General features: G+C 39.3%; 3 protein-coding genes and 1 long non-coding RNA gene across 19 annotated transcripts; 2 read left to right on the top strand and 2 right to left on the bottom strand.

The window, feature by feature from the left end:
* Positions 1–16,417: 16,417 nt before the first annotated feature.
* Positions 16,418–18,703, bottom strand: LOC108278296 (transcobalamin-1). The gene is made up of 4 exons (XM_017491556.3): positions 18,579–18,703; positions 17,830–17,974; positions 16,777–16,913; positions 16,418–16,661 (listed from the first exon to the last, which is right to left on the bottom strand). The coding sequence occupies exons 1-4, from the start codon at positions 18,652–18,654 to the stop codon at positions 16,600–16,602; spliced, it is 420 nt and encodes a 139-aa protein (XP_017347045.1). The 5' UTR covers positions 18,655–18,703; the 3' UTR covers positions 16,418–16,599.
* Positions 18,704–36,197: 17,494 nt separating this feature from the next.
* Positions 36,198–39,448, bottom strand: LOC108277891 (transcobalamin-1). The gene is made up of 4 exons (XM_017490922.3): positions 39,288–39,448; positions 38,830–38,974; positions 38,363–38,499; positions 36,198–38,272 (listed from the first exon to the last, which is right to left on the bottom strand). The coding sequence occupies exons 1-4, from the start codon at positions 39,361–39,363 to the stop codon at positions 38,211–38,213; spliced, it is 420 nt and encodes a 139-aa protein (XP_017346411.1). The 5' UTR covers positions 39,364–39,448; the 3' UTR covers positions 36,198–38,210.
* A 12,497-nt stretch (positions 39,449–51,945) lies between these two features.
* phldb1b (pleckstrin homology-like domain, family B, member 1b) lies at positions 51,946–130,443 on the top strand. 16 transcript variants are annotated; one of them, XM_047161524.2, is made up of 26 exons: positions 51,946–52,097; positions 64,486–64,587; positions 65,923–66,046; positions 70,112–70,282; positions 81,248–81,361; positions 88,503–89,992; positions 98,019–98,228; positions 99,647–99,787; positions 100,036–100,173; positions 102,688–102,816; positions 105,947–106,102; positions 107,600–107,710; positions 109,154–109,243; positions 111,374–111,487; positions 111,835–111,993; positions 113,995–114,138; positions 115,254–115,370; positions 115,504–115,606; positions 116,606–116,653; positions 117,622–117,898; positions 120,867–120,957; positions 121,079–121,225; positions 125,195–125,414; positions 126,605–126,690; positions 126,984–127,013; positions 129,184–130,443. In XM_047161524.2, the coding sequence occupies exons 2-26, from the start codon at positions 64,528–64,530 to the stop codon at positions 129,322–129,324; spliced, it is 4,611 nt and encodes a 1,536-aa protein (XP_047017480.1). In that variant the 5' UTR covers positions 51,946–52,097; positions 64,486–64,527; the 3' UTR covers positions 129,325–130,443. The 16 variants fall into 16 exon arrangements, with proteins under 16 accessions (XP_047017480.1, XP_047017490.1, XP_047017485.1 ...); XM_047161523.2 differs by lacking the exon at positions 51,946–52,097 and adding an exon at positions 61,554–63,156; XM_047161529.2 differs by lacking the exons at positions 51,946–52,097; positions 102,688–102,816 and adding an exon at positions 61,552–63,156.
* Positions 130,444–139,409: 8,966 nt separating this feature from the next.
* On the top strand, positions 139,410–139,979 carry LOC128635278 (uncharacterized). Its single transcript, XR_008398219.1, has 2 exons — positions 139,410–139,679; positions 139,773–139,979. It is a non-coding gene; the product is annotated as an uncharacterized LOC128635278 (long non-coding RNA).
* Positions 139,980–144,179: the final 4,200 nt, after the last annotated feature.

Genomic DNA, 144,179 nt, shown 5'->3' with positions numbered 1-144,179 from the left:
TATATAGTAACTCATATAAACACTCTTTACAACCGTGGTGAGCAGAAACCTTGAGTTGGATGGGCTACTACAACAGAGGATCACATTGGGTTCCACTCCTGTTTTTGTTTTTGTAGCCCATCCACCTTAATGTTTGATGTGCTGTGCGTTCTGATATACTTTACAACCACGGTTGTAAAGAATGCTTATTTGAGTTACTGTAGACTTCCTGTCAGCTCAGACCGGTCTGGTAATTCTTCTCTGATCTCTCTCATCAACAAGGTGTTTCAGCCTGCAGACCCTCTGGACACAGGATTTGTTTTTGCACCATTCTGTGTAAGCTCAAGAGACTGTTGTGAGAGAAAATGCCAGGAGAGCAGCGGTTTCTGAAATACTCAAACCAGCCCGTCTGGCACCAACAATCATTTCACTGTTAAAGTCACTGGGATTCCGTATTGTGATGTTTGATGCGAACATTAACTGACACTCTTGACCTGTATCTGCATGATTTTATGCATTGTGCTGCTGCCACATGATTGGCTGATTGAATAACTGCATAAATGAGCAGGTGTAAAGGTGTTCCTAGTAAAATAAATGGTGAGTGGATGTAAAGTACTTGTTCAAAAACAGAGATATTCAGAACTCAGCACCTAGAAAAGGCTGAGGTGAATTCATAGGGGTGCCAAAATTTGGGTTGCTAGATATATAACCCCTTCAGTCTCCTCTTCAGGAGGTGAAATTCATGCTCAACTGTCTGGTGATTGGCCTTTATAAAACCTTTCACTCCCCCCCCACCGATAAAGAGTTGGCCATGTGTTTTGGATCGTTGTCTTGATGCACGATAAAGTTCCTCCCGATTAATTTGGATGCATTTCTCTGTAAATCGGCAGATAAAATGTTCCTGTAAACTTTTGAATTCATTCTGCTGCAACCATCATGAGTTACATCATCAGTAAAGGTTAGTGAGCCTGTTCCAGAAGCAGACATGCAAGCCCAAGCCATGACACTACCTCCACCATGTTCCTCGAACAGTGGATTGTGATACCTTTAGCCCTGCCCTGTGGAGGTTGTTGGTGTTGCCACTGACTGACATTTTTGTGTTTCTCTTCACAGCTCTAACATTGTTTCTGTCTTCAGCTGTTGTTGTTTTAATTGGCTGACTAATTCACTGTCTATTGCTCAGTACAGATTGTTGTATTGGCTATGCCCAATGTTTGTGCAATGCCTCTGATTGATTTTCTCTCTTTTTTTCAGTTTCAATATTATTACTTGCCTACAAATTGGGTGGTCTAACAAAATATGCTATGTCCTATATCGTTTAACACATCTCCATCTCTCTTCTCATATTCATCTTTTGATCTCAAACCCAAATGTCTTCAGACTACAGACTACTATATACATATAAATATAAATAAATAAATCTATCTATCAATAGGTTCCATGTTGGGTCCTTCCAGATTTTCTTATACAGCATATACAGCAGGATGTTTCTCTTCATCTGGAAGGTCTGCAGTATGGGCTAGCTTTGAAGTCCAGACTGACAAACCTGCAAAGATCTGTGGTGCATAGTTGTCATATAAGACACCAGCTGTTGCCTTAACTTTCGCAACACCCTGAGTGAAACTATGCAGGTTACTGCAATTGGACGACCGTTGTTTCAGATCTGCTTTCCAGTGCTGTGGTGTGCAGCCAGGTAGAACAATGGTTTTGGCTTCAGCTGAGAATGAAATCTACAGCTGCTCTGGTGTTTTTCAGTTTCAATTAATTTAATGGGAGCCTTTTCTTATTTTTATGAACTTTTGCTTCCAGATCAGCAATTGTATAATGCTTTATCAGAGCATTAAAACTTCTGTTCTGTTCGAGTCCATGAACATATTTGAAAACATCTATGCATATAATCACTGTAGAAGAAACCAGTGCTTTGTTCTTTGAGCTCAGTCTGATTTCCTCTTGCTGGATTTTATAGGTGCGTAACACCAGGCAGTTTCACACTCTTCATATGACATACTCAAGAACTGAAGATGAATATCCAGCAGCTCCTCCTGGGGAAATCTCATTTGGCATAGCTCTCCAACATTCCCTTTCAGGAGGGAATTTCACCATTTACCTTTCAGGAGCAGGGGCATGCATTTTCTGCAGCTGTGCTTGATTTATCTCTAAAAAGCAGGAACAATCAGGTAATGCCATATTTTCAAAACTGACATGATGATGTGCTGAAAACATTACAAGATTCTATTATGTTTATGTACAGAAATCATTATGTAATGAAATCATTATCCTAAATGAGCCTTCCTAAATTATTCTTCAGAACCTCTATCAATTGTCACTGTTAATAGTACCATTGAGAAATCCAGCCTGTCAAATAGTCTTTTAAAAATGACATAATTATTTATTAATTAATAGAACATATAATAGTAGTTAAATTTAATAGATTATTAAATCATTGTCTGTGTGACAGAACCACACTTAACCTTTAAAGAAACATGTTTTAAATATCTGCTTTTGCTTTACTTTTACTGAATTTGTTTTATAAATAAAAACATTTTAAAATAATTTTTTTCAATGTTTTATATAAAAGAAAACATTTTATGTACAGTGCTGTGAATTTTTGTGTTTATCTTATGCTAAATAGTTTTAGATCTTCAAACAAAATATTTGCTTTATAACATAAAGCAAAAGCAACCTGAGTAAACACACAATACAGTTTATTACAATACAATACAATCTATTAATTTTTTTTATTAAAGCAAAATAATTATAATTATCCACCAGCTATCACCCATGTGAAAAACTAATTGCCCCCTTAAAAATCTGGTTGTGCCAGATAACTGCAATAACTGCAATAAAACGTTACTGATTACTGGAGATCAGTCTATCACAGCATTGTGGTGAAATTTTGTCAAACTTTAATTTAGCTTTTTTTTTTTGCCATTCAGAGGTCGACTTACTCCTATACTTTGGCTCATTGTCTTGCTGCATAATGCAGTTGTGCTTGAGTTTCAACTTGCGGACTGAAGACCGGATATTCTCCTTTAGGATTTTCTGGTAGAGAGCAGAATTCATGTTTCCCTCAATTATTGCAAGTTGCCCAGGCCCTGAAGCAGTAAAGCATCCCCACACCATCAAACTTCCTCCACCATGCTTGACTGTAAGTATGATGATCTTTTTGTGGAATTCAGTGATTGGTTTACGCCAGATGTAACGGGACCCCTGTCTTCTAAACAGTTCCACTTTCGACTCATCAGTCCACAAAACATTCTCCCAAAAGGTTTGAGGATCATCAAGGTGTGTTTTGGCAAAATTCAGATGAGCCTTAATGTTCTTCTGGGTTAGCAGTGGTTTTCACCTCGCCACTCTTCCATGGATGCAATTTTTGCCCAGTGTCTTTCTGATTGTGGAGTCATGAACAGTGACCTTTACTGATGCAAGTTCCTTTGATGTTGTCCATGGCTCTTTTGTGACTTGCTGGATGAGTCGTTGCTGTGCTCTTTGAGGAATTTTGGAAGGTGGGACACTTCTGGGAAGGTTCACTACTGTGCCGGGTTTTTCCATTTGGAGATAATGGCTCTCACTGTGGAGTCCCAGAGCCTTTGAAATAGTTTTGTAACCCTTCTTATACTGATGTATTTCAATCACGTTCTTCATCATCATCATTTTTGGAATTTATTTAAATTTTGGCATAGTGTGTTACTGGGTAAGACCTTTTAACCAACTTCTTGCCGTTGAAAAAGTTCTATTCAAGTGTTGATGTGATTGAACAGGGTTCGCAGTAATCAGGCCTGGTTTCGTCTAGTCCAGCTGAACCCCATTATGAATGCAGTTTCATAGATTTAGGGAACTAAGGGGGCAAATTTTCACAAAGGCCCAGTTGGTATTGGATAACATTTTTGCTTCAATAAATAACATCATTTAAAAACTGTACTTTGTGTTTACTCAGGTTGCATTTGTTTTATCTTTAGATTTAGTATGAGAGATTCAAAAAAACAGAAAAAATCAGGATGGTGCAAATACTTTTTTACAGCACTGAAAATAACATTTCCATGTCATTTAAAAAATATATATTTTATGTTACCATATATAATATAAAATATATGTAATAAATATCTGTATAAAAGATAACTACAACTATTTTTTGTAGTTTCTAGAGTTTACACAAAATTGTGTGAAAAACAAAAAACACTGTGTGACACAAAAAATTAAACACAAATTAGACATCCAGTTAGTGGCAGTTCTGGGAGGAGAAACACCTTGTTGATGAGAGAGGTCAGTGGAGAATAGCCGGACTCTTTCAAACTGACAGAAATGTTAAAGTAACTGAATTAAAAGCTCTTTACAACAGTGGTGAGAAGGGATCTGATAGAACCTTGAGGCTGATGGGCTCATCAGGTTCCACATCAGGTTCCACATCAGGTTCCACTGCTGTTAGCCAACAACAGGAATCAAAGGCTACAGTGGGAATCTAAGACTCACTGAAACTGGACAGTTGAAGATTGGAAAAATGTTGCTTGATAGGATTGTGCAATACTGATTTTCCCCTAATTATGACTTACCATTTTAAAAAAAATAATGAGAAACAATTAAAATTGTCGGGAACCGAAAAGCAGGAAAATGAGCATTTCCACCATTTCAGAGAGTAGGAGGAGGGTGTAATAATATTATCAGCTGTGCAATCAGGAACTGCTTCCTGGGGTTATGAATCTGGCTCTCCTTTGCATGCATGTGCATTACAAAGTTGGCATACTATTGCTGCAAATGTACTCGAAATTTCTGCTGATTCTATTGTGAAAATAGAATATTATGGTGCATGAATACCCATGAAAGCGGGTCTGCCAAGGAATTAGAATTTACCTTGACATATAATTAACAAAAACAAAAAAGGCACTTTAACTCATCGCATATATTATTTCCATTAACATTATTTGTAAAATGTTACAGATCAAAACCTTCGTCTATTTTATTTCATATTAATGAACTCAACATTCTCCATTGACAGTGACAGAAATCAAGGGTGCCACATGAGCATGTGAAATTGGGGGGAAAGGGCCATGGCTTCCCACTGTCATTTACATGTACTTTCTGAGAGCTCAAAACACCAGCACGAATATTTAAATTTTTATATGTCGATGGGCTCATCTCATTTTATTTTGGGGAGAAAAAATTGGCTAATTTTTAGGTGATAACTTGTAGTAGTGTACCCTGATGTCAAATTGCAGAGCTCTGGCCCAAAATGCATGTAGGTTAACAGGTATGATAATATAATATAATATAATTGGATAAACATCACTGAACATCATGTCCAGGGTAGTCAAAGGTTTGTTCTCTTTTAACAGAGATTGTGTTGATTACAGTAATTATACCACAGTGCGACTGAATTCTTAAATCAAGGTGTTGACTAATTTTCTATAACAGCACACATCTTAATATTACATTAATATTCACATATACTTAACATAATATAATATACATAATCTAAACCTAATAATTAACAGATTAAGATGCCATGTTGTTATAACAAGGAAAAATGTTTTCTGCTAGATTTATGGAACCAGTCATTTAACATTTATGGAAGGAGTGTCGGTGCTTTGTAAAAGTCAAAGAGTTTCCAGACACTTACTTTACAGTAGCTGAATACAGTGGTTCCCTTACCAGCTCCTTAATTTTCTCTCTCAAAGTTAATGAGACAAAAAAAATGCAGCTTGTTATGTTAGAGAAACCAGATAGCACTCCTCTTTCCTAAAGACTCGCAGATGCTAAGGTCAGAATTTGGTATTAACAGCATGAATCCATGGACCCAACCTGCCTTGTGTCAACAGTTCAGGCTCGTATAACGCTGTGGAGAGGGTTTTCTTGGCACACAGTGGGTCCCTTAATATCAATTGAGCACCATTCGAATGCCACAGCCTATTTGAGCACTGTTGCATGTGCATCCCTTTATGGCCACAATTTGCCCACTTATAATGTCTATTTCTAGCAAGATAATGCACCTAAAGCCTAAAGTCCTGAAGTACTAGCCGTTTCAAACTGGTTCAATAAATGGGACAATGAGTTTGGTGTACTTTAATAGCATCCTCAGTTAACAGACCTAAATCCAGTAGAACACCTCTGGCATGTTGTAGAAGAGAAGATTCTCAGCATGAATATACAGCTGAAAAATTATGTGATTCAATTTTGTCAACATGGAGCAGGATCTCAAAGAAATGTTTCCAACACCTTATTGAATCCCTGCCATGAAGAATGTTGCTTATTCTGAAAGACCTGCCAACTTTTACGCTTTTTGTGCAGGAGCACTGCAATTTCACATCGGAGTAAGCTACTGTAGTAGGATTTATCACTGAAAAATAAGGGAAAAGTGCAGTCTTTTCCTGCTCTTACATTTTTACAATGTTGGTGGTGGTGATGAAAATTAGTATAACAAAGGAGACACAGGGAAATGATAGAAGTGATAGTTCTATGTGCAGAAGTTTACTATGGGAATCATAAAGCCCTAAAGGGCTTAGTAAAAAATAGTGAAGCGCTAAACAATAATATCCAAAGAGTAAAGTGAGGCACTACATAATAATATCCAAAAAGTAATTCAAATGCAAGGTCAAGGTCACTGGCATAGTGCATTACATTGCCCCGTCACTGTAGCTTGCGGATACTGAACGAAGGTGCTCCTGTGATCTCTAATGGCAGTGGTGGCTCAGGTCTGGTTACTTGGTTCAGGGGAGATAGAAAGTGGGGTTTGAGTAGAGAGACATGGAAAGTAGGAGTGGTTTCTTATGTATGTATGTATATGGTAACTCTAGTTTATTAGAAGCTGGATTTACTTGTCTGAGGATATGAAAGGGACCAGTAAAATGGAGACTTAGTTTTCTGACAGGAGTTTGAGTTTCAGATCCTTTGTGGATAGCCAGAATGTCTGACCAGGTCATAGAGATAGATGTGTATGACTATGTGGGGTCTGCTTGTTGTTTCTGAAGGCAAATGCCATGCTGCATTTAAACACAGGCTGCCTCCCAGGTCTGTTCACTCCTCATCCAATCATTGACAGCTGTGAAATCCAAGGCACAGACGATTGCTTTAAGACTACATGGAAAGCCTGGAATCCCCTAAAATTTCATTAAAATGCAGCAATGAAATTCTTAACAAAGTGTTTATATTATGCATCATTCTTGCAGAAATTCAATATTTTAGTGAATCAAATGATCAAATATATCACTGCAGTATGTCACTGTTCATTGCAATGCAAACTCTTTGCAGCATGTGTGAAAATCTCATATGAAGCCCCTGACACGCCTCCAGTAGAAGCCTAGTTATGAATGGCTTCAAGGCAGATTCAAGTACAATGTGTTTTAATAGGAGCAAAGATTAAAATTCATTGGACAACAGGCTTTTAATACGTTATTTTGAGTTCTGGCTGGAGGCTGTGTATCTCTTTGAGTGAATGCAAGTGTGGTCAGGTTGGTTTTGCATAGAAAAAACATCTCAGTGCAGGTTTGCCCATATGCTTCTCAATATGATGATTGGGAGATCTCTCAAAGGGGCAGAACCTCATTATCAACTATTAACTATTATCCAGGGAAAGAGACGAGGCTGAAATCCTAACATGAATTGGAAGGGTGTGAGGCCTGTGGAGGAGGGAATCAGAAAATTCTGTGCATACTCAGTCCAGGGGAGAAAGCAGCTCAGGACATGGTTGTTTGCACAGAAGGCAGAAACACAGCAGAAACACACATGTCTGGTGGCCAATGATTGGAGTGGCAGTTACTCACTGAAGGAGGATATAAAAGATGCTCCTTGGCCCAGCTGCACCCTCAGCCGCTACCCGCTGCTAGCGCCATGTTCCCCTGGTACTGCCTCAAGCCAGCTCCAGCCAGATCGCTTCTCCCCACGCTGGGAAGACAGCGCCACTCGCCACCTTCACCCAGAGACCTCACGCCTTCACCATTCCCCTTCCCTCACATATTAAAATAAAACACTTCTACTTTTGGACCTAAACTGCCTCCAGTGTGTCTGTGTTCAGCCTGTCTCACCCTTGAGTAGCCACACTTGAGTGAGGGGTTTTGAATGGTGAAGAATGGGGGAGCTAGTGAATCTTTCTTTGAGGTTCTGGAATGCTTGTGTGACTACATTGAACTATTTCAAAGTTCTCAGCTTCCACTTCGTAAGGGAAGTCAGAGGTAGCATGACACAGCAGAAGACTTGTATGACAGGTAATAGAAATTGGTGAATGCGAGGAACCTTTGCATCTCCTTGGTGGTATGAGGCTAGGGTCAGGACTTTACAGCTCCGATCTTGGATTGGTTCATTTTCATCCCGTGCTGGTCTAGGATGTAACCTAAGATCTTCACAGATTACTGGAGAAATTCATACTTTTCCATTTAACAAGCAAATTATTTATTAGCTTTTTGAGAACTTGTCAAATATGCTGAATACGTTCCATCTCTGATGAAGAAAAGATCAACATATCATTGATATACACAATGGGAAATGTTTCCAAAAACTCCCAGAATTTCAGGAAAGAAGGCTTGCAAAAAATGGAAGCAGCATTTACAAGCTCATATGGCATTACAAAATATTCATAATAGGCAATCATGGAGGCAGCTTTCCATTCACTGCCTTCTTTGATTTGTATGCACTTCAAAGGTCTAATTTGGTGAAAAGGTTTGCTCCTCTTACCTGTTTGAGGGCATAAGGGACAAGAGGCAATGGGTATTTGGACTTAATCATGACAGCATTGTGGAATTGTAATCAATACAAGGTTGGAGCTTGCAATCATTTTTCTCCAAAGAAGAACCCTGCCACAATGGGGGGCATGGTCAGCCTAATATAGCCTTGGTTCAGAGCTTCCAGGATGTACTATTCTATGGCTTTTTCTTAGGTATGGTATGTAGATATGTACAGCTTCTTGGTGGCAAGGAGCCAGACAGGAGGTCAATGGCACAGTCCCAGGGGTGATGAGGTAGAAGCTTGGCAGTTTTGTCTTTGCTAAATACCTCAGATAGTTCTGGAATTTGGATCTTTTGTGGGGTATCTATGCTTTACACCTGTCTAGAGTGACAAGGTAAAGAGATGGGATTGTCAGGTTATGGGTAGCCAACCAAAGTGTTTCAGGAACAAACTTTAAGGGATACAAGTGGAATGTTTAACATTTTTGCTATGGTTTCATGACGTTACCAGCAGCTCCTTAGTCAACAAGTGCTGGAAAATAGTTAGAATATAGGCACCAGAATAGTTTCACAGGTAAGAGAATTCTCTTATCTATTGGAGGAGTTATGCCTTTTCTCACCTGCATTTGATGATGATTTTTGGCTTTGGGTTTAGGTGGATCAGAAGTGACTCAGAAGTTATTTCCACAGTATACTCAAAGCCCACTTTGTTTAAGGCATTCCTTCTCTTCCAGAAGCAGGTAAGCACAAGCTACTTCCATGGACTCTAGGTATATTGCGGCTAGGCAGAGGACATGACTGGATGAATAAGCTGGGAGAGCATTGTTGTGATATAGTAGTTCTGTTTGTAGCATCTTATTGAGGCCTTGAAGGAAAACCAGTTTTCGTGCATTTTGTTCCATACATTTTTGGCTTATAGGGTGCGAAAAGCAAGAACATAATGAGTTGCAGTCTTTTTATCTTGCTTAATTGAGTCTCTCTCCAGCCTCTTTTCCTGATTGATGGTAATCATATAGCTCCCAGAATTATCTTTCGAACTCTGCGAATGTTTGGTGCAGTGTCACATGATTGAAATAGTGGTGGCCCAAGTGGATGGGAGGGATGGCATACTCTGTTACTAAATAGTTGTGGGTGTCTGTGAGTCTAGGTATGCAGAAGAGGGTAGGTAGCACTTTCTGTCAAATGTATTATGCTGCCCTGTGATTCACTATGAGCAGCAATTGGAAACTATGTGTTTGGTTGGCTTCACAGGTCTCAGAGTCTCAGAGTCTTCACAGGTCTCCTTCACCCTTCCAGGTTGGTAGCTGTCTTGTGGTACAGGAGAACTGGATGTTGGTTGGAAATTGAACTTGACTGAATTGGGGAAGAAATTAGGAAAAAAAATGGAATTTCACTGGAATTTCATTCTGACTCACTGATTATCTAAAAGTAACTACTATTTATTGATTTACATTTAATTTGTATTTAATTGAATATGTAATATATAAAATAATACATATGACCCTTGTAACAACACATGCAACACAGCGGACTCAAGGTGAGTAGGGCAGGCAGCAAAAAACCCAAAATTATGTGATAAAAAACAGAATGAAAAACTTGCAAGGGTCAGGCAATCAGGAATCAGAATGAACAAGGCAAACCAAGATCTCAGAAACCAAAGGACGATAGCAGAGTTAAAATACCAGAATATCACTAAAGGAGGCTTGGCATGTAAGGAAAAAATAACACTGAACGATACTTTGCACTAAGGGTACAGTATGTGTGGTGTGTGCTTATACTGAATAGTGGTGAATGGTGAGTGGTGATTGAGTCCAGGTGTGTATAATCAGAAATTGGGTGACTGTGAATGTGACAGAGAGTGTGTGTGCTGGGAGCTGGAGATGATGCGCGTTGGGAAATGGAGTTCAAGGCTGCCATGTTTGTATGAAGTAAAGTATGGCAGAGTGGTGCAGGGAGGTTTGGGGATATTCAATCCAAGTATACACTGGAATGAGGTAAGCTGGGTGACAGAGTGGCACAGAGAGTTTTGGGCGTTTTGGGGTATATTCAGTTCAACTGAAGCCAAGACTAATCTGCCTGGTTAGCATCACAAAATCTCATTGGAAATCTTCATGGTTGGCCTGCTCCACCTGATCATTAGATGATAGGTGGTATCCTTGTGTGAGTCTGACCATGACTTCTAATTTTTCTATGAAACTGGACATGAATTGTGTGCCTCTGACACTAACTATACCGAAGTATTTGAACATGTGGTTGAAAAGTGTTTCTGCCATTGCAAAGGACAAAGGCAGTTTTTGCAGTGGAATGAGGCTCAGGGATTTTGAGAACCAGTCAGTGATGACCTTTATAACTGTGTTTCCTTGGGAAATAGATTAATCATGAAGTCAATGTCCAGGTGAGACCATGGTCATTGGGGAACCAGCAGAGGCATTAATTTAATTGCCAGCAGGGTCCTGGGCACTTTGGCTTAAACATGATGAGGCAAACCTGTTCAGGTTGCTGTGCATGCTTGGTCACCAGTACACATTTTGGAGGAACTGACAGGTTTTGTGAACCTCGGGATGTCCGGTGGTGAAGGAGGTGTGAGTCCATGTGATCACTTTGTCTCTCAACATTTTCTCCATGTGAAACAGGATTCTGGTATGGGTGTTTAAAGATGGGTGCAGTGGTAAATGCCTTCTTGAAGGATAGAGAAGTATTGATCCCTAGCTGACTTTAATTTCTTGGTCCGTTTCCTGATCAGGGAAGTGAGCAGTGCAGTGATGTGGCTGAAGTTGTGTATGAACTTTCATTAGAAGTTGGTAAATCCCAAAAATCTCTGGAGGTCATTGATGGTGAAAGGTTTGGGACAATCTCAGACAGCATTTACCTTATTCGTCTCCATGAGAGCCCCCTCTTACTGATAATGTAACCCAGGAAGATTCCTTATATGTGGAACTCATATTTTTCTCCTTTTATATAGAACTAGTTCCGTAGCTGCAGTTTTAGCACTTGCTTGACATGGTTAATGTGAGTTTCTAGGCATGGAAAATAGATGAGTATGTTGTCTAGCTAGTTGTTACTAACTTGCCCAGCATATCTTGAAGGACTATTTTAATAAAACACTGAAAAACTGAAGGTTTGCAAGGCCTATGGCATGACGCAATATTCAAAGTTGATGGTGCTAAAAACTGTTTTCCATTTGCCCCCTCTCTGTTTGGTCAATAAACAGGGCTCTCAGATTGTTCTATGGCTGATGGAAACAGACGAAGAGGACAAAGATTTTTTACGGTCACTTGGTTTAATCCTTTATCATCAATGTACAGTATGGTCTGAGTCTACCACCTTTTTTCAAACAAAAAAAGGATGCTGCTGATGTGGGCAACATGAAGCATCGTAAATGCAAACCTGTTTAATAGCTTCCTCGAGGTATGCTTCCATGGCTTTTTCCTCAGTGACTATTTGTGGGTTGATGTGGTTGTACGGTGATGTGGCACCTGCCATATGCTCTATGGTGCAGTCATAATGGCTATAAGGATGTAAGCTGCTGGCCTTGACTTTACTAGACACATCCTGGAATTCTGGTAATAGCCCAGAATCTCCACCTGTGTGGATGTTTGCAGGCTTTTTACGGGGGTACATATGGCTGTGGAGTTCTGAGAAATTTGGCATGACAGTTGGGAGACCAGCTAATGAGTTCCTTCTCTGGGTTGTGAACATGCATCCAAGGGAAGGCTAGGATGATGGGGACCCTGGTGGATATCAAAATGAAAAATGAATTGTATTCCTGGTGTAGGGCACTGACTTGTAGGTGAATGGGTTTAGTGTGATGCAAGTTGGAGCTCTCTCCAAATGGTAGACCACTTTCAACACCAGCTCGTTCCATCCTCTGCTGGCAGCTAGAGTTTTGAACTCCAGGGAATACTCTGTGACATTCCCATTGCCCTCTTTGATGTCTAGAGGCTTCAAACAATGTTGAAAGCACTCTATATCTAGCATTGGATTCCCTGCTTTGAGACCAAATGGCTGTAACACAGGAAAGTGCTTCGTCTTCGAGGAGGTTTATGAAATGAGCAATTTTATGCAGCCCAGACACTCCCTCTTAAGTGAGTAAGAAATGCATGAAGCATTGTAGTAAGAAACCCTAGCACAGGGCTGGATCACCGGCATATTTCTCTGGGCATGAGAGGAGTGGAAGGACTTGACAAGCAGGTGCAGCCTGTGGAGTTACTTAGCTGCGGGATCCTAGCATCAAGCTGGAGCAATTGTTGTTGATGTTCTTCCAGTAGCCGGCCTTGGGACACAAGTGCCTGCTGCCACTCGATCATACTTGCTGTATCCAAAGAAGTGGCAAAGTATTGTGTCATGCAGTGAAGGTGGATACAAGTGTGTTTATTTACACAGAGCTGGTATCAAATCAAATCCAAAAATATCTTAAAAACTTGCAGGCAATTAGAAATCAGAATTAACATGACAAACCAAGGTTTCATATACCAAAACACAATAGCAGAGTTTGAATACCAGAATATCAATATCAGTAAACAAGGTTTGACACATCAGGAACAAAGAACACTAAATGATACTTAACATACTGAAGGTATGTATGGTGTGTGGTTATAAAGTGATGAGTAGTGAGTGATTGATTCCAGGTGTGTGTAATCAAATGTCGGGTGACCATGAACGTGATAGTGAGTGTGTATGCTGGGAGCTGGAGTCCAAGGTGGCCATGTTTGCAGTCTGTGATCTGTGTTTGGAAATGGAGTTCGGGGCAGCCATGTTTGTAGGCAGCAGAGCCACCTGGGAGTTGGAGTCCCTCACTAATTCTGGAGTATACTTGACAGCGAGATTGCTGGTGAGATTTTATTTACAGGCAAAATGCGGCTTGGTTGCTTTTCATTTAATGTGGCTTAGCTTTTGAAATACACACTGACAAACCTCAGCCCCACTGCAGACACCCTATAAACCACACTGCCAGCTGCCACAAGCATAAAACGATGTCTGCTTTTATGCTTGGCTTTATTCACAGCCTACAGCCCATACAGTGCCACTGGATGAAAGAATGACATTTACTTCTTGAGGACAGGAAATGTAGCTCACAAGCTAGCAGTTAAGGAATTAATCTGTAACTACTCTTTATGCAATAATTATGCAATTACATGGAAAGCCTGGGCAAATTTTGAAAGTTAATAAAACATTCCTACATAACTTTGGGATATATATATATATATATATATATTAATGTTTTCTTAAATGAAAGTGTCAAAGTAAGGCAGAAAAGCATGATTTATTTATACAGGCCACATATTTATTTTAGTTCACCTTTTGTTCCTTTCTTCTCAGTTAAAGCAGGGAATGACTATTTTAATTATACATTGGAATTTTAATTACACTGTTATTCATATCAGACACATAGCAAATGCACAGTTCACTGTAGGCTAAAACTTCAGAAAAGAATAATTTTAACTGTTATGAATCAATTCACCTTTAAAACATTCTGCCACAGATATGCAGCAATTCTGAACATCAGCCATCTATCCCAACAAGTCCAGCAGTGCAGGTAGGGGGTGAATTTTGTAACACAAACAATTGCTTTAAGACAGCATGGGAAGCCCAGCCTCACCTAAAATTTCATGAAAATGCATAGGTAAATGTTTTTTTAAATTTTTTTTTAATTTTTATTTTTTATTTTAAATTATTATTAATTGTAGAAATGTGTCTATATAATTTTCAATCTTGGTGAAATTCAATATTGCAGCAAATCAAAATATCTACATTTATTCATTACATTTATTCATTTAGCAGACGCTTTTATCCAAAGCGACTTACAAATGAGAAAATACAAGCAAATCGATATATATCAAGCAGAGAACAATACAAGTTGTGCTACCATTCAAGATCCATTAATTGAGTTCCAGAAGAAGCAAAGTACACAGAGTAGAGGTATAAGTGCATTTAAATAAATATATATATATATATATATATATATATATATATATATATATATATATATATATATATATATATATATATATATATTGATGAACTTCCACCACTGAGGAACAGTTAGTTTGAAGGTTCTGGAAAGGGACCTTGAGCCACACTGAGTAGGAACTACTAAGCGTCGGTTGCTTATAGCTAATATCTCACTGCAATATGCATGAAAATCACCTTTCACACTACAAATTTTGTTGACTTTGAGAATTAAACAGTAGGCCAGACCAACAGATGAAATAAATTAGACAGGACACACACATAAAAGAACAGACACCTGTGCTTCCTTAAAATATCAGCATACTAGTCATCATACTATCTATCTAGTTATACATATATATAAATATATATTGAGGTGAGAGGTGAAGAAATACCACAAGTTTACTACAGGAGGAGAAAATGAAACATAGATTTGGTTTTAGTAAGAAAAATGTCATTCCCCCCTTTTTCTAACATCTTATTTTATTCATTTTCAGTTAAACAGTCAGAAAGGGCAATGTTATAAATATATCACAATTGGTTAAAAATATACCACACAAAGATTAAAATAATCAATTTGCACCAAGTACATGAGCGTGTCACACTTATCAGGGTAATAGTCACTGAAAAAAGTCGTCCATCCATTTTCTGTACCACTTATCCTACACAGGGTGCCTAGGGTCGCTGGGAGCCTAAAGCACCAGGGAACTCAGGGCACAAAGTGCCTATGGCTGGGCACAATCACACACACACACACACACACACACACACACACACACACACACACACACACACACACACACACACACTCAGACACCCATTCACACACTACAGACAACTTGCAAATTCCAATCAGCCCACAACATGGACTGGGGGAGGAAACCAGGGTACCTGGAGGAATCCCCCGAAGCACAAGGAGAGCATGCAAAGAGGTGGCAATCAAGCCATAATCATTTTACTATACATTTAAACTATTCATAATCATTTTACTATAGTAATTGTTGTTACCAACATAGCAGCTAAAATATGGTGCTCTAAATCTATTAACTGTATGTATGAAAGATTAGGATTCATTTATGTTCATTTTTCTTACAGTGGTCAGATTAATGTATTTATAAAATTGTGATAAAATTGTTCACTTGCTCCAAAGATTCACTCTGGCATTATACCAGTCATGGGCAGTTTATCTGTCCATTTATAGCATCAGTGTGTTCTGATTAACTGCAACTCTCCGTTTGATTAATATTGACAATTAGATGTGATATAGATGTAATAAAGGGTGATACTTTAACTATTCAGTCTACAATTGATTTATGAATATAAGTAACAGATGGTTACTGTCTGGTTAATGTACAGTTTAATTAACTTTCAAGTAGCTTACCATTAGCCGCTATTATTTCATCTTATTATTGATGTAGAAGATTGTGAGGGACAGCAATGCAATACTGCATATAAAATAATTAGTGAATATTGAAAATACGTTTATGCAACCATTATTTGATTGACTTTACATTTTTGGGTCCCACATTAACTGAAGTTGCAAGGAAGAACTATTTCCTTGTTTTCCTAAGGCACGTGCTTTCACATTGGACATGGTAACTTGGAAGTGATTACTAAGTTGTCAAAAAAACAAACAAACAAACAAAAAAAACAGGTTAAGCTTATAGTCAGTGGTGAAAAGTGTCAAAATCATTATTATGACATTGTTAGACCCCAATAAGAAATGTTTTCAGCCAAATTTGGCAAAAATTGTTTTTGCAAAAGACATTAAGGGCTTGCACAATACAGTGTGCATAACATGAGTTAAATAATTTATAATATATTTCCTAATGACCATGTGCAGTAAATTTTGCTTTTAATATGACAAAAATGGCTTACATACAGCAAGATGTTTTAACATGATTTTATCAAAGAGGAATCATACAATGTTTGATGCCATTTACCACAATGTATTGTGCTTTGTGTTTGTCAAGGATGAAAGACCCTAGCTCGATTACAGCATTAATAGAGCTTCTTTGGATTACCATTTAGTGAATTTGAGGATAACTGTATCATGTGGGTTTGGTATATAACATCCAACACCTGAAAAAAGTAAAGATTGGTTATTAAATATTTACATATATAATGCACTGTATACACTTTACATTTGCCAGTAAAGAATTTTAAAGATATGACATAATACTGAATCAGTACTGACCCACATCAGGACGTATTATGGTGCCATCCTGCAGTTTGACAAGAAGCTCCCAGTACGTATGTTCAGCATTGTTCCCTGCCACTCCGTTCACACTTACAAGGTATGGACCATAGTCTGTATTCTCTTCTACGGTGAATCTATGCAGAAAATTTTATACTTAATTGAAGTTAAGTAAATAAACTTTATTTATCCCCAAGTAGTTAGATGCTGGGCATACTGACCATCAAAGCAGCAGGAAGACAAAAACTGCATTAATAATACTACTACTACTTATTGTCACGATCTTGCCGGCAGATGGCGCTGCAGCGTTGACGTGCACGAACAGCTGCAGAGCGCGCATGCACGAGATTACGTAATGAGAACTGGACTGTTTCCTATGGAGATGTGCCTTTGTTTTGGTTTTGTTCTCTTCCTGTTCAGGTATTGATTGATGTTCGAGGGTGTGTCATGATCGGTCCCAACTGTCTGTATTCAAGCGTGATTATGTTTGTTATTTAAAGCCGTGTTGCTGTGCAATTCGCGCAGTATTAAATGAATGAATGAATGTATAGGTGAATACGTATGCCAAGTGGTTGTGTTTTCATGTCCTGTTCTTGTTCCATGCCTCGAATCTAGTTTTATGTTTAACCTCGATTATCTCTTCCAGTCTAGACCGCGCTTCATGTTTATTGACTTCTGTTTGAGAATAAAGACTTTGATCTGTGCTTGCTTCTTTTTATAGACTCATTTCGTAACACTTATAGTACTCTTAATAATAATAATCTAATTTATTTTCTGACACCAAAGGATACCAATACTCAAAGCAATATAAACTAATCTGTCAGGATTTCCAACATGACACAATACATGATTAGATGAAAAGATTAGGCTTATATCTTTGATATCTAATATGTCTGAACTTGATTTTATTATAGTTAATAATTGATAGTTATTGACTTAAACGTTTAACTATGTGGCCTATATCAGTTTTTGTTTGTTTGTTTGTTGTTGCAAGCCTGCAGCCGCACCCACCCTATGCATATAAAATTGCCCAATCTGTCCTAAATAACTTACTTAAAATCATTGTCTGCTTCTTGGATCTTTCTCATAGCTCCAAGTAAGATCCCTCTGTATGCAATGTCAGTGGTGAAGGTCAAATTCTTCTGGTTGGTGAGTGAGTTGTATACAAGTAGTGAAATAGGATAGGGCTTCTGGATGTCTGCAAGCAGGAACATGAAAATCACACACTTTATATTTGACTTTTGCTGCTTCCAAAGAAAACAAGTATTTAAAAAAAAAAAAAATTCTTTGTAAATACAAATTTGCATGCAGGTCCTGTGACGCATCGCAGTCTGTGATGTACAGTGAACCGCCAGAGCAAAACACATGAACAAATATGACAGCAAAACCAAAAATACCACAACAAATCCAGAAACATGACAGCCAATCATAAACACAACAGCAAAATGAAAAACATCATCAATTGAACAGCAGTGAGCATGTTATGTTCAATAAGGACCTTTTTCTATTTTGAGCTAATGTTGATATGCCTTCTGATTTGTGCTTTTGGTTTTGCTGTTGTGTTTTTTTTCCGTCGTGTTGTCCTGTTTTCTGATTTTCTGTTACATTTTTGGTTTTCTACTGTATTTCGGACCAGAGAGATCGGGTTTATGTCTACATGTTCAAGTTGTTCCACTTCTATGCATGATACATGTTAAAATATGCATATAATTATACAGTCTATACAAAGGAAACATTTAATCAGTTGCACAAACACAACCATACATAAGACATTTTGTCATCGAATATGCATGCATTCTCACCTGAAGTAAAGACCAAAGGAGCCAAAAGGTACGTGAGCATAAACACGGACAGAATAACTGTGATTTTGAAAGCCATCTTGCCTCTTCTTTGCCCTTGAGCTGTGTGTGTGCTCTCGTCTGATGGTATTATATACTGCAACACTTTGTTTTTATACCACCGCATGGTCCTGCCCACTTTTTGTGCTTATCAAGACCAAACCAGAGTAATAAAATGTATTTGCAGCTTTGTTCCATGTCCAGGTGCTGACATATTTCATTCGTGTTCAGATAGATTTATCTGTATTTTCTAATGGCTAAGTGATTTGTGTTTGTTTCCATTAGTAATAAAAAATGACTGCTCAAAATGAATGCTTATCTCGTTTAATGCATTTCACTTCAGTATCTTATTCATTAGCAACCTTGATAACATAGTTTATCAAGCTAAGTGCTTGTTAGAGATGGGTGTGAACTGAACAATGCCTTTCCTTGCAACGCCTTTACCAGCTAGTCAGAGATTTACATTTCACATGAAACTTATAAATACATACAACTACCGTAAATAATGTTCTATTCCACCCCTCCTGACAACTGGGGCCTGTGAGAATGACCTTGATGCCTTCTTGTGTGTGTGTGTGTGTGTGTGTGTGTGTGTGTGTGTGTGTGTGGCACATGAACGAATGCCAAAACCTTCTGACAAGGTCAAGGAGTGACCATATGATGTATTTGATATAAATACAATTATAATACAGCAATTGTTTCTCTTTTTAATTCTCACCTCATATACAGTACATACTTCCCTGTCTTTTTCTTGCCTCATATACCAAATATACACTTTGAAGGTATCTCAATTCCATTTACTTTTATTTGTATATTACTTTTAACAATCAACATAGTCACAAAGCAGCTATACAGAAATCCAGATGTAGATTTAGATTAAGATCCCTAATAAGCATGCCAGAGTAGACAGTGTCAAGGAGAAAATTCCCTCAGACGACATGAGGAAGAACCCTTGTGTGGAACAAGACTCAAATGGGAACCTTTCCTCTTCTGGGTGACACCCAATAGTCGGATTATAAATCCTATCGATAATAATTAGTCTTTCACAACTGTGTCCAGCAATCTTTAGGGTATCCATGTAGGAAGAAACACAGCAGCGGAGCATTACTCATAACTGTAGAAAGCCCCAAGCAGAAAGAGAGCATCAGGAGGGTGAGAGGAGCTACATCAGTAGAAGTGTCTCAGAATCAGGCAGTAGAAGTACACGTACAGCTTGACAGAGAGAGAAAGAGAGAGAACACATTATTAGGTATTACGCTATGGTGGTTTAAAAGCGTGTACATTATGAGAGTGTAAATGGGGACTCGAGCAGTTCTAGCTATGACAACTTAAAGAGAGAGACAGAAGGTAATAAAGGCAAGATTGGACAAAAAGTCACCGATGACTGTGTGAAGTTTAGATGCTAGTCTGGTGTGTGGCCACCTACAGTAAGAACAATGATATGGATGTTTGTACTTGGTTTAAAACACTGAAAACATGCCCTCATTTCGAAGATGCAAGTAAGAGAGAAGAGAATAGTAGTTGTAGTCTTGAAAATGTCAACAGCGCAATAGTCACTATTGCTAGTACTACTAAGCTACTTCGCTCCCTGAACACTGTCAAGCTTCCAGTTACATAAGAATAGCTCAAATACCAGATGACCTTGGTGGTGAGATGCCTAACCAAGTGATTTAAAAAAAAAAAAAAAAAGTTCTCAGGCAAAATAATAATAATAATAATAATGAAACATCATGTATTAAAGCAGAGACTGGCTAAAGTTTTCAGTTCAAGCAGATGCTGCATTCTGTTACTCTTGACAGACATTTTGCTCTCCTTCCTCACCTGCTCTTTTAATCAAGGTAAGCTACTCAAATAATCCTGAGACTTTGCCTACAGTCTTGTGAATTGGATCTGTAAATTAACTGGTGAGATGTATATTGTTTCAGGCTCATTTGAGTCTCATTTTTGCCTGCAATAACTGAAATGAAGACTTTTGACTAATGTAGTTTGCAGAGTTACAGTAATATGGTATAGGCTAGCAAATTGTCAGCTGACAAGTTAATTGCCGATAGTCTTTTATACTAATTGGGGTGGCTGTTCAATTGAGAAGGCATGAGCATATACAATATTAAAAGATTAATATAATTTTTTTTATATTTAGTGGAATTATTTTATATAAATCACATAATTTTCCATTAGCATTTTTTGTTAAACCTATAGGCCTAAATTATTTAAATCTGTATTACCTAGCCTGTGGTTTGTGAAATCTAAATATCACACTGATAAGCAGTTATTACAGTGTCCTTAGCCCTATTTCTCCGTCCCTCAGAACACTTCTGCTGCCGGGTCTGGTATTACATACTGTTGGCAGTTGTCGTCATATTCTTGTTTCACTTTGCTTCTGTATTAAATAAGAACCTAGGATTATTTTTGGTGTCTTCTATTAGGGTGGAGAGAGATGCTGATCTTGCAGCAACAAGAGCTTTTCTATAATTAAGCAGGCCCTACTCTGCAATTTGGAATACTATGAGATTAGTCTTTACTCTGGTAGTTTATTTGCCCTCTTTTTTTTTTTTAAATGGGATAACATTATCATAATGTAGTGAGAAGTCAAACGGTGAACCAATCAATAAACACTGCAGATTTTCGTTAAGGCTGGTTACAATAGCTGACTTAATTGTATGCTTGATGCAGTAGCACAGTGCATATAGTATAACTAAGATGCATTTGAAATGAAACGAGAATGATCAGAGATAATTTTGGACTTGCAGTATTGTAATACTCTATATTTAATCGTTAGTAATTATTTCAAGGGTGTGTGTATAATAAGATAATCTGGTCCTGTTATATTTTTATTGACCCCTACTGAATCTGAGATAGACACAAATGCTGCCTTTGGAGGGTCTTCTCAATTATCAAAATGAATATTGGAGTGTCAAAAAATTACTGCTTTACTACTATAAGAAATGATAAGAAAGTATTTATTTACTACTATAAGAAACATTCCAGTAGAAATTCCAAATAGGGCCCTAGCAGCTTGTAAATATTAATTATTGGAAATTATTGAGTGGACTACTTTTTGTGGCTACATACATTATATTAATACTAAAAAGAACTTCAAATGAGTTAAACTGATATCCAGATCTCCAGGTAATGCCTAAAATATTCTTTAAAATATTGTTATGCCTCTTCCTTGGCCAATCAGACATATATACACTATATGGAAAAAAGTAGAATCACACCTGACCATGGTGTTTATTTATCTGCGTTTAACTGAAAACAAATGTTCAAAATCATGGTTTTACCATAACAGTTGAGGCCAAAAGTTTACACACACCTAGACACGGTACATTCAAACTAAACTTTTCTCAATTAACCCAATTGTTCATTCAATTGGTGTATTTGCTTTATTTATATATGCAATCATTTCATATTTATTATTATTATTGTTGTTGTTGTTTTTTTATTATTAATCGCACAGGTAGATGTTGACTTGCTATGGCATTACTGAATGTTGCACCTCCTCTGGTGACCATAGGATTACCCCCACTTGCCTTGCCAACATGCCTAACGCAACCAAACTCATACAGGCCTCCCTAGTGGCTATGGCTGTAGTGAGCCCCACTGGCACTGTTAATGCATGCTCAGTGACACTGGTTCTATATGACACAAGTCAGCTGCAGGGTCATCAGCCAGGTTCTGTAACACCACTCAATAACCTTTTGCTCATTAGCCTTCCACAGGCTTTTCAAAATACTTTGCTCATTTCTTCTGACAAAACTAGTGTAATTCAGTCAGGTTTGTGGTCTCCACTCCAGTACTATCAGTTTGTTGACTTTAAGCCATTTTCTTACACTTTGGAGGCATGCTTATGATCATTATTCTGCTGGAAGACCCATTTGTGACCAAGTTTGTCTTTCTGGATGATGAATTGAGGTGTTGCTTTGGTAATTCTAGATAATTCTCCTTCCTCGTGATGCCATCTATATTTTAAATGCACTAGTCCCTTTTCCAGCAACAAACAAACAAAGAAAAAACAACAACAAACAAAAAACCCACAACATGATACAGCCACCCCCTTGCTTTATATTTGGGACAGTGTTCTTTGGAATAAAAGTGTCAACCTTTTCCTCCATATATAGCGCTGACCATTATGGCCAAACACTTCATCTGACAAGAAGTCCGGTGACCAGAAGTGAACCTGCAAACTTCAACATGGTATTTTTATGCTGCAAACTTTACTCTGGCATGACAGACTTTTAGGGCATGGCCATATATGATGCTCTTAATGGTGGAAGTACATATCTGGTACTTGATGCTTAAAAGACATTGGCTGTAAAGATAGGCCTTTTAACAGCCAGTTAACTCCTAATTATGACCATCGGCTAATCAACAGCTTCTAAAAGTCAATACATCAATTTTGGACTCTTCCAGACTGTTTAGATTTTTGTTTATGTAAACTTTTGACCCACTGGAATTCTGAACAACTGTTTTAAAAATACTTTTGATTTTTGACTTGTCAAAAAGAAATGCATGTCAACATGAATTGTTTGGAGTTGTTAAAAAAACAGAATAAATATCTACTCAAGGTATATGTACACTTTAAGCCTCAAGTGTATATATTTTCGCCAGTAGGTGGCAGTATCTGCCCTGAAGTTAAGCATGTATGGAAATCTCAGAGTTTGCGCAATTGTTTTGTGAGTACTGAGTATCTCCTTGAAGCAGTGCAAGACATGTTGAGATGCGGTGCTGTTATGTCCAAAACGTTTTTTTTGAGCTGGTGACTAATGACTATACCTATAATTGTAAATGTAATATTTATATAGCCAATTGATAAGCTGTTTTGTGAACGTATTATAAAGTTTAAATAAGCAAGCTTTTTTAGCAAGCTAACTAGCTATTTAGTATTTCCATGGATCCATGCCTGCAGTGAAATATTCATTAGTTTGTCATAAAACTTGATAGAATATATGAACAAATATCCTAATGTACATCCATCCATCCACCTTCTACCACTTTTCAGGGTCACGGGAACTTGGAGCCTATCCCAGGGAGCACTGGGCACAAGGCAGGGTACACCTTGGACAGGGTGCCAGTCCATCGCAGGGCACAATCACATACGCATTCACACACCCATTCATACAACTACGGACACTTTAGACAAGCCAATCAGCCTACCATGCATGTCTTTGGACTGGGGGAGGAAACCGGAGTACCCGGAGGAAACGCAACACAGGGAGAACATGCAAACTCCGCACACACATGGTTCCGGCGGGACTCAAAACCCTGACCCTGGAGGTGTGAGGTGAACGTGCCAACCACTAAGCCACCGTGCATCCCCTAATGTACATATATTGTTTTATTCTAAAACAAATCTGTTATATCGGTGCTGGATATTTCTGTGGTTTTGGGATTACATGGACTAAAATAAAGTGTTAGTTAGTTAGAGTTACATTTATATAACGCTTTTCTAGACTCAAAGCACTTTACATAGTATTGGGGGGTAGACTAATGGGTGTCAGATGGGCTCTAGTTACCTACAGCAGTAGAAATACTTGGACTGGACAACACTCTTCAGACCAGACCAGAATGCTTCTGTAGTCAGTGGTCAAAAGTACAGCACACAAGAGCTTTACTCGCACCAGCATCCACACCAGCCCGAACACAGCATGGGTCTGCAAATGAAGCACTGTCTGTTCCTTCTCCCGTCACCTGTTTCCTCTCTCTCCTGTTGTCCTATGACCTCTTCCAGTTTCCTCTTTCCAGCCCCACCTTTTGCTTTGCTTTGCCTCCTTTTTCTTTTCCACTCACCTTCTCATTTTCTTTTTCTCCTCTTGCTTTTCTTTGCTCTGCTTAGCCTCCACACCTTTCACCACTCCAGTTTCTTTCCTTTTTCTTCTCATTCCTCTTACACGTTCACTTCTTTTACCCGGTACCGGTTTGTCGTTAATTGCTTTCCTTTTCTTATTGGCCTCTATACTCATATTAATCAAAAGGTTACATCCCACTGGCTCTTAATGTATCATGTTGCCTTCTTAAGAATCAATTAATGTCTGCACCTTTTGTAATAGTCGTGTACAAGCCCCTCAATTGTCCTGTGAAATGATAGATCTTAACATCATATAGTCACTGTTGGAAAGGGGTCAAATATGCAGAAGATGCTGGAAAGCAAAGAAAGTGCAGGACCTGGAGATTTTTCTGAAGAACAGTGGGCAGTTTAACTGCTCAGGACAAACAAGAGACTCATGAACAACTATCACAGAACATAACAACAGTCGTTGATCCTCCAGGTAACAACACACAGTATTAAGAATTAAGCGTATGTAAACTTTTTTTTGTATGTAAAACTTATTTTTGTAAAATACATCAAAAATAGCTTGTACAATACTGTTTCCATAAGGTAAATGTCACGCTCTCCCCTGCAGATGGCGCTGCGGCGTGCAACGTGCACGGAGAGCCGGAGGGCGTGGTGAATGCACATGGACGATGGTGACTATGTTTAGAACGGACACGTGCACTTGTTTGGTTTCTGTTCTGTCTCCTCCTTGTATAGTCATTTGTTTGGTTTTCGAGGGTGTATATGAATTGTTTCAGCTGTTTACGTTCAGGTTTGATTATGTGTGTTACTTAAGCCCCTCGTGTTGCTGCGTACTTCGCGCAGTATTAAATGTATAGACACCAAGGATATGTGAGCTACCTTGATGCTAAGCGGTCGTGTTTTCGTGCCATGTGTTTGTTTCATGCTTTGAACCTAGTCTCATGTTTAGTTCCTCGATTATAGCTTTTCCAGTTTAAACCGCGATCCCTGTTTAAGTTCTGGTTGTAAGTAAAGACATTCATCTGCAATTGCTTCCGCATCGAGTCTCGATTCGTAACAGTAAAGAATTTCCCAAAGATATTTCATAAGAACTTGTGCAATGAAGACAAAAAAACATACATGAAGCTTTTTAATGGTGTATATATAGCAAGAGACTTTACAACATAATTTTACAACATAGAACATTTTGTTTTGATTTCATTTAAGTGAATTTCCCACAATGTATAGTACTTTTTGTCTGGCAGTTTCAAAAGAGACCCCAGCTACTGAAGATTACAGCACCATTAGATCTTCTTTGGATTACCAGGTGGTGAACTTGAGGATAATTGTATCATACGGATTTGGTATATAACATCCAACACCTGAAAGTAGTGAAGTTAGGTGATTATATGTTTGCATATATAACATACATGTATATACGCTTTGTATTAGCATCTCAAAGATATGATATGATACTGAATCAGTACTGACCCACATCAGGCCTTATTATAGTCCCATTCTGTGGTTGGACAAGAAGCTCCCAGTACGTATGTTCAGCAGGGTTCCCTGCCGCTCCGTTCACACTTACAAGGAATGGACCATAGTTTGGATCTTCTACTATGGTGAATCTAAGCAGAAAATCAATACTAATTGAAATGAAGTAAATAAACTTTATTTACCCCCAATGCATTTATATCACTACTAATAGTTTTAGTACTTCTAATAATATATTTAATTTATTGTCTCACACCAAAGGATACTTTACAAAATACAAAATATTCTGACTTGAATTCTAAGATGGTAAAATACATGACACAATATCCTATTCTTAACAACAACAAACATATCACTGATATCTGATGTGTCTGTATTCAAGCCAATGAACAATTATGAACTGAGTTTTTCTTGCAACTAAACTACATGTTCTCCATAACTCACGTGAAATTTTTATCGACTGCTTGTATTTTCCTCATCGCACCAAGTAAGATCCCTCTGTATGCAATCTCAGTGTTGAAAGTCAAATTCATCGGGCTGACATGTGAGTTGTATACAAGTAGTGAAATAGGGTAGGACTTCTGGATATCTGCAAACAGGAAGAGTTGGGAAAATCACACACTTTATATTGGAATTTATGCTGCTTCCAAAAGAAAATTAAGAATATTTAAACTTGAAAACTAACAGTAATAGACAGTGTTAAATATAATTTAACATTTTCACTTAAATACAAATTCCTACACAGTTACACTGTCTGGCATATATGGGTGTGGATGGTTGTGCTGTCAATTTTTCAAATTATTCCACTTCTGCATAGGATATGTGCTAAATTGTGCATTAACATATAATGTCTATAGAGACCTGGTACCATTTAACAATTTAATCAATTGTTAAGCTACATATGTTTAGTTACTGATTCCACATAAGCTAGCACATAAAGTACTGATAGTGTATGAATTCTCACCTGAATTCTCACAAGTGAAGACCGGGGCAGCCAAAAGATATGTGAGTATAAACACGGACAGAGGAACTAATACTTTGAAGGCCATCTTGCTGTATCTTTGTCCTGGAGCTCTGTGTGGTGTCTGTGCCTGTTTGTATATATGTGTGTGTGTGTGTGTATGTGTGTGTGTGTGTGTGTGTGTGTGTGTGTGTTTGCTGTCATCTGACAGGATTATATGCTGCAATACTTTTTTTTTCCTGACCACTTTTTGTGCTCATCAATACCAAACCAGATTCAGAAAATGTATTTGTAGCTTTATTTCAGTCCATGTCCAGGTGCTGAAATATTTAATTAGTGCTAACCATTACAAAATGGATATTAAACTAAATAATTTAATCTTTACTCTGTAGTGTTGGTTTTCAAGAATAAAACGTTACTGCTTATCTCACTTAAATAATTTCAACTTTGGTGACACACTTTACCAAGCTAAATGAATATAAGACTTCTTTTCAGAATTAAGCACAGTGTTTTATCTGAAGTGCTATGAATGGCGGTAACTGAACATTGTTATTTTCATGCGACACCGTTAGCAGCAATGTAAGTATGTTGGCCATAGCACAATTAAAATGGATATAATGGAATTGAAATGTAAGCTTGCTGAACCACCATCTACAAGCTGTGAAGACTGTCAGGGAGTTTGAAATAACAAACATAGCTATTGTTGGCTATCAGAAGCTAGCAGAAACAAAAGCACAAGAGATACTGCTTTGGGGACAGTAATGTACACATTCTGAAAAGTACTTAATTTAAATCATACTGGATCATAACGATCAGAAGGGAACTCATGTGACAACAACTTATAATGTCACCCTGACATGTTTACTCTGATGCTTTCGCTTTGATTCACATCCCTAAATTGTAGTATCATGTCAGTGTGAGTCACACATTGTGATTTAAGTAGGGGATTTTTCCCTCATGTTGAACTGAAAAAGTTCCTCATCAATGGCGACATTCATTCAAGAGTTAATAACAAGTCCAGTCACCAAGACTCTTAACTGAGAAAAAGTTATTACCTTATTCTTTGCTTAGTAGTTAATGGATTTTGGTACTTTTATTGCTTTACCTAATTTTGTGTTGTTGTTTGTGTTGATGACTATGTTCAGATGAATGCAGCATGTTTTGTTTCCATGGCACTGGGCTTCGGAAAAAACTGAATTGCGTCATTCTCACTATGAGGTGCAAAAACTAACTGTGTCACAGCACCAGGTTTTTTGTGTACAGTTAGAAAAACTATGATACATTAAACAATTAACTCAGGAATTACTGGGACTTTTCAAGAGAATGGGCAAATGATGATATAAATTAACATTATAGATCATTTTCCACAAACAATTTGAGAGGCGACTTCTATAAACTTCTATAAATTTTTCCAATCTTGTTAAACATAACAGGAAGACACTTGTACGGTTATTCTCTCCAGAAGAGGCTTCTACAAATTAAAATTTTATTAGGGGCTGGTCATTTTAAAACCAATGTTTAGCAGAAAAAAATGCACAACTAAGAAATACTTTTTAATTTAAAGTTATTTATCTTTTAAATGCATGAAACTATTAAGCATAATACTCTTCAAATGTGTGAGGTGTTGCGAAAGCTGGTGAGGAACACACATACAGCTCACATTAGGAGAAGACGTGAATGACCTTTTATTGAACTTCCCTCAAGTCACTTAACCCTGAGACATCTCTACACACCCTGCCATGGGAATGTATTTAATCTCGCTTCCTTAACAACTAATAATAAAAAAATCAATCCAGCTTTTTGTTGATTAACAAATTGAAATAATCTGTCAGTAACATACTGATAAACAACATGAATCATTAATAACATCAAGTCAAAACAAATGCATAATTCCAATAAGAGAACTGGAAACACAGGGTAGACTGACTGGTACCCGAGCAACATCCCCCCTTCCCCCCCTCCCCCCCGACTACTCATCCAGCAAGTCACAAAAGAGCCAAGGACAACATCAAAGGACCGAAAGACCTCTCTTGCATCAATAAAGGTCACTGTTACTGACTTCACTATCAGAAAGACACTGGGCAAAAAATGGCATCCATGAAAGAGTGGCAAGGTGAAAACCACTGCTAACCCAGAAGAACATTAAGACTTGTCTGAATTTTGCCAAAACATACCTTGATGATCCTCAAACATTTTGGGAGAATATTCTGTGGATTGATGAGTCGAAAGTGGAACTGTTTAGAAGACAGGGGTCCCATTACATCTGGCATAAACCAAACCAGAATTCCACAAAAACAACATCATACCTACAGTCAAGCATGGTGGTGGAAGCGTGATGGTGTGGGGATGCTTTGCTGCTTCAGGGCCTGGGCAACTTGCAATAATTGAGGGAAACATGAATTCTGCTGTCTGCCAGAAAAAGGAGAATGTCCAGTCTTCAGTCCATAAGTGCCTCTGGATTATGCAGCAAGACAATGATCCAAAGCATATGAGTAAATCCTAGTCCTAGAAGTAAGTGAAAGACTGATCTCCAGTTATCAGAAGTATTTGGTTGCAGCAATAAGATTTTAAGTTTAAGGGGGCAATTATTTTTTCACACTGGTGATAAAACTTTTTTTTGCTTATATATATATATATATATATATATATATATATATATATATATATATATATATATATATATATATATATATATATGTATGTATATATATATATATATGTATGTATGTATGTATGTATATGTATATGTATATATATATATATGTATATATATATATATATATATATATATATATATATATATATATATATATATATATATATATATATAAACTGTAGTGTGTTTTTACTCAGATTGCATTTATTTATGTTTATGATGTATTTTGTTTGAGGATCTAAAACTGTTTCATATGAGATATAAACAAAAACAGAAGAAAAATACTTTTTCACAGCACTGTACATGATTCTTCCAAAAAATAGCCAATGTGAGACTGATGGTCTACCTCGAAGATTGTTTCTAAGAAGGACCTCCTCATCAAACACAGCCACTAGCAGTACTCTGGCCATTCTAGTGGCAGTGTTATCATGTACCGCAGCCCTCCAAGCATTGGTGGTGACAAATACATTGGATCCAGGGTGAATCTCAACCTACAATCTATGATCTCAACCTAAGAAATATAACAGAAACACAATGAATGTTGTAAACTGCGCTACTTGTTTATAAACTACAAAAAGTTTGCTATAGTTCACACATATGATGTAATTCATAATATGTCTCACAGCTCTACCTTGCCTAAGTTATTTTGTGTTAAATGATTGACTGCTGTATGGAATTCATTATTATGACTTTAAATTATTATGAATTAAAGTTGTCTTGTTGTAATAGATCTGTTAATGGTGTGGTGTAATTTCATATTTTGCTGTCAAATTTAATGTGCAAAGTATACTGTGGCACAGTTAACACTGTCAATGAAGTATATGTGTGTGTGTGTGTGTGTGTGTGTGTCTGTGTGTGTGTAATTGTTGAGGCCAAAAAAACGTGATTTTGCAGCTGTTTCAAAATTTGTGATGCAATGTGCTGAGCTTTTTGTGTTTTTTTTTGTGGAAAACTAAAATTTGTGAAAACACAATTGCATGAATAGTTTTACGCAGTCTTTCACAGTGACTTTTGTTGGTAAATGAGACCTTTTAGCTGTACTCATGTTCAATGCATATGAATCCAAGGTGGTTTTGGCTGAATGCATGTTGTAATTACATCACATGCCACGTCTTGGCCAATATCTGCAGAAATTCTGTGGTAATTTTGAAAAATTATAAGTTCCTCAGAATATTGCAGCATTTCCATCATTTTGTGTTAATTTCTACGATTGCAAAATCCAGGAGGGACTGAATTGTCTAAATACATCAAATATAAATTACCTTGGAACCAGCTGGTTAAAAAGTCATTGCAAAAATCACCATATGCAATCTATATATGTTGTTTCCCTATATTTACGTGTATAGGTAAGCCATATAATTTTGACATATAAGGTGCACACATACATCACCATATATCCAAATATACACGACTATAATGACTATACTGTTCAGACTATACTATTTCATATATGTAATAAATATCAGATTTCTGTATGGGTCGTGTGAGTCTATTAATTTGACCCATGAGAAGTCTCTTAAAATTACCAAAATTGCATTTTGGCAGGAAAATGTCTTTTCCAACACTGGACAACTGCTGCCATGTGGCATTAACAGGATGTCACATCCCGAGATGTAAGGGAGTTGAGTATGGAAGCAGGTGCAGGTAAAGACGTTTATAAAAGGAGGCAGACAGACAAATGCAAAACATGAAACAGATGCGTAGTCAGAACAGGCAGTTGGTAGGGTGATCGGCAAACAGAGATATACAGGGCTATGCAGGAGTCGAAGTCGCGGTCACAGAAAACGGGGTCAAAACACAAAACAAGAAACATGAACCTATGACTGGGAACTGGGAGCGGAAAACACCAGTGTGGTCTAAGTGAACTAATCGAACGTTAAACTAACTAAATCTATCGAGGTATGTAACATTAACTATCTACTATTTAACTGTAATACTGTTAATAATGTATACAGAGAAGTGAGAGGTATTTATCATGAACTTAATCAGCATTAAGTGCTGACAGTTGGAAACAATGAAGACACACCCTCAATCAACAACCAATGACAAAATATGGAGGAGACAGAACAGAAACAAAACAAACACACGTGTCCACAGTAAACAATGTCAAAATTGTCGACATTTGTAGAGCGTGTACTCGCTGAGCACTCACGCACCTGGCTCGTGCACGTGCACGCCCTCTGGTACTCCACACGCACTGCAGGCTGCAACTCTGACTATAGGAGAGATCGTGACACAGGAATAACAGTATTGAACTTCATGAAGATTCCCTTCATTTTTGGTAGGTTACACAGGATAGTATGATTTATAAATAAATCCCTTCCATAAATGTGCTAATACTACATGGTCAAATAGGGCAATTGTGTAACCAGCAAATTTAATTACAGTTTTTACAAAAAGTCTGTTTTGTTGAACTTATCCATTGTTCACTGATGGAGACTCGAGTGCAAAATTGTTTATGGTAATTGCAGTTCTAAAGCTATGATAGCAATTGTAGTCCTAGCCATCATAGCATAACAGTTCATATGAATTGAGGTCCAAAGTCATCTTTATGTTTTTTAAGTGGTACCATCCTCAGTAATTTCAATGATCTTTAGGCTGCACCATGTGGGGCCATCCTCAGCAGCCGCATGTCACTTCTAATTGATGAGAACTCCCACCAGAAGCAGGGCATCAGGATGGATCAGGCAGGTCCGGGGAGCAGAAGGGGTCAGAATCGTTGGTATCTCAGGAGTATCATGTGTAGCTCAACAGAAAGAGAAAGGGAAAGATTATTAGGTATGTTTATGTTCCCGTAATGGTTAAGGACAATGTACTTTACATGAGTACAAGCAGGGACTCTGGCAAGACTAGCTATGACAGCAAAACTAAACGGGAACTCCAGTAGGTTACACAGACATGAGGGTGCCCTAGGACATAAGGCGGCCAGCCACTCCACCATCAACAAACCAGGGTGAATGTGCAAAAGTGGGGGAGTGACAGCATCCAAACATCCCAGTTCACCACAACACTCCATGCCTATGAGCACTCTAGATCTGCTCCATACCTAAGAAAAAAATATTCACATAAAGCTTGACTAAACAAATATGTTTTCAGCCTGAGACTGTGTCTGTGACTGTGGACACTAATTGGAAGGCTGTTCCATAACTGTGGGCTTTATAAGGGAAAGCTCTTCCCCCAGCTGTAGCCTTCATTATTCGAGGTACCAACAAATAGCTTGCATAGCTTGGGTGGCTGTCTCTCAGGTGGTAGAGTGGGTTGTCCACCAATTGTAGGGTTGGCGGTTCGAATTCCTGGCCCACATGACTCCACATGCTGAAGTGTCCTCGGGCAAGACACTGAACCCCAAGTTGCTCCCGATGGCAAGTTAGCACCTTGCATGGCAGCTCTGCTACCATTGTTGTGTGTGAATGGGTGAATGACAACCAGTGTAAATTGCTCCGGAACCGCTAAGGTCACAAAAGCGCCATATAAGTGCAGACCATTTACCATTACCACTTTTTGATCGAAGTAAGCGTGGTGGATCATGAAAAACCAAAAGTGGTGCGAGACCATTCATTACTTTATAGGTCAATAGTAGTATTTTATAATCAATGCGAAATTTTACTGGGAGCCAATGCAGCGTCGATAAGATAGGGGTGATGTGGTCATATCCTCTGGTTCTAGTAAGGACTCAGCTGCATTCTGGACTAACTGGACCTTGTTTATGCTCCTACTGGAACATCCAGACAACAAAGCATTAAAATATTCCAGCCTAGAGGTGATGAAAGCATGAACTAATTTTTGTGCATCGTGTAGTGACATCATATTTCTTATCTTAGCAATATTTCTGAGATGAAAGAAGGCTATTCTAGTAATATTACCTACATGAACTTCAAATGATTGACTGAAGTCAATAATCACTCCAAGATCTTTTACTGCTGCACATGATGAAACACAAAGGCCATCCAGAGTTTCTATGTAATCAGAAAGCTTACTTCTAGCTACACGTGGTCCTAGTACATGTACTTCTGTTTTATTAGAATTAAGTAAAAGGAAGTTAATAAGCATCCAGGGTCTAATGTCCTTTACACATTCCTCAACTTTATTAAGCTGCTGTCCGTCCTCTGGCTTCGCTGAAATATACAACTGTGTATCATCAGCATAACAGTGGAAACTAATTCCTTATTTACAAATAATTTGACCCAGAGGTAGCATATATGTGTGTGTGTGTGTGTGTATATATATATATATATATATATATTGATTGTTGATTTTGATGAAGAAATTAATTAAATTAGTTTGGTTGCTCTAAGGGGAGTACAACATTCTAATCGTTGATCTGATATTGTTATATTATTATCTACAGGGTGTAGGGATTTTAGCCAGCGGTGGGCGGAGCACAGACACACAGGAGGCTGTTTCAATGTTATTGGGGATTTATTCAAGACAATCGGTGAACGGGGTGCGCGTGTGGGTGCGTGTGTGTGTGTGTGTGGGGGGGGGGGTTGAAGGGCGATCAGGCGGTGAGGGTCTCAGCCATTGACGGTTACAGCCAAGGGGGCGGGGCGGACCCGTCACTCGCATCGAAGTCACCTGAAACCCGAAAAAACACACAACAGCAGTTAGCAAACAGGCACGCGTCGGCAAAACTGCATAGAACACGCCAGAAATTCGCGCACATGCTCGGAGATGCTGCTCTCTTTCTTCGAGTGGAATATCACCCTTTTATACTCTCCCCTCACTTGCTGGATGGTGGAATTCTTCCGTACGGTGCACCATTTACGAGCCGCGGGTGTGTCGCCGGCCCCGCCCGCCGCCACGTGCTACAAAACATTGCTACAGTGTTACACTCTAACTACTACACTTCAACTTCTAAGAGTTCAATTCATTAAGAGGTTTTTGTGTGATGCCTAGGCTATAAATGAGAACAACTCCTCCTCTGACAGTTAGACCTGGCTGATGTATATAACTGTATCCAGGACGATTAGCTCCATTTAGTGCTATGTACTCATTTGGATGGCATTTTTGCCCAGTGTCTTTTTGATAGTGGAGTCATGAACAGTGACCTTTAATGATGCAGAGAGGCCTGTAGTTCCTTTGATGATGTTCTTGGCTCTTTTGTGACTTCCTGGATGAGTCGTTGCTGTGCTCTTGGAGGAATTTTGGAAGGTTGGACGCTTCCGGGAAGGTTCACTACTGTGCTGAGTTTTTCCATTTGGAGATAATGGTTCTCATTGTGGTTCTTTAGAGTCCCAGAGCCTTTGAAATAGCTTTGTAACCCTTCCCAGACTGATGTATTTCAATAACCTCCTTCCTCATCATTTCTGGAATTTCTTTCGACTTTGGCATAGTGTGTTACTGGATAAGACCTTTTAACCAACTTCATGCTGTTGAAAAAGTTCTCTTTAAGTGTTGATTTGATTGAACAGGGTTTGCAGTAATCAGGCCTGGTTGTGTCTAGTCCAGCTGAACTCTATTATAAATGCAGTTATATAAATTTTCACACAGACCAGTTGTTATTGGATAACTTTTTTGCTTCAATAAATAATATTATCATTTAATAACTGTGTTCTCAGGGTAGTAAGAGCAGCACAGAAGATCATTGGCTGCCCTCTCCCCTCCCTGATGGATATTTACACTTCCCGTTGCCTCAGCAGAGGAAAAACTATCATTAAGGACAGTTCTCACCCTGGCTTTGATCTGTTCAATCTGTTGCCCTCAGGGAGACGTTACAGGTGCATCAAAACAAGGACTAGTAGATTTAAGAATAGTTTCTTCCCGAAAGCTATTACCATGATAAACAAACACATGTACTGAGTCCACAGCATATGTATATATTGTCTCAAACTGTGCATTTCATAGTACCTCCGCCATCCACCCTAATATCTATCTATCGTGCATATATCTTGCATATATTGTATATCTTGTTTATTTATTTTGTTTATTTATCTTGTTTATTTATCTGTGTATTATCTGTTTATTCTTCTTGTGTATTGAATGTATATGTTGGCACGGAACAAAAAGGAGTGGCTCTTAATTTCATTGTACATATGTATAGTGACAATAAAAGGCATTCATTCATTCATTCATTTGTGTTTACTCAAGTTGCTTACTGAAGTGTATTAGTGTATAGCCTCCAGTTTATGCTGCACTGCGCTGCTCAGTCAGTCACGTAGGACTTGTGGCTGATGCTGGAAGGTCCAAACTAGTGTCTGTTGTTGAGTAGTTCATGCGTGCACTACCAGTGAGTCGCGCAGGTATATGGTCCACGCTGTGCAGTTCTCCGAGTTGCTCAGTTTGGACCAGCTTTTGAGTTATTTGGCTTCCCATATGATGGACACACACAAACAAATATATGCCTCTGAATAAAGTGAGTTGTTGAATAAAATTATTAATTTTAAATTGTTTCATGGAGTTAAAATTAGAATAATGCTGTTTCAATTACCCTGTGGAAATATTCTGATCTTTGTCAAAATGCACAAATCTTTCTTTGAAAATGACTATCCTATAGTTTATATAAGGAGACATAAACTATACGTGAATAATAGATGCGGTTCAGAAGTTCAGGTGAGAATAAGAATGAATGCCAAATAATGAACAAAATGAGCATTTTGTACAAATACTATTAATTAACCTTTAACAAAACATAAACTCACTTTAACCCACACATGTTTAATGGCCTTCAACTGTAAGGAAAACACTTTGAATGACTACTGACTTCTGTAATTTTACTTGTAATTCTGTAATTCATTTCTTTATCACAAACAGGAAAAATCTGTAAAATAATAGTTAATTACATTTTTTAATGTGATACTATAAATTGCATTTAAAAGCATAATATTGATGTAATCTCAAATGACGATTAATCACCTGCAATTTCAATGGTAAAACTTTAAATTACAGAAAATATCGGTAAAACAACATGCATTTCATTGTTTAATGGGAAAAGGGAAATTCTGTAAACAAACAAGCAAAAAAAAACAACATACCATTACCTGTAAAATTAAATTTTTTAACAGTGTAGGCTGAATATAGGTGCTGTACTTGAACCTTGATTTCTTAAGGGTTCAGAAGTCACTTAATTATTTTTCAAATGTGTCCTAGACAGGACATTATAGTTTTGCTGGACCTAGGTTATGGTTCATCAAACACCTCTAACCAACAGTTAAAGCAGAATACAAACAGCAATATGCCTATAACAATATTTATTTTGTACTTGGTGCTAAAGTTTTAAAAGTTAAAATCATTAACAGATCATAATCACTCATTAATATTCATAATTACTGCTATGTTACCATCACAGCAGCCTAAATATGATACTCTAAACTAATTCACCCATCTAAACTAAAATGTAGCTAATATTAAATCACATTATGATCTACTTCTATTATAAAGGTCAGATTTATGTGCTTATAACTGTTGCCTACTAAATTTATTAATTTTGTCTCACTTCATGATTCACTCTGGCATTATATCAGTTATGAGGTGTTTGTCTGACTATTTGTAGCATCAGCGTGTTCTGATGAGCTGCAACTACAGTTTCATTGATAATGATAATTACATAAAAAAAATAAAAAAAATAAAAAGCTTTCCAAAGCATATGGCAGAAAGTCTAAGGTCTATGGCACTGCTCAGCCACTGGACATCACAATAGCAAAGGCCAAAGGTTTAGAGGCTAATGTCACGGCTACACCAATCACAGATAGAAAATATCAGGTCTTATTGCAGTTTAATACACTTACCATTAGCTTAGCATTAGATGCTCTTATTTTCCCTTATCACTGCTGTAGAAAATTGCCTGTGACCGTGAATGTAAAATAGTTACTGCATATCAAAAATAAGCTTATGCAACCATCATGTCATTGCCCCCAGACTAGAGGGAACCCTGACTGTCCTTGCAGAACTTCTTCTGTTGTCTCACTGATTTCCTGTTTTATCATGCTCACCTGTTTGTTGTTTTGCTTAATTAATTAACCTATTTCAGTTCCCCGTGTTCTCTCCTTTGTTGCTGGAGTGTTGTTTTGTGTGTGTATGTGTGTGTGTGTGTGTGTGAGAGAGAGAGAGAGAGAGAGTGAGTGAGTGAGTGAGTGAGTGAGTGAGAGAGAGAGAGATAGTTTAAGTATGTTCTAGCCTTGTTTATATAGTAGTGCTTAATCTCTGGTTGATCTGGTTCTGTTTGTGCATCTGTCTCCAGGCACTATCACATATCACTTGATTGACTTTTTAGCTTTTATTTTTTTTCCTCACATAACTTTTCTTGATTACTTTCTTGTTTTCATAAGGCTGTGATTTCAACCTGGATAAGGGTGTGTAACTCTGAAAACTACAGGCATATAACCAAGAAGTTAAGAATAAAAGGTGAAAAGTGTCATAACCTTAGAGACCCCTAATAAATATTTTTTAGCCAAATTTGTCAAAAAAAGAGAGAAGAGTTTAGTAAAATACACAAAAAGGGCTTGTATAATAGGGTTTGCATAATGTCAGATGAAGAATTTCCTAAACACTATGTGCCAAGAATTAAACAAGACAAAAACATATGAAGATTTTTAAAAGGATTACATACATATAGCAAGAGATTTTAACATGATCTTTTTTTGTTAAAGAGGAATCAAAGAGATGTAATTTTTAAATGTCAATTATGCAAATTTACCACAATGTATTGTGCTTTTATTCTGAGGAGACCAAAAGACCCCAGCCTGATTACAGCACCATTAGAGCTCCTTTGGATTACCATTTGGTGAATTTGAGGATAACTGTATCGTTCGGGTTTGGTATATAACAGCCAACACCTGAAAGGGTAAAGTTAGGTTATTATCCATGTATGCATGTAAAATACATTGAATCTCAAAAAGTTGATATAATACTGAATCAGTACTGACCCACATCAGGACGTATTATGGTGCCATTCTGCAGTTGAACCAGAAGCTCCCAGTACGTATGTTCAGCATTGTTCCCTGCCACTCCGTTCACACTTACAAGGAATGGACCATAGTTTGGATCTTCACGAATGGTGAATCTTTGCAGAAATTCAATATTGAATTCAAGTGAAGTAAAGAGAGCAATATAAATGACTCAGACAGGAATTCTGACATGATTAAAGGATAAATCAATACACAATATCTGATTTATAACAACTAGGTTGCACATTTATCTCCGATATCTATTCAATTTCATCATAATTGATAATTAACAATTATAAACTGACATTTTTACTATGAATTCTCTATCAGGAGTTTTGTTGCAACCAAGCAAGGGATAAAAAAAAAATCTGAGCCACATAATTTTTTAAATTTATTTGCACATCATTTGCAAATAAAACTAGCCAACATTGGTTTTCACAACTTACCTGAACTTATTGGTGGCTGCTTGTATTTTCCTCATCGCACCAAGTAAGATCCCTCTGTATGCAATGTCAGTGTTGAAAGTCAGGTTCTTCTTGTTAGTGAGTGAGTTGTATACAACTAGTGAAATATGACTGGGATTCTGGACATCTGCAAGTAGGAAGTGTTGTGACAAAATCCACACATTTTAGATTTGACTTTATTCTGCTTCCAATTGACAAGGAATGTAGAAAGAAAAATACTCAGGCATTGTGATGGATCACAGTCTGGGATATAGGGTATATATGGCTATACTGTAATTTTTTTCCAAAATATTCCAATTTTGTGTATGCTACAAGTTAAAATGTGCATGTACCTATAATGTCTATAGAGATCTGTCCCATTTAACTATTTAATGAGTTAAGCTACATAAACATAACAACTGATAACCCACAGGATAGCGATAGTATTTGATTTTTCTCACCTGAAGTGAAGACGAGTGGAGCCAAAAAGTATATCAGCATAAACGTAGACAGAAGCGCTGCGACTTTGAAGGCCATCTTGCTGATTCTTTAGTCTGGTGCTGTGTGTGTGTCTGTGTGTGTCTCTGTGTGTGTGCACGCTCTCGTCTGACAGGATTATATGCTGCAACACCTTTTAATACCCAGGTGCTCCTGCCCACTTCTAGTGCTCCAAGGACCAAACTAGATTTTTCATAGCTTTGTTTCAGTTCATGTCCAGGTGCTGATATATTTCATTAGTGCTCAGCTAATCATTACAAAATACATAAATTAATTGATTTAATCTTCCCTTGATCATATCTGTTTAAGAATAAAAAATAAAAAAGTCAACTCACTTATAGCATTTTACTGTAGTATTTTATGCATTAGCAACTTTGATAACAGTTTATCAGGCTAATTGAATCAGTGCTACTTCGTGACTGACGGGAACTCAACAATGTATTTGCTTGTGACACCATTACCAGCTATGTAATTATTCTGGCCAAAGATGTACTTTTTACAATGTCAAGTTTCCATTATATTTATAAAACACAATTAAAATGGACTGATGAGTTTCAGGCATGATATCTGTGTCTCAAATCTGAAGGTCCCTAGTTTGTGTCACAATGTATCAGAACCAAATTGTTATGAGTTCTTGGTATATGTTGTTTTGAGCATTCCTAATCTCCCCGCCTTTCTTCGTCCCTCACTCTCACACTCTCTTTCAGTTCTTCGTCAAAGTATATCACTTCATCTTATGGTGTGGGCATGTAAGGCTGCCAATGTAACTGGTACCCTTGTATTTATTGATGATGTGACTGCTGACAAAAGCAGCAAGATGAATTCTGAAGTGTATAGGGCTACATTATTTGTTCATATTCAGCCAAATGCTTCAAAACTCATTGGACAGTGCTTCACATTGCAAATGGACAATGACCTGAAGCCTACTTTGAAAGCAACCCAAGACTTTTTTAAGGAAAAAAAGAAGAATATTTTGAAATTGTCAATCACCTAACCTGAGTCCAGTTGAGCATACATTTTACTTACTGAAGGTACAATGCCCCAAACACAGGCAGGAACCGAAAACAACTGCAGTAAAGGCCTGGCAGATCATCGCGAGGGAAGAAACCCAGCGATAGGGAACCACACATAAAAAGTGCTGTAACTCCAACACTATTAACTTGATTTGGATATAAATAACCTCATAGTCATTTCTAAATTTCACCTCCAATGTACTGTGGTAGACTGCTAAAAAACAAAAAACAAACAACTTTGTCAATGTCCAAATATTTATGGACCTCATTGTAGGTAACATTGGCTATCAAATGCTACGTCAGGTCAGGAGGCAACTGTCTAGCTACAACAAAAGGACAAGAGACACTGCTTTAACTTTCTGCAATTTAAGTTAAACTGGATCATAGCCACCTCTGAACTGAAGGGAAGGTCTGCCACAGCAACATTACCCATCTATAATTTCACCCAGGCATGTTTACTCAGGTGTCTCTGAATCACCTGTCTGGATTGCGGTGTCATGTCAGTAATAATGCCACAGGTGTATTACACACTGTGCTTAAATGGTTGGGACTTTCCCTCAGTGTTGAATTGAGGAAGTTTCTCTGAAGTTGCAAAACATCATGACTGAATAAGACATCCACTCACCAAGACTCTCAACTGAGAGAAATGTATTTCCTTGTACATTCCTTAGTTTAACGTGGAATAAATGAACTAAATCTTGTGCATTTCATTAGTAACAACTGGCTGCTAATTACTCTCTTAATGAGTGTGGACAGGTCTACTTATTTTCCCCACCTGGTTTCTGAAAGTTGGTTTACTTTTTGGGAGAAAATGACTACATATTGAAATCTGTTGTGTTTTCTGTTGTCAACTGAGGTTATTTGTTTGTTCATAGAAGTTGGTGAGGACCACACAATTGTTACTTAGGCCCTGATTAAAACATAGAATTGAAAGAGGGTGTACTTTCTTTTTCCCTATGATTGTTTCTGCACACAACACTTTGCTACACAAGAGCTGTTGTCAAATTAACTTGACACATTAGCTGTATATTGCCATATTGCTAAACATAACCAAACAACACAGAAATGGTTATGGCAACACAAAATCAGTGTTTTATACTGATTCTGAATTTTAAGCCTGGGCAGTCTATATACATAAACCAAAATAATATGTTGTAATTTAGTGTAAATGTTCTATTGTTCAAGGTATGGTGTCCAAGTTCTCTCTACAAGTCTTGTTAAACATTACAGAGAGGGCCTTTGTGGACAGTAATGATCAATCGAAAGATTTTATATATAGACGTGTTAAACATAAAACATAGCACATTTTGTATCAGACCACTCAATTCGTATGTGAGCAAAAATATTGGAACATGTGAATGACAGGTGTTTCTTGTTACCTAGGTGTGTCCTGTTAGATTGATTGTTTAAACAATAAATAGCTCTGAACATCTACTCTTTGTTTTAGCCTGTGAAGACTGTATTTGTTGTTATAAAAGGATAAGCCAAAATGAAGATCAGACAGCTGGCTATGCGAGAAAAGCAAGCCATTTTGAAGCTGAGAAAAAAAAGGGAGATTCAATCAGAGGCATTGCACTAACACTGAGCATTGCCAATATAACAATTTAGAGTGTCCTGAAGAAGAAAGAAATCACTAGTGTTCTGAGCAACAGACACCAAATGGGTCAGCCAAGGAAATCAACAACAGCTGATGACAAACATTGCAAGAGCTGTGAAGAAAAACCCCAAAACAACAGTCTGTGACATCAACAACCTCCACAGGGCAGGGGTTTAGGTATAATCCACTGTTCGAAGAAGACTTCAAGTGCAGAAATAAAGAGGCCATACCACAAGATACAAACCACTCATCAACAGTAAATATGAGAAAGCCTGATTGGAATTTGCAAAGAAATACAGAAATGAGCCACAAAAGTTCTGGAACCAAGATTAACCTCTGCCAAAGTGATGGACAGGTCAAAGTGGGGGGAAAGAAAGGATTCATTTTCCAGAATGTTAAAGCTTTTTGGCCATAACAAGTCCATAGGAAAGAAATTGTTGTAGAGACTTGGACAAACAGACTCATGTCTTGAAACACCAAACACAATTAAAAACTCAACTGGTTAAATAGGTTGGTTAGTTATTTCAGAGAAATCTTGCACCAAAAGTCTGGAAGACTGGGACATAATACATAACTGAGAAGCAGGGTCACATCAGCTGTCCTGCATTTGTCTCATTTTGGAGAGACACCTGGAAATATTCTGGATAATTTTGTTTTATAGTGTAATCTATGCAAAATTTTGAACTGGATAAGGCAGTGTCTGGAGTTTAAAGAACATCTATTAATCTCTTCCAGGCCCATAACTCATTAGTTAATAACCAATTCTTTTTCCCATAAACTTTTGAAGATGTAGCAGGTAATTAGGAGGCCTGGAGGGTATTATAAATGCAGGAAATCATTTTCCCTTTTACCAAAATAGTCATTAAGGCAGGTGTCAAGACAAGAAGGGCTAATTGTTGCAAACCTGTGATGTAAAGGCAGGACGAATGGAGGCAAGTGCAGATAAGAGCTTTAATGAAGATTATATTATCCACACAGGCAGTGGTCAGGAGATCAGGCAAACAGACTAGAGCAGGTACGGCAGAAATCTAGGTCAAAGGCAAAGCAGTATCAAAACCAGAATATACAAAACAATGGAATAGCTTGGTAATAAAAAGAGACTATGGCAACTGAACGTATTAATTCACGAAAATCTTGTGAATAAGCAATCTCTTAAGTAGGGTTTTGTGATTGTCTGTGTGATTAGTCCTCAGGAGAAGGTGACGTGTCTGTGTGTTCCATTGGGAGTTGGAGTTGTTGGTCATGTTTGTAGTTCATGGTGCATTCTGGGAAACGGAGTCACTAGTTGGGCGGGACATGACAGAAACCCATGCCCCCCCCCCCCCCCCCCCCCCCCAAAGTGCTACTATCGGAGCACCAGAAAACACTCCCTCCGTCCAATGAGAAAACGTCCAATGAGAGGCAGTTCTGTAGATGGAAATGTCTTGTTGATGATTGAGTTCAGTGGAAAGTGACCAGAATGGCTTGAGCTGACAGAAAGGCTACAGTAACTCAAATAACCATTCAGTATTATTGTGGTGAGCAGAAAAGCATCTCACAATGTTCATCTCAGAAGCCCTGGTCAGGTTTCACTTCTGTCAGCCAAGAACAGGAAGCTGAGGCTGCAGGCTCACTAAAACTGGACAGTTGTGCTCTGGAAAAACATAACCTGGTCTGATGAATCTCGATTTCTGCTGAGGCACATAGATGCTAGGGTCAGAATTTGGTGCCAGTAGCATGAATTAATGGACCCAACCTGCCTTGTGTCAACAGTCCAGGCTGGTGGAGGTGGTGTAATGGAAGTGGGAATGTTTTCTTGCACATTTTGGGCCAGTTAATACCAATCATCACTTGAATGCCACAGTCTATTTGAGTATTGTTGTTGACCATGTGCATTCCTTCATGGCTACAATTTACCCATCGGCTACTTCTAGCATGATAATGCACCATGTCACAAAGCAAAAGTCGTCCCAAACTGGATTCATGAACATGACAGTGAGTTCAGTGTTCTTCAGTGGCCTTCACGGTCACTGGATCTGAATGCAACAGAATGCCTTTGGGATGTGGTCGAACAACATACTTGGAACATACTTGTCAACATGGAACATAAGCTCAAAGGAATGTTTCTAACTGGTGTTTTTCTGGTGGAATCCATACCAAAGAATTGAGGCTGTTTTAAGAGCAAAGGCCCTACCCAGTATTAGTATAGTGTTCTTAATAAAGTATTCCATGAGTGTATATTCAACTTTTGCTTGTCTCCTGAAATAGTTCCAACCACCTTTAAATCAACCAACATTGGCAAACAGATCAACAGATGATGCCATCTCCATAGCAAAACACACAGACCTAACCCATCTGGAGCAAGAGAACACATATGTAAAGATGTTCTTTGTCAACTAGAGCTTAGCATTTAATACAGTAGTCCCTACCAGACTGATCTACAAACACCAGAGCCTTGGCCTCAGCACTTTGATTTGTAATTGGACTATGGACTTTCTCACTAACAGCCTGTGGCAGGTGGGGGTGGGGAATGAGCAAATTACTATGGAATACTTGTTACCTGTTTATTTGTGGGTGCTTATTAACAAGCTGTTTTCCTCTCTCTCTAAGTGAGTTATCTGATGTGCGTGAGCGTGTGAAGTGTCAGCTGAACAGAGTCAGATCAGCTGAAAAGAAGCTTCTGTTGTTTTTGTTCATTTGTCTTTTATTACTGTGCAGTGGCATATAAGAAAACAAAAACTCACTAGCAATCTCCACTGTATTCCTGAATTGTGTTTGTTGTCATTTGTCACACTGGTGCCGAAAACCCAGAAGAAACAGCTCTGAGAACATCACATGGACATGGAGCCTCTCGTTCTGATTGTCCAGTGGAGACGCAAGACCAAGAGCTTTAGGCTCTCATGAGTCTACGCCAGCAGCTGAAGATCCTTTCAAAAGTAGTGAATGAGCAAGCTGTAGAATGAGCCACCTCCAGGGCCTATTAACCTCCTCCTCTTCCTCTCCCACAACCCCCTCCTTAAGCTCCTTCTCTCTGGCCAGTATGACACTCTAGGATGATGTCAAGGCATACCTGGAGATGTTTGCGGGTACCACCTCAGCGTGTGGATGGCCGAGGGGAGAGTGTGGGCTGCACATTTATGCCCTGCTGACAGGAGAAGCCCAGCTATCTGCCCATAGTCTGCCACTTGAGAGACATCTGTATTACACAGCCAAGAAGAGAGCCATGCTCGAGCAGGTGGGACTGTGACCAGAGGTACAGTTAAAAGGTGACGGTTCGGCTGTTCACATATGCTTGGCAATTCTTTGACTCCTGTTGAAGCTGGCTGAGACTAGATCCAGCCCACCCAGAGAAGGTCAGTGAGTGGGTGGCATTGGAGCAATTCATCACCCAGCTGTGTTGTGGAACATCAGAGTGGGTCCAGTGCCACCACTTGATCCAATTCAACTGGCCTACATCTGATTCAACTGGCCTATAAGGACTACATGTCCACACAGCAAGACAGTGTGTCTTACTGCTGGTTTCCAAAACCCTACCCACCCCGACATCACTTGGGAAGACTGGCACTGCCTGCAGCTCAGCCAGCCCAACTTCCTTGGTTGCATGCAACAAACCATATAATTTATCTGATCACAAGAAAAAAGTGGTTTAGGACAAATTGGAGAAAATGCTGGAGATGGGAGTAATAGAAGTTAAGGATGGCTTGAATATGGCTTGATGCAACTAGATGCAAGGATTTTGATGATTTCTTTGAATTAGTGAATTAGGCCTCAGTCCTAGTTTTAAGCACCACTGTGACACCCTGAGGTTGCCATGAGGATAATAAGCATGTGGGAGGCAGGTGTTAGAGAGAGCATTGTTATGTTTATTTCTAAATGCTTCCTGTGCTTTTCAGCACAACAACCGTTTTGATGGAAATATTTAATACGAAACTTTAAATTATACATCTGCATGCGCACACACGCACACACGCACACACACACACACACACACACACACTCACCAGGTTGCTATATGATGAAGTTGTTTCTCACTGCACTGGATCTCTCTGTTTGGAATGTAACACCTCACTGCAAGATACACAATATACAGAGAACCGATAATCCCACACAGGTGTATGCTCATTTATTAAATTACCAACTACTTTCTTCAAAACCCCTCCCTCCATTTATAACTGGCTCTTAACCATGCTCTATCTTCGCCAGCTAGCTGCTGAGCGGCTAATCCTTCCACCACAATGGTCCACTGTGAAGTGGAACCTCCACACGAAAAGAAGAAGAGCTAGTAAATTAGAAAGTAAAGAGTTTCTGAATTTCAGCTGCTAATGCTACTTCGTAGAGAAAGTCTTTTTATGAAAATAACACAACAGTAAGAAAATTTGAAAATCTCAGACCATAGGCACCATCAATGGGGCATTCGGTCATTTGCCCCATTGCCCCAAGCACCACCCTTGAAAGTAAACCAAAAAATGACAAATTTCAATTAGGTCCATTAAATACATTCACTATCATCACAAAAATCAGCATTTAAACACATAATTTGAGTGTGTGTGATTGATCCAGATTTGAGCGAACATAACATTGTTATTGAGAGTGTGGTAAGCTGTTGAATAATATAAATGATTCTCTATAAATGTATAAATCATTTATATTTTATCTTCAATCTATGTTACAATGAAATTTTAAAGTCTCTGTGTGCTCATCTTCAACAGGAATCCTGCAACAGATGATACTAGCATAATATCATGCCAAATGATATAGACCTTGTCTACAGAAACATGATAAATCAAATATAGTCTGCATTGAGGAGAACATTCCTACTGACCCCTGCATGATATAATTAATAGAATGGGGAATTGCCACTTCTGAGAGAAAGTACACAGATAAGTGTTACTTAAGTCTATAACTGTAGTTTCCTCTGACAAATTATTATTATTATTATTATTATTATTATTATTATTATTATTATTATTATTGTTGTTGTTGTTGTTGTTGTTGTTGTTGTTGTTGTTGTTTTCCCAGCAATTATATATCCATAATGGTGAAATGTGTAATCCAAATTCATAGAATCAATCCTTAACCACCAAAAACACGTGGCTTTTCATACAGTATGTTCTAGTAAAACACACAGAAGAAGTGTAATCCTACCTTATGAATGAACATGCTGTATAAGGTTAATTTAAATACAAATGCTCTTTATCAGTAAGCTAATTATGGGGGACTGAAAGATTTTGTTTACACACCAGGATGTGTGATGTGAAGAGACAGCTGTGTTGGTGTTGCCAGAGTTACTGTAGTAGGCTTGGCAAAGGAGTGGGGGTTGAAGTGAAGTGTATTTGAGGGTTACTTGGTGGTGGAGTGGCGGAAGGGGTGTTAATGACTGCTCTCCTAGTCATAAAAAGAGGGTGGGTCTTTTTCTTGGATGAATGAGCAAGGAGATAAGCATGGAGCCAGGCTTTGTTCAAGGGCTTACATGAGAGAGTGGGAAAGAGAGACAGGAGTGAGAAAGAGCAGGATTAAAAGACTAAAGAGACACTAGGTCACCGCTGCTCTACCTTCATATTCTTTGGAGAGCCGCTCCAAATATTTTACACCTGCAATCAATTGAAGAACATAAGATATATATATATATATATATATTTTTTATGAGCTGCAAAAATGGTTTGTGATACAATTTTGGACAATGCATACAGCTGTCTATCTGCTTAAGCTGATGGCTCATGTTCTTTAACTCAGAATTCATTCACGCTTTGGATTCTAAAACCAGGAAATCAAATCTGGACTCTAACATGATGCTGAAGAAAGTCCGCTTCCAGGTATCTCTTATCCAGTTACTCTTTTGCAAGATTTGAGGTGCAGTATATTGAATAATCATATCTATACATTTATTTCTTAAGTTCATATAATTATATAAGTTTTCGCATACATTTTTCAGTTGCCCTGTGTTCCGATTTTGAACGAATGCACCATTTCATGTATTAATACTTTTTCTTATGTTGACTTTTAATTTGTCTGTCATATATAGTGGGGTTCACAAGTCTGAGACTACTAGTGAAAATTCTTCTATTTTGCATTCTTCTATTTTGTAATGCAATAATTTTCATTACAAATTATATTATTGACAACAACTTGAATGAAAAGTAGAAACTTTGAAATATTTACATGAATTTCAGAGCTTGTTAATATTTGTTATGCCACATTTTTTGCTTTAATGACAGTGTGAGCTTGAGCTGGCATAGGTTTCAAAAGTTTGTGCAAAACCTTATGATTCATTTTATATATATATATATATATATATATATATATATATATATATATATATATATATATATATATATATATATATATATATATATATTCAAAAATAATAATAATAAAAATCTGAGATTTTCAACGTGGTCTCAGATTTTTGTGCTCTACTGTATGTTTTGTACTGTAAGTTTCTTATGGAACTGATAAATCCTATAAACCTGACATGGAACGGTTCTGAAAGTACAGTAAAGTTGTTACTCATCTGTTGAAAAATGAACGTAGGGTCATAAGAAGCACATCAAGTGATTTGCTGGTAAATTGCCCCATGTGATATAACTGAGAAATGTCTCTTTGTTCGTGTATTTGAACATTTATGGCATCACCTTTGAAATCTGACAGAATTTCTCAAATCTTTGGGCAAACGAGTCCTGTGAGCCTGACTGACCCTCTTGTAAAAGAGTGATCTAAACTTTTCCTGTAGTGAGAGTGAGATCCAATGAAATTCCTGTTCACCTGTCACTGTACTCCAGCTGCTCTGTTTAGTAACCCAAGAGCTGAAGATGCTTTGAGCTTCCAGAGACCCACACATCGGCACTTAGACTCATTCTGAATGGACATGAGGAATTTCTTTCTTGTGACCCTTTAAACAGAACAAACAGTGGCCTTGCTTTTGTGCTCAAACTGGCATGCATGTGTTTTTCAAACTCTGGTGTTACATAGGAGAGACTAACCTAAGTACCTGTTTAACACACAAACCCTTATTTGTCAGAGCTGTGCACATGGCTGGTGGCTAGCTTCGTAGTGAGTGCAATCTATTTATGTTTTGAAACAGAGAAAGAGACTCTGGAGGATATGTCGTCTGTTATGTCTAGGGACCCACTAGGTGGCAGTGTCATTACACATTGGAAATAAGGTACTGTAAGTGTATAATTATGATAAGGTTTGCAGCACTGTTCAATCTTGTATCTGATTGGTCAGAAGTTGTAGATAAATTTTTTGTAACAGCAGCTCTGACAATACGACAAATCACAGGTTTTTACGAATGCACTTGGTCTAACACTTTATTGTTTCTACATTAACAGCTAATTTCATCATTTCTACACTAACAACTAATATTAGTTGCTCTGCTGAAGCTTTCTGTAAGGAGATGTTTATTTAACATTTATAGAAGGAGTCTAGGGTGTCAATGCTTTGTAAGTCAGGACGTTTTCAGCAAAGGGAAAATCTTCAGACAGATGACTAACTTTTCTGTTTTCTCAGTGACACGTCAAGTTGTGTTGTTGTTTTTTGTCTTAAATTTCAAGAGAAAGGGGGAAAAACTGTTGTGGGAATAACTACTTCAATTAAAAGGTACCATCACTGTAATTTTTGTAGAATAGATTGAGAATAGTGAATGTGGTGTGGTGCTGATTTGGAACCATCACTACATAATGACTACATTACAACATTACTACATCACTAATGCATTGTGGGAATCTCTTCCAGTCACTTGATGCCACTTAGCCTTTGCAATGACCCATTTTAGGCAAAGTTGGACTTTGGATTAAATTCTGAAAATAGTTGGTCATTGAATATTTTTATTCTTGTCAGGTGGCAGTTCTGAATGCAGAAGTAAATGGGTGACATAAGTGTACCTTTTAGATCATTTAACACCTTGTGTAGATCCTCATTAATACTTATTCCGATACAATATAAAACAAAATACTTTATACAATATAAAGCATCTATCTATAAAAGGCTATTCTAGCGAAATGTTTTCTTTTTTTACTTCTGAACCAATGAGCAAGATGTCATGTCACATGGCCTATAGCAGGGGTGTCAAATGGGCCAGTTAAAAGTTCTAACCCAGCTCACCAAATGAATTTATAGTTCGTGTTCAAAATTAAAATCATCTTGTTCAATTGAAAGAAATGAAAATGGAAAGATATGAAAAAAGAGCTAGTTTCTATTATTCCACTAGGAGCAAATTAGAGCAATAAACTCAGATCTGTATACTCAGTTATGGACAAAATGTGATAACGATGCATAATTCTTCATTGACAAACTAAATATTTGACTCTCCAATGTCTCTTTACATAAGAATTTAATATGTGAATATTTATTCATCCATAACTATTGCATTCATTTTTGACACTATATATTCCTCCCCATTTCAATATTATTTTGTATAGATATTTTGTATAGGTTCATAACATATAATTCCAAATAAGTCCATAAATCCATTTAGTTTCCAGGTTGTAGCACAAGAGTTCAGGGGGATGAATACATATTCAAGGTACACATATATGCTTAAAGAAAAAAAAAGAAGAAAAAAAATATAATATAATGAATTATAGTCTGTTCAGTTGTTTTGTATGTGATATATTTTGAATCTCTTTGTGCATTCTGGATGTACATTTCAGATAAACTGCCATATTTACGGGAAGTCATTGATGTTTCATTGGGTTACCAAACTGATTTTTTCGGCTAAACATAATGTAAGTTTGACACCCCTGTTCTATAAATAAAATATCCATAAGAGTGAAGCAGACTTCTATCTAGCACCACCATTATCACAGCACTGGAACTGGATGCTCAGCCAGTGTGTCTTTAGATAACCGGTGACTTCCGATTGGTCTTAATAGGCTTGATGATCTATGAAAGTATTTCATACTTAGCAAGGGTGTTTCCTTAATCAGACTCTGAGGACTGCATTTTTATAAAGATCCCTGAGGGACTAGGGATGAGAGAAGGGTTTTGCTTTCATCAGAGATGAAAAAAGAGAGATGATTTTGCCTATCTTGTGCTTATATTTTCTTTAATACATAATGGAGAGAAATCTTTTGATTTGATCTCATATCAGTGTTCCTGTTGTTTAGTTCATTCCCCTATTCCCACCATTGTACATCTATTTTTACCGTACATTCTATTTAGCAATACTGTGTTTTAATACGGTCCTGTATTTTTTGTTGAACTTTTACAGAAATCTTCTTTAGTATGCCCTATAGCTTATATTTTAGTATTATAAAACAGTATTATTGGGAATATAGACGCACAAAATACATGTGTTTATATTCACTTAAATGTGTTTACATGCTTGTGTGTTTACATGCTTGTTTTACTGATGACAGTTGTCTATACACTGGTGAAATAGAAAGAATATAAAGGGTACTTTATTAACACTTTATTAAATTTATTAACTGGAGTAATATTTCCTTCTGGAAGTCAGGCTAAAAAAGACATAATTTCTCTAATAGATATGTGATTTTTATGTACATCAATTTTTATAATGATTCATTGTACAGTAAGTCAAAAAAAGAGAGGATTAATGCAGTGAGGGGGTCATAAATTCCTCGAGAAGGAATAAATGCTTGTCTTTGGTTAGTTGCTGGTGTACAGAAGGGCATCAAAAGTCCACAGGGTCAGTGAGGGTCAGTAAATATCATTGAAAGCAAATGGAACACAAATACACAGGGGAAATGCATCTGAAAGACAGACCTGAGCTCTGCTGAGCCTGGCACTCCTTCATTACAAAAGAGCGAGCTGCTCCTCACTGCGAGTCTGAAAAGGCTTCACATTAGATTCAGCTTAGAATTTTTCCATAGAGTCCATAAACGGACCACCTCTTATAGCATGGGCTCCTGCAAAGATGAGGAACAAGTGAGGATTTCTTTGGCTGGGATAATGACGGCCTTGTGCCGGACTAGGAGGGGCTGATGCTAGGAGGGCTGGGTGGGTAAATGAGAGAGAACGAGAGAGAGAGCGAGAGAGAGAGAGAGAGAGAGAGGTGTAGTGAATAGAACTCAGAACCGAGTTCAAATGTTTGCAAGGCTGATTTTGAAAACACAGAGCCACACACCTCTCCCATTTGGATATTGGATTTTCTTTGCAGCCTAAATAAGATTATTGGTTCATAAAAAGAGCTACACTTTTTATGAGATGCCTGAAATATACAGGTATGTATGCATTTGTGCAGCCTGTTTCTGGAAAAAAAATGCTACATTGATTTTCCAACCACACAATGCTGCTGTGCTAAAACAGTCGTGGCTTAATCGTGAAGACGAATCAATTCATGCTAAAACACTAAGTTTAAGACTCAGGGGGTGTGGTTCAAAGTGTAAAGGTATAACTGTACATTAGAATTGATTAGATGATAATATTTGAATTCACTATGATTTATCCATTAAATTTTTATAACTCAATTGTAGACATTTGTCTTGGCTAATGACTACATTTGTGATAAGTGGATAATAGCATAAATATCAAATTGCTGAAAATATCCTTTTCAGATGTTAGGTGGTGGGTCAAATCAGTTAAAATCCCTCATTTAGCGAGACTCTTTTATTAACTTTTATCTGCTGAACTGAGTTGTAAGTCATTTTGGATAGAATCAACTGTAAATTGAATAAAATGTACATTTAAATGATGACAAGATATGCACCTTGATCCAGTGCAGTACTAGATGCAGGAATTGACTGGTTTATAGTATCATTGATTTTAATGTAGTTAAGCAGTTCTGGTATTTGCAGAACAACACGGGGTTGTTGTTATTTTGCAATGTGCTCTGCTTTTCAGCACATATTTTCTTGACTGAATGAAATATTTAGCAGTGATAACTGTTCCTTAATTTGATGCCATCCAGCAATTCTTGGCAACTGCAGCTTCAATAAACAGGCCTTGTTTATTCTGAACTGCTGAAATAATGAAATAATGAAAAATATGAAAAGCCTGCCCTGATATGCCGAGAAAAAAGTGGCCTGTTTAGGTAGTACATGTTTATTGTTGCAGTAGGTCCTCTCTGCTCTTCTCCTATTCAAAACAGAGCCAGCCACTAAGAGAGAGGAGAAGCCTTTCCACGATCAGATGCTCTTTCATGGCTTTGGAGGAGAAAAAAAACCTACTCTGACTTTACAGTGGTGTTTGAAAGTCTGTGAACCCTTTAGAATTTTCTAAATAATCTGCATATACATGACCTAAAACATCATCAGATTTTCACACAAGTACTAAAAGTAGATAAGGATAAACCTAAAAATATTATACTTGGTCATTTATTTATTGAGGAAAATGATCCAATATTACATATCTGTGAGTGGCAAAAGTTTGCGAACCTTTGCTTTCAGTATGTGGTGTGACCCCCTTGTGCAGCAATAATTGCAGCTTAACGTTTGGGGTAACTGTCGATCAGTCCTGCACATCGGCTTGGAGGAATTTTATCCTGTTCCTCGGTACAGAACAGCTGCAACTCTGGTATGTTGGTGTGTTTCCTCACATGAACTGCTTGCTTCAGGTCCTTCCACAACATTTCTATTAGATTAAGGTCAGGACTGTGACTTGGCCATTCCAAAACATTAACTTTATTCTTCTTTAAGCATTCTTTGGTAGAACGACTTGTGTGTTTAGGCTCATTGTCTTGCTGCATGACTTGCTTTCTTTTGAGATTCAGTTTATGGACTGATGTCCTGACATTATCCTTTATAATTCGCTGGTATAATTCAGAATTCATTGTTCCATCAATGATGGCAAATCTTGCTGGTCCAGATGCAGCAAAACAGACCCAAACCATGATACTACCACCAGCATGTTTCACAGATGGGATAAGGTTTTTATTCTGAAAAGCAGGGTTTTCCTTCTCCAAGCATAACACTTTTCATTAAAACCAAAAAGTTACATTTTGATCTCATTTGCCCACAGAACATTGTTCCAGTAGCTTTCTGGCTTCTCCATGTTTTCTTCGCAAACTGCAGATAGGCAGAAATGTTCTATTTGGAGAGCAGTGACTTTCTCCCTGCAACCCTGACACTACTTCATAGCCTTCTTTGCTCATATTTAACAAGGGTGCCAATATTAGTGGAAGGCACTGTAGTTGGCACAAGTAACTGCAATGCTTTCACAATGCAGTCCAGTACAGAGTTCTGAGTTTTGCTCTGTTCTACATTGTATATTGTATTTGGTGAACCCTTTAAATGGTGAATGTTTTTAGGTAGATAATTATGCAAAGAACTCCTTCAAAAAACTTTTCATAGTGTTTATGCAATTTTCCAATTTTTTTCAAACTATAAGTAAATAAATAAATGAACATGATTTTTGCAGAACAGCACAGTCGTCTATCAGGTAGCATCACCTCATCACAGATCAAGGGTTCCTGATTCGGTCTTGATCTCGGGTTAATGTCTGTTTGCAGTTACTCGAAGTCTCTCTGTGTCTGCATGGGTTTCCTCTTTGTTTTCTGGTTTCCTTCCTAAACATGCTAGTAGGTGGATTAGCCACTCTAAAATTGCCAAGGTGTGAATGAGTGTGTGAATATCTGGGTGTGTGAGATGAAAGTAAATAATTTATTTACTATTTTACTGCCAATTCATATGTGTTTCCAGAGTGTGCACACAAGTCCTGGTTATTCTCTATCAAACCTGCTCGTTTCAAGTACTTCAGTATTCAGTTGCTTAGCTGGATTCAGCAATTGTGATTGATTTGACCAGTTTAAAGCAGTGCAGCCTTCAGGCTATTTTATCTACACCAAATGCAACCTGGCAGTTTTGTGCTTGAAGTTTTCCTGTGCTAGCTTGGAGTAAATCATTTGAGGAAATGGTGGAGTTTTCTCCTCTTTATGGGTTATCATTGACACATCCCTACAAGCATTCTTGATATGTTCAACAGTTGTTGTTTTTCTTGGCCATATACTACTATAGTCTTCTGTTGCTTGTCATTCTCACCTACCTTCTTGTCATGTTGTTGACCTAATGTGCTGAAGCCCAAACAAACAAATGAAAAAGTCCAGTCATTGTCCAATGTCATATGGACTGTTCTCTATACATCTAAATAAACACTTCCAAAAATATAAGTTTATATTTTCTGCATAGTTTATTTTAAATGTTTGAATCCACTCAAGGTTCATTTAATTTAATCAGGAACGTGTCTTGTATGAAGCAGGTAGATTAATCATATATGAAATATCCAGCTATATGCTGCTAGTGAATGTAACTACAATGACAACTCTTCCAGAAACTCATTTATCTCAGATGACAAATGTGTGTGTGTGTGTGTGTGTGTGTGTGTGTGTGTGTGTGAGTGTGTGTGTGTTTAATGTCCCAAGCAGCTCTTAAATACCACCAGAAATGCAGATCCTGTAAATAAATAGGCAGTTTGCAATAGTACAATGTTTTCTTTGCTATATTACTTGCTATATTACTTCTAAACATCCTTGTCTGTCAACCTGCATTTCTGCAGCGCAAACAGAAAAGGATTACTCTACCTGCTGACCTGCACATCCTCTAAATTCCCTATAATATACCATCAGATCTCATTCTTTTTAAAACCCTGTGACATTATTATGTGATGCGAACTTGAAAGGCAAATGTCAGAGAAGTGGTGCGTTGTTTATTTTTTTAAAGTACAAATGGTTCACCAGGAAGGAAGTGTATGACGAGATTTCCATTAGTTAAAAAGATTTCTAAAGCTGCTTCCTCTAACTTGCTTCCATTCCCTCATCCTGCTCCTCAGCACTTCCTCGCATTTCAGAACATGGCTTGGCTCTTCACTCTCCCTGACTCCTTGGACAGGGCCTCATGGATTTGTGGTTCTTCTATTATGTTCTCTACTAAATGATGTCAGTAGTGCCATTTGCTGACAAGACAGGGTGACTTGAGGATACTTGAATTGATCATTCTAGCTTAATTCCTCCAGTGTAGTGGTGAAAAGGTGAGTTCTGACATTGTTCTTTCTTTGAACGGGGTCTCTGCTGTTTGCCCCACTCCTCTCACCCTTTGCACCTCAATCAAAATTCCTGGCCTTGGATTTCCCTTTTGTCTGTATTTTTCAAATGGATTAGAGGAGACTCTGGGAGGTTTTGGCACTAAATTAAGAGTGTCAATCTGGGAGAGAGGATAGAAGTACCACTTGGCACAGCTCACAAAGTCTGCATGACACTTTTTGCCAACCAAGACTTTCTTGATTTGACAAATCCTACTCAAGAAATTTGCGGACTAGTTCAAGACAGGATGCATATGCTCTACATGTGAAAAAAATTGGATTTGGAGCGCAGGCAATGACAACAGAATTTGTATTCAAAGGAGATTGTGCTTGAAATGTAATTATATATGCTTGCATTCTGTTCTGTGTAATTGTGGCACTGGTCGAACTAGAAAAATATATGAAGAAGAACCAGTTGTGAAATATATGTTTACACTTATTTTGCCATTTTACATACACAAATTATCCAAGTCTGCCAGATACAATCTTCTGAAAAAGCACATTGAGCTCTATATTAGATGTAGTGTGAAATAGAGAGCGCTCTTCAATTTAAGATAGTGTGTTGTGATGCCTAAATAGACATGCCTGGAGATAGAAAGACAGACAGCAAGGTAGCTAGCACAGTACAAAAAACCCCCCAAAACAATAGCAATCAAAATGGGAATAAGCAGGTGAATAAATAGTGGGCTATATTGTAAGTAAAACATAAAATACAACATGTCGTGCTGGAAATTAATCAACAGCAGGTTGGTGGGCCACCCCAAATTTGATTAACCCATGACTGCACAAAATGTTTTATTCCTCTTATACCACAGCAATTTGCCAACATTTACGTTTTTATCCATTTATAGTTGCATTTCATGTGGATTATCTGCAAAACAAATTAGTTAGGAAAATGCAAAGCCCTTTATCCTGAAGACTTAACTCAGACTGTTAAAAATGCTTATACCTGGAAATCCTTTCAAAAATGTTATATAATGTCTTTTCACAGAAAGCCTTACTATATCAAACATTAAACACATTTTTAATATGTTTATTTGGAGAATCTGCCATACAGATCCCTGTGTAAATTGTTACTACAGAATAATTAATGTATTAGAACGATTACACATTAATATAAACGTGTGACTTGCCTTGCAGCCTGCTCTATTGTCAGAGCTGCTGTTATAGAGGAAAAAAAATCACTTCTGAACAATCAGAATATAATTATACATATTATTATGTGATTGTATTTTACATATACTGTAATCCATAAAACGAATAGTTTTTGCATGAAAATACAGAACTGATGTATTTAGATCGTAGATCCAGCCTCTCCTTGGGCAGTTCTTCTTTTACTGCAAAAGGCTCTGTGTGAGAGTGTGTATGTGTGTGTGTGTAGTATCCACGTCACTGCCAATGGTGGAGGAGGGCCAGGCCCCTTTCTCCTCTTCAGGGATTAAACACATTGAAAAGAACTCTTTGTGTCAGTGGAGCTGGAATGCCTGTTGAGCCTAGTGTCTTTGGGAAACAAACAGCCAAAGTCAACGGAACATTTCCGCAAGAGCCTACTCGAATACGGCACTCCCAGAATGCCCCACTGCCCCATGCCCCTAATTAAGGGAACAAGGGAAAGACTGACTCCTCAGGAACTTCCATTAGCAGAATCCCAGCCAAGAGTGTATTAGTCAGGCTTTTCCTTTATGCATCATTCATGGAAAGGCAAAAGCCAGTATTATCAGAATATGTGAAAAATCACTGCGTTGGACATCTCAAACTCTAAGCTAACGAGATTTGGTGCTTTCTTTTGTATTGATAGCATGAATGGTAGTTCTTTTTATTTGCAAAGTGTTTTTTGTCAAAATAGTTAATCTCTCAGTGGTTTGGATAAGCCCATAGCAATCATTGGTACAGAAATTGAATTATACCCTTCCTTAAGCTTCTAAATGTTTTTAGACTTTGGCTGATCTACTTTACACCCCTGGTGACCAGTACTCTCCTTTTTGTGGATGTGACATGATTGACATCTGAAGTGACGCCTTTGAGAAAGCACCTTAGAAATGACATTTGTCCATTCTTTTAGTCCAAAAAGCCTTTTGCCCAAGTCTGGCTTCACAGGAAACAGCCTGCTTGTCCATGCCCTATACAGGAAGTCTACATATAGATACGCCAAGCTCCTGCTTTCCTGTTTGTTTATTTATTTATTTACGCTTTTTTTCTTCTTCTTCTTCTTCTGTTCAAACGGTTTTCATATGATGTTGTTCATATGATGATGTCTTTCAAGTACTGTGCTGTTCCTATGACTCTGTAGTTATGAAGCATATTGGAATCTCATTGGAGACTTGACATGATGCCAGAAGTTAGGGAATCCCCTCAGTTATCTATCTGTGTATTGTTGTACACAAGATATGATTTAGACAGTTGTTTGTTGAGAATACCCGTTAAATATTAGAATGAAATTGAGGATCAATTTGGGTTTTGCAATAATCATTGGGTCTGATCTGTGAAGCTGAATACTTATTTTCTGTAAAAAAAAAAAAAAAAAGCTAATAAATAACTGGCATCTCAGTTAATTTACCATCTCACTTGCAATCAAGAATGTTGCACATGAATATGAATTATTGCCTCAACCAACCAAAAGAGAATTTAAATTTTGCATAAGAATGATATTTGTATCCTTTTTCCTACTCACTTTTTCTTTTCTTTTTTTTTTTTTTTAAACCTCTTTGCATTCTTTCTACCCAGTTTATTGTCTTCTTTTGTTGCCAGTGTCCCATAATGGAAGCTCATACAGTATATTTACCTGGAATTTAAACAAACATGTATATAGGACTCTTTGATGGAACTTCTTTGACCAAAGGTGTCTGAGGTCTGCACAGTCCACAGCCAACTTCCTTCTTCTTCTTCTTCTTGGGATGAAGCTCTGTCTTTAAAAACGCAATAAACATCAGTGAGGGGAGGACACAAGAGATTCCGTTAAGCTTTATAAAACAGCATCAGGTCTTCTTACAAGCATAATACTATTTTATTGTGTGACTTAGAGATAAAGTCATACATTTAAAATCTATATCCTGAACTGATAAATTTCTGTAAAGCTGCTTTGGGACAATGTCCATTGTTAAAAGTGCTACACAAATAGAATTGAATTGAATTGAACTTAAAAGCACTGAAGCAGAACATACACAGAAATGCATGTGTGCAAAAACATCTCATGTCATGGGTTTTTGAAATATATAAGCTCTGTTTAAACAAAACAAAACAAAAAAAATCAAGAATTTTGCTTATTCCCCATAAGGGGTTTTTGTATGTCATCCAAAATGTATTACATAACTTGAATGCACAATCTGGTGCCTGCACATTGCTTTGCTAGGCACAGTCGCTAACATACCCATTTTCCCCTTCAGCAGTTCTGTCACATAGTTGTGGAGTGGTCTAAAATGGAGAATGCACTTAACTGCCCACATGTTTCCCTGGGTACCAATGTGGCTATAATCATACACTCACAGAAATGTCAAGTATGTCTCTTCTGCCCCTCAATATCCTGGCTACACGTGGTGCACTGCATAATTCAGATTCCTCCCACTGAACAAATCTTCTGAAGCTTGGCATATCCAAATAAGAAACAAAGGCCTTAGGCAACGTTTTTCCCTATATAGCCAGTTTGAAACATGGGCTGTGCGTAGTTCTTCTGTTTCGTTAAGCCGTGACGAACTGATTTTGTGATGTTTTCCATTTTGATGCACATTTATATGTCATGTCATGTCATTTACCTGTATTATTGTGATTACCACTTTACTACATTATCTACAATTAACCAGCAATGAAAATGAGCCGGAGAAAGGAGTATGTGTGCGCTGTACTCACCACCAGGTGGAGGTCTTGGATTAGACAGCTGCAAAAGAATGATTAAAAACAGAACAAAATACTCTCTAAATACTCCCTCTCAATCCTTAAACCTAGCTGAATTTCCACTGATGGATAATCAGCAGGCTATTATGAGACTACTGCAACAACAATCATTAAAAGCATCTCTTCTATATTTCCATTCCCTGATCACTCCCAGTGTACCATCTCCAAGGGAAAATTCCATTAACTAGGCAGCAGGAGTACACTGAAGTCACTCAATCACTGTAGGACTGTCTAATGCTCTCAGCATGGTTTAAACCACTGCTGACTATTATGAAGCAGGGGATCAAGTGGTAATATATCCACATTCTTAGCAGTGTTGTGACTTCTTCTTTCCTCCAGAAGAGTCCCTGCTCTCCTTTCAGTCCATGTGGCTGCTGCTCAGATCAACTGGCTCCTGTAAAACCCCCTTCCAACACCTAATTTAATTCAGCTCACCAACTGATTTATTATCAGCCTAGAGGAGCTGAACCAGGTGTGTTAGAGGATTGCATGGGGTCTGTAGGACTGGGATTGAGAATCGCCTCTAGGATTGACAAAGGAACCTTAAACATTATACAACATTAAGAAGTGCTGAAACAAAAATTGCATGAAACAACAACAGCAACTTTTCACTATAATTGATTAATAGTTTTATGTTGGTACAATTAACATATTGCATTAAAAACGTGCAATCTGTAGCTATATCTATTCGGTAGGGGAGGTAAAACATTCACGAATCCCCTCAGTGTCATCATGTATCATCATCACATTTCAAGCTTTGCATATGTCTTACACATGGCCAAAATAAGAAACATTATGCTGTTCTTAAGCTTTCTTCTGAATAGGAGAATGTAAATACTGCCTTATGTGGCCTTTTCCCATGTGGAAAGGAGTGATAGTGCCTCTATTTTGTAGTCTCTACTGTTTATCAGCATATACTATAGCCATTAAGTGGCAAGCTGCACATTTCGAAAATTCTATGCCACTATGTATATCACAGAGTGTGCATCAGAGACTATATTATAGACTCATATACCACAGCGCTGTTGAATTTCAATTCTAACAGTTGATTCATTTTCTATTGCACTTACTCTGACAGTATGCTACTTGCAACCAAATCACAGGTTTATATTAATGTGCTTGTTGTAATATGTTTCTATAATAACACCCTGAACAATGCAGTGTGGCAGACACTCCACATAAACAGACTAAAAAACATGTATAATTGTTGATATGATAAAGCTTTCTTTGAGGAGAAGTTTATTTAGCATTTTTGGATGGAGTCTCCAGGAGGTAAAAACTGTAACAGTATTATTTCCAACACGGGAAAGTCTTCAAGAAAGTCGGATTTGTGGTTTCTCTGTAACATAACAAGCTGCGTTTATTTTTCTCATTAACTTAGAGAGAGAGAGAGAGAGAGACAGAGAGAGAGAGAGAGAAAAGCTGGTGAGGGAGTGACAATTTACATTTTATAGCCAGAACTAGCTAACAATATTAAACATAACTATAAACTGATTTTTAAAAAAAGTATAACACATCATTATTTCATAAATAAACATTTGTTAGTGTTGGAACATTGCTGAGGAATAAAACACTTTAGGAAATGCTGTTATTAGAAGAGTCTTCAGGATAGTAACACCTGCCTGTCATTGAATACATTACATTACTACTTACATACAACATACGGTTGCCTTACAATAAAAATAGGATACTAGCTTTTAATAGCTGTGCACAAATAGCCATTAATGAAAATAACCATTCCCAATTCTAGTCAAAGTGTTGACCCTCATGATAAGTGATTTTCAAACAAGAAAATCTTTATAAGAATGTTCAAACAGTGTAAATTCCAACAGTGGCACTATTCTTCTACTGTCAATTATCTTCATTGTTCTGTCAACATCATCAAATCCAGCTAGACTGTATTTTCATGGGCGCATCATAACACGGCTAGCTACTTTCTATATCTACTGTCTGAATGTCCAATGTATAATTGTGTAAATCAAGGGAGCTCGATGCTACCACTGATACCTGTGGTCAGTGATTATCTTGACCTTTCTAAAGGCCTGGAGTTAGCATTTTCCTTATGAAATGTTCCTTTTTATTGGACATCTGAATGTGATGGTTGACTCAACTGTTGGTGGTTTATCAAACATGTACAACCGTCTGTCTTGAAGTCTTTATCGATAGGTGAACTAGCTTAACTGTATCTACCCAGACAACATAAGACAAAAATCTTGATGGGGTAATGTTCTTTTTGGCATTGGAAAAGTTACAACTCTTTGTTACCAAATGAAACTTACTATAATATTTGTAGGGATTATATACAAGCATGACAATTCTATGGAAAGAAAGAAAGAAAGAAAGAAACAAACAAACAAAAACACCCCAAGATATGTCATTTTCAGTCCCTAGGAATTCTTTGGCTTTTTTAGGCCTAGAAGACCCTGAAGATTCTCCTTTTGATAAAAAAAAAAACAAAAAACAAAAAACACCCCTCATTTAAATAGGAAAGCAATTTTGGTCTTCACATTTTGCTCGAGATCAGGAAAGAAGCTGTCCAGATGCTCAATATTCTCAGGCACTGAAAGAAAGGATGCATATTTGGCATATGCGCAGTCCACATTGTTATGGACAGTGCATGTCATTGACTGTCTTGTTTGTGTCCCTACTGTGATGTGGCTTTATACCAGAGTGACATGTTTAGTTCTTTCTCAATGCATACACTCACTACCAAGACAATAGATCTGTCCAGCACTTGCGACAAGTCTCTGTATGCATACGAGTAAATAACGGCAAGCGTTAAGGCTGTTTCTGGAAAAGGAAATGCTCATCCTTCAGATGTTCTTTGTGAGGTTTAGAACAAAGCTATTGTGGAGATTCTGGGGAGGTAGGGACCATATGCACTGATAATAAGCACTGATGATCATGTGGTCATGAATGGGCTCTGGAGTGAGATCAAACCCAGCCTGTTTGGAAGAATCTGGCTACAATAGTGTCTGATTGTATGAACTCCTATGACCCATATACAGTGGCTTCATTGTTTCTCTGCAGTTTTGCACATTTTCCATGTTTAAGCTTGAGCTTCAGAAGTTCCCATTTGCTTACCATCATCCTCAGCCTTTTCTCTTTCTCCTCTACTGTTTTTGACCTGCTCTCTAGCGACTGTTATCAGGGCTTTGGCTGGCGGGCTGGAATGCAGGCTCCGGCTCACTGAAGCATGTACAGGCAGGTCTGCACTGCAAAGTCTGCTCTTCTATGCTCCGAAAGGAGAGTAGTCTGACAAATGGATTATAATGCACTTAGTTTGAGTCTTAGTTTGCTGTAGGATGGTTAGGGACACACTTGGCTAAAGGACTACCAATAAGATATGGTTACATTGCATTTCTGGACTGCTGGTGAAAGGTAAACACAATTTTTGCTTCAAATAAAGAATATTGCATATAGCCACTATTTATTTGTTAAAAATAATACACAGTAAATAATCTTCTTTAACAAAGAATTTGTGACCTTGACGTAGTACATTAAGATGCACACATTTTCATGTTGTTGTGTAAAAGTCTTCTGTGACTTAAGTAGTGGTTTTAATATATTTTATTTTGTTGACTATTTACTAATTGTTCTATAACTTTTATTATCCTCTAACAAATGTACAATGTGATGACTAGTTTATTTGTGATTTCCAATTCAACATGACACATGTCTCATTAACCAGCTATTTGTTTTATAACAAAAATTTTGAAAATTACTTAAATAACAGGGATGACATTTGTAACAGTAACTGTATTAAAATCCATGCAGCTTGAGTTTCACTTATGAATTCACCACAAGTTCTTTTTCAGGTAAATTTTTCCTCCAGATTACAGAATTACAGCCAGCTCTCTATATATGTCATGGACAAATATAGCCATTTCTGAATCTGCCTTTGTTTTTGTCTGCTCTGGTTAAAAGAAAAATCAGAGCCAGGATTATGAGTAAGTCAGGAGGAATTCCAGGGGAGGGTAGCATGTATGCTAGAGTGTGCCAGGTCTCAGTAGAGCTCAGCTTAGAGCAGGAGAATGATACTACATTTTATATGATTGGTGAAATTTGAAGCATCACTGTGTAAAGATTGTTTCATTAATTTATTCGGGAGCCACCACAGTGCTTGACTCTCCGTTTTACACTACTGATAACTGTGTTAAAATTGACAAACTTCTATCTTAAGTGGGGGGCATTACTTTGTATTATTGTATTGTACATTAATTGGGGCAACTGTGGCTCAGTTGGTAGAGCGGGTTGTCCTCTAATCGTAGGGTTGGTGGTTCGATTCCTGGCCCACATGACTCCACATGCTGAAGTGTCCTTGGGCAAGACACTGAACCCCAAGTTGCTCCCAATGACAAGCTAGTGCCTTGCAGGGCAGCTCTGCTACCATTTGTGTGTGAGTGTATAGGTGTGTGAGTGAATGGGTGAATGAGAACCAGTGTTAAGCGCTTTGTAGAACCGCTAAGATTAAAAAAGCGCTATATAAGTGCAGACCAGTTACCATTTGTATATAAGAAATGGCACTTTCAGAAACACAGCACATATGACTGAACTGCCTATAAGAACAATCAAACAGGGAGCTGGTGACCCTTCATAATGCAAGAATACATAGTAATGAAAATTCAGGGATGTGTTCTGTGTATCACTTTTGCTCAAACAAAACAGAAGGGTTGCAAATTTCTCAAGGCTGTCTTTTGTGTCCCACAGGATGCTCAAATATTAGGGGGAGTAACAAATAACACAGAAGACATGGACCGTGTGAATAGAAATGTGGCCGATCATGGCCGACAAACGCATCAGGTGCTGCAGGTGAGACTGAGATTATTTAAAACATTGTCATGTGTATATTTTAGTTCCATTATATTGCTGTTGACTTTAATATAAAAGATGAACAATGGTGTCCTTATAAGCAGCTATAACACTATATAAAACTATAAACATTAATTCAATTCGATTTTAGTTTTTATAGTGTTTTTAACAGTAGACATTGTCATAAAGCAGCTTTACAGGAATCTGGATGTAGATTTAGATCCCTAATGAGCAAGCCAGAGGTGACAGTGGCAAGGACAATCTCCCTGAGAGGACATGAGAAAGAAACATTGAATGGAACCAGCCTCAAGAGGGAACCCATCATCTTCTGAGTGATACCAGATAGTGGAATTATACATTATTACAGCATACAGCTACAGACGAATAAACTGTCTTAATCATTGTTAAAGCATTATCAGATAGAGAATTGAGCCTGTGTAGAGCTAAATGAACATGTAAACCATCTCCACTAGTTTAAACGTAAAGGAAGGATGAGAATAATGGCAACACAATGCACCATGCAGATATGAAGTACCTCACCAGTACAGAGTGAGAATGAAATCATGATTCTACGTGATGTTTCAATCCACAGTATGTCCAAAGAAAGGAATTTCAACACATTTCTCAGCCAAGGAAAGCCATGGAATTCCATCAATAGACATTTAATATAATTCAATTTAAAAACTACAATCATTACATAATATTACATTTCTTAGCAGGGTTGCAGATCAAGAGATATATATAAAAAAAAGAGGTGTGAGGGAACATTACATCTGGCATATTATCAGGACACAACATCTTGCGCAAGCATCCCCAGTAAAATAACAAAGCTTCAGGACAATGATGTCACTGCAAGATAACAAAAAAGACAAGCTTCAGCTTTTCCATCACACTGTTACCATGACAACTACAGCTTACTCAACTTCAGATTTCCAGCTCTTTTTTTCCAGCTCATGAGGCACAGCAGAAGGGGGAAAAACACTGCATCCTCACAGCCACTGATTCTGAAATGAAATCTCAATTTACAAGCCATTGAGGATCCTTTAATGCATGCAATTACTAATATGTAGCTGTAACATTTACATTAGAAATTACAGTCAAACCACCAGGATTTGAGCAACCCACCAGGATTTGCTGAGGCGGATACAGAATTTTCCTCACTGATGGTTCCCATCCCCCTTAAAATGGCGTTTGTGGAGTTTGCTGCACAATGCTCCTCTGTAGCATTTTGTGATGAATTGCGATTAATGCTATTACTAATAATGTCATGCAATTCATAAACCGGATTAAACCAGATTCAGATCCTTATTAAGGTTGACAACTTTCCTTCCACAGAGCACTCCACTGGACCTGATAGAGACAGGGAAGGGGCTTAAGCTTCAAGCAGAACGCCCCCATCTGGTCAGTCTTGGGAGTGGCCGTCTCAGCACAGCCATCACATTGTTGCCCCTACCTGAGGGTCAGTTCTACAGGATGTTGTTTATAATACTTTCAAAATTCTATTGCGTACAAATCGACACCACCAGCCAATAGGTGCTAAACTGTGTTTTTGAGGTACAAGAACTCTGAATGATGTCCTCAGTGATGTACTACTTTGATCATTTTTTATGACAGTTTAGGTCAGGGGTCATTAATTATATTTGACATGCTCCACCTCCACCAATACAACCCCCTCCTCCACAGAATAAAAAAAAAGCCACATATAAAAAATATATTGTATTTTAAAAGGATACTGACATTCATTTATGCTGACACTGATTGGCTTTTTTTTTTTTTAAAAACAATTCTCTACTTACGGTATAATATATTTGCCTTATATTCAGCCACAGAAAAATATCTGGCAGTAAAACAGGGTCTGGCTGCAGACCTACACTGTCTGCCTCTAATAATGTCACATGCCCGCTCTGCCATGCAGGTCAAATATTTTCTGTCAGTAGGGCTTTCGAGTTCATGTCATGTTGCATTATAGCACTGTACAAAAGAGCCATTTTGGAAGGGTTAGTTCTGTATTAACATGCTACACATTCATATACCGTACAAAAGCTTAAAAAGATGTTTCTGTTATATGTTAGCTTTTTTTGGCATGTTAGAAAGTGAAGCAAAGTCGAAAGACTCAGTTCTATCAAATATTCATATAGTTATATAATTATCTCTGTCTGTGTGGGTTTCTCCAGTTTCCTCCCACCTTACAAAAACATGCTAGCATTTGGACTAGTTACACTAAATTGTGTGAATGTGTGAATATATGTGTGCCTTGTGCCCTGAGATTAACTGGAATCCCATCCATGGTGTGTCCCCACCTTAAGCCCAGTGCTCCCAGAATAGGCTCTGGATCCACTGTTACCCTGACCAGGATAAATCCAGTACTGCAAATAAATGGATATTAATTAATATAATAATATAATGTAATAAATGCTAGCACATGCGTGCACACACACACACACACACACACACACACACACACACACACACACACACTTCACCCTTTTTACAGGATGCGCTGGGCATGAGTAAACTCACCATTTGATGATGATCCCAGGTATAGATCATTATAAAATTTTCTTTATAAAAACAAGTGTGTGAATATTCTATTAATTATACAAATGCAAATGATATCACATAATATCCATATACCCAGAATTAGAGCACAGCCACTGGAAACATCAAAATTACCCTATCTTCATCCTGTCAGTATTCTCCTGCCTCCAGCTCCAGACTGAAAGGCTAATAACACAGCAAGTCATGATAAGCATTATAGTACCACCAGCCCCATTTGTTCAGCGTCTGCAGCAACAAAAGACCTCGAAAAAACCTTCTCCTGAATAAACCCATTTCATACCTGTCCGTCAAAGTCCATCTGACTGAAACTATCCAGGCTTTTCGTATCACTCCTTTATCTGGCCATCTATAGAAAATGCATGGAATGTTCTGGAACACGTTCACAAGCTTTCATATTAAAATTCACTTTATGTGCTGGGATGTCATCATGACTGTATGTCTTGAGAAAACCTGAAACAGTTGTACTGTTAACGCTACTAATGTTGCTGTTATGCTATAGTGGAATAAATGACGATAACACAAAAAGATGTTATTTCCATGTGCATGATGTGAATGTCCAATATGAAACAGCATAATCTGCTATAAAAGTACAAACTTAAAAAAAAAACAACTTTTAGAGTAGTTTCCCTATTCAAATTATATAATACTTGTAGTTCTGCAACTGTTGTGTATTCTTTAATGCTAGCAAAGATAAAAACAAATACTGTATGGTATTGTACCATACAATCATGTTGTCAGGTTGTTTTTTCCATCTTTAGTTAGGTAATGTAGAAGGAAATAGTGATTCTTCCTAGCCTAAGGCGTTCCACATGTACTTACTTATCTAAATGATAACACTAAAGAAGATTGAGCAGCTCCAGCGATAGAGAGGAATGTGGTTTTTATTCTCCTTGCCAAAGTTGTTCTTTTTAATTCTGGCCTGGAGATGGACCGCCATGCTTTGGTTCCAGTGTTGTCATGTCTCGTAGTGAGCACTTGATTCATTCCCCTTAGAGAACAGGCCGACATTCTTCCTCAGTGTGGTCTTGCATGACACAATACCAGTTTGTGACTAATGTGACTAACTAAAACTAAGGTGTGGAATGGGAGACAGCTTGCCTACTGTGAAACTGTGAACATGTTTAAAGCCCATGCAGATTTTAAGCTTTATAAAGTGACCTGTAAGAATATAAGGACTTATAGGAATAATTTCACTCTAATGGTACATTTGCTAGGTAGCTAATATTGCTATGCTTCAGTAGACAATTTGGAACATTTCAAAATGCTTTTATGTCTTTGACATGATGATCTGTAAGTTTCTGCTTAAATATATACTTTAGCCCAAAAGTCCTGGCATGCTGACCCTTAATCATTATCTGTCTCTTGTCTTTAAGCTCATGTCAGGCTCACTGTTTAAAGAATATTACTGGACTATATATATACTGTATGTGGTCACCCTTCACATGGTCAAATTTTGAAACTGTATATTCTACTATACTGTATATAGTTCTGAAAATCTACTGATGTTCCTAAAGTGAAATATGTTTCCCTTTTATTGTGAACTATATGGCCAAAAGTATGTAGACACCTGAGCCTCACAGCCATGTGTGGGCCTTCTCGAATCTGTTTCCATGAAATTGGAAGCACACAATTGTATAGCATGTCCTTGTATGCTGCAGCATTAAGATTTTCTTTTAGTAGAACTAAGAGGCCAAAACCTGTTACAGCTGTTTCCCGTACAATGCCCATGTGTACAAAGCGAACTCCATGAAGATAGGGTTTGCTATGGTTGGAATGGAAGAACTTGAGTGACCTGCATAGCGCCCTGACTTCAAAGTGCCCAACCTCCTGCACTATTCTGGCTGAATGGGCAAAAATCCTCATAGCCACGATGCATGGTATTGGAATTGGATGTTCAGTACTCAGGTGTCCACATGCTTTTGGCCATATAATGTTTCTCAAGCCTGTTTAACCCCAGAAGTGAAAAGGGAGAAAATTTCATTCGAATATTTAATTCCAGTTCCACTGAAAGATTCGATCTCTACATTTATAACCTTATATATGCATAAAAAAATAACATTCCTGGCAAATTTTAGAGAATGTTATGTTTACAACGGAATATGCGTTTGATTATCACTAATCATTATCACTATTATCAGCATCATCCACCTCAGTTGCCATGCTGAGGTAAAAGTCTCCCATAGCATTTTCATCCATCCATCCATCCATTTTCTACCGCTTACTCCTTATTCAGGGTCACGGGGGAACCTGGAGCCAATCCCAGGGAGCATCGGGCACAAGGCAGGGTACACCCTGGACAGGGTGCCAGTCCATCACAGGGCACAATCACATACACACCCATTCATACACTACGGACACTTTGGACACGCCAATCAGCCTACCATGCATGTCTTTGTACTGGGGGAGGAAACCGGAGTACCCGGGAGGAAACCCGTGCACCACTTTTTATGAATTTTATTACATAATTTAAACATTTAAACAAAATAAAACGACTGATATAATCTGTACAGTGTGTGTAAGTGCTCTTTTCTGTGCTGATTATAATGATGGCACAGGGACATCAGTGACAATTTGACAGCTATTACCTGATTACTAACTACATTTATCAGGCTTATGTCCATTTTGCTATGACCTATAGCTGACCAACAACTTGATCGAGCCATGACATTCATTCCATGACAAAAGCACACTTTATCTAGCAAACTTTTAGACATCTTTAGACACACTGACTGTATTTACTGTTAATAACTAGAGTTAATCTGGCTCCGACATGATCTTTGCAGTCAGACAGCCAAGGCAAGATTAGATAGTAGCCTAAATAAAAACATTTTTCTATATTATTTTGGTAAAAATATATCAATGTTTTCTCAAAGTACTGTAGAGATGTCAAAATATATTATTGCTACATATTATTGTTATATTACTAGTATGCCAAATGGACTAAATATGAAGGTTTTCATCTTAGGGAAGACTACCCTGGGCTATGGAGCCATGGACATCAACATCCAGGGCCCTGGAGTTGCAGCCCAGCACTGTTTCATTGAGAACAAGGCTGGAATAATCACCTTACACCCCTGTGAAAATCAGTGTACCGTGGACGGACTTCCGGTCACTAAGCCTGTACGCCTGTCTCAAGGTATGTCTAAAATGATGTGCAGTCATTTTGAATGTCCAGCTAAATAAAAGTGATTAGATTTATATTATAACCTTGAAGATGTTACACTACATCATCAGATTAGCTGGCCTTGCTAGACACAGATCTGAGGCAGGTGAAAATACAACCTGTAGTGTGTTTGCATCAGGCTGTCATGATTAAGAATAGTTTTTGTTCATAGGATATAATGTCATCAAATTATCCTGGGAAAAAAACAACAACAAAAAAAACAGAAGATTTTGCCAACACAGGTTATTGCTGGTTATGTTGCCTCCAAACAGACAATTGTCAAAGACAGCGCCTCTCATTTTGACAGTTGGATCATTTCCCATACTATACCAATCATATCTCATGTCTGCTATATTGAATAGCAGACATGAGATATGATTGTACAGGATACAGAAATCAGATGACGAGAAGAAGAAACATAAAAGTGAAATTCAGTACATAAACTAGCATTCAGGTACAAACTGAATGTTAATGCAAGGTGATATATTAGGTGTAAGTCTCATGTTCAAATGACAAATGATAAAACCAAGACTCAAACTGTGAATTTAAACAGTTTTAAATTGGGGGAGGGGGGCTCAAGCAATAAAGCACCAGGAAAATCCATTCAGGAAATGCAAGCTTCTGCTGAGTCTTCAAAGCTGCCTAGGTATGTGATATCTACACCTGAAGATCATTATTGTCAGGAAGGTAAGGATTGATTGTTATTACATATGAGTGAACAGCCTGGCAGAAACATCTGAGGGCTTTAGAAATTCAAGCTTTACAGTGAAATCTGAAATCTCTCAGGCTAAAAATGCAGTTTACATTGGATGGACTTCCAAGTATCAGCACCATTTTTGTGTGTGGGAATACGTTTAATTAAACAAGTCTCATGAAATGTATATGTGTGTTTGGATTAGTCCATTGTGCAGGCTCATATTGACTGGGTGGGTTCTCACAAGTCACAAGCAACTTTGCAAGATGTGAAATTTATGGGTTAAATTAAGGACTGGAGAATCTCAATTGTAAATCCCCCCCGTTGGACGTCTGCTAGACGTTATTCAGTAGACTATGATTAGCTATGTTAAAGAGGAAGTAAATTGTGCCTTTCTAGAGAATGTTACATAAGCACTCCAAAGAAATCCCAGTCTGTAAATTTCTCAAGAGCAGTCCATATTTCTTCATATTACTCTGCATGACATTGTTTATTCTCAAAGAATCATGGCATTTTAGGAGATCTGTTTTGCCCATTTATAGGCAAGCAATCACACAATTCCTATAATTACAAGAGTTTTCTTAGGACTCATGTTCTTTTTAGTTTATTCTTATAAGGAAACATGTCTAGCTACAAATGCAAGTTGGGTTTGAAAAATTATGAAATTCATCCATCCATCTTCAACCGCTTACTCCTTTTCAGGGTCACAGGGAACCTGGAGCCTATCCCAGGGAGCATCGGGCACAAGGCGGGGTACACCCTGGACAGGGTGCCAGTCAAAATTATGAAATGTTCTGAAAAATTACTGAAAATACCTTTCAAATGGGCCCTTTTTTCGCAATAAGAAGAAGTACATAGACACAGAGTAAATCATTTCAAGGAAGCCTTACAAACACCAACAGTATTTTCACCTATGCTCAAAACAAAAATACCTCATCTTTGTAAAAAAAAAAAAAAAATTCAAAGATGTGTTTCTTCATGGAAGAATTCAGTCACAGATATCAAGGGTAAAATAGTGTTAACTTATGTTAGGCTTGATGATGAGTAGCTAGATATGTAGTTAATTGAGATCCTGTATATATTACTTCATGTTTATCATACTTCAGTTCATTTCCATTCATTGCTTTACAAAATGATAAAACTGTGGACATGTGAAAATGTTAGTAAAACATCACTGATAGCATCCTTTTGCTAATGTTAGCTAGCTGTATTTCTAGTTCACTGAGAGCTGAGTTAACACTCATAGTAGGAATGATGAGTGTTGTTGCTTGTTCAGTGCAAAGGTGCATCTGTGCTATATGCTACTAGTCGATGAGAAGGAGCGAAGAGACACAAACACTTGAGTTTAAACTTTAAAGATTCTGTCAGATTAGCTTCATTGAGACACTGCAGTTGATATTCTCTGTACAATCAAACTGCAAGACACAGTCAAAAAACTATTTGTTTAGTAAAAAAAATGGCAATGGAAAAGTGCACCTTTAGGATTCTTATTCTTATTTAGGAGACAATTTCTATAGGAATCTTATAGTAATTGGTCCAAAATATGAAATATATATTTTTGTAAATTCAAATTAGAATCCTGTACATGTTTCTTATTGGAATCCTTTAGGATTTTTGACAAGGATTTTCTGAAAAAAAGTGTATTATTCCACCCATACCCATTACCTTCATGTCCCAAATAACGTGAATACATATACACAGGGTAAAATAATTACTGGTAGGCCTTAGAAACACTAGTATTATAATCACCTATGTTCAAAATGGAAAGATTTTTCATCTTTGTCAGCGCTGCTGAGACTAAACTTCAAAGACGTATCCAGAATTATACTTCATTTTTTCCCCTGCATTCATGATAGAAATTATAGTATTTCGCAAATGTGCAAATAATTGTTTTGACTCTATTGTGTAAATACCTAAATAATTAGTCTGTAGTGCAATGACCAAAGTTATAAGCTATATTACCCTATTAGATATTCTGATTTAAAAAATGATATGACAGATGATATGCAAATTATCTTGACGGATTCAGCTAATATGTAAATTAGTCCATGACATCATCTGGTGACTTCTAGAAACTTTTTTTTTAACTACTTTGCCCTGAAAAGACTCGTCAACACTGAGCGGATGTAACGTTACCCTATGTAAAGGCTACTTTTGGCAAATAAATAAACAAACAAATAAATAAATAAATAAATAAAATTTAATAAAATATAACAAAAACAAGAACAAAACAAAAAAAACCCGGAAGTGTGAAAAGGGTCCGTTCTCCGCGCATGCGTGTTGCAACAATGAGCCTCAGTAAGAGTGGGCGGTGCTCAGACTGAAATTTCTCTGCTGATAGACGCTTTAAATCAGGGGGAGTGGAAACACTCTCCCTCCTTCCACATCCCTTCTTCCTGGGATGAGGAAACGAGTTTGCTCCATTGACGGAGACAGCAGCTGTTCACCTCTTACCACTTAGGTCTTTACACAACGCTGTAGAGTATACATACCTGCATGACAGCTAAACCTGTACAGGCTTCCTCAAAGACGCAGCTATTATTAACATTACATCATTTAAGACCACTAAAGATTGCCATACTCCTATCGCGAAACTCAGAAGATTCTGGAAGATTTGCCCGCGTTAGTAAGGAGTTGGGGGAGAATGACGAACCGCTAACAAAGGATTTCCTCCGGGCAGGAGAAAGGCGGAAATCACCGGCTTCACTCCTCTCCTATCGGGAAAACGTGGCTTGTTTTTAAAGGGCCAGCTGCACTGATTCCGGCTCTCTGCACGCTGGAGATCATGTGCATTTAGAAGTAAGTGTGCATGAGGTGAAAACGCTTTCATGTAACACGCATTCACATTTAGTTGGGCTTCAGAGTCGTCTATCATGATCCTTTCCTACACATCTGCAGTGCTGAACTAACTCCAGTTCTCCACGGATTACCTGCTCTTGTTTACTAGCTCTGTTTAATTGATCAACACCACATCTGTGAAGCACGTGATCAAAATATGATTGTTAGAGAGACGCTTATCCTGACATTAGCATAGCAAAATCTTTTTAATCTTAGAGAGTTTTCAAATATCAAAGTGCTTTTTAGTTAGTTTATCGAGATATGAGATTGATGAAGGAGTATGGAAGTTTAGTTGAATGGTCTTCATAGTATTTCGAAATGTTACACTATGCCTGGTCAATATTTAAACAGTTTTGATTAACTTTTTTTTTTTGTGCTGGATTGCAAGACATCCAGTACTTGAGCTGTGCACTTTTGTCCTGTGATTACAATGCTGAGTTAATCACTCCTGCTGAAAAAAAACAAAACCCAAACAAACAATAGAATCCATGACAGAAATTCTAATGGTTTCCACTACAAATACCATTACAAACCATAAGCTAACCATTAAAACTATTATTGTTACCTGTCATTTTAATGGTATCCACTAGCCTTAATACGCCACCAATAGAAGGCAATAAATTACCAGTAGACACCCACAGGAGGGATGATTACAATTCCCATTAAAACCATTACAAGTTCCATGAGGGTTTCTATTGATTTTTATTTTTCAGCAGGGACTACACTGCTGAATTATTTTTTAAGTGTAAACCTACTCTTTAAATGCCTGAATTTAAGAGTAATGAAATACTGTGGTGTGAGTTCAGTTTTAATTCAGCAGTATGTGTTTATTTTTTTAAATCGAGCTTATACTGTGGGACATCATATCAATCATGGGGCAACACAGACCGAGACAGTGATTATAAAGCTGGTCCTAGACTCTGTGGCATGGTGATAGGTCATTTCAGCATGCTCATGGGAACTCGTATACTGTTACAATGCTATTCCTGGTCAGTGTGAGCCACTAACTGTTTTTAACTCCTTGAGGTACAGATGCATACCTTTTCACACATACTATTTTTTTTTTTGTGTTGTAATTAATGGGTCTTAGCATCTGAAACCAAATTTGGCATTTTGCCCAACTGTGACATTTGTATCTATTTGTATGTAGTAGCCACAGAGATTAGCTATCTGTGTGGTAGCCAAATTCTGTGTTTAACGTCATATCTGTGGCTCCTGTGGTAATGTCACCATGTTTTGACCTGACCGCAGGGCTCTGAGACTGTGTGAGGTCTTCAACTTGACATTGTGGCCTCAGCTATAAAGGTTATTGCAGCACACATAAAATTTCTAGTATAAGTCCTAGCTATTAAACTATCCACAATAACCATTGAATACTTTAAATGTGTGAGATGCTAGACATTAATAATAAAAGTAGAACTGAACAAGCGAAATATGATTTGTGTTAAAACGTTGAAATACGGCTGCAGTGATCACTTCTGCCTTCCATAAATACTGGCTGTGGGGTTTTTTTTCTTTTCTTTTTTTTGTGCCATAATATCATTCTATTCCTTTCTCCTCACTTTGTGTATGCTTTTTGACCCTAGAGATCGTGTGATGCTGCATGTATCACAAATGTATGGCAGTTACATTTTTAACATCACTAATACCATTCAACCAATAACAGTCAATTACTATTTGAATCATTATTGTTGGAAGGAGTCTCTTTGTACATTTTTGTCAGAGGTAAAGCTGCAACTAAACTTTCTGACATTGGATGTCTTCATGACGGCGGGCTTTGCAGTTTCTCAGACTTGATGAGCTGCATTTGATTACTTATTTATCTTTTTTGTCTTATCAACTTTGAGAGGAAAAAAATAGAGTCTGGTGAGGGAATGTTTATAGTTGCTATAACACACTATAAAATGATAGCAGGAAATAACTTGTTTTGTTTAATGATGTTCCACAATATTAAACCAAACCGTTAACTCTTAACTGATAAAGTATGTTGTGTCGTTTTTCAATAAATAAAAATCAAACTGCTCAGATAAAAGTGGAATCTATCACTTCAGTGCATAATATTGTTATTGGAAAAGAATCATCTTTGTGGTGGTAACAGGTCACACTACCTTGTCTTGGATTATTTTTCTGTAACAGATTGCGTCATTGTTTTATTCCTTACTTTTTAGTTCAGTATTAACAGAAGTCGTGATGGAACTGTTAGTTAATTGCTTCATGTACCATTGAGAACAGTTGTACTTCCATATAGCTCTTAACATACAGAAATACAGTACTGTGTCTTTGGAACCTGTTTGTTTATTTATTTTTTTAGCTTTGTTTTATGACTTCTATATAGAGATGCACCGATGTATCGGCCAATAAAGGCAATTTTTCCTGCTATGGGCTATCGGCCGATAGTTTAAAAACGTCCCATAATCAGGGCCGATTATATCCTGTCAATCAAAAGAAACACATGAATTCCGTGCTGTGTGTAAAGATGTCTCTTGTGTGGAATGACAAAAAAACTGTAGTTTGTAATCTCTGTAATCTCTGCATCGCTAAAATTTTACACCGGACGCTGCAGCAGTGAAGCGGGAGTTTCAGCGTCGAGTCTAATTTATTCATTTTTTTTGCCAAGCTGCTTGTGCTGAATTAAAACACCAGTACACCGTTCAAAGATTTAAATGAAGATGAGTCGACAAAAAAGTATATACTGCACAGAAAAATATAGTTGTAGAATATAATATTAACCAGTTTGTCAGTGATGAAGTAGAAATGTTTTTGTTTGTGGTGAGTGAATGTGAGACGAACAGGAGGTTTTTTTTAGAATTCAGTCCATGTTAATATGAATTAATAACATTCAATAAGTTAATAAATCTTACTTTAACCTTCTGAATTTAGTTCATGTGTTAATGTTAATTAGAGTAATGTGTTTTCTGTTTGAGATTAGTTACTGTGAAACAACTTGTTCACATGGAGAGAATAAAGTTTTTATTAGAATTTCTTTCAGAATTGTGGAATTATTGTTCATTTAAAAGAAGGAATAATAGACAGAACTATCGGTATCGATCGATATCACTCTGAACAGTCGGTTATCGGTATCGGCTGAGAAATTTAATACCGGCGCATCTCTACTTCTACATTATCAGTACAAAAACATTTTAGATTTCCAAACATTAGTTTTCCTGCACAAAATTGAATGTTACAGAAGAATGTTTGTCAGTAAAGAAAGCAGCGTATTATGTCCGAGACCACTTTTGAGGCAAAAAACATAATGGAGGCTGCTGGGTTTTGCTGAAGGGGGGGAGGGAGGGGGAAGTGCGCTGGTCAGAATCTTCAGAAGAACTGTGGCTGGTTCTGCAAGATGCTCAGTAAAACTTCCCAGCTAATATTGACTTTGTTTCATTTATTACTGTGTTTTACTGTATTTGTTTCTTTGGAATACACATCTTGTATTCTTATGACAAGTTAGTATACTGTTTGCTGAACTTTTGCCAGAAAAGTGCACTTGTGTTTTTTCAATTTCATTTCAGATTTCATGAAGTTGCCAGAATAATTATATTTCTGCATTCCTGGTTGTTCTCGGGAATGATTTAATAAATCGGTCTTCACAGTTTTTAACAGAAATATTTGTCCTAGTTTTGTTGGCTCAGGTCCCAAAGCATAGTTTAACGAGCACAGGCATTAGCAGTAATATACGGAGTATGCTCTGTCTACGAGCGGTTAATATAGAACAAAAAACTCTTTCGTTATTACTAAGGGAGTTCGGTGTGTGTGTGTGATCTGACCATTAAAACATCTGCTCTGATTTCCTTTTGAAGTATCTGCTGCTGGCTGGTTTGCATCCTTTCGAGTCATCAATTGAATTACAAAATGGCTCTTAGTCACAGTTTGTCGGAACGTCATCTACCATTGAAGAATGTTGTTACAGTGGAATTCACTAAAGGCAGTGGACGGAGAAGAGAAAATGTCATCACCAGAGGAAATGCGTCATTTTTGGTTTTCTTCTTGCGCTCCATGTGCAGAATTATGACACAGTTGAATGTTTGTGTATAGAATATTGATGAAATGAAATAAATGCTTTACTGCTTCATAATCAGGGAACCAATTTGTATTGCAAAGTGAAAACCCGTAGTATAGGTAATTATTGCTAATTTGGTATTTTGGAAAGAAATTGCGTTTAGACTACCTGTAAATGTTGTATGTTTTGCTATGTTTGCTGTAATTGGTGCTTTAGAGAGAGGTTGTGTCCACACGTCAAAAGAGCGTGACTCTGCAGGAAGCTGACATAACACACAGCCTTCGTCTGGAACGAAAATATCTGCGGTAAAATGATCCATAATGCCTGGCAGAAGCTTGCTATCTATAAACAAACCCCAGGAAACAGGCGGAATGGTCTATTTATAACTGAGTGGTACCCTTTAGTGAAAAAGTGTATGTGTCCTATAAGTAGTCTGATCGTGGAGAGAAAAATAATAGGGTATATACAACAAATTCATATGAATGCGTAAAATGGATTCATTAATCAATCTGTAGACATATTTAACGTAATTTAGTTGTGCTGTGACTAAGCGGTTGGGGATTTAACGCCGACGCAGTGGTGTGGTTTACAGCCGAGGTCTGAGTGCTTTTGGTTGACAGTAATATATGATCGCATGGGACTGAATCGCTCCTATTGCAGCAGGTATAATTCATGACTCCATTAAGCGCTCTCATTGCTCACATCGTTCACGTCGCTGTCAGTGGTTTAAGAAGAATGTTCCTCAGAATTGTGCTGTGTAAATTCATTGGCAATGGGTATTCCTTTTGCATTGAGGTTAAAAAAAAAAAAAAAAAAAAAAAATCAAAGGCCGTTGGACGTCTTCACATCTGGCCAGCAGTCTGGAGTCTCTTTCGCTCACGATTGCTCACTCATCAGAAATTCAATTTCATACTTTTACCACATGCTTGGAATAATACTTGTAACAGCATTAGTAATAGTTTGAATCATTTCCTTTACTCCAGGAATGCCCAGAAAAAGCCAAAGCCGCCACCTTCTTTTTTTTTTCTTTTCTTCCTCTTTTATTTATTTATTTATTTTAAAACCCAGACATAAATAAAGAGTGCATCTGTGCACATGCTGTTCCATGCCTGAATGAAAGTGTGCTGTTTTTCAGGGTGAGTCCTCGGGGAAGTCATGCAGTAACACAGAACTGTGCTTTTGTTGAGTTTGGTTTATTTTGAAATTGCCAGTTAGACAGGGATTTACTGTTTTATCCTCCTGGCTGATGAGCGCAGTTTGATTCACAGCACACTGCTGTTTTGTTGGCTGTGTTGAATATTGTGTGTGTGTGTGTGTGTGTGTGTGTGTGTGTGTGTGTGTGTGTTGGGGTTCTGTTGAATTCGGTATGGATTGCTGACTCATCCTGCTTTCAGCTGTGACTCGTGAGTGGAGCAGCTTACCTTTGAGGACGCAGTTCTCTCTTAAATGTGTTTGTGTGAAAGTGAACGTTAGTTTTTATCATGTAAAGCAGATGTCGATGCTATTCCTCATGTCGAATACAGTCATATAAACCGTATGTTCCGTACGCTCACTATAACATAATATTTTCAGCATGTAATAATCTGAGTAGAGGCAGTATAGTTAGTCAATACTATTCACCATGATTGTGAAGACAGTTGATAATATGATATGATTAAGATCACAAGTTTTGTATTTTGTACAGTATTTATTGGTGTTTTAAACTCTAATCCACTTGCAGTCGCACTTTATGGAAAGCTACACCCTGAGGGCGTTGGATTTTGGAAAGTTATTTGGCTTGTGAAGCATGACTACAACTCTGTGATTCATATGAACAAGTATCGAGTTCTTTAACTGGGTGCTCACAAATGACATCCTTGAAGTCCTGTATTAGACGTGTAGAGACAGACATCCTAGACCCATGCCTCCCGACACTGAATCCCTCCAAATGTAATAAACAAACCAACGACTAAACCAACTTTTATTGTATTAATAATATTGTTTGTGGTCTCTGAGTCATGAGAACATTGGTACCTGTGTGGTTGTGTACCAGTCAGGGATTTAGATGGAACTAAATGTTCTTCCAACCATCTGGAACAAAAAAGGGCATCTGCCACTGTCTATTCATTGAACATCTGCTTTTTTGTTGGAGAAACTTTCCATAAGATGCCCCCTCCCTCCAGCTTAGAATGCTTCGTCAATGAATTCTCTTCTCCACTGTGTGTATTAATTCAATGCCACATAATAAGATTATGGACACCTCATTTGATACTTTTGTCTCATTTTAAGGAGTTGTAAATGTGCCTAGTAGATGTTATGCATACGAATAGAACAGCACATGATAAAATGTGTGTACTGTGTCCAAATAGAGTGTGTGTGTGTGTGTGTGTGTGTTTCTGAAGGAGCTGTGAGATAAGTAAGTGGTGTAGAAAACAACAGACTGAAACAAGGCTTGTCTTGTCTTATTTTTCTCCTCACTCAGCAAGCCAAGAGGCAGTTTAGAGCCTGACTCTGCAGTGAATGATGGTGCTGAATGTTCACGTACGTCTCTGTCTAACCATGATAAACGTTCCATGCACACAAGACTGCACCTCTCACACTGAAGTGTTAAAACCAACTAACTCCAGTAGGACTTTTAGTGGTGATGACTTGCAAAATGTTTCCACTGTTAAAGGTGCAGTGTGTAATTTTTGTATTTATTTATTTTTTATAAAAAAAAATGTTTCTTGACCTCTTTGTATATATTCACATACTTTCAAATGTGCCTAACAAAATCTGTGCTTCGCAATATCACTAAATATTGTTTGATGTATTTTGGACTTTCTTTTTCATTTCAAGTGTCTGTGTATGTTTTTGTGGCCGGGAAATGTTCCTTTCTCTTAAAAGGCAAATTGCAAGGCATATGAAGTTTCACCAGAGGGGGTGGGGAAAATTGGGGAAATAGAAAAGCTTATCATTGTCTTCATTGTGATGCAGAATTTACTTTGCAGGTAGTAGAAGGCTCCTAAAATGACTGAGTGCCACTTTAATATAATAAATTTCCTGCTGGTTTTGTCTTGTGTAAGAACATCTAGTTCCTGCACGACTATATAGCAGAGAACAGTACCTCTGGGTAAACTAATCCAAATGACATGCAATTATCTGTGAAGTCTTGAAGCCTAAATCATTGTATGTCTAAAAACCCCACCCTCTTGACTATACAGACTGTGCTTATGGCAGCCTGCACCCCGCATTGTTATTGTGTCATGTGGCATCCTGTGTCTGTTGCATGACCATGATCTTACTGTAGGTTTAGCATGAGCTGATTGGAGGACAGCAGATGTACAGAGTAGAAGGTCCTTCACATGCAGTGCAAGAAAAAGGGAATATAAAAAAATTCCATTACACAACCATTTAAAAAACACTTAAAGATTTAACCTGTGTACAGGTTGTATGCTGTGTTTTGGTCAATCGTCCTTCTTCCGCTTCAACCACCCTGAGGAGGCATTCAGAATGAAGAGCATGAGGCCAGAAGGACAGCACAGATCTAGCACCAGAAGAGGTAATGCATCATTAGCCCCTCACACACACACACAAACAAACACACACAAACACACACACACACACATGCAAAAAATGATGCATTTAATATTAATGGAACTCCTTTGTTAAATAAAGACTAAAAACAACTTCTGTCATACTCTTCATCCACTCCTGATAGACATGGTCATCAAAGATGATAGTTTTGCCAACACACTTTTAATGTATATACTGTGTATGGCCAAAAGTTTGTACACACCTGACTATCACACCCATGTGTGGTTCTTCCCTAAACGGTTGCCATAAAGTTGGAAGCACACAATTGTATAGGATGGCTTTTGTATGCTGTAGCAGTCCAATTTTCCTTCACTGGTATTAAAGGGCCTAAACCTGTTCTGGCATAACAGTGCCACTGTGCACTAAGCAAGCTGCATGAAGACATGGTTAGCCAAGGTTTGAGTGGAAGAACTCTAGTGACCTGGACCGAGCCCTGATCTCAACCCCACTGAACATCTTCGGGATGAACTGGAACACAGACTGCACCCCAGACCTCCTCACCCAACATCAGTGCTTGATCTCACTAATGCTCTTGTTACTGAATGGACACAAATCTCCAGAAAGCCACCCACAAGAGTGGAGGTTATTCTAACAGCAAATGGAATGGTATGTTCAACAAGCACATATGAATGTTATGGTCATGCGTCCACAAACTTTTGGCCATATATTAAACGGCCATTATTTATGCAGGTGATCTCATTTATATTAAGTTCTCTTTTTCAATAGAGACCTGTTATAATAAAATGCAGGGTGAACACGACACCCTGGGTGTTGTGAGAATAATGAGGACTTGGGTCGCACTTTTCAACACAGAAGAACTAAACATAAATTAAACTATGACTTTCATATGCAGTTGCAATGTGTGTTGCAGTTTTATGGTGGTTGTCTGCCATCTGCACAAGTTATTTTATTCAACTGGTAAAAATAGTTCTTATTGATGATTAGAATGTATCCTTGGTTGATGTGTGTAGTGAAGCAGGCAGTGAGAAGAATGTGCTAGTAGTCTGTCAATATTGGGTAAAAATACTTTGTGAAAGTTAATAGGATCTTCTTTCAGGAGAAAAGATACTATTTATCAATATTGGTAAATCCCTTGATGAACAACTCACTATTGGCAATTTTAATATTAATCAGTTAAGCTTCCATTGTGATGGACTGCCATAGATCATACAGTCCCATCAGTGTAGAGTTCTTGCCAGGAGAGCTTTTTAACTATCTATCTTCCAGTGATGGATTGACCTCTGGCTCGTGTGAGAAGCTTCTGGGGTGAAAATCAGCATTTCCAATTAGCAGGCCATGGTTCTCTCTCCCTGAAAAGAGTGGGCTGTTCTTTTTAGGTGATGGGAGTGACATTGCTCCTGGTGAAGACCTTGGGATCTCACAGTTGATGTAATGTTCTGTGTTGACAGACTGGCTTCTACACAGAAACTTTATGTAAGGTTGTGGCAATGGAAATGAGATTCCTCCACATGGTTGCTGGGGATAGAGTGAGAGGCTCTACAAACTGGGCGAGCCTCTAGCAGAGCCACTGCTCCTCTGAATCGAGCGGAGAGAGTTGAGGTGGTTTTGTTACCTTACAAGAATGCCCTTTAGTCTGTTTCTGCTTTAGATGAATCAGACCTGTATCAGTCACTAGACAGAGACCCGGGCAGACCCAGGACCTGCTGATAAGATTAGAGCTCACAGTTGGCTTGGGAACTTTTGGGGATTCCCCTGGAGATCTTTGTCTGGAGATAAAGAAGTCTGAGCTGACCTTTTTATCCTGCTGTCACTGCGACCCCACCCGGAAAAGTGGAAGGAAAACAAATGAATCAATGAACAATGAAAATCATTCAAGGAAGAACCACCCCATTATACCATCACTGTAATGAAGCCATCAACCACTTTGAAAACAAACCTCCAGTTGCCAACCAACGAAATGAGCATTAGTGGTTGGATTAAAGGTCTGGGTGATCAACGGTCTCTTTTTTTATTTTTTATTTTATTTTATTTTTTTTAAATCTGCTTTTGTGACTGTTTACTTCCTCTTTAGGAAAGTCATGGGTAGGTGGAGCGCCTTTGCAAGCCACAGCAGGGAGCATGAGAGGATTCATGTGGATTGTTGCAGGTGCAGTTTTCCATTTCCAGACACACAGACATTGTGAAATGTTGCCTCAAGTCACACTATACAATTTTATAAGGCCCTTATTCCAGGCATTTATAGCCTCTCCCTGTCCCAGAGGCTCCTGTGTTGCAGGAAAGAGGCTCAAACAGATCTCCAATCTGCCTCCTGTTATGTCCTGCCTTTTCCTGTTGGGCCACATAGCATGTAAACATATTTGGTCTGTTGCATTTCCAAGGCTGATGATGATAAACTCCTGTTCTGAAAGTATTTCTTCCAGTGTGCAACATTTCAACTAAGATTAAAACTAACTGATATAGCGTTGAATCATGGTTCATGAATCATGGTTTCAGACATATCAACAATATCGGTACTGAACAAATCCTATATAACCCCATTACTTGATGTAAATTCTGATACACATGTACTAGTTGGCAATAACATTTTTCTGATACTCCTGTGTAGGGAATGGTGGAGCATGCTTTCTCTTCATCTCATTGCCAGTCCAGACAGCTTTGTTGGCCATGCATTGGTTATTTAAGGAATTGGGCTGTCTTTTAATGTGTTTATTTATTTGACTTTTCTGCCTCCTTCTTCCATCCGCCATATCTCTCATCACTGTCCCACTCACCCAGTGCAGTTGGTCTGCAGGGGAAATTTGAGATATATATATTATATATAAAATAAATAAAAATTAAATTAAGAAATTAAGTCTCTTATAACTGCGTGTACCAGATTATTATTGAAAATGCAGGAAATGTAGTAAATTAACGAGTCTATCATTAAAAATTAAATATTGTGACTACACTAAATGGGGGCCACGGTGGCTTAGTGGTTAGCACCTCCAGGATTGGGGGTTCGATTCCCAGCCCCACCCTGTGTGCGCAAGCTTGCATGTTCTCCCCATGTTCCGGTACTCTGGATTCTTCCTCCAGTCCAAAGACATGGGTTGTAGGCTGATTGGCATCTCTAAATTGTTCATAATGTGTGAAGTGGTGTAAGAGTGTGGGATTGTGTCCTGCGATGGGGTGGCACCTGTCCAGAGTGTCCCCTGCCTTGTGCCCCGAGTCCCTTGGGATAGGATCCAGGCTCCCTGTGACCCTGTGTAGGATAAGTGGTATGGAAAATGGATGGATGGACTACAGTAAATGTATATGCAGGGAATTTTAGGGTAGTTTTCCTGTTTCAGTGTGTTTTGTTGTGTGTCTGTAAATAGATTTAAATAATTCTCACATTTCATTCATTAATTTTTATGTGAATCCAGGCTACTGTATGGAACACAAGGACACTGGTGAATGGCCAAAAGGTCTATTTAGTAAAATAGCAAAGGTCAATATATTGAATTTAAAAGCATTCTTTTGTTTTGGGGATATATTTTTCAAATGATATCAGCAATAACTTGACTGAAAAGTAGAATCTTATAAATAACTATATGAATTGAAGAGTTTCTTAGTATTCGGTACATCCCTTTTTTTTGCTTTAATAACAGTGTGCACGTGAGCGGACTCCACAAATTCGTATAAAACCTGAAGATCCATGTTTGATCAAATCCATCGGCATGCCGTCTGAACATGTGCCTTAATGGAAGGGATAAGACTCACAGAAAACCTTTTGTACAAAGGAGGTAACATGATTGATATCACAAATTTGCTTAAAATTAAATATCGACCTAGAACTTGTGCAACATCTTGAATATTGAATAGCCAAGATGATGCACATGTTCTAATGAATTAATTATGTTTTCAAAATTCTTTGTTTCAACTTTTGGACCCCAGAATTATGGTTCTACACTTAACATGAAACCATATGACACAGTAGCCAGGTTTCAATTGCAGTTTTGTGAAGAATATAAGCACTATTTCAAGAACGTTGACGACAAAAAATAAACGCGAATGGGCTGCGTTTCCGTTAAATGATGTTATGCAATTAAATCTGGGTTTTCTCCTCTCGCGATAGTCATTGCAATTAAACATGGCGACGATTCTCTGAGATCTGATGAGTGTTGGCACGGCGATTTCAATTGCATCCACCACAATAACTCTGGTAGTGTTTAACAGAAGGCGATGAGGGCATGTAATGCACACAATCATGAAAAGACAAGCCCCTTATACATTGCAGCGGCCACATATCCGGGATTTCTGGGAGATCATAGTCCGCAATGATTTTACAGTGGTTCTGTGGGTCCAATTCAGAATGACCTGCTTAACATTTGACGAGGTATGCAACAAAATAGGACCGTTCATGACGCCTACCATATCATGTCATGCAACCCAAATGCGAGAAATGTGTTTCCATTTAATTTTTTTTTTCGAAATTTTGCTTTGTCAAATTGTCTGAAAAGCCACCTCGTGCGAGCATATAAATTTTTATTTTGCGATATGAGTATTTATTTTTTCTAAATTCACGCTTTTTACGCAATTTCAAATTGCAAATTAAGCAGGTAAATGGAAATGCAGCTAGTGACACAGTGCAAGTAAATACAACCAATGGACTATAATCCAATACGATAAACAACACAGTAAACATTAAATACTGCAAAAACAAACGCTACTGCACTGTAGTATTGACTGTGTTTATTCTGATGCTCAGTGCTATTAACAGTAAGTGACAAAATGACTTGGTTATAAATATGATGTCTCTGTTGTAAAGTCAGTGGGTGGAGAAGGGAGGTTTAGCAGGGCGGAGTGAAAATGAGGTGTGTGTCGCTTTAAGAGACGGAGGTCTGATGTTTTCTCCGCCCCGCGCGCAGCACATCACATCACATCGCGCTTTTATTCCCTCCTTTTTCCGGCAAATCCCGCCTCCTGCACTGGGATTGTCCAATCGGCGGATAGCTCGTGATTATCCAACCCCAGCTCCAGACAGAGTAGACTATTAGCCAATGTTAGCTCTGGATTTGCTCTACTTCCAACCAATCATAGAACACGGAGGCGGGATTTGCCGGAATACAGGTGTGTGTGGGGGGGAAACAACGCCGCACATCAGCACCGTGGACAGGGCAGGGCAGCCGGCTTTAGAGCGCCGGACACCGGAGCAGCACCGCGCGGCCTCGGTTTTCTAAATAACACCGATCGGTTCGACAGAAAACGTGTTCTTATGTAAGTGCTGATGTTTTCCCCATGACTCCTTCATTTCTAGTCTGAACTGTAGTGATGCTGTTTTCGACAGATGCGCCGAAATCCCACCAGTCTGTCAATCCATGCAGCGTTTATTTTTAAAAAAAAATATTTTATACCACCAACCATATGCTCTGAATCTCCTATAATTAATTTTTTTTTAAACAGCATGACTGTGCATCCTTTTTTCCCCCTTTCTTTGTTCAGGTGTATGTAAATGTGATTTGATTAGTTACCATTGCAAAATGTTTTTGTATTGGTTTATCTACAATTTGCATATATCTTTCAGCTGATTAATGATTACAGGTGTTTCTGATTGAGAGAGATGGCTTTATGTACACATTGGCACACACATCCTTCCAAAGCTCCATGCATGAGTTTATCCCTGTATGTTCACTGAATCACAATCATTGGAATGCTAAGATTGACAGCGATGTTGGTTTGGAGAGCAGCAGTGTATAACTAACTTGTGTTAACATTAAGGAGTGAAGGAGGCGGATGTGTGCTGTCCATCATCTCTTCTGAAAATGTCACCATTATGTTGATGATTGTAGTACAGTTGATGTTGGAGAGAGAGACATATGGCACAAAAAAAATCATATCATGAAACTTGAGAGATATATCAATGCAAGTGCGTAACCATGGTATGGACATTGTGTGTGTGTGTGTGGGTTTGGGGGCACAACGAACTAGGCAGGAGGATATGCAAGTGAAATGTTAATGGTCAAAAACTGGAACTGACGTTAGCCTAGCCTACTTCATGGGTGTGCAAATATCAAAAGTTAATTGACGTTCTTAAGAACAAACCAAGCTATGGTATGATGCCTTCTATACTAAGCTAAGGTTACCTACTATTTAGGTATCTAGTTACTTACTGTCTCGGGGGGAAAAAAAGCTCATGTTCTGCTGCACTTTTCTACACTTGGCTGCTGTCTCCATTTCTTACAGACTGAGCTGCTAAAATATATCAACGAACTTACGTTGAGTAAGGGCACAACCAAGTGTACAAGTGGAGGGGGGGCACACCTATTTTCCTTAACAAACGGAAATATATTAAAAAGGAATAGACATAAGTAAATAGAATAGATGAAGAAAAGACAGATCCGTTGGCAGGGTTCATTAAAGGGGGACAAATATAAAATATTTTGTACTGTATATTGGGGGGACAGATTGGTATTTCCTCAACTTTGGGGGAGGACATGACCCCCACAAAGAATGCGTGGTTATGCCCATGTGTATCAATGTAATGTATGTCTGTTATGTATAATAAATTGCACACAGTACTGTGCAAAAGTTTTACACACCCCTTTTTTTTTTCAGTACAAACTTTGTTATAGGTTTTTATTTTATGAATTCTACATTATTGATTCAGTACAAAAACAGTTTAGATTCCAAAACATTAGTTTTCCAGCACAAAATTAAATTCTACAGAAAAATGTTTGTATGTCAGTAAAGAAATCCACATATTAAGCGGTAAGAGACACTTTTCAGACATAAAAATCTTAATGAAGGCTGCTGGGTTTCACTGCAGAAATAAGAAGCGAGTGCGACAGTCAAAGTCTCCAGAAGAACCGTGTCTGGTTCTGGAAGATGCTCAATAAAACTTACAGCTCATTTCCTTATAAAACTGCACTAATTGTATCTGGTCATCACACCAAATATTGCCTTTTTCATTTATTACTATTTACTGCTCTTTATAGTATTTATTTATTTTTTTAATGGACAAACATTGAATTTGATTGTTTTTGGAGGCATCTCTGCTCTACAGCATTTATTTTTTTGAATGTGCCTAAGACTTTTACTGAATATAAATAAAATTCAGTACAGAATTATGTAAAATCAGCCTCTTTTCCATTGTTTATTCTCATGGCATCTTTTGTTTCCATTAGACTCAGAGAGCCTGGTCAATGGGAACCACCAGTCAGGAGGACTGGCGTCTCACCCATCCCGACACGAGAGAGTGCGCCCTGAGCACAGTGCTATTGTCAGTTCCATTGAAAAGGACCTTCAGGACATTATGGACTCCTTAGTCATGGATGATCCCCTGCCCTCTTCCGCCTCCTGTGAGCCCAACAAGCCTTCCAGTCCCCTTGCTGCTCAGTCCCCGCTGTCCCCCATGTTAAATGGAGGTGGCCGTTATCTTCTCTCACCCCCCACGAGCCCTGGTGCTATGTCAGTGGGCTCCAGTTATGAAAATACCTCTCCACCCTTTTCCCCTCTATCCTCACCCTCAGCTGCAAGTACTGGGAGCTTTAACAGCCCCTCACCTAGTGGTTGCCAGGACCAGATTCTTTCTCTTCCTCCAGTACCAGTCAGGTCCTCGAGTTACAATTACACGAGTCAGCCACCCATACCTCAGCCTCGGACTATGCTGCCTAACCCGAAGGTGCCTGAGAGCCCCCGGCTCCAGAGAAAGGCTCTACTAGAAGCTCCACCCAGCCCTAAACCAGCCCGCAGGGGACTGAGTCAGAATAGCCCTGTGGGGAAGTCTCCGGACAGCTCTCGACTGCCCCCCATGTTGCCTTCAGTCTCAGTATCTTCAGTATCCAGTGATGCATCATCTATCAGGCTAGCAGTACCAACCAGCCCCAAAATGACTCCCAAATTTACCACCACATCATCCTCATCCCCTCCTTGTAGTCCCAGGGTGAAAATGACTAGCATTCTACAGGATCGTCCATCCAGTCCGTTTCATGACCAGTCACAGCCAGATCACTCACTCGCTTCAAGTCCCTCCCAGCTTCTCTCTCCTCCTTCTCGGGCATTCCAGCCTCCATTGGACCCAATTGTCCACATAATCCAGGGTGGACAGCCACAGCAACACTCACTTCAACCTCCGGAGAGTCCACGGCTGGCCCGCAGGAATCTGGAGGCTGGCTGTGGCAACAATGTGAGGGATCTGCCCCCTCTCAGCCCCTCCCTGGCACGTAGAGGAGTACCAGTACTCCCAGGGGCGCTTCCAGGAACCCTCTCAACCTGGTCCTCAGAGAGCCCAACTGCCAAGATAGTTCCAGAGAGTCCAAGACACAGACGCAAGGCCTCCTCCCCATCTCAGGAGCTATACAGTCCCCGGCTGGTGCGTGCCCGCAGCCCCTCGCCCACGTCTGGGCTGACGGATGGTGGTGGACGCAAAGGGAGCTTTGGGAACACTCTATCTCCTGCCTTCAGCCTGGGCTCCCTGCCTGGGTCCTCACCTTTAGCTAGTCCCAGGAACCACAGGAAGATGTCAGCAGGGCACAGGGACTTGCGGATCGGCCATCCTGGCATGAGGGAGCGCAAGAACAGCATTACAGAGATCAGTGACAACGAAGACGAGTTACTAGAATACCACCGGCGCCAGCGTGAGGAGCGCCTCAGGGAGCAGGAGATGGAAAGGCTGGTAAGTGACATGATGGAGCAGTGTGATATGGAAAGTAGTTTAGCCACATGGAATTCAGGTGCACCAAAAAGCAATTAAAACACTGCAGGTTGCATCTGTCAGGCCTCACTGTGACCATTTTGGCGGATTTATTACTGAGATGTTGTGTACCTTAACGTTACGAATTTGTCTTTTGGCTCATCTTAGTTCCATCTACTGCAGAGAAACGGCCAAATTATTGGCTTTTTTTTTTATGTACGGCTACATTTGACCTGTATATTGTGAATGTTTAATACCACTTTTTTTGGTATTCGTAAAGAAATGCAATTGCTGAATATATTCTGCTTCTATAATTTGTAGGCGTGAGTGTCTTTTGTGTCAGTCTGAAACCTTTAGTAAAGCCATAGTTACTCAAGATAGCAACCATTCCAAGCTGACAGACTGAAAGTGATGGGGGCTGCTGTCATGCCGTGGGAGAAGGCTCTGATTTCACCATGGCAACGTTATTGTTTGTTGTCCGTCTTACAGCGGCACGCACGGGTGAGAGACAAGCATCTCTGTCTGGTTGTTTGTCTGGAAGAAGTCAGCTGTCTTACATGCAGTTGTATAAAACTTCTGGAGGCTGATGGTTTTTTTTTTTCTTCTTTTTTTTTCTGGTTCCTCTTTTTTCCATTGATTTATTGGGAGAAAAAAATGAGGTCATCTCATTGTATAGATGCGTTCTGGACAGAGAGGATATGCCACACAAGCTCAGCTCTTTAGCGCTGTTTAAATTGCTAGACTATTTTTACGTACTTTATATTTATATTGGCCGTTTGCCATCTATGATGCAAAGACCCAGAAGGTAAAATCAATAAAGGATAAAGTAAGCCTAGCTAAGGCTGTAAGAGGGGAAGCTTTGATTTAAACTTTGCTTTGACATTGAGCAAGCTGAGCATATTTGTTTAAGAACAAGTGTAAATAGCGACGACAGTTCCACTAGCCTTGTTCAAGAGATAAGAGACCGTTTTAAAACATGTTTGACCCTCTATTAAATGAATTCAGGAAGATCATCTGATTATGTAGTTGTAATAAATTGTATTATATTGAATAAATGGTACTTCACATTGTATGTAATCACATTTGAACAGTAGGTAGGTAGGTATGTATGTATGTATTTATTTATTTATTTATTTATTTATTTGCCGTGGAACTGTAAGCCTAATTAATGTGTGAGACAATTTGGATGGTGCTAATCAGAGTGTTTTGAAAAGTCCTGGTTGTGTTCCATGGCACGTGATGAAAATAGGTTTAACACGCTATTGTGGCATTTATCAGACCAATACTCTTACCAACCTAAACATACCTTAGCAGCTGAAGTGCGCCAGAAGCTGGGCCTAAATACACAGTGTGACCGACCCAGCTGAGGTCAGAGGTAAGACTTCCTTGCCCTTCCAGCATAACCGACACCGCAGTGTGAGGGGAGGGTTGGGGGTTCAGTGCGAGTTATATTTACCCTATAAATCCCCCTGCGCAAAGTCCTTCTCAGTAAATGGAGTCAATTTCAATCAGATATATAAAATAAAAAATGGGCCAAATATAGTCGCTCCACATTCCAGAAGGATTTCAATCCCAGCCTTTACAGCATCCATCCAAATACCCATCTCTTATCGGAGGATCATTGTGCCGTGTGCCAGTGTGGTCGAGTGTGGCATTTGTGTGACATCACAAGTGTGATCTGAATATCTGTCTTTTCTAAGTCCAGCTGAGTTAGGAACTGAAAGACTTGCATGATGCGGTGTGTGCGAGCGATTTTTCAGTGTTAACGTTGCAGAGGCTCCAGACGCGCACACGGTTACTGGAGAGACAGTCTTGGCGCACACAGACACTTGGCATATGTCACCAGTCTGTCAGTTGGTTAGTGCTGTAAAGATGCCAAGGCTGGCCAAAGATGACCTCATTCATTTTTAAAGCAAAAGCTCCTGTGATGACATCGTGTTCCCATTATACCTTAAGATGGAATATATGACAGGAAAACATTTTAAAAATAAAAACCACTGCATTGAGCTTTACTGTTTGGTGATTTATTGAAATCTGTGGATTGTTTTTTAATGCAGCTCAGTGGTTTACATGGATTACTGCATTAAATAAATCTGTGTGTGTGTAGGTATGTTTTTGTTTAGGAAGGTGTGTTCATGTGTGAGAGAGAGACACAGAGAGTGAGACACACACACACACACACAGAGACAATGGACATTGTCTCAAAAGCAGCTTTACAGAAATATAAATACAGGATAAAGATTTTAAGTGTGTGAATTTATCCCTATTGAGAAAGCCGGTGGCGACGGAGGATGAAACCTTTAGAGGAACCAGTCTCAGAAGGAAACCTATTCCCATCTGGGTAACAACGGATAGTGTGAAAGTAAAAGAAAGTTCATTATGGTTTTAACATGAAGTCTGTTTTCACGAGTGTCATTCACACTTTATTAAGCTCATTGAGTTCATCATAATCTGGAGGCATGGAGTATCCACTCACCTTCATTTACTAGACATTTTGAAATGACCCGGGTGACCGACAAAAAAAAAATCTTCACAGATGACTCAGCTGGACCGAGAACTCCACTAACCTCTCTAGTGAGCATTGTGGCGGTTTCACGTTCTCCTTATGCCTTATTTGGCCCCATTTAACTGTACGTCATATCAGCATGTTGAGCCAAGATTAATGGAGTGAATTTATGGAGTAACAACAGGAACTGAGTGAATGAGCTGGCTAGAGTTGGATGTCTCAGTGGATTGGTATATGGCAGCCAGAGTGAATCAAACGTCTGCAAGTTACACGGCTGAGTTGTAAGTCCAAACAACTGCTGTTTCTTCTGTTTTTATTTATTGTGCCTCTAGACTGAAATATTTCGCAGTGACGACTAGCAGAAACATGCCTTTTGCTTGATTTCTGGTGGTTTCGATTTGAAATCATATGAAAAGGTAAAGGGATATTGTAAATACACTTCACATATTTTAGCTTGGATTATTAGTGCAAAGCTGTACATCACTGATTTTTAACTCCCTAATTAGAGCTCGAGTGAATCTCCATGCTGAGAAAGAAATTCCGAAGACAGCGACACAGGAGACGGGAGTCAGTGTAGGAGGGAGGGTGTGTACGTGCGTGTGTGTTGTATCATATCATCGCAGGCAGACCGAGGTCTTTGGAATGTAGGCGTCGGGGTCAGGTGCCACAGCCCTTTGTCCTGTGCTCTGATTGGTCTGTAGATGCTGGACTTGCCTGAGTGGAAATGACAGCAGGAGCATCTCTGAAGAAAACCATCAATCACTTCAGATTGCAGCTTTGTCCATGACTTCTCAGCTCTTAGCAGTGCACTACTATTGATGATGTGTTTCAGAATGTTGGGCTTTGCAGAAGTTTTTTGCTCCAACATGTAATGTAACTTTAATTGTTGAAGACAGCAGAAGAGCTTCGACCCATCTACTAGTTTATTTTGCCTGAGGCATACTCTCAGATGATACAGCATTAATCAGCTATCCTCTCTGTTATCCATTAAATGGATATAAAAGGTGGCAATTGAAAATTCTCTTGTGGAAACTGAATTTAGGAGTTATAAGCAGTTAAGTAATTGTGAATTGTTTTGTAGGAAAATGCTTAAACACATAAGAAAAACAAAACACAAGCAGTCAGTTCCCGGATAATTAAAATACACAGTCTGGTACGTGCGTGTTAAGAATTATGTTGCTGTGCTATCAGCAAGAGTTTAATTATTGAAGAGTCTTCAACCTTTAAAGGTTAGTTGGTAAAAACTAGGCAGCTGATTCAAATAAATCCCATGCAGTGTCCTCTTATCGTACGTTTCAGACCTCTTAAATGAGTCATAGGTGTTTAGAGAGCTCGAATTCATTTCTAAATCTTTCTGATCACTGAATGAGCTGAATGGTGGGCTGTGTTTGTTTATCTGTCTAAACTTGTGTGAGAGTAAAATCTAAAAGACCCCACCTTCATGCGAGAGCCTCTGCACAGTGTGAGAACTAGTACCACTTTAAAGCAAGGACAATGAGGGTAAGTAAGACTTTTTGGGATTTGTGGGATTTTGTGTCTTTTTGTAATGTTGAGTAAAGGGCAGGGTTTAGAGGATATTTTCAGGGCAGTGTCACCTTATTTGCTCTAAACATGAACCGTTTCTTTGACATAATAATCTGTAGTCATGTTCAGTTGTACAAGAACCTTCTGCTTGATCTCACAGATAGTTTTATTTAAATTCTTGTAATTCACATGGGTAATTACCTTGCCTCATTTTCAGAGCATGTGGGATAAAAAAGGCAAAGATTGAAGTAGTGCACTCCTTTAACAGAGCACAGTTGCCCCCCAAAACACCATTTTGTCTCCCTGAGACTCAGCAGGCCAAGATGGAGATGAAATGTGTGTGGGGAATTAGGAAGGTTTTACAACCTGAGTGTTCTTCAGCTCTTGTGGCCTGAAGCAACGTGCTACTTGGTTTCAGCGGGAAGCTTATTAAACTTTACCTAGAAAGGAGAAATGATATTTTCTAGGACTAGACTGAACACTTTTTCAGGCAGTATTTGAGTGCCTGATCATTCTGGTCTCTGAATGTATTTGTTTAATTACTTAAAATCAGGCTTGCTACGATAGTCGGTATTCCCGGTGTTACATGGTGTTCACCTGCACACCCATTACATCCCTTGCCCAGCGCAGCACCGCCCCCACCGTCGTTTTGCTTTTTTTTATTGTAATAGAAATCATTGAGTTCAGTTTGAGATCGGACGCTACAATTAAAAACTGAACGCGTCCGCTCGATTCAGCATCACAGTCAGAGTCGCAGCACAGACCAGCAGGAGGTAGATTTTATTTATCATGTGACGAGAGTGAGGTGAGCTGACTGACAAGATGCTGGCGGCAGATTTGTTTTCAAAGCGAAGTGTAAAAGCACCTATTTGGCAGTATTTTGGATTTAAACCCTGTGTTACCCCCCCCCCCCCCCCCCCAATAATACCGGTATAACCGGTGTTGTCGAATTAACCGGTGGGAAAATTTCCTGTTCTGTTTGGCTCGAAGCTGCAGAATGTTGTTCTGCTTATATAGCGGCAGATGTGTTTAGTCAAGGAACTTGTCTTTTTTATTTTTCTTATTTTTTTTAAAATTTGGTCAGAAACAACATGATGCATTCCAAAGGCTTCGAAACAGAGGGATTACAGGATATGACTGTTTGGCATTCAGACATGTAATTTTCTCAGAAAGACATCTGTGTCATATTCGAGGGAAGATGTGTCTCTTTTGATGCAGTAAAAAAAAAAAAAATCAAAGCACTTATTCCTCCACATGAAAGCGTTGGAGACTAAACAGAAAGCGAGATTTGTTAGACATGTTTAAGCTGACATTGGTTTGAAAAATGATCTGAGAATTAAAAATGAAAGCTTTTATATACGTTTTTAAAACGTGATCCTTGCAGCTTGTGAAGGGTCGGGGGTGTTTGAGCCGAGAACTCTGGAGCTGTAGGGCTTGTGGGCTGCAGATTACAGGTTAGACTAATAGAGGGTTTGGGGAAGCTTCATCACACAAGATCACAGTACAGCACAATCTCAACCAGGCTTTGTGGTGCTTTATGATATTCTACAAAGAATGAACCGAGATCAAGCCTTCCTACACCAAATATTTATCTTCTTTTCATCATGATTTTACCTCTCTATGCATCTGAGTATTAACAGTATGGTGATTATTAGATGTGCACCCTGTTTTCGAGGGAAACAAATTCTTCAAAATACTTTTTTCCTTTAGTATAATGCGGATGGATCGATTTGAACTATCTTTTTAATGGCGTAAATTAATCGGTTTATCCAATTAATTCAAATTAATATTCTACATTAGCAATTGTTTGCATTAAAAGTACCTCTTAAATTATGGGGGGGGGGAAACCAAGGGCTATAATTAAAGTATAATGTATTGCTGTGTTGAAATGTCAGTGTTACTGCCCTTCAGGGTGGGCCTGAGAGACACGGAGAGACAGCTGTCCTGCTGAGCGGAGACTCCTATCCAGAGCAAAAGCAGTAGGAGATCGGAGCCATGCTGCTCCATTAGCACATGAGAAGTGTGTTTGTCAGCACTGAAGAGGGAAACGCGCTGCTCAACACGCTGCTCAACACTCTGCTCCTTTATCTGTCTGTGTCCTGAGAGTGTCTCGTTCAGGCCGAGGTCTGATAAGAGCGGATATATGCAGCATCATTTCCGTTTCTTTCCGCTCCTGCTGTATTGGTGTCAGGGTCTTCTCTTAACTCATAATCCAGGCCCAGAGGAAATGAAACTGTTGTTTCTTTCCTCTAAAACAAAATTCTCATTAGAATGCAGAAAGTTACTGACGTTGTGCCAGATTTGTCTAGTCTATGGCGTTTATTGGCGACTGCTGTTGTCAGTTACTTGCATTTACACTATCTACAGACCAGTGAGAAGTGAATGGAAAAGCTCCTGGCTTGTTGTGTTATGCCTGGGGGTCTTCAGTCTTATCAACAAAGGGCTGGTGTGTGGCTGATGGCTTTCATTCCAACCAACAGGAGCTACACCTGAGGCCCTGTTTACACTAGTGCGAAAGCGATCCTCGTCCACACTGGCGTTTCCACCGTGTTTCAGAAACGATCTCCGTCCACACTACACGACCGAAAAATGTCACATGACCATTCATGCGCATACAAGTGTAAACAGGAAGTTGGTTGCTAGTCCAAACCGGCGTTCCATGAAGGGCTTACGCCGCTCGAAGTGAGATTTGTTGCCGATTGCTCAAATCATAGCTCGCCTCTTGTGCATGTAGGCAGCTGCAGTATTTACAAAATAATGGTAATGAGTCTTTAATCGCATCCATTACAGCACAGTGAAATTCTTTTCTTTGCATACCTCAGCATTTCAGGAAGCTGGGGGCAGAGCGCAGGGTCAGCCACGAAATACAGAATTAAACTGCACGACGGCTGCTAAGAATGATGACAAAGCCAGCGAAGCTTGCGGATCAGTCTCCATGATGATGTGTATACGATCAAGATAGCGTAATGGTCATACGGATGCACAGTGATCCAGAAGACCCATTCAGGAGGTGAATTTGGCAGCCACGCCTTCGTTTTGGTCCATTTACACTGAAACGTGAGCCCGGAGTTTTCAAACTAAAATGGGGTCTTCAGCGTTTCCAAAAGTCTCCATTTTCGAGGGTCGAAAACACCGGAGTAGTATAGACGACAGGCGTGACCGTAGCAAAAGTTATGCGTTTTAAAACGAAAACTGAGGCCTGAGACTGCTTGTTTAATCGGTTCACCTTAGTTTCCAATCAACTATCAAGTGTGCCTCCTATTTGTCTGGAATGAAAGCATGCAGCCACACCGGCCCGTAGCGGATAAGACTGAACACCCCCTGTGTTGTGCTTTGAGAGGCATTTTGCTGCTGTGGTCTTGGGTCCACTTGTCTCCTCACTTCACTGCAATACAAAGTTCTTATGACGAAACGTTTCTATTCAGATGGGTGTGGTCTTCCAGACTGACTCCGCCCACATCTGCAGGGCACAGTGGTTCGTTGAACTGTTTAATGTGTCTAAAAAAATTATGTAAATCAAATTTGTGGGAGATTTTTGACCGATTTGTTAGACACTCTCCATCATCATCGTCATCAAAACACCATGCAAAAGAAATCTATTTGGAAAGAAGGAGGTTCATCCCTCCAGTACAGTTAGAATTTTAATGAAATCTTTGATGAGGTGTATTAAAGCTGCTATGGTGACGTGTGGTAGAACAGCACCTTACTAAGACTTGTTAGTTTTTCTTTGAATATATCGCTCATCTGAAATGGTAGTGGCTGTAATGTTTAAGCTATTGGAAAATTTGTACATTTTAATATGCCTATAACTCGTATTGTTGTAAAAGGTTGCATACTGTGAAGACAAAGAATCATCTCAAGTCATTATCTGTTGTTTAACTTTGCCAAATGTCATGCACTTCATGAATGCTTTCACCCCTACAGTGATTTGTAGATTTGCTCTTTTAACTCTGATCTTTTTTTTTTTTTTTTTCCCAGGAACGGCAGCGACTAGAGACCATCATGAACCTCTGTGCTGAGTACAATAAGAACGATGAGCCGAGCTTGCTGGGTATCTCCAGGCCCACTGTGACGCAGAGGCAGCGGGAGAGTGACGAGGAGAATCTGAGAGAGGAGTGTAGCAGCACGGAAAGCACACACCAGGACATCAGGACACCATACAACCTACAAAATGGAGACAACATGCAGGTCCGAGCTTCTCCTACTGTACAGATGTTGTTGTTTTTGTTTTTTTTTTGTAGTAATACAATTTTGATATTTATTTTAAAATACTCTTTGGCTCGCACCTCTTGGGTTGGAGGATCGAATCCTGTCACCACTCTGTGTGTGTAGAGTTCGCATGTTCTCCCCGTGTTTTATGGGTTTCCTCCGGGTACTCCGGTTTCCTCCCCCAGTCCAAAGACATGCATTGTAGGATGATTGGCATTTCTCAATTGTCCGTAGTGTGTGAATGTGTATGGGATTGTGTCCTGCGATGGGTTGGTCCAGGGTGTCCCCTGCCTTGTGCCCTGAGTTCCCCTGGATAGGCTCCAGGCTCTTCGCAACCCTGTGTAGGAAAAGCGGTACAGAAAATGGATGGCTGGATTTTAAAATACTCAACATACATTTATCCCAGTTATTTGAATCATAAAGAATATGCATGCAATAAAAACAATTAAAAACTCTTCGACATGATTAGGCATTCTCCTGATATTGGCAAAGACATGATGACTGAGTAGATGTAACACTAAAATTATATTTTTATTTCATGTTTAGAAATATTTAAAGCACTTATTTTTCCTTTTTACTCTCAGTGAGTGTGATAGAAAATTGATTTTAAATATTGTTCGTCCTTTCTAGAGAAAATGGACATTGCACATGAACTTAAGTTTTATTGTTCCAACTTTTGTAAATGTATATAAAGCAAGTTTTAGGATTAAATAAATGAGTGTATGCTATTATAGGAAAGTAAGCGATAAGCAACGTGAAGCAGATTTTCTTTTACCATGGATATTATTTTTCCATACATCACATCCTGAAGTGTTTATTCTTCTTACACCACTGCAGTTCACCAATGAATGGATAAAAGAAGACAATGTACTTCTTGTATTTGCTCAAAGTTCAATTTTATGTTGTGGAACATTCATGAAACTTAGTTACTTAGTTCCTGTTGTTGCTTCATTTATAGCAGCTGTAAACAGTCGTTCGTTCATTCAGCTTCTCTTGAAATTATTAAAAATAATTAATAATAATTTAAAAATAAAAAAATATAATTTGTCATGTTACAATGAGCTGTTACTATACAAATGATATAACATGTTCAAATGAGCACATTTAATATAAATCTTGAAAAAAATTGAATTACAGACAGCAATATTGTCAGAGCTTCTGTTTTTGAGAATGAATCCAGTCCTTCTGTGAGATTTGAGAATTCAACAGTTCTGTGGTATAAGACTAATAACTGTCACTGATTTCTGTGCTAAATGCTTCAGTAGTATTACTTGAATGCTGATCTTTTGAAAAACTTATTTTATTTTATTTTATTTATTTATTTTTTTGCAGTGAAATAGTGAATTATGCGTTAAAAGTATTTTGAAGACCTGTACGTGTGTATTCTGTATGTATAGCTGGAGGAGATGTCAGGAAGCGGGACTAGGCTGGAACTGAGTTATTTGGAGGAGGAACGGGTGCGAGTGCTGGCGAGGGTTGATGAGCTGAAGGCTCGGCTCACGGAGCTGGAACAGCAGCTACAGGAGAACAAACAGGAGGTGGGAGACCCTGAGAGGCTCAGAAACACTCGACCCACATGTTCAAATGTTCTTGACAACATCCTTGACAACACACAAACAAACACGCACAAATTGTCGGATAAATGAGGTTTATATACACAAAGGAAATCCTTACCTAAAGATAAGAGTTGAGGAGAGGGGAATGTGAACCATAGCTGAGGGTGTGTGTGTGTGTGTGTGTGTGTGTGTGTGTGTGTGTGTGTGTGTGTGTGTGTGTGTGTGTGTAGGCGGAGATGGAAAGGGCCTTGCTACAGGGTGAGAGGCAGGCGGAGCTGAGCCAGATCGAGACTGAGACTGACATCATCACCCAGCTGCAGCACAAAGTCAGCGAACTGGAGAGTGCCATCCAGAGGGAAAAGGACAAGGTAGAAGCCTTTCTTACACACAATCACAAACTTGTAACCTACAGATTATGCAAAAATACTGAACTGCTACAGAGGCTTTGCAGGAAAAAAAAATCTACTGCATAGATTGCTGTTGATTAGTTAATAGATTTTGGGTGTTGGAGTCATGTGACAGCTCTCTTTCTCTAGAACTGTGACTGAGTGGGTGACTGCATGAGTGACTGACTGAGTGGGTGAGCGGGTGGAGGGGGGGGGGGGGGGGGGGGGGGTGACCGAGTGGGTGACCGACTGGTTGGATGCAGGTGTGCCTCTTTTCGGTTTCTTGCATACCTTAGTGTATTAATCTCCAGATTTGCCACTCCAGGTCTATCCTGGTCACTTTTGCCATCCACCAGTATAAAATGAAGGGCCGCAGTTTATCCAAATGTAACTACTTTCCTGTTTGGTGAAATTATGTTAAAGGAGTCCATTGGTAGTTTGAATTTAGCTTGAATAGTATCAGAATTTTTTAAATAATTTTTCATCAGGTTATCTACTTGGCTTCACTAACCAAACTCCATTAACCTCTAATATTCTTGGTGCATCCCTCTGCCTTTGTTTCTGTTTATCTTTGTGTGTCTTATTGCTGGCTGCACCTAGACTCGAGGATCAGCCTGGGAGCTTTAACACGAAAACAGTCTGAGTACACACAAGTCTGATGAGCTGAGCTTTCCTGAGGGCATCTGATTTGGGGAATTTCCTCACGTATCGCATGCAGTTTGTGGGGCTTGTTAATGTGCTGCTGTGGTGAGAACTGTTAAAGCTGTTAGAAGCTGAGAAGTGATGGGAATTTTTGGATGCTCCGAACTTGTGACTGAGAGCATAATAAAAGGTCAAGTGCTCCATTCCTGCTCATCTGAAGCAAAATGTTGGTGTGTTCCATTATAGCTTAACCTTTTAAGTTGCATAAATGAGGGGAAAAAAGAGAAAAGAGAAGTAGAGGCTCTTGAGTTTCGCAACAGAAAAGTGTTCGCCCTGTTGTCAGGAGACCATGAGTTCAAATCCTGAGGATGCCACAGCTATTCACGGCCAGGGGTCAAGGGAGAAAAATTGGGGAGAAAATGGGGAGGAAGGGAAAAAAAAAAACCCACTTGAATGCATACATAAAAATTCAGTTTTATAAAAATGTACAGACAAATAAATGTCTTCAGCTGTTATTAAACTAGTAAAAGTAGTATCTTATGAGTATTTCATTACTTATTTATTTGAAAAATAGCAGGATACTCAGCAGCCTTTTTGTACTTTAAGTTATGGTTATGCAGAGGAGATTTTATGTGACAGTAAATATAAAGTATCAATTATAAAACTTAAATTTTGTTCTTGAATGATGTGGAGCTCCTTTGATGCCTGACCCTTATATATGTATAAACAGGATTTATACTAGCTAGTAGTTAAAAAGTCACTTAGAAAATGTTTCGAATGTTATGCGATGGCTAATAATTAAGTGTTTAATGGCCGTTCCAACATGGATTCTTCAACAAAACCACGAAACTGAAACAATGAACTGCTACCTGCAGTTCACTAGATTTGATCTGGAGAAATGTTCTGAACTGTCAAATGCAACTTTATTTTTCTGTGGTGTCACTGAATCACCTGTGAGAATATCATTTTCTCAGCTCCCCTTGGCATTACACTCGAATGCCCAGGCAAAGTAAGACAAAACATGTTATAATTTGGCCTGGAATGCTTCACTGATCTGGAAACGCATGAAGGTACAGTAATGTATGGTATGTTTCTTCAAGTATGTCGTGTGAATAAGGATTATTCGAAGACTAACTTTAGTTTTCCGAAATATTAATGACACTGCTTTTATTAATCTTTCTTTCTGGGATGAAAGAAAGAAACGGCTAACCATGAAAAATGCAGATGGCGTAGCAAGAAATAAAACCTCCTCTGCACATTGAACCACCAAGATATTCGGTCAAATGTTAGAGAACGGAGACCGGTTCCACCCTATCAGAGGCCTTTGGTACATGTCATCCTGCTAAACAGGAAGTGTATTGGGCAATGGTGGTTTGGCAGTTAAGGCTGTAGGTTATTGATTGGAAGGTCGGGGGTTCAAGCCCCAGCACTACTAAGCTGCCACTGTTGGGCCCTTGAGCAAGGCCCTTAACCCTCACTGCTCCAGGGGCGCTGTATCATGGCTGACCCTGCGCTCTGACCCCAGCTTCCTGACATGCTGGGATATGTGAAGAAAAGAATTTCACTGTGCTGTAATGTATATGTGACCAATAAAGACTCACTGTCATTACTCCACAAGTATGGTACATTTTGAGTTAATTTAGTAAATATGGATGCTGTAATAAATGAAGAAAGTCACATCTGTTCTTCATCCAAACCACGGTCTGTTGTGACCTCTAACCTGAGACGCTTGTGCATGGCGTGGATTTGAGCAGTGTGTTTTTCTCTCTCTCTCTCTCTCTCTCTCTCTCTCTCTCTCTCTCTCTCTCTCTCTCTCTCTCTTCCACATGGATGGTGTGTGTGTTCTCTTTCTAGGAGAAGGCCAATGTTGACAGCCAGCGGGAAGCCCTGGAAAGGCTTCAGGACGGCTACAATGAGCTGAAGAGCCAGCTGCATAACTGCCCCGAGTCTCTAAGGGAGCAGTTGCAGGAGCAACTCAAAAGGGTCAGTCCTGTCCTGCCAGTCTCATACCAGGACCATCAGAAACTCTGCGTGACTCACACACTCCTTCCAATCATAGCATCTCTGAACCTACAGTGCACACACACACACACACACACACACACACACACACACACTTTGGTCCAGCAGATGGTAGATGTTGGGATGCATGATGCTTATGCAGAAAAATGATAATAAGCTTGTGTTCAAGTTCTGAATAATGAAAGCAAACACCATGCCACTTTGTAAGGAATAGTTTGACAAAACACACATCATGCAGGTTGCTATTAGCTTGCATTGATTTGATTTTTAGCCATGTTGTTGTTTTTATTTTTGTGAAACTATTCCTATACTGTCTGCTGGCAGCCTCTCATTCTTTCATTTACCTCATTTTGCCTACATGGGTAAATGTACAGAGAGAAGGTGTGTCAAATGGTGTCTAAGGGCTGTGTGGTAAATTCTGGGTAAGAAAATCAGCTCTGTTCTTTGTAACTGTACATGTCTGTTTGGTTCTGCTGTTTCACTGGATGAGGTCTCCTGTGTGCATCCATGTGTGTTTTTTTTTTTTTTTTTTTTTTTTTTTTTTTTTTTTTTCCCGTGCCTCTTTTTAACCCCTAACATTCTACTAATGTATTAATGTAGAACTTAATAGTGATGTTCTTTATCACTGTGCATTTTCTGTCTTCCACATGCTTTCATCAGGATTGGGATTATGAGAAATACATGATGGGTTTTATTTTTTTATTTATTTTATTTTTTTTGGTTGCTGTTGTTCAGTAGGTTCAGTAGTCCCTACACTCAGACTTTGGAGTATTTCCTCGTTTTGGTAGTTCGTAGAAGACCAGGCTCTTTTTGAGATGGATTTTCATTGCTAGACGGTTTTACCAAAAGAACAGCCCTGCAGGCTGCTCAGAGAAATCAACACTGACACATACTCTGCCCTCAGGCTTGCTCATGTCAAAAGGAATTTGCCTATAGTACTGTGAAGGCTGACCAATGATCCTCTCTGAAAACATGAGTCAGGTTCACTGTAGGTCAAGTAAAGGCAAGATCGGCATCAGAGTATCAGCAAAAAAACAAAAATCAATTCATAGGAAGGAAGTAAGTAAATTTATTTATCTAGCACCAAAGTGCTGAACATAGTAAGAAAAATTTTAATATGAAGCAGAATAAAACCAAATAGACAGACAATAAGCAATAGTAAAAATGAGGTTAAAACACCTGGGAGAAGAGGTGCGCTTTCAGCCACTTTTAAAAAATGATAACTGAGGGTGCAAGGCAGATGTCCAGTAGCAATGGATTCCATAAACGAGGGTCAGCAACTGAAAGCTCTATCCCCCTTAGTTTTTAAACGGGATCGAGAGACATACAAAAGAAACCTACCAGGAGATCTTGAAAATCTGCTAGATGAAAGTGGTGTAAGAAGATCTTTGAGATAAGAAGGAGCTTGATCATCAAGAGCTTTAAAGACAAACCACAGAATCTTAAACTGGATAATAAACTGGACCTGGAGCCAATGGAGCGATGCGAAAGTTGGGGTGACATGATCATATTTCTTTGCCCTCATCAAAAGACTTGCAGCTGCGTTCTGAACCGTCTGGAGACGAGCAAGAGATGACTGAGGAAGACCTAAGTACAGTGAATTACAATAATCTAAATGCGATGTGATAAAAGCATGAATAACCTCCAAAGCTTGGAAAGACAAAAAATGTTTTAAGTTGAGAAATGATCCGTAATTGAAAGGGGGAAAAAAAGAGATTCTTTATTCTTTTATGTTTGGTTAAGCATATTTCTGAGTCCAGGATGATACCAAGGTTCCTAAGCTGGGAAGAAATGGTTACGAACTCATTTGTGAGACCATCTCTCAATCTCGAGGGACCAGAAACAATTATTTCAGTTTTATCTCCATTAAGTTGGAGAAAGTTAGTTATTTGTTAACCATTTTTTAATATCGTCAAGACAGTCCAACAACGGTTGAATGGAGTCACCAGCGTTCAGTGGTATGTACAACTGGGTATCATTAGCATATAAATGAAAAGAGACATTGTGCACTCTAATAATATTCCCCAATGGACGCATATATAAGTTAAAAAGAAGTGGGTCCAGAATGGAGCCTTGAGGTACACCACTAATAATAGGAGCGGAAGATGAGGAGCATTTACCCAACGCTACCGAAAAGGACCCGTCTTTAAGATATGAGCTGAACCACTGTAGGGCAGTACCCTTGATACCAAACAGGTGCTCTAAACGGCAAAGAAGTGCATTATGATTCACAGTATCAAAGGCAGCTGTAAGATCTAGTAGCATCAATACAGTATTTCTACCAGCATCCACTGCCAGTACGATGTCCTTGGACACTTTTAGCAAAGCAGACTCTCTCCTATGATAACCAGACTGGAAAGGTTCCAATAACTTGGCTGAATTTAAAAACAGGATCAACTGTGACTGCACAACTTTCTCTAACAGCTTTGACAGAAACGATAGCTTAGAGACAAGCCGATAATTATTAAGGCAACCTTCATCCAAACCCTGTTTCTTAAGCAAAGGTTGAACAACAACTTGCTTAAAACAATTTGGGACCATCCCAGCATCCAAAGATGAATTTATCAACACCTGGATACTGCGGCCAATTATGGAAAAAGTTGCTTTTTCATCTCTGTGGGAACATCATCAAGTGAAATGGATGTTGTTTTCATCTGGTTAACCAGATCACACAGTTCTTTTAGAGAAACTTGTTGAAAATGATAAAAATAGACCGTTATAGCCAGCGAATTCAGGGACAGGTCTGAGAACTGTGAAGTGAAAGAAGAACGAATGGCTATCACTTTATCAGCAAACGTGGATATTCTTTGACCACTGAGCTGAATTAATCTTAAAAGCATCATATAGCACTGAGTATACAATAAGGTCATAATGTAGTATTTCACATGTTCAAGGAATTATTTTATGATCGTAAAGCTACCAGCAGTATGTCATGCTTTGTGTGCAGCAGCTGTGCTCCTAAGCTCTAGTACCGTGTGCTCCTGTGCTTGTCCGCTGACTGGAGCTGCCTGCCTGGTGTTGCCTCTCTGACCCCGTGTGTGTGTGTGTGTGTGTGTGTGTGTGTGTGTGTGTGTGTGTCTGCACACTGTAGGAAGCAGAAACCCTGGAGGCTGAGACAAAGCAGTTTGAGGACCTGGAATTCCAGCAGCTCGAGAAGGAGAGCAGTCTGGAGGAGGAGCGTGAGACTATTTCCCAGCAGCTCCTGCACGAGAAAGCACAGTATCAAAGCAGTGTGACCAAGAGAAAGGTATGCAGTGCTTCTATTTTTTATTTCATCACTACATTGAGCCCGCTCTTAATTCACAGTCATGCTCATACATTGCAAAAAAAACATATCTTGAATACAGGCAAATTCAACTAACATTCCCCTTTATTAGATGGGGAAAAAACCCCAAATATGACTATTTCTAGATAGTTTTACTCAATTTTCTTATTTTACTGCAGATAGTTTTGCTTCTTTCAATCATTTATTTCTAGAAAGGAGCTAAATTAGATAGTAGAATAAGAGCATTTTTAGGTAGATTATATTTCATGCATAAGAATCTCACAATGAGAAATATTAGATACCTTCTTTCCTTTATTAAAGAGTTCTTCACTTGCTAATGTGGAATTTTTTACAATGTAGGCCACATTTCTGACTGATTCCACACTGAGCTATATTTTTTTATTAAAGACTACAATTGTACAGACTACGAAAGACCATCACTGCAAACACCAAAAAACTTGGTTACACCAAAATGTAAGGAATTCTATATGTGTGGTGGTCTGGAAAACCTGTCAGAAGTCACTGTGGCAGACAAAAAGAAGCCTAATTATTTAGGTTTTTCGGCCTATGACATACCCCACATCCACTGTAAGAAATCAAATATATTTCTTCAAAACAATACGGAATTGTTTATTTCTTTCAGATCTTGCTTATGCTTACTTCTTGCATCAAATCGGCTATACATCGGAAATTGATTCAAACAGGGTCACGGTCAAATGTCTGAAATGGTTCTTCTTTAAAAGCTTCCTTCCTGTTTGAAGTATATTTTAATCGTATTTCTGGCAAGAAATAGCAAGAAGGACTAGACTTGTAGCAGAGCCATCCCTGTGAATGCCACTGCCATTGAGTTCTACTTGTTGAGTTATTGGTTTAAAATGTATAACCTTGACATGCTTACGACTATAATGACTAAGTAATAACAATTGATAGTAGTCATTAGCTGATTGCTATCTGGGCATTATTAATAATAATGTTTAATTCATATTGCACCTTTCCAGAGCTCAAGGATGCTTTACATTAGTGAGATTAGGCACTGATGTCAGGCAAGAAGGCTTTTTGCACAGTCAGCATTCCAATACATCCCAAAAGTGTGTGGAGGGGTTGAGTTCAAGGATCTGTGAAGGCCAGTCAAGTTCTTCCACTCCAACTGTGGCAAACCATGTCTTCATGGGGCTAACTTTGTGCTCAGGGGCATTGTCCTACTGGAACATATTTGGTTACAGATGGAACATATTTGGTTACAATGAACTGTGCCAAAGTTAAATAGAGAGACAGCATGGAGAGGTTATCAGCCCGACAGTTGATAAACTAATTTTTATTGTTTGTTCATTCAAATGAGCAGCTTACACCTGCGGGATTCACACTATTATACAATAAACCTTTAAGATAACAGTGAGCAGTGAACTTGTACCAATGTAATGTATTTAATCCGGCAACCTAATTATGACCTTGTGTGTGTCTGCTTATTTAATTTTGAAGGAAAAGGTTACAGCTCTGGAGAAGCAGGCCAATCAGCTGGGCCTGCAGGCTGCACAGGAGTGTGAAAAGGTGGCTAAGGACAGGAGTGTCACCCTGCAGCTACTTCAGAAGGTACGCAATGAGTGAACGCGGCTAGCGAATTCGTACTAGCGTTCCATTCAGGGCATATTTGAAACCACAGCCTAATCATTGTATGGAGTAGGTCATGCATCATCTTCAGCAGCTTAATGCAGCAGACATAACCGCCCAAACCAAACAGCACCTTACCCACTTTAATACACACAGCCACTCATTCATATTTCATCCTTATATCATCCACTACTTTGCAACGTGCACACACACAAACACAGACACACATTAACAGTGCTAATTACAGTACCTTGCCTAAAATAGTCTGTAATATTGAAGTGTGGGGGAACAATATAGTTTATAAAATTATTTACAAATAAAAAATGCAAAAGTTGTGATTGCATAAGTGTTCACCCCTGTTGCTGTGCAACTCCTCCAGATAGTTCTGGTGCAACCAGTTGTCACATAATTAGATGAATGGAGATCACCTGTGTGGAATTAAAGTGTCCCCGTGATCTCAATATAAATACACCTGGAAGGCTCCAGAGTTTATTAGAAGACATACCTAAACAAACAGCATCTTAAAGATAAATGAGCCATCAAAACGGTTTCTAGAAAATGATCAGTCAGGGTTCGGTTATAAATAAAAAAATAAAAATTTGGAACGTCCTGCAGAGCACAGTTAAATCCGTTATTAAAAGATGGAAAGAATATGGCACAAGCAAAGTCCTGCCAAGAGAAAGCCGTCCAGCAAAATGGACTGACCGACATTAGTCAAAGAAGCAGCCAAGGAAGATGCCAAGTCAAGAGCTGATAAAGATCCACAGCTCATATGGTGGAATCCGTTCACAGGATAATCATAGCCTGGACACCACATAAAGCTGGACTTTATGGAAGAGTTGTGAGCTATATGGAGTTTGCCAAAAGGCATGTCAGTGTCTCAGCAAATATATGGAAAAAAGGTTTTCTGGTCTGATGAGACCAAAATGGAGCTTGACATAAAGCTGTATGTTTTGGCAGAAGCTCAACACAGTTCATCACCCTGAGAACATCATCCCCACAGTGAAGCATGGTGGTAGAATCATGTCACCCTTGGCCTCTTGGTTTCTTCTTTTGAATAATGTCCTCCTTACCCGATCACTGACTTTTGGTGGGTTCTCCACAATTTGATTGTAACTGGAATGCGCAGAAGGAAGGCCTGGGGCCAGAGAAAAAACTCACACGGGCTGCCTTATGATGATGCATAATACATTACAAGTATGCTGTGCACAGTAAGGTATATTGCTTCAAGGCTGCCTTCTGTGGTATGTTTCGTGGTGCATATTCTCCACAGCATGGCAAATTTTCCAAAATAACAAACTACCGCCAGTAACGATATAATAACGAGCATACCCTGTGCTTTATAGCGTCTGGTGAAATACTAAACTATATATGATGGTCTGCTCAAGGGGTCGTCTCTTTTCTTACACATGCATGATTTTACAGGAGAAGGAGAGGCTGGCTGGTCTGGAGAAGAGATACTTCAGCCTAACTGGAGGCAGGACTTTTCCTAAAGGCTCCAGCACATTAAAAGAGGTAGGGGTATATTAAACCTGTGAAAATAAATGTTTAATGTACAAATTTAGAACAGTGAGACCAAGCGTTCTGAAGCTTAGTTGTTCTTTAATCTCTTTTTCTCCCCCATATGGTTTCTACTAACATCTTTTACTTGTTTTACACTGAATGAATTCATAGTTCATTGTATTTTATTTAATACCGTTAGTTTGCCTGTTTAATCTAGAAAGCTATTTTGATTGTAATAATCGAACACCGTGTGGTTAATGTTAAAGAAATCTCTCTGCCGACATTATTATAACTATTACTACAGACACCAGTTAGTTTTTACTGTTGGTGTCCAATCCGTCATCCTATTAATCAGTGGTTCATAACTGGTGTTGCATTAGGACCACATTTGTTTTTCATCATTAAATCATGACCCACAAGCAGTTTAGCTTTCTAATACTTCTAATATATTTTGGAAACCCATTAGTGCAGTAATAGGCTGTGCCTTCATGTACTAAAACTCTGCAAGAGGGGATAAACATATAGGATTACATCTTAATCATGTAAAACTAAGCTCCTTCCTTCCTAATCTTTACTAGATGTGCAATAAGCAAGGAATGAAACACAACGGGCCATGCTGGTGTAGGAAAGTAATAAAAGGCGAGATGCTATAATGTAGTTATTTCCCTGAAGTTGATTATTTTCCAATAACAGCATGTCCAGAAGTGTTTTATTCCTCTTGTATTACAGAAATTTCTCCCAAAAAATTTCAATTAATTAAAGAACCCTACATTACAATTTTTATTCATTTATAGTTACATTTGATGTTGTGGAACATCCACGAAACAAGTTGGACAAAGAATGTCTTGTTTTTTGAGTCTTTCAAAAGAAGCTAAATTAAACATCTCCTCCCTGAATTTTTATTTATTTATTTTTTATAGTACCCATATTTTTTATAATCTGTTTATGTCGAGTCTCCACCATACAAATCCATGTGCAGATTGTTACTATGGAAACAAGAACAAATGGAGAACAATAATATAAACCTTACAACTGGAACTGTTGTCAGAAATGCTGTTATAGAAAATGAATCAATGCCTTTTGTCTCGAGCATTAAGCATGGCTGTGGGATAATGCAGTTATATTCCTCTTGTGATTGACAGGCTAAGTTCAGACAATATAATGGACCCATCAATAGGGTTCTGTACATCTTAATTATGCTGCGGTTCATGTGCTTATTAAGTTACAGTGCACTGCTTTGAACTAAAGATTAAGCTTGTCAAGCTTTGTTCCTGAAGCTAAATGTAAAAAAAAAAAAAAAAAAGTCATTCTTTTCAATGCTAATAATTGACCATATAAAACACCATTATGGGTTTGTTACTTTCTTCTGTCTTTGGAAATCGTATTTAATATACACCATATGGCCAAGTGTATGTGGACTCCTGAGTATAACTATGGGCATTAAAATTGAGGTTTTTTCCCCCCACCCCCTTTGCTGTTATAATAACTTCCACTCTTCTGAGAAGGCTTTCCACTAGATTTTGAAATGTGGCTTTGGGAATCTGTGCCCATTCATCCACAAGAGCGTAAGAGCTTGAACACTGATGTAGGGCAAAAAGGCTCTGTAAGACCTGGTGCACAGCCATCACTCTGGCCCTGAATAGTCTTCGTTCAGTAGTACAGCTGTCTCTGTGTCTCTCAGGCCCACCCTAAAGGGCAGTAACACTGACATTTCAACACAGCAATGCATTACACTTAATTATAGTCCAGACTGCATGTAGGTAAACAGTGTTGTTTTGTTGTTTTTTTTTAACATGCATGTTCTAATTGTTAAGGCAAGAGCACTGATGGTGTGATGAGGCCCTATTGGATCTGCTCCATGTTTTATTATTATTTTTCTTTTCTCAAATGAATCGCATTTTTGAGGGCCCAAACATCCCCGAAAACTCATTTTCAGTTGAATTTGGGGAACCACTTGAAGCATTTGTTGTGTTGAACTATTTCAATTGCTTGTTTGATTTGCTCATTGCAAATAGCTGAAAATCTGTACATTTTGACAGTAAACCTGATTTGCTACGGGGGTTGAATAATCTTGATTGCAACTGTACGTTGTACGTAATGACTGACCTCTGGTCCTGTGTAAATCCGTTGGTGGTTGTACAGGGGAGACGGATGGCGGAAGTCTATAGGATGTATGTGAGCGATACCCAGCTGACCAACTCTGCTTCGCATGACCCCTCACTTATACTTGACCCAGCTGTAGCTCCGCCCTGCGAGGTATCATAGTATCGTAGTGCTCTGACTTCATTTCTTTACCTCTGTTTGTTGCTTGCACTTACTATATGCTGTATACTCCTAAATGGCTTGCTTTAATACACAACCAATTTACTTTGCATTGTGCATAAAGCATACATTACCCAGTATTAAATGGCTTAAACCATAAGCTCATCAGTGGGTTTAGGAGAACATATGTAAAATCTTTTAATTATAAAACTTGAAGATTGTATTCAGAGATTATATATTATATATAATAATTTTTATGCTTGTCTGTCTTTAACCTTTTGACCTGTCTCACTCCTTTCCTCTTTATTCCATTCCATCTGCGTATCCATACTGGGTTTCAGGACTATGTTACTGTGGGCCAATTAAACCAGATCTATGGGATGCCGAAGGTGGATTCCTCCCCCACCTCTCCTGCCCAATTGCGTCAGCCCACCCTCACTGAGCCTGCCTTTTCCTGTCTTCCTTCCCCCCATGGCTCCTCTCTTTCTCTCTGTTTTGAGGTGTGTCTGTTTACCTTTTGAAAACAATTCCTCTTCTAGCCCCTGCTTTCTGGTACATTAATCTGTCTGTACATTTGCACGCTTAAATTCAGTGTAGTTCTGTATTAAATCGAATAACCATGTCCTCAACACTAGTCGAATACATTGCCGTTAATCTGACGACTATTTCATGCCAGAGCAAAAAGCAAACACCAATGAACAAAATGTGAAATAAAATGCCAAAACTTTATTTCTTTTCATTAGTGACATGCAGTAAACATTACACACTTCATCTCTTAAGGTCTTCTTGTCCCTGCTGTGAGCTGTAAGTATTTCTGGACATATTAACACTTTTTACCATGTTTAAGTAGTAATCCTTGATGATAAAGGGTTCAACATTTAATTAGATGAAAATGAAGCTTTCGGGAAGTTCTCCCCTTCTCCGATTGCACACACAATTTTGTGTGTATTGCTTAGGGCTGTGATTGGACAGTGATTGCTTTTCAGTGTGGCACGGCTGCAACTCACTGATGAAAGTAGAGCAGGAAATTGCATTCATTTCTGAGTGAAGCACCTGAAGAGATAAAGCAACACGAGCAATGGTTTTGCTTTTCAGTGTGGTACATTTTGTTCATGTCACTAATGACCAGCAATACAGTTTATGTATGGTATTTCACATCTGATTGCATTTTGTTTTGACATGGAATCTCCTCTACACATTTCACTGTAACACTGGCAGCGTTACAGTCCATTCTGTAGTGATCTGTTTTGTCTGAATGCTTCACCATTCGCAGTAAGAACTCTGTAGTGTCCCTCTCTGCAGAGGTAGAAATCAAAGGCCATTTGATACACGTCAATGAAGGTGGTGTTTCATTGTCATTGACACTCTGTCAACACGAACCAGTATAATGATGTAATAATGAACAAAATGGACTAAGCAATGAAGCTGCTGTTTTTCTAAATTCACAGATACAATCTCTCTCACTCACTCACTCACTCACTCACTCACACACAATCAACAGCTACATGCTTAGGTAGCAATAAATACATGAAATCTATATGAAAGAGCTGTGTTCAATGCAGCAATATTTTCGGCTGTTTGATTCCTTATAGTACATTGCATTGCAGATTCAGGTCTGGAATTTACCTAAATATAAAGCTTTGTTTGCTAGTTACTGCAGACATTTTTATTCAGCAAAAAAATAGAGCAAAGTGTCCATCGGTTTAAAACAAGTTTCTTGAAGTAAATTATTTGAATCACATGATTTTTAGGTGCCACTTTGTAACACATGCTTCATCACTTCAGAACGGACTGCATAGTCGATCTCTGAGGTTTTATTGCTCTGTCAAACAAGTTGTACTTTTAGGAAATGATCAAGCTCTCTGTATGCTGAATCAGGTGGGGTACAGCGAGATGGACTTCAGTCATGTATTACAATACACTGCTCTTGTTGACGTCTCCTGCTGCCATCTGAAGAGCTATTTCATTACGCGATCAATTAAAATGAAAGGTGTCTGCATATAAACAGTTACAATAGTTGATGTACGGATGTAGAAGATACAGAGAAGATTGACTAACTGTAGGTCCGCAGTGGAATAGTAAAAGCTGTGTACAGGACTGGAGGTGTGAAGCGTAAAACATGATGTTTATATGTAAGGTATACAGAGGTTTGCTGATGTGGTTTGTTTGCTGGGTAAAATTTGACAGCATCCACAATTAATTTTATTTATTTATTTATTTATTTATTTATTTATTTATTTTTGTTATTTGTTCTAGCTCATTTGGGACCATCACCTAGCTGCACCGACGCCTTTGGTAGAAAACAGAAACTTGCATAAGGAGTTTCTCTAAAGTGGATTAATAGCTGTTCACTCTTCTCATTAAACCAGCTTTCAGTTCCTTAATAACACTTTTCTCTTATCTTCTTCTATTTTCCTCCTCTTTTTTTTTTTCCTCTTTCCCCTCACTTTCTCGTCTCATTCCACCCCACCACCTTCCTGTGCATTCCGATGTGGGTAAAGGGTCAGCCGGAGTGGCTTAGACCTCATATCCCCAGGCTAGATTTAGAGCGCTGGTACCAGGAGGTGATGGCGGCTGGAGATCCAAGCCAGCTGTGCCCGCCTCCTCTCCAGGCTAAAGCTCACTCAGCACACAGGCCTCTGCAGGTAACCCGTGCCATGCAGACCCAACTTCCCTCTTTCTTTTTCTTTTCCCTCTGCTCTCTTTCTTCATATCTTCCTTGTCATGTCGGTCTCTTTTAATGCATGGCAGCTCCAGGAACTCTGAGTGTAAAGTCTGTGCTGTATATTGTTGAGGAACGTTGTCATATTGTTTGGGTTTTATTTGGTTGTGTTTGGACTTTGACTCATGGCCACTGTTCTGCTGGCAAACAATCTGGAAAGGTCACACATCTCTGCAAGAAATGTCTAAACAGTAATGCTGTCTGTTCGATTAAGAGTATCGTGTTTGTATGGGATAAAGCAGGTGGCTTTATTTTGTATAACAGACAGAAATTTAGAAAGAAATATTCCTCACGATATTCGCATAGATGTATTTATTTATTTTTCTTCAAAATATACAATTTAAATATTAAATATGCTAAAGTGAGTGCATGTTTAGTACATAACTGTGAATATAACTGTGAAACTGTAGTAATATTGGGTATATAACAAAGATTTAGTTGGGATCTTGCATACATAACTTCAAATTTCAATCTAAAAACTAGAGAGAACAGTAATATAGACCAATACTGGACATTTAAAAATGGATAGAAAACGTGAGCAACACTTGTGTGGCAGTCTGGGAAAACCTGTCGCTCTGTCTAAATTCTGACAAACCAACAGAAAATAGAGTTTTTCTGCCTATATTTCATCAAAATTTCACCGACTGCTTAAAGATATCTAAGACCTGGCTAGCCAAGTGTGTGTGGGGTTTTTTTTTTTGTTTTGTTTTTTCTTTTCTTTTCTTCTTCTTCCCCCTCACACAGTCAAGGTCATGCTCTGAGCAAGGTGTTGGTTAGCTACAAGTCAGAATTTTTAAATGCGATTTTCTCCCTTTTCACTTTTGGGATTAACCAGATTGAAATCCTATGCGTTTACGTCTGACTGAGGCACTCATTTGAGTCTGTAGTTTCAGAACTAATTTTTTCAGAACGAGTTTTCCCAGGCCTCTGCATATTTACAAACCTTTTCTTTTTTTTTAAGACTGGAAAAACGAACAAAACTAAAACATTGCTTGGGGTGATTTGGGGTGTAAATGGTCCGGTTTCTCTGGTCTGTAGGTGTACCGCTCCAGACTAGACAGTGATGCCAGTCAATCCTCACAGAAGCCAAAAGTGAGTGCTGGACTTTCCCCTACCTACACCACTGCAACACTTGGCCGCAACACTTCCTCAAGGGTAAACCACACACACTTATACATGCACACATATGCTGTATAATACTATTAAGTATAAGAAGGGATCTATGGTGATGTACTGCACTGGTGTGCTTTAAATGGAGTTGTAAATGATTGTATGTTCAATTACCCAGAATCCCATCATGATGGCCAACAGCACTGGCAGTCTCCCCCGCAACCTCGCAGCCACTTTACAGGACATTGAGATAAAGAGACAGCTGGCACTGCAACAGAAAGGTATTCACATGTTTCTTTAATCTGCCGTGACACACAGATGTAGCCACAATGTCACTGTTTTACTTTTTATATTCTGTTTGAATATATCGAGGCGTTCTCCTTTTATGAAGAAATACTGAACATTTTTCCAGTATGAAACTTTAAGCTTGGCTTTAATGAACAGAGAAGATTGTTTTTAGAAATTGTATGTATATTACAGAGATGTAAAATGGCCATTTTTTGTGCATATAAAAGGGTGATTTTTAGTCTGTCACATGACCTCCATTTTTAAAAAAAAAATTTTTTTTTTTTTTTTAGTGCATTTCCATAAACATTGTTCAACTAATTGATAATATAAGATATGATGATGATGGGTTTTTTTTTTTTTTTTTTTTTAAATAAGTGGTACAGTTTTATTGTGAGATAAATGAGATGCCCATAATCAACAAGGTTCTTATGCAGGTTTGGAAAATCTGGAATTGTATAGAATTTATAGGTCATTATTCCCAGACGTGGAAATATATAGGAATTAAGACACAGTTGAGGAGAAAAAGGTTTTCCATTGTCCAGGATATTACTTTTACAGCTGACATTTATTTATTCATTTTTTTGTATTATGAAAACCATACATTTCATTATTTAGGAACGTAAGGAAAGAAAACCGCATACAGAAATTCTGCAAAGTTCAAATTGATAAGTATGAATAATGTCTGGAATTTTTCACAAGAAAGGGGAAGAAGGCTTGGTCCATGGGAGATCCATTTCTAGAAGGTGAATAGAATGTTAAGGTTAGACGAAATGTAGAGAGTGAAACGGAATAAAGTGATTAAACTGATGATCCGATTGATTTTAGCATGAAACATACCAGCGCTTGTTACCCCTCCCCATCCCATCCACAATTTCCTCTGAACTCCTCCTCCAGTTTTTTTTACTTTTTTTTTTTTTTTTTTTTTATAACCAGTGTGACGTTGTGTCTTTCACTTTGTTCGTTCACCCCCGTTATCCCCCACTCTCACCCAGACTGCTTGCCATCATCGCCTGAGTTCTCCACCATGGACAGTCCCACAGGTAGATTGTGTTGAGTCTGGAGTGGGTTTGACTGTGTCCTCATCATCTTCCTATCCATCACCACCTCATCCTTCACTTTCTCTCTAACTGATCCTGTGCGACTTAAAATGGTGCATGATTCCATTTCGAAGTGTGCTTTCTGTATTTCTGTACTTTATCTCTCTCAGCATGGAGCCGAATGGTTAAGATGTGTTTTTCTGTGACTGGAAGCAGCGTCATGAAGACTGAACAGATTTGCTTGGGCAGTATTTGTATTCATTTTTCATTTTTCAAGAGGAGTCCAGGTCTCTGTGCTGTATGTGTGAGGGCATGATGGAGCAGCTTATCCATAGCGTGTCATCCTACATGGATACATGGGTATTTTTTGTTGATTTGGGCTTGGCATGGGATTTTGTGTGTGTGTGTGTGTACTTTGTAGAAGCCTCCAGCTTTGGTCCAATTTTTATGTTTATTTTACTGTATAGTTCCTGTGAAGAAGGGATCTATGGTGATATACTACCGTGTAAATGTCAGTGTTTGAGCCTTTTTGTGTTTGTATTAGCGGTGTGATGGTATCTGATGATAGACAAATCTGAAATGGTGGTATTGTTAAATTTATGCCACGAAAAATGTGTTTCGAAGTTTCAATTGGCAAACTGTATTGCTGTGGTAAAATGCTGCAATGCCTCTTGATATTTTATTTGGTTACTGATCGTAGTCATTTACCATATTAAATAATTTGCATTGCCACAATGTTAGATGTCATCACCCTTCAAAATGCAAACGTCGCAACAGATACGGTGGGGAAAAAAAAGAAAAATGACATTTATCATACAGTCAGTAATACACATACCGTCTCACACCTAATTTGTACTATATATCTGTCCATTCTGGTTCCTCTTACATCCCTCTCTTCATGCTCTCTCTTGCGCTCTCTCTCTCTCTCTCTCTCTCTCTCTCTCTCTCTCTCTCTCTCTCTCTCTCTCCAGGTCAGCAGGTGATCGAGGAGCAGCGGCGACGTCTGGCCGAGCTGAAGCAGAAGGCTGCAGCCGAGGCTCAGTGCCAGTGGGAGGCGCTACATGGCTCCCACACACAGCTCAGCAGCTCTCCAGCTCCTCCGCTGGTCCATCACTCCATCCTGCACCACACAGCACCCTCTGCTGGTGAGGACAACTACGACACACTCAGCCTGGAGAGCTCAGACAGCATCGACACCAGCGTTTCCACCAGCTACAACTCTGCCTGCTCGCCGGATAACATGTCCAGGTTAGAAAAAAAAAAAAACGCTTTCATACACCACTAACAGAAATGAGTGCATCTTATATCCCTCCTTTACGTCTTGTCTCTGGAGCTCAATTACCAGGCATCTCTTGGCTCTCTGTGTGCTTCCTGCAAATAAAAATGAATTAGACTGTCTGTAGGCTGTTGCAGGGATTGACACTAGATATGTGTGTTGCATTTTATTGCTCCTAGAAAGCAGGAATAAACCCAAACATTTGGCTTTTAAGTTGCTTTGCAATAATGTCCGTCCTCAAAAATGTATTTCGTAAACAGAACCCGAATTGCCAACAATGGCCTAAATTAAAAAGGCATTCCAGAATAAAATTTGGCACCATATGTAGATTTCTATACACATGTATTGTATAATATTGCATCTTACACTTTCGGGGTTTTGACAACATTCACAGTATTCTATCACCAGTGAACATCTTGACATTACAATACCCAACATGTATTCCAAATGCATTATATGTCCACCACATTCAGGCAATTGTAGCTGCTAAGCAGATGTATTATGTTCACAAAATATTATGTTCCCCATTGTTCTGAGTGGGAAAACAACAAGTATCTCTATTTTATAATATATGTACAAACTAAAATAAAAATCCAAAAACTTTTTAAAAATGTAGACATATATTGCAGCAAGGCAACAATCCAAGGCATAAGGCAAAATCAACAGAAAAACAGTTTAAAAGGAATCCAAAAAAAGCACAAGGTTTTGCCATGACTCCCTTGAGGGAAGGGGGGGAAAAAAGCTTAAAAACTTTTTAATGATCTTTTTTTTTGTTTGTTTTACACTGTTAATATCTTAGCATTTTATTACGTGCGATAATGACGAAACATCTGTGAAAGCAAACACTCTAATTGTCTTGTTGGTTAAATTTGTTCTTAATTTTATCCTAAGGGCATGCAAAATGTTGCACTGCTTCTTCATAAGTGGTGCTAGCTAGCTTTATTTGTTCACTTACTTTAACAGCACTTGGAACCACTATATATCCTAAATATTTAGTTCCACCTTTTTAACTTTAGCCTGTGTCTTGATGTAGCAGTGTTAAATTATCAGTAGTAATGAACACTGCAACTTCTGCAGTTCCCTGACAGAACCAATAGGCTGAGGGATTAAAAATGAGCCTCCATCTCGACACCCTTAGAACATGTGAGGATCTTATTTGTTGACTTCAGCTCAGCCTTCGACATGATCATTCCAGAGCTGCTGGACAAGAAACTGACTCAATCTGCCAAACTCCATCTGCCAATGGATCACAGACTTCCTGACAGACGGACAGCTTGGCAAATACATGTCAGACATTATAACTCAGCACTGGCACACCCCAGGGATACGTGCTCCCCTTCTTCTCTTCTTCCTATACAGCAACATCTGCACCTCTAATGAGCCGTCCATCAAGCTCCACATGTTCGTAGAGGGCAGCACTCTTGCGGGCCTCAAATCCATATGCACGTATGAATCTGGTATAGTCACAATAACCTGGACCTGAACATCCAAAAAACACAGGATATGATGATTGATTTCAGAAAACAGCAACCCCACCATCCTTAGCAATTGAGCCATTCAGGTTCCTCCAGACGGTCATGTCATGTAACCTTTACCCGAGAAAAACGCTACCTGCATCATCAAAAAGGCTGAGCAAAGGCTGAGCCAGCTGAAAAATAAAATCCAGTCTCCCCCCAGGCTGTATTGGTCCAAGTCCATCCTGACCTCCTCCATAATTGCCTGGTTTGGTGCTTCTGCTCAGGCCAGGGGCAAACTGCAGCACATCATCAATTCTTCTGGAAAAAAACGAGATCTGGAGTAGCTCGCTGTCTATCTCGGCCCTGTACAATACAGAATTAAGAAGTATACAATGCATCGTTGCAGACCCTTCCCCTTCATATCCTGGAAACGTATGCTCTGGGAAACACTTCAGAGCAAATCAAACTAAAGCTTCTTCACACAGGCACTAACTCACATTAACAGCTCTGAATAGCAGTAAGTGTAAAATGAATAACATTGATATGGATATGCATTTCCATGATACACTGATACACCTTGTGCGCACACACGTGGTGTTTATTGCATTTACATGTATACTCGTGTACGTTTACACATTACATTAATGAAAAACCCTGTATTGTTGTTTCATATGCGTCACATTAACTCGGACTGCTGTATTGCACTTTGATATTTCAAACTGTGTGCATTTTTTTTATAACTTTCTTCCTTTTTTACTTTATTTTACCTTGCAAATGTTTATTTTTATGAATATTTTTTATTTCTTGTATTTTACTGTTATTGTTAAGCACCAATACACCGAGGCAAATTCCTTTATTTATTTAATAAATTAATTATTATTAATTTAAAAGAAAGAATAAAAGGCAGAAGTATCGGTATCGGCCGATATCACTCTGAATAATCGGCCCAGAAATTTACTATCGGTGCATCTCCTAGTTTCATTTTTTTGCATTTAAGTTTGCATTACTTGTACTGCTGTATTTACTATCTTTGTTGTATTATTTGTACAGTTATATTATTGTCCTATATTACAGTTTTTACAGCATTGTATTATTACAGCACAGCATTATTATTATTATTATTATTATTATTATTATTATTATTATTATTATTATTACTATTACTACACAACTTCTACCGTGACATATTCCATACACATGATGTAAACAGCCAATAAAGTGATCCTGATTTAGTAATATTGTTTAATTCCTAAATAATATCCCTCAAAGTGATTTTTCCTGATCACTCTTTTGAGAATTATCTAACAAGAATAACATGTGCAATGAGATTGGGTAAGTTAAGATTTTATGCCTTTCATGTCCAAAGTTGCTCTGCCACTCTATTGGGCAGGCAGGTTACATAGCAAACGTTAATAATCTGCTTAAATTGAATCGCTGAATGTGGCATGAGGACTAAAAGAATCCGTGTGCTCCTGTGACCCAGTGCAAGTGGGATGGATGTGCTGAAAATCGAAGAGATGGAGAAGCTGCTGAAGGAGGCTCATCTGGAGAAGGCCAGACTCCTCGAGTCCAAGGTGAGCGAAACCCTGGAATCTGTGTATGTGAAGATTGATAGAATACCGTACTGATGGATGAATGCTACAAGTTTCTAAATTCTCGTGGTTCTTCTGCTGTGCGTATGTGTGTGTACCGTAGGAGCGAGAGAGCCAGGCACGTAAACAGCTGCTGGAGGAGGAGAGGAAGAGGAGAGAGGAGGCTGAGAAGAGGCTGCAGGAGGAGACGGTGCACCGGCAGCAGCTGATTGAGAAGGAGGTGAAGATGAGAGCAAAGAACTTCTCTCAGGTGAGGTGAATGATAATCAGCAGTACATACACTACAGATAGGATGATGTTCAGTGTTTATACAGAGACGTGGCTCCACAGACAGAATTCATTTAATATTTAATAGCCTCTATTTTATAATTGACCAAATGTTGTTTAGAATCTAGGGTAGGCTTACTGTTAATTCTTAAATGATGATGATGATGATGATGATGATCTAGAGAAGGACTATTTTTAAATTATTAAAGTTATTCTGCCTTATTTACACATTAGTTTAAAAATATTAATTATTTGTACACTCCAGTTGGCTGTCTTTTTTTTTTCTTTTTTTTTTTTTCAAGAATCGATCTTTACGCAATTCTAATCACTAGTTGATTTCAAAATTATATAAATTATAATTGATGTATAATTATGTTTTATGATCAATGATTTATGATTGTTGCTTCGATTTATATTAATCACGTGTCTGATGATTACACCCCTAGTAAATAACAACACCGAACTTGTAAATTCATGGTGGTTGTAAAGCATTGTAATTAAACTATATTGGTTTATTTGTTTAATAAGCTGTTTATCAGCATTTAAACTGTATACATAAGTAAACACAACGATTTAAAATGAGATGATATCGTGCAGTAAAGTGCTTGTGTGAAAATGCCGGTCACACTTCTCATTTGTTGTAATAATATCCTGCACTGGAAATGACCATGGTACCATACGGATATTATGTAATTGTTTTTTAGCGGCCCCACATGAGAGCATGCACTCGGGAGCCCGAGCTAATGAAATTCTCACGTAAGATTTGTACAGCATCTGTAAGCAGCTACCTGTAACGTGACCATCAATATTGTATCAGCGCTTCTCAGTACAGCTCAGTGATGGGGATGTGCAGTTTTCCCTGCAGCGTGTGTCAATATTTACTGAATATTACGAGTGATTACTATTTCATACTAAATAAATGCAATTTATTGTGGGGGGGGTTACAAGAATTTAATATTCTAGAACTTTACTTGTGGTTGAGATATATGCAAAAGAGAAGTATATTTCAATTTGGCAAAACGTAAAAATATAAATAGTGAGAGATGTAAAACAATTGAGGCCATCATATATATGTCGTTATGAGAGGGAAAAAGTTGTATATACCCCTCATTGTGCTCATCACAAATAGTGGGTAAGGATGACTATAATAGCATATTGCATTTCATACTGCTACACATTGCAAATGCGTCTTGCAGTATTTTAAAGCAAGCTCCTGAAACAAAGTTCTTGTAATAATTATACTGATTAGCAAGTGATGTATTGTACAGCCCTAATGGTGAGTTTGAGGGTGAGGGCGCTGTTCAGTCCTAAACCCTGTAACGGGACTTCAGGTAATAGGCTGGTTTTTTCACAGCATAAACATTAAATTATCACTGTGTGTGTGTGTGTGTGTGTGTGTGTATAGAGAATTTTTTTCCCCCAGTGTTTATTTAAAATACTCATGATGTATTCATTTCCTTCTTAACATGAAATATTGAGATTTTAATAGCTGAAATTTTAACCACTTGGATATTGGATATCTTTTAACCACTTAGATTAGATTTAACGTTCAGTTAATACAAACATAACTTGTTACAAGTAATTTATATATACAGTTGTGAAAAAATAAGTACACCCCATGGAAATTGTTAGCTCTTTTTTTGCCACATTTGGACAAGCAAACATTTGATCATATTTGAAACAGTGCCTATTAATAAAGTTAATATACTTGAGCAAAACCACAAGGAAAATAGCTTTTTCAATCATTTATTCTACAGAAATATCAATAGATGTGATTTTCTTCTGTGGAAAAAGTAAGTACACCCTTGGCCTCAGAAGATTGCACCCTCCCCCACTGCCTAGCAGAAATAACTTATTGTAGCTGTTTTGCATAATTGGCAACCGGTTTGCTGGAATCTGTGAGCACTCTTCCATGAAATATTCTTTCAGTTTCAAATGTTTGAGGGTTTTCTTGCATGTTCTGCCCGTTTTAAACCCCCCCCCCCCCCCCCAACATTTCAATGGGATTCAAATCCGGGCTTTTACTAGGTCATTCCATAACCCTCAGTTTCTTATTTTTGAGCCATTATTTGGTGGATTTGCTCGTGTGCTTAGGATCATTATTCTGTTGAAAAGTCCACTTTTGGTTCAACTTCAACTTTCCGACAGATTGCTTCACATTATCTTCAAACAATCTTTGATATGATTCATAATTCATAGTTGAATCAATGAATGCAAGCTGTCCGGTCCCTGAGGCAGCGAAACAACCCTAAACCATAACTTTTCCACCACCGTGCTTCACAGTCGCTATGAAGTGCTTCTCCTGAAAAGCACCAAACATGTCTGCTGTTACTGTGGCCAAACAACTCTATCTTCAATTCATCTGTCCAGAGCACATTATTCCAAAAGGCCTGGCCATTGCCTATATGCTAATTGGCAAACTAATCTCGCAGAGGATTTTTCCTGGCACGCCTCCCACGCAGGTCAAATATGTGCAATATCTTTCTGATTGTAGAAGCGTGCACTTTGACACCAACGGTTGCAAGATTTACTAGCAGATCCTGTGATGAAATTTTGGGGTTCTTGGAGACTTCTTTTTGCATCAGATGGTCTGCTCTTGGACTGAATTTGTTGGGACGGCCACTCCTGGACAAAAATCTGTGCCATTTGTAGATGATTTTCCTTACAGTGGAATCATGGATTTAAAATAATTTGGAGATCTTTTTAAATCCTTTGCCAGACTCATACCCATCCACAACCTTTTTTTCTGAAAGCCTTCTAGAACTCTTTAGATCTTGGTATGATGACACTACACACCTCAATAGCAAAGGGAACACCAGACACTAGATATGAGAGGGGTATAAATAAGACCGGTTCCACCTGCACTCCCTAAGCAGGTTCTAATCACTGGCACTCAATCTCGAACACCTGATTCTAATTTTATGGATTTGAAGGTGTGATTATTGTATGGGGTGTACTTACTTTTCCCATGCGACTGATCAGTTTTTTTTTGTTCATGTAAATTGTGAAAATTACTACAAAATGTCAGTTTTATGTGTCATTTGATAGTGTATCAACTTTATTAATAGGCACTGTTTCAAAGGGGATCAATTGTCCAAATATGTCAAAACATTCAACAATTTCCATGGGGTGTACCTGTTTTTTTTCACGACTGTGTATATATAAATGAAATTACGCGTGTGTGTGTATGTATGTGTATGTGTGTGTGTATATAAATGCATGCATACTATATATGTATAAAATGTGTTTGTGTGATTAAACATGCACAGATGAGTTTATTACGAATTTATTATTATTTTGTTGTTAGTTTTTCCCTTTGATGGCTACATCACATCAGTGTCTTCTGTACATGCATTTTTAACTTTTATGAGCCTAGTGTTGTTTTTGGGCTATTTGTACTGTGACATACTATGTTCTGGTGCTAACAGAAAAAGTCAATTAAAAAGGCCACAAGTTATGGAAATAGGTTCGGAAAAGGTTGTGGAAATTGTACCTAACTAATGGTTTCACAGCTTTACGGCTACCATGACTGCGCTCGGTGTGAACACCTGTGATGGGGACTTTAAATCTTTGTTCGGGTGGGTAGTGAGGAGTTTGACACCCTAGGGAAAGACGGCTTTGAGGATGTGCCGTTTGTAGTCGGTGTGCTTAGACATTTAACTTTACGCACAAATAAGGTCTTTGTGTCTTTTTATAATGCAGGGACACAAGCTGAGCCGTGCAATGCAAACAAATGATTTAATCTCCTAAAAGGAACAAAAAGGTTTATTGGTTCATCTTGATTATGTTTTTATGTAGAATGAAGACCTTTCCATAAATCCATAGATGTCTGATCTGTCAGATTAGGCGATGTCGAGGATGCCATCTTGGATGAGTCTGTAGAATCAATCACACTGCTGTGTTCGAGTTCGGGAAGTGTTAAAAATAGATTTTCTTTCCTTTTTGGTCAAAGGCTCGACCCATGACCCGCTACCTGCCCATCCGCAAAGAGGAATTTGACCTGCGCTCACATGTCGAGTCATCGGGTCACAACGTGGAGAACTGCTACCACATCATCCTCACAGAAAAGATGTGTAAGGGCTACCTGGTCAAGATGGGTGGAAAGATTAAATCATGGAAGAAGCGCTGGTTCGTCTTCGATCGCCTTAAACGCACATTCTCCTACTATTCCGGTAGGTATTCAGGTCTGCACTCGAGCCATAAGCATGAAACCACCCTGGGAGATGAGAGCCTACAATTCTTAACTGAATCCATTTTATTGGCCAAGTAAGAGATCACTTATCAGAAATTCAACTTGGCAGCAAATGTAGAAGCAGAAGAGTAGGGTAAGGAAACAAATTAAACCCAAAAAGTGAAATAAATGAAGGATTTACAGTATTTTACAGCATTTAGATTTTTCAGTTGATTTTTTTTATTTTTTATTTTTATAAATATAAATTATAAGACATCTTTCTCAAGAGCTGAGTCCTGGCATAGTGAAGCTAGCGTGGGGGGATGCGGTAATTAGCGGCGGCTTTAGCTCGGGGAAGGCTGCTGTGGTTTCCGATAGCCTCGGGATAGCTCGAGGCATACAAATATCCAGCAGCTCGTCCGCGTTCTGTATGATGCTGATGAAATCGAGCGCAATGCTGTGGAAATTCTGTTTCACACTCAGCCGTCGTGCTCAGCAGGGATAGTGGTTTCTACCCCTGATGGTTACACGGGCAAAAAAGATGGCGCAAACTCAATAACAGGGCTGGATTGCTGCCTCCCATATTGCCGCCTCCTAAAGACAGTCTAGTTTTACCCCTTGTTTTTACTGTTCACGTCCAAATGTGTTCAATATTATCCTAAGTGGAATAATGCAGGAAATGATTTTTACAACATGACCATTTATGTGCAGTTTCTGTAACAAAAAATGAGAGAGAATTTATAAAAATGAAGACATTCAGTATATTGTTCGACAGAGATTGTGTGAAATACTGTTTTAAATTAAATACGTTTTTAAAATGACTGGTAAATGCAAAAAAAATAAATGCAACTCAAAAGGCAATTTCAGTCCCTGTCACATGACCACCATCACTAATTTGCACTCCCATCTGTACACACACACAAACACACACACACACTCTCTCACACATCGGAAGACCCCCAAATGAGAATTTCCACAACTGTATAATAACTCTCATATTGGCACATTATTAATGATTGTAACGTTAAAAAAAGTATATGTATATAATGTATATAACCAATATATTTAATCTTCATCTCAAAATATAGGAAAAGAGGTATGGATCAGTGTGAGAAGGTGAACAGAACATTGTTTAGACTTCAGTCTTGCACTTTTTTTTTGCTCATATTGTTGTTTCTGCCTCCTTCACAGACAAGCATGAGACCAAGCTGAAAGGAGTTATCTATTTCCAGGCCATTGAGGAAGTTTACTACGACCATTTACGCAGCGCCACAAAGGTAAATCATCCCATTAAGGAACGCTTTCACTGATTCCCAGCTGATTCTCCCTCTCTGTAATAAAGCTACACACGCATTTTCACACACTGCTGCTGCTTCTGAGCTTTCACACTACGATCCTCTCTGTAATTGCTGCCTTTTTTATTTCTTCTTTTTTATCCTTATTTCATTTCGTTCATTTACTTTCCATAAATTTCTTTCTCACTTGTTAGCGGTTTTGTATTTGTTTTTTTTTCCCCCCTCTCCACCGTTCTTTTCTGACCATTCTTTCATTCTGCTGGCTGTTTCCACAGAAAGGATTTTTCAACCTGAACTTGACTAGTGTATGTATTTCGAAACGTGTTTTGCATGCAATCAAGCCTCCTTTTGCTCACAGACAAAGCTGAACTGAATTATAAATTCTTTTGCTAAGATAAAGCCTTTCAATCCTCATTGAGGTGAATTAGTCACAGAGTCAGCCTTGGAGCGGTCGGGCTTATTCCAGATTTCCCTTGGCCACAAAGTTGAATGGTTTTAGGGCAGGTCTGATTGTGTGGTGGCAAATAGGGAATGGGGGAAATATTTGTGGGGTTTTTCTGATCCATTTACCTGCAGCACACTGCTGCCTCCTCACTTTCGTAGAGATGTGTGTGTGTGCGCGCGTTCATAAGTGTGGATATCATATTTAACTGCATATGTGAGTTTTTGTCTGTGTATATTTTATACTGGTGTAAACCTAGACTATGGGTGTACAGAAAGTGGTGTCTAGGTTTATGCTGGTATAAATTGTATTTTATTATTATTATTAATAATAATAATAATAATAATAATATCATCATCATTATTATTATTATTGTCTAATAGGTTAATGTTACCTATTTATAATTATTTATGAATCACAAGCTAGCTAGCAAATTATGCCCAATGTCAATCCTGACCACCACTTTTTCAGTTTTTTTTTTTTTTTTTTTTTTTTTTTTTTTTTTTAATATATATTTTTATGAAACTCTCATCTGGTGAACAGAATAGTCAGCTTGCCTTCACCAAGAAGCATCTATGCAGTGCTTCCTTCAAATTTGGCCGAAATAATGAGCCTTGGAAGACAACTGTCTTATGCTGTCTTTAGAATGGGATTGCCATTATTTCAGGGGAAAAGCCTAGAAACGCTGCCCAAAGTGTCTGCCTAGACAGTTGTCTCCTGAATGGCATGCAGTAATATTTAAGGAGAAATTTCTACGTGTGTGCGGTAACAGTATTTTACATGTTTTAATAGTTAAAGAATGAAACATTATGGGACTTGCAGTTTCATTCTTTACATATTAAGCATGTAGAGTATTGTTACTGTGGACACTTGCAATTTTTTTTTTTTTTTTTTTCTCTCCTTATATTTTACTTGCATTATCAATGACAGGGTGGTGTGACGTGGCCCAGCCGGGTTTGGGAAATTACTGTTATTATTTTTCCTATAGCTGCAGAACCAAAGTGTTCCTTCCTTATATAATACAGCAATTTGCCAATGATTATTTTTTTTCATTTATTGGAAATTTTCACATTATGCATTTTATCCATTTATAGTTACATTTGATGTGTAGAATGTCCACGAAACTAGTTAGTTCCTGTAACAAAACAGGCGTTCACTCACCAGCCTCTCTTTCTTTCTCTCTTTCTTTATAAAAATGCTAATAAGAAGCAAAAACACAGCTTGTTCTATTACAGAGAAAGCACAAAATGCAAGTCCTCTTTCCTGAAGACTTTCCCGCGGTGGAAAACTTGGTTGAAGGCTGTTGCAACATTCTGACACCCAAAACTCCTTCTATAAATGTTAAATAAACATGTCCTTACAGAAAGCTTCACCATATCAATGATTCTAGGGGTTTTTTTTGTTGTTTTTTTCGGTTTTTTTGTTAAATAACATGTTTTGAATCTTTTATTATTCGTCTTTGAAGTTGCGTGGAGTGTCTGCCAAGTCCCTATAGCTGTTACTATTGAAACATGTTGGAACAAGCGCGTTAATTAATATAAACTTGTGATTGAATTACAGCTTCCACTATTGCTGTTATAGAAAATGAATCAGAGTTGTGAATTCAACTGAGCTGTGGTATAATCTGGTCGATCAGCTATCGATTATCAGAACCTGCTTAGCTTCATCAGACAGCCCTGATTTACTGATCTATGGCTTGCAAGTAGGCTCACAGCTGGACCCCGGCAGTCGGATACAGGTTGCACAAAGGTTTAAATACGACTTTTACTGTACATATCAAATCGTGTGCCATAAATGAACAGAATATGCATTTTTAAAAAAAGTCATGTGATGTTCTGCACCACTAATGTTTTGACTAGCATGATTAACCTCTGTTTAAAACTGAAGCATTAGCTGCTGTGATTGTCCTGCATGCAAGAATGTCTTTCAGATTTCTTTTGGCTGATAAGGTGTATTAAAACCATAACAACAGATGCTCCGGGCTGAAAGGGATTGCTCCTGTGGCTAATTTCACTCTTGTGTCTTGCCATCAGAGCCCCAACCCCTCCCTGACCTTCTGTGTAAAGACCCATGACAGACTGTACTACATGGTGGCTCCGTCTGCAGAGGCCATGAGGATCTGGATGGACGTGATCGTAACAGGAGCAGAGGGCTACACGCAGTTCATGAACTAAAGTCATCCGAGGAGGTAAAGAAAGGTCAAATGGTTGCACCAGGGGAAACTTCAAGTGACTCATCTTCCTGTTTACCGGCTCTATTGATTCCTACGAGGAGGAAAGCCTTTTTATTTTTATTTTGTATTTCTTTCTTTTGAATATAAGTTGTATATTCAGCTCGGATGTACAGTTGTCAGACAGTCGTCAAAGGTTTTCTACACCTTCCTGGATTTCAAAAGTGATTCCTACAAGATTTAAAAAACAGAAAACAGAGGAACAGTTGATTGTGTTAAATCACCTTTGCTTTTAGGTCAACAGAGATCTGACATTTCAGGTTTTTTTTTTTTAGTATGCATACATTTCTTTGACAACTGCTTAACAGATGTATGTATTTGTGGTTTGTGTGGTTGTTTTTTCGGTCTGTAGAACATTTTCCACATTTAGTATGTGGTATAGCCAAATGACGTCAAGCCATTCTGGACTGTTTTTTTATGTTTGTTTGTTTGGGTTTTTATATAAATATAAATGATTTGTCCTACACATAATGAGAGTGGTTATGGATATGCAGATCGTACATGTAGAGATGATGTGAAGGCAAACATATCAGACACCCAATATTACTAAAACAGGAAAGTCAAACACCGAAGCTCATTAGCAGCTCCTGTTCACCTGCATCCCACTGTATGTTTGTGTGTAACCAGCAAAACATCACCTGTATGTCAACACACATATACGTGCTGTATAATAGAGTCTATTTGCCAAGTCCTGACTTCATCTTCAGCCTTCACTTCTTAAAGGAAGCAGCCATCTTCAGTACACTGCCACCTGAAGGCTCTCGGTGGACGAACATGATTAAACAACAAAACAGAACAAAACTAACCAACTTAACCTTCATATAATAATGCAAATCATTCAGTGCCTTGATATTTCTCCACATTTCATCACTGCAATACTGTTGTGAGAAACCTGCAGGACCACATAACGCCAGAAATACAATCACTGTTTAAAATGTATTTTTATTCTCAAGAGATCTATTATTGTGACTATTCATAACAGTCGTTTGCACAAGGCATGATGGGAACGTGATAAGTAAACACAAGTAATTTATCAGCTCAAAACAAAAAAAAAAAACAGAAATGAGAGTCAATGTTATTAGCTTTTTGAGTTAATGGATGTTGAAGTTCTTCATAGACAGATTATAATAATAAATCTGACTTGGCTCATGTTCGACTTGGTCCTCTGGACTGAACTATGCTGTGATTTTCAAGTGTGATCATCTGGATCAAAGTGTTTATAAAATGTAGTTTATGTAGGTTTTATTTTGTGAGAGTTTTCCCTGAAATTTCCTCTGCATGCATTTAAAATGGCCAAAATACTGACACCAGTTCTATTGATCCTGATTGTTTTGCCAGTGTTTTTATTTCAATTCAGTAGATTTTTTTTTTTTTTTTTTTTTCCCTCCACACGTCTGGAAAAAGAATACGAGTAAGTTCACTGCAGTGTATATTTCTTTTCAGTGTTCTGTTGTGTGCACATGGAGAACCAAATTGTACTGGGATGCACCACATGCATACAAATGTGCATAAATTCTCTTTAACCGTTATTTTATTACTAACACACACACACATGCTGACACTACATGATATGATAATGATATGATATGATGGTACTGTTCATGTGGCACTTTAGATGGATTTCATGGAATTTTTCAGGTTTATTAAAAAAAAACTAAAAAAACCCAGAAACCATTCCATTCTCTTTTCTTCTTGGAACGACTAAAATAATTTTATGCAGCACAGCTTTCAAAAACAACTTCATTACGCAGGAGACTATCGAGTGAGAGCTGTATGGGGCTGAGAATCGCAGTAATAAAGCCGACATCCACAGTTATTTAAAATAAAATATAACTGTAGTGACACCATAAGATATTAACATAGCAGTAATGAGAGGCCACATGATTGAATTTTTTTAAACAAAATGAAGTTGTGTGTGATCTGTGAATCTGTAGGTCAGGTTCTTTCACTGTTCTTACTCCAGTGACGCATTACTTGACAAAGTTGTCTTAAGTCAAATTTGTATATAAAAATATATATCATGTCACTGAAGCTGAATTAAATGACAGATAATATCTCTTTAAATGGTTTGTAGGAAAAGCTCATTCAGAAACGTGATGCCGTTTTGAATAAACACAATGTAGGATGTCATGTTTAACGGTTACAGGTAAAGCTAGGTAATTAAAAGGGTTGGACATTTCACTGTAAAATAAGTCAAATAAAACGGAAAATGTCATTCGTGCTGTTTTGATGAACTATTTAAATGATTGCTTTTGGTTATTGATTCAGTTTCAGTCTTCTGTGAGTATGAGAAGTAGACGATCATTGCCCAGATGAACAAACAAACAAAACTATTGGTGTGTTTTATGTATGATATATATAAAAGTGTATTGGCTAGTATTATCAGTCTTCAAAATGTGGTAGCTCCTAAATTCAGTATCGCGGACAAAACTTTTTGTCCATCAGGCCCTACTTTCTACTAGACATATATTTGACATGGACTCTCCGAATTGAAAATGCTTACTAAACTTTACATGCTACATAATAAAACTTTACATAATGTGTGAATTGATATTATTATTATTACTATTATTATTATTATTATTATTATTATTATTATTCAACATCGAATATCTTGACTGAAATTATATATTACGGTAGACAGAGTCCCTTTAATTGAATTCTCTAGCGAGATTGATTGTGCCCCAGAGGTACACATTATGAATGCTAGGCACCTTGTTTTTATAAGAGTGTACTAGTGAGGACACGTACATATGCAATGAGACAAGGGGTTGACGGAGAGGGGGGCGGGTTTATGTTATAAAAATATGCAAGTATTTTTAAATCAGCTCTACAGCAACTACAGTGTGAAGCTGGAACTATACAGGTTTCATTGCATTTACAAAACTGTTGCAATCCTAACTATTAAAGTTACTCGGCTAAAATAAATCACTCCAGAATATGTAATAAAATATTCACAACTTAACAAATCTAATTAGAAAAATATCAGCTGGAAAAGAGCAGTTGCATAAAATGTGAAACCTACACAGCTGTGGATAAGCGGATAACACAATTTGTACACAGGCTTGGCACACCAGATATTTTGCCTTTGTCAAAACTGATCAGACTTCATCTTGTGCCTATAACCATTGTTACAGAGAAATAATATCTGATGATCTCCATCCAGCCCATTGTTTAGTCTTTAGCTCCGTTTGTTTAAGACTCCTCATATTTTCTACGGATACCTGAATGAGTCCCTGCAACAGTCTGGACCGCAAAAACCTGCACACAGTCATTTCTAATGAAGACATACTGAGATCTCTTTTTCAGAATGTATTCGAAGAATCACTGGAAGGGAGCCACCCGCTGAAATTATTTTAATATAAGTATATATATAAAATTTTAAATCTTTATTATATATATTGATGACATCTTTGGATTTGTTACTCGCACAACTGAAGAGCTCCAGCTTTTTATTTCCTCTTTCCCCACATTTCACACAGCCCTGCAATATACATGGAGTATCACACACCCTGCCACAGGCGTCACACTGAGGTCAGAAAATTCCACATTGAAAACTAACATTCATTATAAACCTACAGATTCCTCATTCCTATCCTGAGAAGGTCACGGATGATGTCATGGCCCATGTCAGCAGTACTGACCGCTAACCACTGCCAAACACAGTGGCTCCGATTATAATTACTTCCTTAGACTTTCCCTTTCAGGAAATCTCATCTAATCCAGATGGGACAAAACATTAAAGACATGCTTGTCAGTCGTGAATTAAATGATCTGTCAAATAGATGAAACTCTTGCATACAACTAGCTCCTAAGCAAAACCTAACTGCTGATACAAACTGCTCCTGGTACAAAACCAGCTGGCCTGATTAACAGCAAATGTGTACTTGTGTTCAATGTCAATCTTCTCATGTTGGTCCTGCACAGTGGCAGTTCTGTATCTGGCAGCTTTCAATCCAGGTATGAAATGCCAGGTAAGTGGTGGGGTTTTTTGGATGGTGGGTTAGTGGGTGAAATAATGTCTTTAAACATTAGGTGACAATGAGCATACCTGATAATGTTCTCTCTCTCTGTCTCTCTCTCTGTACCTCTCTGTCTCTGTCTCTCTCTCTCTCTCTCTCTCTCTCTCTCTCTCTCTCTCTCTCTCTCTCTCTCTCTCTCTCTCGCTCTCTCTCTCTCTCTCGCTCTGTCATATGCTAGTTCTGAGATACCAGTCATCCTGACCCCTCTGCTCTTTGGACCTGCCAGCCTTCTGGTTGGAGTTCTCATCACTTGAAAATCACTCACTGCTGCTGAGGATGGCCCCTCATGGACAGCCTAAAGATCAGTGAGATTACTGTGGATGGTACTAAATAGAGACCATAAAGATGATTTCTTAAATAGCCTTCTGACTGCAATTGCGATACAGTTTTGCAGACAAGTCTCCATCATTGAACAGTTAATAACTTCAACAAAATAGACTTTGAATTAAAACTGTAATGAATTCAGAAATGACTCCGAGCTCCAACTCATAAGTTGATCATATGTTCCTGGTTACACAATTGCACTATTTGACTATATAGTATACAGTTATTAAAGGGAAATTATTTACAATTGCACTGGTGGTGTCACCCAGATGAGGATGGGTTCCCTTTCGGTTCCTCTCAAGGATTCTTCCTTGTGTTGTCTCAGGGAATTTTTCCTTGCCACCATCTCCTATGGCTTGTTCATTAGGGATAAATTTAGAAGTTTAAAATTTATATCTGGAATTTATATATTTCTGTAAAACTGATATATATATATATATATATATATAATTTATTATTTTTTTTAAAGACTGCATCAGACCTGCCACTCGTTTTGCATTTTGTATAGGAACTCTCCATTTTAATGGTGGAGTATGCTGGAAAGTACCCTAAAATGCACCAAAAGAGTCCTCTAATTTTCATAATAAAAACAGCTGATGAGCCAGTCGATATTTGCATGGGTATTTTGAACTGTTTGATATTATCTGGCACTCTCTGGAAGCCCATTTCAGTTTTTTGACAACTGGGAAGTAGGCGTTATGGGAAAAAGTCTGAATGTCTGTCCTAGTGAATTTGAATAACTGTGCTAACAGTGACACCGAAAAAAATAAGTCCAAAATTTTAAGTCTCCTGAAAAAATGTTCACACCATGCATTTTTCTCAAATAGAGCAAGAATGAACATGGCAAGACAAACAAGAGCTTCAACGATTTTTCCGTCAGAACTAAATTTTGAATTACTGAGCATAGTTTGGGCAGCACTCTGGTGCAGCAGGAAGCATTGCTGTCTCACAGCTCCAGAGTCCATGGATTAATCCTGAGCTCAGAATACTGTCTGTGTGGCGTTTCACATGTTCTCCCTGTTTCTGCGTGGGTTTCCTCTGGGTTCTCCAGTTTCCTCCTACCTCCCTAAAAACATGCCAGTAGGTGGTCTGGCTATGCTAAATTGTCCCTAGGTGTGAATGTGTGCAAATGTGCAAGTACATGGAACTGTCATCCCATCTGGGGTGTACTGGGGTGTATCCCTGCCTTACACCCAGTGTTCCTCAATCCACCACAGCCCTGATCAAGATAACGCAATTATAGATAGGGAAGATGAATGAGTTTTGCCTTTGTAGTACTCTATAGAGACGAGTATTACCATGATACAATTACTGCCATTCTTCTCAAACAAGTAACAGTAAATCTGTAGAAATAAAGGAGAGATGAGCATGCAACAAGAGTACAAAAGAAATCAAAGAATCCCTTTAAAATGTCACTCATGGCCTGCAGAAAATTTTTCCATCTTGTAGCTGACCATCAGTTTGACACTGATGTTGTTGGGCTCTTGTTATGCTCCTTTGTACCTGCTTTCATCACATACCACTACAGAAGTCCTGATAGTCTTACATTGCTAAAAATAATTAAAACGTGCAGTATTAGAAAGAATAATGCAGCCCTTGCCACCTGCCTGGTGTTTATCATTAGTGCAGCTGAGACTCCTGGTAGAGCAACATTTACTGGCCAGTGTGAGGTTGGATTGAGGTTTAAATCATAGTGATTGAGTCTGAGTCGCTACTATAGTGTAATATAGTGTGAAAGATTGAAATATGTTTCAACACTGTGCAAACTTATACAGATCCCTTTAAATCCATCCAGACATATTGTTTAAACTAAGATTGGTGAATCAGTCTGAACTGGTGACTCCTTACACCGTTAATACTGTGGCTGGGGTGGATTGATCTGGGGCAAACAGTAAGTGAGCAACGAGAACGCAACACATTCAGCATCTATGTAGAGAGGAATCTGCCAGAGGCATTTTGCTGTTGAATCAGACACTGCACAATGCTTGAGGCGTAGCCTATACCTTACAGGGGAAACTGCAGGGCAGAAAGCAGAAACAGGATTCACAAGAGCTCGTGTCTACTTCAATAGAGACCCATAATCCTCCTGACCCAAAGTCCCTAGGGTTAAGTGTGATGAATATTAGCATTTCATATTTAATGTTTATGTTAGACACTAGGCATGTGCAGAAATGGTCAAATACATGTAAATAACTGTCTATTAACATCATGTCTTTCACATCGCTGTGGTGGAATTTTGGCCCACTCATATTTGCAGAACTGCACTAGTTCAGCCCCACTGGAGGGTTTTTGAGCATGAACTGCCTGATTAAGATCCTGCCACAGCATTATAATTAGTTCAAATCAGGACTTTGACTAGGCCACTCCAAAACTTTCATTTTGCTTTTTTGTAGTCATTCAGAGGTGGACTTACTCCTATGCTTTGGATCATTGTCTTGCTGCATAATCCTCTTGAGTTTCAGTTTATGGGCTGAAGACCAGAGTTCCTTTAGGATTTTCTGAATTCAGAGAGTTCAGAATTCATGTTTCTCTCAATTACTGCATGTTGCCCAGACCCTGAAGCATCCCCACACTATCACACTTCCACCAGCATGCTTGACCGTAGGTGTGATGTTCTTTTTGTGGAATTCTGTGTTTGGTTTATGCCAGATGTAACATGACCCCTGTCTTCCAAACAGTTCCACTTTCAACTTATCAAGCCACAGAACATTCTCCCAAAAGGTTTGAGGATCATCAAGGTGTGTCTTTGCAAAATTCAGACGAGCCTTAATGGTCTTCTGGGCTAGCAGTGGTTTTTGCCTCGCCTCCCTTCTATGAATTCTATTTTTGCCCAGTGTCTTTCTGATAGTGGAGTCATGATCAGTGACATTTACTGATGCAAGAGAGGCCTGTAGTTCCTTTGATGATGTCCTTGGCTCTTTTGTGACTTCTTTGATGAGTCGTTGCTGTGCTCTTGGAGGAATTTTGGAAGGTCGGACACTTCTGGAAAGGTTCACTAAAGTGCCAAGTTTTTCCATTTGGAGATAACTGCTCTCGCTGTGGTTCTGTGGAACCACAGAACCTTTGAAATAGCTTTGTAACCCTTTGCAAACTGATTTATTTCAGTCACTTTCTTCCTCATCATTTCTGGAATTTCTTTCAACTTTGGCATAGTGTGTTACTGGTTAAGACCTTTTAACCAACTTCATGCTGTTGAAAAAGTTCTGTTTAAGTGTTGATGTGATTGAACAGGGTTTGCAGTAATCAGGCCTGGTTGTGTCTAGTCCAGCTGAACCCCATTATGAATGCAGTTTCATAGATTTAGGGAATTAGTCACTATAGGGGCAAATACATTTTCACACAGACCCAGTTGTTATTGGATAACTTTTTTGCTTCAATAAATAACATTATCATTTAAAAACTGTATTTTGTTTTTATTCAGGTGCCTTTGTTTTATCTTAGAAATCAGGATGGGGCAAATGGTTTTCCACAGCACTGTTTGTTTGTGTGTGTGTGTGTGTGTGTGTGTGTGTGTGTGTGTGTATATATATAATATTACACATTACGCCTTACATTTTTAATGTATGTAATTTGTTTAGTTACTGATGTCAATAAAATGACGTTACTTGCGTTACAAATTTATTGTAAAGAAAACAATATTAAATAAAATGCATTTTTAAAATAAATTGCGTTTTGCCCCAAAGATTTTTTCTTTAGCCCTGAATAATTCTCCTCTTGGAGCGGTTTGTCACTACGTAACTGGACATCAGTAAAAGAAGAAGGCCATGTTGTATTTTTGTATCTTCAGTGAACGGAGGCGAGACCAATCAGACAGGGTTTACATGAAAATACGTGGAAATACTCGTGTCATATTGGCTAACAGTCTCTCAATTCTGCCAAACGCTAGCTCATACAATCAGTGTGAGGGGGAAAAATTGATAAACACCGATATTTTTATTTACTGAAACTGAAACAATATGCTGAGCAGGAAAACAAGGTGTGTAAATGGCTATATGAGTTCCAGTTTACGTGAACATGATATGAGCAGAGCATAATGAACGATAATATACTTTGCATGGCATTGTAGCAGCTGAACCCATAGCTTACTTGTGCCTTCCCTTGGCTAGCGACACCAGACTAGCCCAGTTTTATATTTAGAAAAATTCAATATTTTAAACAGTCTGGTAGTCCTACAAACAGTGACAACATCCAAGGCATGTTTTATTATAAATCCAACTTTTTCCGATCATGTCATACATTGACACGTGCTAAAATTACTGAAAGAACTGAGTTTCACTTTGTTGTGTATTTTTGTAGGTTTGATAGGTTTTGAAAGTAACATGAACGTAAAGTAATTAGTAATCTGATTACTTTTTACATGCAGTAATTAGTAATGTAATCAGATTACAATTTGAAAGTAGTAATTAGTAATCTGTAGTGGATTACTTTTTCTGAGTAATTCACCCAACACTGTATATATATTAGCACGTCCTAGCCGCATGGCTCCAGTGGGAGCACTGGCGCTTGGAAGACCTCTCTCTTCCTGGTGGGGGCAACAGCTGTGGAGTAGGTGATCGTGCCAGATGGCAAGATCAATAAGGGAATCAAGTGTGAGCTGGTCATTGCGGAAGGCCATCTCAATCAGAATTTCAGTGTTGAAAGCTCTGCAAAATGTGGCTTTCATGGCTATGTTTTTCCAACCTTAACCCAGACGCGATCATGAGGAACTTGAGGGCGAATTCTTCTACTTGGCCTGAACAATGGTCAGGAGTAACTCCTTGGCCTCTTTGCCCTCAGATGACTGATCAAACACACAGAGGAACAGCTCCATGAATCACTTGTGTGAAGTGGCTCGCCCCCTTGCTCCCATACCGCTAAAACCCATTTCGTATAGGATTTAAACAATGTTTTTCATGCTTGCTCAATGAACCATAAACAATTATTGCACATGCACCTCTGGAACAGTCCTTAAGACACTAAAAGTTTACAGGTGGTAGGCAATTAAGATCACAGTTACAACAGCTTAGGACACTAAAAAGACCTTACTACTGACTCTGAAAAACACCAGAAGAAAGATGTCTAGGGTTCCTGCTCACCTGCGTAAACATGTCATAGGCCTGCTGCAGGGAGACATGAGGACTACAGATGTGGACAGAGCAATAAACTGCATTGTCTGTAATGTAAGACACCTAAGACAGTGCTACAGGGAGACAGGAAGGACAGCTGATCATCCTTGCAGTGGAAAATTACATTTAACCGTGTGTCCACTCAGACGTGTTCGAGAACTTGTAAATGCCTTGGTGGAAGAGTGGAGTAACATCTCACAGCAAGAACTGACCAATCTGGTGCAGTCCATGAGGATGAGATGCACTGTAGTATTTAAAGCAGCTGGAGAAAACACAGCAGACACTGACTGTTACTTTTAATACTGACCCCTGCTTTGTTCAGGGATTCATTATTCCATTTCTACTCCTCAAATGTCTGTGAAACTTGTTCAATTTATATCTCAGCTGTTGAATGTTTTTATGTTAATACAAATAAAAACAGTCGAATGTGAGAGGACGTTTCTTTTTTTGCTGAGTGTGTGTGTGTGTGTGTGTGTGTGTGTGTGTGTGTGTGTATATATATATATATATATATATATATATATATATATATATATATATATATATATATATATATATATATATATATATATATATATATATAGTCGCGACGGGCAGAGATCCGGCGCACACCAGAGGGAAAACGCTCCTTCTCCGACTGCCGCACCGGCACGACGTGGGCAGCTTCCTGCCGAACATTCCGCCAGCTGGAAGGACCGCCGCGGCAGGGCGGGGCTGACGCGACTCCGGCCCGCGATTGGCGGATCCAACGGGGAAGTCCCACCACTCAGGCGACGACGGAGGAGGATAAAAGAGCGCGCTTCCGGCCGGGAAGGGGAAGAGAATATCGTGGCGTCAAAACGGACTCCGTGCGTGTTTGCAGCGATTCGCAACCTCCGATCACGACGGTAACCTCACGCCTCACGCTAAATTCTTCTCTCTCTCTCTCTCCCTCTCTCCAGGAGTCGTAAGCGCGGACGAGACCGCCGGATAGTGAGAGTCGCACACACGGAGGACGCCGGCCCGGGAAAACCCCCGCCCCGCCTCGGGAATCCTGCCTCCGCCACGAGTCGACTCCGCCGGCCGTCACGCCTTCACAAACCCCCGCACTCTTCCATTTATCACACGTTCACCTCACCCTAGCCACAATAAAGCACCGTCTGCAACCACCCTTTGGTCTCCTGTGGGTCTGTACGCCGCCCTTCCCCGGGCTAATTCCTCACAACTGGTGGAGGATGCAGGCGTAGTACAGACCCGCCTACTGCAAAGAAAAAAAAAAAAAAAAAAAAAAAACCCATCAAAAGAAAACCACAAAAAAAAAAAAAAAAAAAAAAAAAGTTTATAAATAAACCCGCGAGAGAGAGAGGAAAAAAAAAAAAAAAAAAATGGACCCCACCCTGCAACACTTGCTGGAGACCAGCCTCCAGCAGCACGCCGTGACGCAGCAGCTCGCCGAAAGCCTTCAGGTCGCCACACAGACACTGATCGCCATGAGGACTGAGACCCCCGCCGCCTCCACGCCTCTCCCCGACGCAACCAGCGAGATCCGCCGCCTACTACCCCCCCTTGGCCCCGAAGAGGACCTTGAGGCGTACTTCGAGACCTTCGAGAGTATCGCCTGCCGGGAGGGGTGGGACCGTGACGACTGGCCCCGTGCCCTTGGTCCCCTGCTCACGGGAGAGGCCCGAACAGCCTACTATGCCCTCGACCCGGAGGAGGCTACGGACTACCTGGCGATGAAGGAGGGAGTCCTGGCGTGGTGTGGCCGAACCCCTGGCCGGGCCGCTACTGAATTCCATCGTTGGGTTTATCGAACAGGTGCTCGACCACGTTGCCAGATGAACGCCCTCCTCCGGATCACCAAACGATGGCTCCGACCGGATCGGCATACCGCCTCGGAGGTGGCGGAGAAGGTGGCGGTCGACCGTTTCCTGAGAGCACTACCCCGGGCAGAGAGACAGGCCGTGGGGGCCCACGCCCCAACTACGCCCCAGGAACTCCTGACTGCCCTGGAGCGAACCTTGGCCACCCTGGAGCTCGACTCCGGGGAGCAGCAGCACCTCGATCGGCCCCTCGGTGCCCAGGGCCCCCGGTCTGACCGCCAGACCCGGCCCCGCATCTGGAGGAACCCATAGAGGGCGCCCACTTGTGAACACCCCCGAGACGAGCCCATGCCTACAGAGCCGGAGAGGGAAGCCGCCCGGCTGCTTACAAAACCATGGCTGGCAGGCTGCGCCCTCCATCAGCAGCAACCGCCGGAGGCGCCCTCCGTGACGGTGTGGGTCGAAGGGAGACCGGTAACCGCCCTACTGGACACCGGGAGCACGGTGACCCTTGCCCAACCCTCCATCCTGCCTGAGGGGCGCCGACCAAGCGGGACGCTTACCGTGACATGCGTCCATGGGGACACCCGGGAGGTCCCCTCAGCTGAGGTCCAGATCCGGAGCGAAGCCAGCACCTGGCCCCTCCAGGTCGGAATCATCCCCGAACTCCCCGTGCCCCTCCTCCTGGGACGAGACTGGCCAGGATTCCGGGTGGTACCGAGAGCCGAGTCCTGGAGACCGCGGCGGCGGGGGAAGGGGATCCCAACCCGGCCGGCCTACCTGGCCCAGGACGACGGAGAGGCCACCTCAGAAGGTAAGACCCCCCAAACTACTAACCCTCTGTCATCTGTCTTTCCCCAGGTAAACCGGGAGGGAAAGTTCGGTCGGGAACAGAAGGAGGACGACCGACTGAAGCACTGCTGGGCCCAGGTACGGGTGATAGAGGGGGTCGACCAGAGCCCAGACCTGAGGCTCCCCACATCGTACTTCCTCGTCCGAGGGGGGCTCCTGTACCAACGGGCCTGCCGCCGCGGGGAGCAGGTGGACCTACTGGTGGTGCCCCGAGCCAAGACAGCCATCTTATTACACCTAGCCCACACCCATCCCCTCGGCGGCCACCTGGGGGCCCGAAATACCCTGGAGAAACTGCGGGACCGCTTCGTGTGGCCCGGGATGGACGCGGAGGTCCGGACCTTTTGTCAACAGTGCCCGCAGTGCCAACGCACGGCCCCGCGGAGGCCCCCGCCGGCGCCCCTGATACCCCTGCCCATCATCGGTGTCCCGTTTGAGCGAGTGGGCATGGATCTCGTGGGGCCCCTACCCAAGTCGGCCCGGGGCCATGAATACATCCTGGTCCTGGTCGACTACGCCACTCGGTACCCTGAGGCGGTGCCGCTCCGCAAGGCCACCTCGCAAAACATCGCCAGGGAGCTGGTACTCCTCTTCAGTCGAGTGGGGATCCCCAAGGACGTGTTGACCGACCAAGGTACGCCGTTTGTCTCGAAGCTAATGGCGGATTTGTGTCGTATGTTACAGGTGAAGCACCTCCGGACGTCCGTCTACCACCCCCAAACCGACGGACTTGTTGAAAGGTTCAATCAGACCCTCAAGCGGATGCTGCGCCGGGTGGTGGACGAGGAGGGGAGGAACTGGGACCTCCTCCTCCCCTACGTACTCTTCGCCGTTCGGGAGTGCCCCCAGGCGTCCACGGGCTTCACGCCCTTCGAGCTCCTGTTCGGGCGGCGGCCGCGGGGATTGTTGGATGTAGCCCGCGAAGCCTGGGGAGGAGCAACCATCCCCGTTCCGCTCCGTCGTCGAGTACGTGCAGGACATGCAAGCCAGGATTGACAGGGTGGGCCCCATCGTCCGGGAGCACATGCTGGCGGCGCAGGAGGAGCAGAAGAAGGTATACAACCGCCCCGCACAGCCCCGGGAATTCCAGCCGGGGGACCGGGTCCTCCTGTTAGTGCCCAGCAGCGCCTGCAAGTTCCTCGCCCGGGGGCAAGGTCCATACACTGTCCTCGAGCGCCGGGGCCCAGTCAACTACCGCCTACAGCAACCCGGTAAGCCGAAGGACGGGAAGCTATACCACATAAACCTGCTGAAAAAGTGGGTGGAACCAACCCCGGTGGTGTCGGCGTTCGCAGTTCAGGACTCGGACCGGGGCAAGGGTACCTTGGTCGGCTTCGGGGAGGACCTCACCCCCACCCAAAGACAGGAGCTTACCGAGCTGACCGACCAGTTTGCAGATGTGTTTTCGGCTGCCCCGGGAATGACTCAGCTGGTCCAGCATGAAATCAAGACTCCTCCCGGTGTAGTGGTGAGACAAAGGCCATACCGTGTCCCCGAGGCCCGGCGCCAGGCCATCGAGGAGGAAATCAGTCGCATGCTGCGGGACCACATCATCGAGGAGTCCAGCAGCCCCTGGTCCAGCCCCATCGTCGTCGTGCCGAAGCCGGATGGGAGCATGAGGCTATGCAATGACTTCCGGAGGCTGAACCAGGTGTCGGAGTTTGACAGCTACCCCCTCCCCAGAGTGGACGACCTGATTGAGAGGCTGGGGAGAGCCCGATTCATATCGACCCTGGACCTCACCAAAGGCTATTGGCAAGTGGCGCTCGCACCGGAGGCAAGGCCCAAGACAGCCTTTAGCACGGCCACCGGCCACTGGCAGTACCGGGTTCTCCCCTTTGGGCTGCACGGGGCGCCCGCCACGTTCCAGCGGCTAATGGACATCCTCCTGCGACCCCACCGACAGTTTGCCGCGGCCTACCTGGACGACGTGGTCATACACTCCTCCACCTGGGCCGACCACCTGTTCCACCTCAGGGAGATCCTGAAAGCCCTCCGGGAGGCCGGCCTGACGGCGAACCCAAAGAAATGCCACCTAGGGCTGACGGAAGCCCAGTACCTGGGATACCGCATCGGACGGGGGATGCTGAAGCCCCAACAAAAAAAGATCGAGGCTGTGAAGGACTACCCACGTCCAACGTCGAAAAAACAGGTACGTGCCTTCTTGGGATTGGCGGGCTACTATCGCAGGTTCGTGCCTAACTTTTCTGCTGTAGCCTCTCCCCTCTCAGACCTTACAAAGAAGGGCCAGCCAGACCAGGTGAGGTGGACAGCCGATGCAGAAAGGGCCTTCCAGGCCCTAAAAGAAGCCCTCACCAGCGCGCCGATACTCCGCAACCCGGACTTTGACCTCCCGTTCACTGTACATACTGATGCGTCCGAGACCGGGCTGGGTGCCGTCCTCTCCCAGACCTTCGACGGGGAAGAACACCCAGTCCTCTACATCAGCCGGAAGCTGTCCCCGGCCGAGAGGAAGTATGCGGCGGTCGAGCGGGAGGCACTAGCAATAAAATGGGCCATCGAGGAGCTGCGATACTATCTGGCGGGCAGGCACTTCATCCTCATAACCGACCACGCCCCCCTGCAGTGGATGGCCAAGGCGAAGGACACCAACGCCCGGGTAACCCGCTGGTTCCTCGCCTTACAAGACTTCTCTTTTCAGGTTAAGCACCGGGCAGGGGCCCAGCATGGTAA

Source organism: Ictalurus punctatus, chromosome 17, assembly GCF_001660625.3.
Source record: "Ictalurus punctatus breed USDA103 chromosome 17, Coco_2.0, whole genome shotgun sequence".
In the NCBI taxonomy this organism is placed as follows: domain Eukaryota; kingdom Metazoa; phylum Chordata; class Actinopteri; order Siluriformes; family Ictaluridae; genus Ictalurus; species Ictalurus punctatus.
The sequence above is the reverse complement of the archived record's forward strand: the minus strand, read 5'-3'. Positions and strand labels throughout refer to the sequence as shown.

What these genes read in the sequence shown, in the direction of transcription:
- LOC108278296 (XM_017491556.3), bottom strand. Translation starts at nt 18,654, where the DNA reads ATGGCTTTCAAAATCACAGTTATTCTGTCCGTGTTTATGCTCACGTAC. An exon ending in TCCTTTGGTCTTTACTTCAG is followed by an intron (nt 17,975 to 18,578) that starts GTGAGAATGCAT and finishes TCCTGCTTGCAG; the next exon opens with ACATCCAGAAGCCCTATCCT. An exon ending in CATAATACGTCCTGATGTGG is followed by an intron (nt 16,662 to 16,776) that starts GTCAGTACTGAT and finishes TACTTTTTTCAG; the next exon opens with GTGTTGGATGTTATATACCA.
- LOC108277891 (XM_017490922.3), bottom strand. Translation starts at nt 39,363, where the DNA reads ATGGCCTTCAAAGTCGCAGCGCTTCTGTCTACGTTTATGCTGATATAC. An exon ending in TCCACTCGTCTTCACTTCAG is followed by an intron (nt 38,975 to 39,287) that starts GTGAGAAAAATC and finishes TCCTACTTGCAG; the next exon opens with ATGTCCAGAATCCCAGTCAT. An exon ending in CATAATACGTCCTGATGTGG is followed by an intron (nt 38,273 to 38,362) that starts GTCAGTACTGAT and finishes TTACCCTTTCAG; the next exon opens with GTGTTGGCTGTTATATACCA.
- phldb1b (XM_047161524.2), top strand. Translation starts at nt 64,528, where the DNA reads ATGGACCGTGTGAATAGAAATGTGGCCGATCATGGCCGACAAACGCAT. An exon ending in AAACGCATCAGGTGCTGCAG is followed by an intron (nt 64,588 to 65,922) that starts GTGAGACTGAGA and finishes TTCCTTCCACAG; the next exon opens with AGCACTCCACTGGACCTGAT. An exon ending in TGCAGGAGCAACTCAAAAGG is followed by an intron (nt 102,817 to 105,946) that starts GTCAGTCCTGTC and finishes TGCACACTGTAG; the next exon opens with GAAGCAGAAACCCTGGAGGC.